Here is a 144,179-nt window from a genome sequence, read left to right on the forward strand (position 1 = left end):
CTCAAGAGAACGCTGCCTATGATGAAAGAAGATACATTGCAGAATTATGTTTATTCGGTTGCATTATAAGACTTCAAAAGAAAACTCTTCAATCTCTTTTTAAAAGAAAACAATGATGGTGCATTTTTTATGTCCATGGGAAGGGAGTTCCAGAATCTTGGACCTACATAAATGAAAGTCTGTTGAGCAAGCACGGTTCTTAATAAAGGTAAATGAAATTCATTTGACTGTCTGGTTGGATATCCATGATATGTCCGGTTGCGCATGAACATGGAGTTAAAAATAGACGGAAGACCGTTATTATTATAAGTATACATAAATTGCCCGAGTTGAAACAAAAACAAATCTTTAATTTTCAGAATCTTATTATGAAAAAACAAAGGATCTGTATGAGAATATGGAACGGTGTTACAAATAATGCGAAGAGCCTTCTTTTGTAGCAGTAAAACCCTATCCAATAATATTTGATGAGTGTTTCCCCATACTAAAATTCCATAATTTGAATAGGGTAATATCAAGGATGAATACAATGTAAACAGCGAATGTTGAGGAATAGAAAATTTTAATCTATTAATAACACCTATGTTACGTGAAATTTTCTTACAGACATTTTCGATATGAAATTTCCAGGAGAGTTTATTATCGACTGTGATTCCGAGAAACTTGATATGGGAAACACTTTCTAAAACAGCATCACCAAAACAAATATCCATATTCAAATTATCTAAAGTATTACTGAAAAGCATATATTTAGTTTTTTGGATATTTAAAGACAGCTTATTTGCTCGTATCCACTCACATACTTTTTTTAACTCAGAATTAACTGTCTGCACAAGGGTGTTTGGGTCTTCATGCGAATAAAATACATTTGAATCGTCGGCAAAAAGTATGAAAGATAAAACATCGGAAGAAACACAAAAATCATTAATGTAAACAATAAACAACAGCGGGCCCAACAAACTACCTTGTGGGACGCCACACTTAAATTCTCTCATATCAGAGTTATGATTATTCAAAAAAACATATTGTTTGCGATCAGTTAAATAACTCCTGAACCACTCCAAGGCCTTCCCACGTATACCATAATGAGACAACTTGTATAGTAAAATATCATGATTTATAGTGTCGAAGGCCTTGGAGAAGTCCAGGAAGATACCAATCATATGAGAGTGATTATCTAAAGTATGTGCTACTTTATCAACAAAATTTAACAAGGCGTGACAGGTGCTATGCTTTTCTCGGAACCCAAACTGCGAATTCGTAAAAACACCATACATATTCAAAAAATTCAACGTTCTTTTATATATAATTTTCTCTAAAATCTTGGACAAACAAGATAATAAAGAAATAGGCCTATAATTACTTATATCTAACTTATCTCCATTCTTATATATAGGAATAACTTTAGCTACTTTCATTTGTTCTGGAAACACACCCGTTGACATTGACAAATTAAAGTATGAAATTGTGTTGGAAGAAAAATAAATCAAACAAACACCCCCCCCCCCCCCCTCGCTCGCATCGCTCCCTCGCATCTAACCGCTCCCCCTAAGATCAAATCCTGGCTACGCCGGTGATAGGCCCCACTATTTAGTAGGCTTTCACAGTGATGTCGCACAAGCGGAGCAAGAGCTGAATACCACGATGTAGTCATTCAATTATCTATGAATATTTGTTTTCTTACTTTTTTATAGGAAAAAAAATCCCAAATTTCACCAAAAGTGTACACCAGATCGCTGAATTTCAGGTCTGAAAATGCCAAAGTTTCCTTGTGTGGCAGGGGGTATCCCCCTCCCACACCCTCCCCTTGCTAGGCCGCTCCGCTCCCTCGCACAGATATTCAAACTCAAAGTCCCTCCCCTACACCCCATCATTAAAACGGAACGATACCCCTGGGATGATTGCTTAAAGAAAATTGAAGAATACTATTCATAGCTACAGGAAAATATATACTAAATACAAAAAAATGGGCATTTTTGGGGGGGGCATATTTCAGGGCATATATATATTTGGGCATATTTGGGCATTATTCAGGGTTACGCTACGTTTTTGAAAGGGGGGAGGGGGTCTAAATCGCCTGTCAGTCAAGAAGAAAGAACATCAAAAGACAAGAGAAACAACAACAAAAAAGTCTTCATACTTTTAAGGTCTGTTTTTCCGCCGAAAGTCGGCTGACAAGCAAAAAAAAAAAAAAAAAAAAAAACCAAACAAATAAAAATAAGAACAAAAAGTCTTCATATACACATTGCTGCCACTTCCCTCCCACTTTGCATGGAAAAGAGTGGGACATTAATTGATCCCTGTAAAGTGTGTGTGTGGGAGGGGGGCGCAAGCTTCTCACCCCCCCCCCCCCCCCCCCCGTTATATGGGCTTGTAATCGTGGTGATGGTGGCTATCGCCGATCATCCCCCCCCCACTCCTCAGTAGGGATTTACGCCGTTGGTTTGTTTGTTTGTTTGTTCATTTCCATCTAAGAAGATGGATGGATAGCACATATGCAGCTACGTTAAGCTAGTCTTCCATGGGGTCCAGTTGGATGAGAGGTGGGACCACTTCACCGGATTAAACACCCTGCTCTTTGCGATGGATGAATGAAGCGGGATCTTTTACGTGCATGAGTTGTGACTCTCTCATACACGGGACCTCCATTTTATGTTCTATCAGAGGGACAGAGTGTTTTTGCCTCTTGTTTGAGGGGACGGTATGCTTACACACAACATTGCTCCGTCCAGACTCGGGTTCGAACCCGGGCCGCGTGATCATGAGGCAGACGCGCTACCGACTGAGCCAACTCACCGCTACTGTATCTATTGTATGTTTTCCGTGCATACAAAGAATCAAGTACTTGAAGTTCCGAGATAACAAAGAATCGTATGCTTCTTTTATTCCCATTAAAAGAGAGAAAGAGAGAAAGAGAAGGCGACAGAGAATAGGTAGAAAGAGAAGCGTACATAATTTCATGTTGAGGGAGTTGTGTGAGAAACTTGTTCAAAGACGAGTCATATATCAAACATTTGAATGGAGAACAGAAAAAAAAAAGCGCGCAAACAATAATGGCAGTCCTCCAGGAGTAGCAACAAAGTCTACACTAGTATCCCGGCTTTTCAAGGCTTTTTATCCTGGGGCATTGAAACACAATTGGCAAGTGAGAAAAAAAAAAAGAAAAAAAAAACCATACCGTCTATTCTTCACTGGATAATAGTTCTCGACATAATACTGCCGTACACTCCTGGTAAGAGTGAAGTGAACCGAAGCATGGCGAAAGGTATGCAGGGCCAAGTGCATTTCAACAACAGACGACCTGACATGGTTCAAAATGGCGTCCGTTTGTTCTGCAGGTAAATACAGCGACATTCTATATTAACCGTATCTGGATAACGACCTATATTTTAACATGTTTATATGTGTGTTCAATAGCCATAGTTCTCTAGCAAGCAGCGTTCGATCCGTGTTGAGAAAGTTTCTATATTATCATCGATGTAATGTATAGGTTTTTGAAAACGCGAACTTATTCTGAAGCATGTATCTATCTCTGCATAGGCTTATACAAATATGTATAATATATATATATATATATATATATATATATATATATATATATATAATATATATATATTATATTATATATATATATATATATATATGTAAATTACAATATCAATTTTGCAATAACTTTCAAGTCAAAGGTCATCTGCATGCATTCTTTACTCAGAGGAGTCAGTCGACAAACTTTCCAACATCATATCCTTCGAGGTACCACCCTCTGTCTTAGACACCTGTTACGAGTACCGTGGGGTGGTCATGCCGAATCACATGTCAGTGGAGTGCATGAGAGCTTTGGAAAATTTTGAGGTCCGTCCGGATGATACCTTTGTCATCAGCTACCCAAAGGCAGGTGAGACACTCTCTTTGGCATGACATTTCTTTAATCGACATGTAACCAGATGCCTATATTTACTTGTTGTGATATTGTTCTTGATCAGATTTCTTTCGGCAGTATGTTCGTATGTTCCTCTTCATTCTCTATTAAATGCACTATACAGTATGTTTACCAGTGAGTAAACATTACACATGACACACACACGCGTATCTATTTTCAAAGTTTACAATCGAAATATATTTTTTTTTAAAAGAAGTAGAGCCATCATATTTGACGAGCCATCAATTCTCCGTTTTCCCACTAGGTACCCACTGGTTACAACAGATACTACTGCTCGTTCGGTGTGGAGGCGACATGTCGAAGCTTGGAGAGAGGCACATGATGACCATGGTTCCCTTCCTAGACATGCTTGACGTCGTAAACCACTCTGACGTGAGTACATGAAAACAAACGAACAAACAAACGACAAACAACTCTCATGATAACTTCCTTACCAACATGAACAGGTGTTGATATTGACTTTGCCAAGTCATGAAATTAACTACAAAACTGAATAAAGCAGGTGTACAATATACTGGTAGATTACCTGTTTAAGAAATAAACAAACAATCTAACCTTGAAATAGCCTGGAGTGAATATATATATATATATATATATATATATATATATACATATATATACATACATGTATATTATAAGTATGCAGTGCACTCACGTTATAATAACCACGGTTTTAACGAAACTCCGGTTACAACGAAATTAGGGCCGCAATCTTTTCTACTCTCTGTATTTTTACTGATTATTTGTTCGGTTATAACGGGAGTTCACGCAATAAGTGTTAGTATATTCATGCCACTGTGAATATTCAGTTTGTGTTGATGTCATTCATTTTGTTCAAATTTTGAATACTTACCATTGTGATACTATATTTTCTTTTCAGCTGAACGAAGCTCCTATGATATCAGGCTTTGCCAAAAGAATGCCGTCCCCTCGAATACTAAAGAGTCATGGTCGGAGCGACTGGCTCCCAGCAGAAATCAGAACGGACGATCCCAAAGTGAAAGTCATCTACGTGGCGCGAAACCCGAAGGACACCGCCGTTTCTCTTTTCCATTTCTGTCTGTTGTTATGGCGTCTGCCAACATACGAATCTTGGGATATCTTCATCGAAGAATACATGGCTGGTAGAGGTTAGAATCAGTAGGCACACAAGTTTGTGCTACAAAACAATATCCTATTCTTTTGCACTTGTTTATGTATATAAAGAAACAATGGATCACTGGTTGTTGTTTTTTCGTTCAAATATCAGAAACGTATGCAGTCTGTCACTTAAAGGTTCAAACATTTGTTCTAACGTGCATTATCAATTGTGAACTGTTGCAGTACCTTTCGGGTCGTGGTTTGAGAACGTCCTTCCTTGGTGGGCGAGACGAAATCATCCAAACGTGCTCTTCGTAAAGTACGAAGACATGAAGAAGGTGCGATATCTTTGTTCTCTTTCTCTCTAAGGTGAAAAAAAAAATAGTAGTAATGATAATGATGAAGATTATAAAAATACTACTACTACTCATGATTATAATAATAAATGATAATGGTAATAATGATAATAAGGCGAGAAGCCTTGTTTATTTATTTGTTGTTGTCTTTTTCATTCCAGCAGCAAGTTAACAATAAAGCATGTTAGTGTGCAGTGGAAATAACAACACGAGACGGAATATCCCAAGGTTTGTTTCCACAACCGTATCATATACACACTATTGATGCAACTGATTAAATAATATGAATATTCTGGGCAGGATATTCACTGAAACTGGATATCAGTGAAACTAAAACATATTTCTCTAACATCAGAGATTTTTTTTTTTCATTCATAGTCAGATTCACATTCAAGCTCGTATAAACTTGTACATTCTCTTTTGATGTATGCTGCGGATTACTACACCAAACTATCAAAAACGTCTGTTTGCATCAGAGTATAACAAAATTACCATATTCTAATTCTGATTCTACGCATTCTAGGACCATCGTAGAGTGGTGGAACAGGTGGCCCAGTTTATGGGAGAGTCCCTCTCCGATGACGTCATTGATGGAATTGTTGAAGCCTCTACCTTCAGTGCGATGAAGGAAAGCCAACAATCGAATCCTGACACCGTACTCAGAAAAAGCAACGATGTCTTCAAAGGCAAGCAGAAGAGCAACGCTTCCTTCATGAGAAAGGGTAAGCATTTACCGTTAATGTTTGTGTTTAGGGTTTGTGTTCAGGGTTTCTGCTAACATTTCATGCTTCATAACCTATGATAACCTTTAATGTAACCACCAGTACGGAATCTTGTCCCTCCAACAGAGATCAACCCACACAGTCCATTTTTCTATATGACCGTATTCAACACAGATAGCTCACAGCGACAAACCATGTCTTGAATATGACGAGAGAAATATGGATAATGGTTTAGCTTTTAAGGAAAGGACCAAGCTATCGATAATGTGGTCATTTTGAAGGGTTTGAACCATAAAATGTTAGGAGAAACCCTAAACATGAACCTGCAGTCGTATAGACTGGATTGATGATTCGACCACATTCACTGACAGAACTCATCCACAAATGAGACATGCATTATTCCTTCACAATAACACGTAAAGTTGGAAAAAAGTGCAATTTGTCATTGTTGTGTTTTAAAGTTCATGTGCTCAGTCATGTAAAAAAAATAATAGCCCTTAAGAGTTTGATTACTTTTTTCAATACGCACTGTATGTATATTATATACATATATATATATATATATATATATATATATATATATATATTATATAATTATACATACACATATTCTGATGGATGGGTTTAGTAACGGTTTGACTGGTGATGTGTTCTGTTCGTCCGCCCAGGTTCTATTGGCGACTGGAAAAATTATTTCAGCGAAGATCAGAATAGACGATTTGACCAACTCTATGCGAAGAGGATGGCTGACTCGGATCTTATGTTCCAGTTTGAATAACTGGACTGGGCTGTGAATTTTTGTGAATCGCCTCGGAATATTTCGAACATTTTCTTGAAAAAAAATGAAGTACAGTGTAACTTCTAACGTATGCATTTTCTAGATAGGGAAAAGGTTCAATTTGCTCCACTAAGGATTTTGGAACGATTAGTACATTACGAAGACAATTGACACATTTCGTTTCTGTAAACATATCATAGTGAAATGCGAAAGGTTTCATCAGTTAACATGCACATCGTGGCCCCTGCTCAATCTAATGATGCGCTCTATCTATTTTGTCTCAAACAATCGAACTTAAAAGTTAAGATCGACTTTAAAATACGGTATGCCGTTGGTGTCTCTTTTCAGGTTTATCTAATGTTTAAAAAAATCCACTTCAAATTGTTATCAACATTACAGAAAAAATCTTTGACCCTTTCTTTATTTTGTTAATTAATGCCTCTATGAAAAAATCTCCAAAGTTCCATTCTTACATAATTATTGAAACTTCACACAGTCTACCATGATTTTAAGTTGATCAGGTTTATCTGTTTTAAGAATCCACTTCAAATTGTTATCAATATTACAGAAAAAAGTCTTTGACCCTTTCTTTGTTTTGTTAATTAATGCCTGTATGAAAAAGTCTCCAAAGTTCTATTCTTACATATTATTGAAGCTACACACAATCTACAATAATTTTATGTTGATCTTTAAAGTTAAAATCGACTTAAATTCTATGTGAAACACCCCGGATCAAACAAAATATTCACACTTCTTTCACTGGAAACCTCAGCTTGTGATAAAAATGTTAAGAATGAATGATTTAGATTCTCCCACCTGTAAAATTCATCTGTGGGTTTATCTTGATTTAAGACTCAGCGCCTTGTGATGATTTAGGATTTGAAAAACATGCAGCCATTAGGAAAATTCGTTACAATTTCAGAACGATTATATACTCACGAGAAACATCAGATATTTACTGTTGCGTCATTGTTGCTCGGATATAGAAAGATTTCCTGTTAAACCTTTTTTTTTTTTTTCTTCGTTACCTATCACGTGCTTATGAAGGGAGATACAAACATATTTCCGAGCTGCTAAATGCGCTAAAATAGACTTTAGGTAGCAAGTATGACAAATGTAGAGAATTCTAAAGCAGATGAATATACGGTGGATATAAGAACCTGCAGCGTAAGACATAAAAAAAACTACTAGTGGATATTTTCTGCTACATGTTGTATGCGTTCCGTTTATTTGTTTTACGGTCTGGATGATATTCTAGTTTTCAAAGACTGTTACACTAACACTATCTGGCTAATTGAATCGTTAAAAAGTACTGCATTAGAGATGTAAATAGAGAAAAACAGAAAATGATTACATGTTGGGTAAATGCATGGAATCTTCACATCGCACTCAGCAAGAGAGATTTGCAGATTCCATTTTTGATTCCTGAACAGTACCTCTGTGAATTAGGTCATAGAAAATTGTATGTACGAAAATGCTGCTTCCTTCGACCACTTTCCATTTTTGTATTAATGCTCTAAAAAAAGATACCTTCTCTGTTAACTTGCATCCAAAAATGTGCAATTTTTGACTGCCGTCTTGCATTACGATAGTATCATGCATCAATATCTCACAGCCGTCTGTTACGTAAAGCTTTTTTATAGTGCATAAAAAGGGTAACAATACCACCACATACTGATATGTAAAATGTTTTGTGTGTAGGGACCAGATATGTGCTAAGCTATTTCACTTTACCTGAATGAACAAATTTAATTTGTCGCAATGTGATCACACATGAACTCACTTGTTTGTCTAGATTATAGGGTATTCAAAATCAGAATTATGAAAAGTACTGGAGGAAATGAATTTAAATGTGAAGTAGATCAACTGCTTTTAATTTGTTGAAATCTGCAATACCACGATTATGCTTCATACGGTTTACATGAATAGTAAATTGACCTTTATAATGTATTATCATTAAATTTGGAACCCACTCCAAATACTATATTTTAGAACAATGGCTGAACATTCTTCCTTATCGCTTGACTTCAAAAAGAGCAAAAGAAAGTAAACTAGAACAAACTGTCTTGTTTCAAATATATACTGTACTTTATTGTTTTTTACTCAGATATAAGAAATGTCTTGTTTTTGAGTGAGTTTCTTTGGACAGAGTGGTTTTGATAAAAACAACACCATCAAATCTATTTCTTTGCACATGTTAAAATTCCCTCGTGATTGTGCGCGTATATGACGTGTGTGTGCTTATGTGTGCTCGTGTGTGTGTGTGTGTGTGTGTGTAGGTGTGTATGCGTGTGTTTGTGTATAAAGCGATAATCCTCGTATGTATGCTCACATTCTAATGTTAGATGTATCTCCTACAGTCATTTGTAGGTCTCGAAGTTTGTATTTTTTTTTAAACTTAAGCCCTTTTTACACTTGTGTTTCTTAACCCCGGACTTTCTCTGACCCAGGACTATCGTTAGTCCCGTACCAATTTTTTTTTTTTCAGCTTTTTACACTGGCCAATTAGTCCCGTACTATCTCTTGTCCGGGGCTAAGGAGAAAACTGACCTTTTTACACTCGTATTTCTTAGCCCCGGACTTTCCAAACCACATGAATTTCCATGATTACGCTGTGTACTGTACACGTACACGCACGCACCAGCAGCACTTGATTACCTCGTTTCTGATTGGTCAGTGAGGGTCGGATTTCGTCTCCGTCGCTTAGCCCAGGATTATTTTTCCGTTCTGTTTACACTCACTTGCTTGGCACCGCAATTGCGGTGCTAACCCTGCTATTTTGCAGGGCCAGATAGTACCGGACTATCGGTGGGGCTAGCCCACTTTGGCAAAAACGAGTGTAAACAGAAAGTGGGCTAAGGATAGTCCCGTACCAATGGTGGGGCTAAGGGGGGGGGGGGCTTAGCCTATTAAAAGCAAAAATTTACAAGTGTAAAAAGCCCTTTAGATATGCTGAAAAATGCTGAAATGAGCGGGCACACACAGACATACACGCAGTCATCTGCTCATACACGCCTAAACACTCACACACACACACACACACACACACACACACAGACCCACCTAACAGTAATACTTCATAAACGCAACTGTATAAGTATAATGCATATAATTTTATTGACTTGTCAAAAAAAAGTTTGATACACTCATCAATCGTCGTAATCGTGATCTCTCATTTTCCAAGGCTGTATGCGTTCTAAATAGTCATTTGGTCGTGGTGTTGTTGTTGTTGTTTTTTTTTTTTAATGTGGAAATCTACCTTTAAAGGGGAAGGCTAGTAACTGATCAGTGGGAATCAGTGGAAATGCTGGGAGATGATTGTTCCAATCCTTATGGGATTCATTCAAGAGTTCATTGTATATCTATTGTTGTGTGAAAATGATTTGCTTCAGAACGGTCTCATATTCAAGTAATGTGCAGATTAATGCTCCGTCACTGACCAGGGACGCTGACCTGGAAGCATTAAACCCCGGTCACTGGATACATTATTTCCAACCAGCACTAACAGTGCTCATTCTCCACTCTCTGGGGAGCATTCCAGCCAGTCGCAGCCATTTTACAGGCGCACACATGCTGATCAACCAACATAAGCTTTCTCATCCTACCGGGTACCCATTTATACTCCTGGGTGGAGAGCAGCAATGTGGATAAAGTGCCTTGCTGAAGGGCAAACGTGTCGGGCTTGGCATGGGCTCGAACCCACGAACCATACCACGCTCATGTCGTTCACAGACGAGCGCTCTTATCCACTCAGCCACGACACCTCCACGTAAACACTTCAACAGCCAATAGTACACTCTTGAAATAGGATTTGTTGACTTTGATTATTTTCAATTTGCTATACACAAATACAATACTCACCAGTTAGAGTCTTTACTGGCAGAAGTATTGTTGCTCTACTCTGACACACATTGGATGTTTTTACATGTGAAAGGGTCATGTGACCAAAAAAATAAAATAAAAATAAATGAATAAACATTGCTGGGAAATGGTTACTCCTCTTTCATTTCTCGTCGTGCGCATGGCAGATTGTCGTTAAGGCGCTTCCCTAGGCATGGCATATTGTAGTCCCCTTGGGCTCGTTGCATAAAAGTTACAATCATGGTAACTTTGCCATCCAATGGTAACTACCATGGCAACAATACTCAACAGTCAATCAAAATCAAGAATTCCATGGAAGTTACCATCGGATGGCAAAGTTACCATAATAGTAACTTTTATGCAACGGGACCCAGATAATGGACGATTTTAATCGCCCTCATTCCCCACACTAACACACGCATATACATGCATGCCCCCCACACAATGCGCCCAAAAGCTGATTGCGACACTTCTCCAATTGGTATTCCCGCGGAGGGGTGATTTTGTGTAATTCAGACGCCATCGACGTCCGTGGTGGGTACACTGCATGTCAGTGTATACGTACCGCTACGAATACAGTCCAGGAAGTGGACTAGGCAGATTCGGCGCACTTCCCTGCGTATGGCAGAATGTAACCAGTCAGTCGTCACGGCGTGCGAATCTCGCACAGAGCGCGGAGGACGTATGCACGCTCGGAGCGGTCATGAATACATAATTAGCTGTGCAGTGTTCTTTTTAAACTATCGTTTTGCAGCCCCAGCATAACATTTACAGCTCATTTTTACATTAAATGAAAGAAGAAAGCTCAAGGTCTAATTTAATGACAATGATTTGATAATTCTGGAAAGGAAATTAGGGTAAAGATACGAGTAATTTCACGCGTTGAAAATATAAAATTTAAACCCGAAAGAAGTGGGTCAAATACTTTCTTAGCCACCTTGCATCTCTTTCAAACTAAGTAAGTAGGATACTTGATTATCTTATTTTCAAAATATGGAAAAATCAAGTCACTCTATCTTTTATACCTCATGGGATCCAGCAAATTAGAACAAGATGTCACATCGCTCTTTGTTCCAAATCGTCCGTTAGCGAATTCGTACAATGCTGGATCGTGATTGGTCGGTCGCATGACATCATCACATCGTCTGCTACTGTGGGTTTTTGACTTCCTGTGTCGGGTCTCGAAGACTGAAACTCGGCTTAAACGTGTATATGATAGGTTTATTCTGTCATATTCTGTCAAAATTTCGTAGATAATTATTTAAGGATTCGTTATCGTCACTTTGTGTTCGTATGGATTTGTCATTTGTTTGACTACTTGCAGATACGAGCACGTCAGCAATTTCACACGTTGGTAAAAAACAAAAACAAAACAAAAACAAACCACTTGGGTTTAGTCCCGTATACTAATATTTGTGTTACGATGTTTCTCATGCCTTTTCTTTTCTGAAATGTTCCATTGTGATTTTCTTTTCATGTTTACTTTTACATCAAGTTGTCTTGCAAGTTACGGTTTAAAAAATAAAATAACCTTGTGTCTGTTTTTTCCGTGGACATTCGCACTCCTTCAAATTATATTTCTGGTTTTGATGATATGTCCGCTAGATTATGATTTATCCATTTATTTTTTATTTTAATTGTTATTTTCTTTTTAACTGGAACTTGGAAGCTGCAGCTGGGGACTACTGGTGATTTGCATGAATGTTAATCTTAGATAATCTGATGAACTATTAATCATGCCACATGTTATTATTGTTATTATCATATCTTATTATTATCATTATTATTATTATTATTATTAGTAGTAGTAGTAGTAGTATTCTAGAGCCCGAAGGTCTGGATTCATGAAGCAAGCAGTTTCATTTCTTTTCAGGGTGATTATTTCAAATGTCAATTTCCCCTTCTGGGGGGGGGGGGGGGCTCCCGATTCCACAGAAGACTCTTTTTATGAGCCAGCATAGAATCAGGGGAACAATCTCCCTGATAATTGCATTTCAATGTTGGCAGCTCTATATCATGAATGCAAACAAAATACTTTCAAGGACACGCCAAGCTTCGCGCCATATGTAGGAAAAATCTTGGGGGGGTGCAAGTCTCTTTTTAATCAGTTTTTGAACGATTTTAACTTACAGATACATCTTTTCGAAGTATCGGTACATGCTTCCTCTGCCGAATTAAAAAAAAAAATAGACTATGAAAAGTTTTATACCAGCCAGGATCCAGCAAAATGGAGGTTTATGTTTCGAATACATCAAAACTACGAGCAAAATATAAGGTAAATCTAACGAGAGATTAAACATTGTATGGACAAATTTTATATCAAAATGAAGAGTACGAAACGGGTAATTGGACTCACCCCACCATGTCGAAATCGTATACACTAGCGCTAACTGCATGGCAACTGTATTGGAGCTTGTACAGAGTCTCGCAAAATCCCGTGAAACCTCAAATTCGCGAAACGGTCATGCGCATCGAGTAAACACCGGCACACGGAACCTCATTATGCCTAATTTGCATACGGCGTGAAGACTGACTGTAACCTAATGCCCCCTCCCACACAATTCACGCACTCCTAACGACAATCTGCGCAGGGACGCGCGTCAACGACAATCTGCCATGCGCACGACGATCTGCGGGTACGGGTTTTCCCATTCCTTTTCAAACAATTTCACAAATTTTTACTTCAATTTCGTTGCAGGATGTCGGGAATTGGCCAATCTTACTTTCAAATTCGTCTTTCGTCGTTCATTTTCAAATAAAGTCCATTCAATTTAGTCATTTGGCGTACATTTTCGTCGTTTACAGTTCAAATTCGTCAGTCTCACTTGCAGCACTCAAAACAGCAGGATCGAATTCGTCTTTTGTCAATCATTTTCGTTAAATTTTCATTCATATACGTCTCATATCTCTATCCGGTGTGATTTTCCAGTCATTCATGTATTTTTTTTTTCTGTAACCATTCACATTTTACATTCAGGAATTAACATACACACAAGACTAGTGTCCCCCCCCCCCCTCCACACACACACAAAAAAACCACACCCTCCTCGGCCAGAAAAGTAAATAAACTGCTGTCACCCCATCCCCTACCCTAAATATTGACCTTTTTCGAATAATATACATTCAAAGAGTGTAAGAAAAAAGTACAGCACCAATGGTCGACCGATGTAATCTGTATATGGGTGCCGCCCAAAAAGACCATTTATAGGAGAAATTTCATAACTCGACCATGCGGTTTTGCCACTCCACCGCTCCGACTATGTTGTAGTATTTCTTCAGGTACATGCATTGCATCTTGGCAACACGGGTGGTGTGGTTTCCCACGACTCTCTGTTTCCATGGAAGTTTAAAACGGAAACGTCAAGGGACGCAATCGCCCGCAGCATCCTTAACTGTCCGTAAATGTCCGTAAGCGGACGTAAGTGTTGTGATACGTTAACTTGCGGCAAATTTCGGATACTTATGGTGGACGCCAATGAACGCAAATGGACGGGAGGTAAACATTTTTTGCGGATGGTCCGCGTCCAATCTACGGATAGTTACGTTCAGTTACGGATAGTTACGTTAAGTTACGGTTACTTGCGTAAGACTGCATCCGTGTAGTCCCTCTGCGAAATCTTGAACATTTCAAAATTTCACAGGCTTGGCGCCGTCATTTTCCGTTTCTTTACAGATTAGTTACGGAAGGTTACGTGTACATACGACCCTGCGGATGCCTGCGTCCACGCTGCGTCCCCCTGCGTCCACTCATCCGTATCTATCCGCGGCGGACGTAACCCATCGTAAGGCACTGTGTGACTGGGGCATCATTGACACCGCACAGATCAACTGTTACGACTCATCAGGGCCCCATTTCCTCAAAGGTTGATACGATAACAACTCTTGCTGGAATGACAATTGTCATGGTAACGACAAGAATCCAGTTTCCTGATTGGCTGTTGCTATGAGAAGTTGCCATTCCAGCAAGAGTTGCCATCCTAACATCTTTTATGAAACGGGGCCCAGTACTACATCATGACGCGACTCGCAACGATACCGCCAAACGATACGCCGACCTCAAACGACTACATTTAAACTTTTCATAGTAATGTTAATAGGCTTTTTAGATTAATTTGCCTAATTGATAGACCTATACCTGTAATTGTAAAGCAACTTTTAATAAAAGAGAATAAAAGATAATGTTGGAATAGTACTTATTCTCTATGACCACTGCTGAAAAGAAAAGATAATGATGGTAATGATTACGTATTAGGGCCTATACTGTAGTAAAAAAAAAAAATAATACAATAATAAGTAACGTCACGGCAAAAAAAAAAAAATATTTTACACGCCATCAAAATTACAGAGGATACACCTATGATGTGCTCTAAACTTTTCTGAAGCACTTTTTGTTGATATTTTGCTTTTCATGTTATGTGTAGCCTGTACCAGTCTGATCCAGTGATCTTTATTGAAGATCTAGACATACACCAACATGATAATGTATCGAAAGCAAACCTGTGTCAATATGTACAGAGTATATTGCCAAGGCGTCGCTCACAATCATGACAATACCAAATTTGATATAAGCTTTGGAATTTTGATAATAACCAGAACAATGATATTTGGGCATTTTGGAATATGCATAATTTCAAAATTGAAAAGGGAAGAAGGTATGTGATACTAGAGTTGAAAAAAATAAAAAATCAAATCAAATCAAATCAAAAGAAGCGTGATTTGTTAGACACAGATTCGAAAAGTTTTGGATTAAGAATATAAATGTAACATGGTCCAGGACATGTAAACGCTGTTAGACTGTTAGATTGCTTACGCTTTATAACATGTTGTAACTATATTGTAAATACGTTTATGTTCACGCTACCCCTTGTATCATTATGACATGTTGTATCAATATTGTAAATACGTTTATGTTCACGCTACCCCCTGCGTTCACATCAGTCATTCCTGCACCTATTCAAGTACACGTAGGTCCTATAAGATGTTGTTATTGTTGGTAACCTTGTTTTCACCATCATTCATTTCATGACCAGATCACGACCACCAATTCACATTTCCTTTCACATCCTGATATATACCAGTCACTCTTCATGTCCGTCCCTACTTGATTGTGGTTTTTGTGTCCACCTTTTCTCTCGCCCTTCCCTCTGATTTTTCACTGTTGTGGTCCAATATCTTTAAAAAAACAAAACAAAACAAAACAAAAAACAAGAGAGAGCATGTTATGTCTACCACCACGCCTCATAAACATAATCTTATCTACCGACCATCTCACGTCTCATTGTCCTGTGTTCTTTAGCCGTGCTATCTGTCAGTTTATCACAAAGCAATGAAAAATGTAGTTTGTCTTTTCTGTATACATTAAATTGTTGGCTGTACAGATCGAAGTCTGAAACCTCAATGAAAAAAAAAAACAACAAGCATTCGAACTCGTATAATATTGCTGACACAGAGATTACAGAATTACCAGATCAGATTTATGTCGTATCTAACAAAGTAAACAGAAAAGTTCTAGGGGCTCATAAGACACGGATAAAAAGTCGTGCCATGAGTGAACACTAGAGCTTCAACAAAATGGAGTCTTCGTGTGATACGGGTGAGTATACAGGAACTTTATCTGTTTTACTGAGAAACATTGACAATCTCTACTATAATCAAAATCAAAAACAAAAGAGCTGGAAGGTGGTCTTTTTTTACCACTTTGATTATGAACTTTTGTATGAGGGTTGATACTCAACTTCTAATCTTACCATCTTGATGTCGCATGATGACCAAATAAATAAAATCTCAAGCATATCGCTGAGGGGGATGTTAAGAGCCCTCATGGACCACCCTGTGCATGTATTCAAGTTTAAATTGTGCATGTATATAATCATAAGTTTAATCCAAAACAATTTTGACATAGTTAGCTCATACTCAAGAACAGTCTTGCATTTCTGCCGAGTTTGGGAGCTTGCTTATGGGCATTGTTGTAAACCGAGATATCGGTTTATAACAATGAAAATGGCTGGATTTCGACCTCCTCGCTATTTCGAAATTTCCCAGTATGCAGATGTGTTGTGTAAATGCCTAGTGTAAGGCTTGTATGGATGACGAAATGCTTTGGCTTCATTGCAGCAGCCATGCTGGGTTTGTACAGCACTATTTTCCTTCTTTCATTTCCCCTTGTTCAGAGGAATGTATCGGGAACGAAACAACAGGGTTTTCGTTCGAGGTTCCCGAATGCGTAGCGGCTACATGCTACGAGTATCGGGGCACGGTGATGCCAAATTTTATGCCAATTGACTGTAGACAGGCCTTGGAAAAGTTCGAAGTGCGTCCCGATGACATTTTTGTCATCACTCACCCAAAATCAGGTAAGTGTGAAGACAAGCTGTACTTCCGGATCTTTTCTTTTTTTGCCAGTGCTTTAAATCTCTCTCTCTCTCTCTCTTTCTCTCTCTCACACACACGCACAAATTTTCAAACGAAATAAAGACGACCAAACTGATAATCTTTCTTGAGGCGTTAAGATTAGGGATTCCTTTCGTTATGCTGATTGTAAAAGCCCTGAAGAAGACTCGAAAAAGATTGCATGCTTGGCACTACAGGAGTTGAAAGCGCACTATAACGAAACATCCGCTCCTCCTTCCATCGGGATTATATATGTATTATATCGGGATTCAAGTGGTCAGGACAACTTCACGAGATTATAATATTCAGTGCGTATAAGAAAAAAAACGCAACAAGATTTGATTTCAAATTTGTGAAGACTGTGTTAACTTTACACCAAAGTGAGTAGCAACACCTTAAAGCCACATATCTCCTCTTTCCAATGATATCTTATTTATTCTTACACGGTCATGGATGGCTGAGTAATCATTCTTTTTGGACTATGGGTCAAATTGGACTTGGGACCAAGTTTCAGTTTAAAAGACCAGCATAAATCCCTTTCAATTTTTTTTTTTTTGAAAGCTGAATGTCTGGGCTGGACTCTGTGGAAACGGTTTGCTCCTAGGGCCCTTCTTCCTTGAAAACAACATGAACGGAAATGGATACTTACAAATTTTAAATGAACATGTGGTTCCTGAATTGATGGAAAATTTTCCTGTGCAACAAAGGGGTGTGTTCAGACGCCTATGATGGGCACAGGATGGCGCACCAGCCAATTGACTAGTTGCAGTAAGCAAAGGTAAGAAATAGATTGGCTGAGGTATTTGGAAATCGGGTGATTGCCTTGTATCATGACGTGGAGTGGCCACCACGATCTCCGGATCTGACTTGTTGTGACTTTTTTTTTTCTTTGGGGTTATCTCAAGAGCAAAGTGTTCATTACCCCTCCACCTGACATTGCAACTCTGAGACAAAGAATTACTGATGAGTTTGAAGCTCTACGCCACCAAGCCCCAATGATTTGCAGGGTTTTGCGTGAGATGGAGAAAAGAGCTTATCTCTGTGTGGAAAGGAATGGTGGCCATGTTGAGGGGCATGGGATGTAATGTTAAAAAGAGATATCCGAAAGAAGACAATGGTAAGTTGCGATCATTGATTTCATTATTCCATTTGTTAAGTTAATTTCTAATAAGGTGCATTGATTCTTGCAGTGTCTAAACTTGGTCCCAAGTCCAATTTGACCCATTGTCCGAAAATAATGATTACTCAGCCATCCATGACCGCGTATGAATAAATAAGATATCATTGGAAAGAGGAGATATGTGGTTTTAAGAGGTTGCTACTCACTTTGGCGTAGAGTTAACACAATCTTCACAAATTTGAAATCAAATTTTGTTGCGTTTCTTCTATACGCACTGTATATATTAATAATAATGATAATAAGTACAGCATTTGTAATGCGCCATCGATTTAGTAACCTATTCTCAGGCGCAGAGGGACATTATTATAAAAAGAATAACATACATTATAATCATAGTTGGACATAAGAAGGTTGAAGAAGAAGAAAGAGATAGAAATATATACCCGATGAACAATTCAGTGAAAATTCATCCAAAATAAGATGCGAACATATATGACTTTTTTAATGTTTCAATGCAATGATTACTGCTGATCGGATCCTCAGTGGAAGAGCGTTCCAGAGAGCTGGGGCTGCAGAAACAAAGGCTTTTTTTCTCCAAGAGTCTATTACATGAACGGAGATTTCTGCCAGGGACGTATTCTGAAACAAGGTTTTGCAAATGTTTTGGAACTGAAGAATGTACTGCTTTCCATGTATGAAGAAGAATCTTAAACTCTATCCTCTTGGATACTGGTAACCAGTGAAGATTTTTAAGAACTGGGGTAATGCTGGAGAAGCGAGATGTTCCACTGAGGACCCGAGCAGCAGAGTTCTGAGCACGCTGTAGTTTGGCCAGTTGGTAAGATGAAGCCTTGAACAATAATGCATTTCCATAATCAATACGAGACAAAACATACGAATGAATAACAGAGGCTGCAACTTTGTGTGATAATGATTTCCTGATATTGTGAATATTGCGTAGTTGCAAATATACAGATCGACGTGTGTTTGTAATGTGTGTCGCCATTGACATTTCAGGGTCAAAATAAACTCCCAGATTCCTATAATTTGATACAGATTGTACATTGACACGTCCAATTCGTAATGATTGACTACGGGTTATATATATATATATATATATATATATATATATATATATCATGACTCGACACTAACTTTTTTTTTTGGTGGCCCAATGGGGCCACCAAAATCCTAAATTTCAAATTTTTGGTGGCCCAAGAGAAAAATTTGGTGTCCCGAAAAAACAACAATAAAAAACATTAAAAGTCCTTTTTTTTAATGAGTCAAATATTTAAGATTTATGATAGTAAGAATTAGAAGTTGGACCTATCCACTCATAAATAAACTTCAACAAACTTGCAACACTCACTCTCAGGCATTCATTCATTCCTTTTCATCCATCCTTTGAACAAATTTAACTGCTAATTTCCGGCGCAAAAAGTTATGAAATCATTGACACACTTTTCAAAAAAATTTTGGTGGCCCGAGGCGGGCCACCAAATTTGCCCTTTTTTGAAATTTGGTGGCCCGATTTTCATTTTTGGTGGCCCCGGGCCACCGGGCCACCGTTAGTGTCGAGCCCTGTATATATATATATATATATATATATATATATATATATATATGTGTGTGTGTGTGTGTGTGTGACCGTGCATCACTAAACGAACAAAAAGTCGCACCCTTCATTTTACGTCAGGACTCAAAAAAGGTGAAACAGGTCAACCAAGTGAATATTGGGTTTTTCATATTTTCTGAAAGAGTTACCCTTCTATGTTATTCTTAACTTTGGGATCATAGAATAAATGGGAAAGGGCATTTTCAGTTTTTCTACAACTTTTTTTTTTAGAGTATAGTAATATCAGGTATGTCTTTAGAGGCCCCTTTTCATTTCTCGATAACCATTTGCACACTCTTCACTTTCATGTCTAGTAACTGTTGAAAAGACTAATGCTACTGTTTTGAAAGTTGGCACTGATCATGGACAGTATGGTAATAAAACATGCTCAATTTCATCCTAATTTGATAATTCCTTCATTGTTACTCCAGTGGTTTACACCCTGTTTTTTGTGCCATTTATCGCACAACTAGCACAGTTTGGTGAAGATTAAGCGCTTGAATAAACCCTGTACTTCAAAGCCTCTTTTCTCGGTTCACACTTTTCCAGAGTGTGTACTTTCTTTCGAATATTTAGATAGGTTAGGCGAGTCCATTTCAGTTGAGCTTTACATCATTTTAAAGCGTAGAGTGTGCTCTTTCAGAATCTGCCCATAACTAAAAATCCTTGTCTGGCGACTTTTTGTTGGTTTTGTGATGCAGGGTCACTATACGGATATATTGTACTGTATGTTTACAAAAATATGATTTAGCGACACAAGAGAAGAATACAGCTGCTTATTTTTACTCGTATTAATTTCATTGCAAACATGGGTCTAACATTGAATGATATTCAAATAAACAATATCATGAAACAAAATATGTATACGATATCAGGGCTCAACACTATTTCGACACTAAATCATTTAATCGGAAATGTCGGTGTCCGAAAAAGAAGTGCATTGGTGAATAAAAGGAAACATAGCAATCTCTTTGGCATTATAAATGTCCATCGGGCCATCAAACGTTATGGTCTTTGAATGTTCAGTGGTCAGACATTGATTTTGAGTTACCACAGGCCGCAGAACCCGTCCATAATGTTGATGCCTGCATGTAAATATGCATGGGATCCATCAAAATAAGCGATAGTAGATTTTAAGGGTATAAGTGTTTTGCCTTTTTTTTTTCTTAATAAATTTCAATCTAAGATTACAAACTAACAACATGCATTCTGCCGTCTTTCTCTCAGTGGACTGAAAGACCTTCTGTGCCGCTTAGTTGTTGTTTTGAATCAATCTTTGCACAAAATCTCTTTATCCAAGAGGGGCCCACACTTTACAAAGTCTGTCATTTTTGTGGGTCCCCCCAGTTTTTTTTTCCACATAATGCATATTGACAATTATTTCACTTTCGTTACTTCAGCGACCAATGTAATGTATCCCTACTGTTATTTTTAAGTATTGTTTTCTTTGTATACACATGCATCATTTTTGTTACTGAAGAAAGTGAGATTTATGTTTGCATATTATTTCACTGTGAAAAAAAGAATTTGAACTGAACTGAACAAAATATGTTTAATAACGTAGGATTATGTTCTTTGTATCATGCATATTTCGTAATGTATCAGCTTACGTGTACTTCATAATTATGAAATGAAACTGTCTGAAATCGTTTCTGTATGTGTGTTTTTTGTGTGTGTGTGTGTGTGTGTGTGTGTGTGTGAGCGGGGGTATAAGAGTGATTAAAGATTTAAAACATACAGAATATTAATGAAAACCAACAATTTATCAGTATATAATGATCAGACTAAGAAAAGACACTGTTTTAATGTCCGAGTGGATTAATGAGAGAGAGAGAGAGAGAGAGAGAGAGAGGGGGGGGGGAAGAAAATGATAGAACACGTTATATTCCTGTTCCAGGCACAACGTGGATACAACAAATCATGCTGCTCGTCAAATTCAACGGGGACATAGCTGAGCAAGGAGGGAGAAATGTGATGGAACTGGTTCCTTTTCTGGATATGGTCGACATCTTTAGCTCGCCTGACAATGTAAGAAATTCATATGGGTTTGTATTTCATTACGCAATCAAATATAGATGTTAAATGAAATCGTCCGACTCTGAACTTTATATACGTGTATTCATGCAAACATATTTACATATTGTTTAATTCAAATCTGCAGTTTTGAAAACAAATATAACCGAACATTTATGTCGTCATCCTGCTATCCATCAAGATTTCAAGATTTTTTTTTCTCTGCTTTTTATCCTTGAGGTAAAGTGCCCAATAAAATACTACGGAAATAAAAACGATCAGTCCGATAATCATGTAGCAATGAATAGGACGTTATCAGTGACGGCGAGAAGAGTGACAGATGTTTCTGTAGCTGCACAAACATTCTGTCAGCTGCTTCGTGACGCTTCGTTGCAGCTAGCTTATGATTTGTGTCTGGTCACAAGAAGATTGTTTATAGTTCGAGGCATGTGAGAAGTAAGCCGTACATATTTTGCTGTTTACATGCATTGTTCTGATCTTGTTTGTGGTATCTGTAGATTGGGTATACATAGGGCCCTACATTATTTACGTCGATGTAGAACAATTCGTTAATCAGTTGCAATCTAAAGGGCCTGTTATCAAATTCCATTATTTCTTTGCAGAGCAGTGGGGGATTTTTTTCCAAAGTGTATTTCCTTCTTTCTTCTACCATAATTTTATATTTGAAAGTTTGAGGAGGCTACACGTATAATTCTCACTGCCCGTGACATGCCGTCCCCGCGAATGCTAAAGTCCCATGCCCCTACTAGGCTTCTGCCAGTGGACCTCAGAGGTGATGAACCCAAGGCAAAGGTCATCTATGTCGCTCGGAATCCCAAAGACGTTGCCGTATCTTACTACCATTTCTGCCGATTTCTAAAGGGTCTTCCTTTCTACGAGACGTGGGACCTCTTCTTCGAAGAGTTTTTGGCTGGAAGAGGTATAAAGGACAATATCAAAGCGAGTCCCTATATAGTTATGAATGAATGAATGATTGACTCAATGAATTCAATTTGCTACTGTATATTTAGAGAATAATTCGCCTATGAATGAGACGATTCATGAAAACATTCCGTACTGGTCATGAATTGCGTGTATCAGCTCGAACTTATCCATTTTAGCTCAGCCTGTTTAAATGTCTTACATGCTGTATTTGACAATTCACGCATGCATTTTTGTCATGCTTATGGTTTGCTTGTTGAAATGTGGAATATGGAACAATAAAAACAAGCAAACAAACATACAAACAAGCGTAGATGGAATAGTTGCCATTTTCTCATTTCTCAAGGAACCGGACTCTGACAATACATATTGATTTTTTTTTGTGTGTGTGTGTGTGTAAGGGGGGGGGGGGGGGGGGGGGGACTGATACGCTGAGACACCACGAACAATGTTGGAAGTGGAAAGCTCAGGAGAATAATTAATGTCGTTGTTGATTTTCAACAGCACCTCAAGGAAACTGGTTTGAGAACGTCCTACCTTGGTGGAGAAGAAGAAATCATCCCAACGTGCTCTTCTTGAAGTACGAGGACATGAAAAAGGTGCAAAGTTTGTTTCTTTCCCTTAGATGAATGTTAGCATTAAATTTTCACTACGTATTGACTCTTGCTGGAGAGCTTGACTTTGCTAATTTGGTGCTACAAGCAAAAACAAACAAACAAACAAACAAACCGACGCTGGATAAGTGGATATAACCACGGACCGCCCGATGCATAATACTTTTTTTATGATTATTGCCGTATTGTACATTCAATACTCATTGCTCAGTCTTTTGGAGGGAACTTTAATGGCAATTGACCTATGGCAGTGTGTTCAATAAGCGGCCATGTATAATCAGGGAGGTGTCAGAGGAGTGGAATCAAAATTTGTGCAAATTATTTATGCAGATATAGCTTTCCGCTGGCTTCGATGTTTCATGTTTAAAGCCGCTTTTCCATAGATTTATATATGTATATATATATATATATATATATATATATATATATATATATATATAATATGTATATGGAGACCAAATACAGAAGAAGATCGTAATTTCAGAGGCAACGTTGAATCCCGAGTGGAACTTTTTTGATTATACGTTACGAAACAAATCCTTTCAGTTTTTCTTCATGATTTACCTTCTTGTTATCAATACCCCTTGACTGAAAAAAAAAGAAAGAAATACATGTACTGTTACTGCATAAAAAGTTAGTAATCAGCCATCTTGCGCACAGTGCATCATCTTATTTGTCATGCAGGTTCAGTACCTGAATGTGCATTTTTAAAAATTAAGTATCTGGCTGATTGTGTGCTTTTGCGTTTGTAATGGCTCCTCCCAAGTATAAGTCCAAAGTCGAGCACCCTGAAACCCAACAATTTTACTCCGAGGTGCCGATATCAACGGTTGGGCATGTAATGTCTTATATCTCTTTGATATTAGGCCCCTATACCCATTTTTTGTTCGCAATTCAATTTATTTTCATGATCTGAGAACAAACATTTTGAAGGTTGTGTTCTTTTAAAAAGCAAACTGAACGTTAAAATACCGTATGTCCCCCATAAAAAACAACATACAACGGGACCCTCCGCAATGATAACTTTAAAAATAGTGAATCAATCCAAATACGATTTTAAAAAGCAAACTGAAGGTTAAAATACCGTATGTCCCCCACCCCCCCCCCAAAAAAAAAAAATACAACGGGACCCTCTGCAATGATAACTTTAAAAATAGTGAATCAATCCAAATACGAATTCAGGGTGTGAAACTGTAACTTCTTAACCACATCTTACAGAAAATCCTATCCGATTTGCTTCAGTGGTCAATAAGAAATGAGGAGTTTGTAGAGCATGTCAGTAATCTCCTTCCTTCAAGTTCTGTCCATTGTACGAGTTCACACATTGATATGCAGTTCCAAGAGCATCCAAGTGCGTACAACGTGGAAGAATCAGACCCATGACATGCGTTAAAACTATCCACATTTCTCTCTGACCACGTTTAACCAAATTGAATGGGGTTTTCTGCAAAATATAGCTACAATGTAGATGTTGTATTTTAAAATCCTGAAGTAGCATTTACACGGTTTAATCATATTGGAAGTTATCAATGCAAAAATTCGATTGTATTTTTTTTTTTTTGGGGGGGGGGGGTCATAATTATTGTACATGTTAGGTTGCAAGTAAGAGTTGTACTGGTTCGACATGGTAGCGACAACTTGTTGACAAGCTAAATACTCAATTTGTTTAACACCTCAGCTTTCAATCCATTGACAATGAAATCTAGTCAGGGTCCATGAGTATCTGTTGTCTTCAGTCACTCTCAAAGAACCTCAGAGGTTCATGAAAAATGAAACATTAACGAAAACGTCTCACTCATCCAGGGTAGCATGTGTACCACCCCTAGCGGGCCCTGCCATAAATATTACCAAAACACTGTACTTAACACTGGGGTCAAGAGAGACAAAACGTTTGACACTCTTGATAGCCTATTGTACGGAAGCCCATTCGTGCCACGCAAGGATATAACTTTCCGTGGAGCTAAGTGGCGGCCGCCACATAATTTTCTGGCGGCCGCCACTTAATTATCTGACGGCCGCCACATGATTATCTGGCGGCCGCCACTTAATTATCTGGCGGCCGCCGCTTAATTATCTGGCGGCCGCCACATAATTATCTGGCGGCCGCCACTTAATTATCTGGCGGCCGCCACTTAATTATCTGGCGGCCGCCACTTAATTTTCTGGCGGCCGCCACTTAATTATCTGGTGGCCGCCACTTAATTATCTGGCGGCCGCCACATAATTATCTGGCGGCCGACACTTAATTATCTGGCGGCCGCCACTTAATCATCGTTTAGCGATATCGATAATTATGAGAAATATCGACCACAAGTAGCGTTACTACGGAAGCCCATTCGTGCCACGCAAGGATAACAACGGGACAGCACCTCGTCATATAAAAGACGTCTGAGTGGTGATGAAGGCGATCGACCAGCTGTAGACTGAATTGAGATCTGTAACGCTACTTGTGGTCGATATATTTTTTATTATCGATATCGCTAAACGATAATTAAGTGGCGGCCGCCAGATAATTAAGTGGCGGCCGCCAGTTAGCTCCACTGAAAGTTTTATCCTTGCGTGGCACGAATGGGCTTCCGTACTATTGCCTGTGCTCGCTGGGCGAGATGCGAATTCCAAAGGTCGAGCCCAGAACCACTGGGGACCCTCACCCTTTTTTTTATTATCATGAGTGCGCATGGTAATAATTCATTATACATGGTATCAGCGAAAAGAAGCAGTTGATTGTTACCAAATTTTATTTTTCAATTGAATGTAGGGCCTATTACAAGAGCACATATTTTATTACTTCATTACTAATAGTGAGTTCAAATACTTTTTACGGTTGTATGGATGGTCCTATAGCTTACTTGTACGGTTGTATGGATGGTCTTATAGCTTACTTGTACGGTTGTGTGGATGGTCTCATAGTTTACAACTTGTACCTACCTATTCTATTCTCCAGAACCTCAAGGGAGCAGTCAAACAAGTGGCTCGCTTTATGGAAAAATCCCTCGCTGATGACGTCATCGACCGTATCGTTGAAACTTCTAGATTTGACAGGATGAAGAAAAATGTTCAGTCGAATCCGGACTCCCTTTTCGGGATAACTGACACTGCCAAGAAAGAGGGAGCTTCATTCATGAGGAAGGGTAACAATTTATTGCTGTATATGGGAGCTTTGAGTCCTCCATCGGTTTACGATAAAAATAATTTGCAGACGTTTCCGGACTGAATTTCGTCTTTATTTCCTTTCTTAATTTGCAATTTGGAAGCATGAAATCAAGAACTAGTACTGTTTTTAAACAGTTGTATGAAAGTATATAGACCTATCAAAACCCCACAGAAGCTCGATACCAGGGGTGGTACCTTTGATAACTTCACATTACATTCAATAAACTGTTGTGAATGAGCATACTGAATTATACACTGTAGAACATCGGTGTTAGATTTAACACCACGGGTGTTAAATCTAACACCGATCAAACTTCAATAAAGGACCACACCCACAGGTGTTGAAAATGCACTGTGATGGTGTTGAAAAGTGTTCACCTGACACTTCGTGGTGTTAATTTGACACTGTACCTGGTGTTATTTTGACACTGTACTGGTGTTAATTCAAAAATGACACCACATGGTGTTGATTTGATATTTGTTGGTGTTAATATCAATGGTTTAACACCCGTCCAGCTTCAATAAGAGACCACACCAGCTGGTGTTACTGTGGTGTAAATCTATTTTCACATTTTTTCAAAAATCTAGTATTTTAATGTAAAATTCTTGATCGTCTTGTTTGAATTAAAAATCAACAAGAAGTGTAGTTACTAAGAAACTCTTCAAAAAACAATTTCAAATTTGGAAATGACACCTGGTGGTGTTAATTTCACACCATAAATGAGCACCGAAAATTTAACACCAGCTCGGTGTTCACTATTTAACACCGGACTTTTTGCAGTGTAGGTTAAATCAATCTTTTCTCAGTTTTTATCAAAGACCTTTAAAATATACCTGTGATCTTCCCGATAAAGAGGGTAACTGAATACATTGTGAATAGACCCCATTCGAAAACCCCTTTTTTCCTAAATTGGCGTTAGTTTTCCATGACCTTATTTGCTTGGTTATGGATACTGAGTTTACAATTACGCTCTTTACATTGCCACATATTTGACGACTTTCTGTTGTTGTTGTTGTTGTTGTTGTGTGTGTGTGTGTGTGTGTGTGTGTTTTGACGCTTGGTCAAGTGTGAAATAATGACACAAACTAATAGTACACGATACTTGTAACCTTCAAAGCACGGCCGGAGGGGGTGCAGTTTATATATCTGATGCCACTTCGAGGTTTCATCAGCTAACAAGCAAATTTTTACCCGCACTTCTTTCTACCACTTCCAGGTTTTCAATCACATTTTTTCCCCTGGTGCTTTGGGGGGGGGGGGGGGGGGGGGGGGGGAGGGGGAGGGAGGGGAGGGGAAGTGGGCTCCCCCAAGTGATTAGACTCTATCTATTCCTGTGTATTTAATATGCAAAAAAGTGGGTTGGGGGCGAGTACCCCCCCCCCCCCCCCCACCGTTGCGCCTGCTCTGCAAAGCTTACTTTACGCACTTATCCTATTTAACAGTTTATCTACATGTCGTGCTAGCAGCCTCTAATACATCAAGCGTTAAACAAGTTAAATTGGTTAATTGCTTTAGGGAAATGTATTTTACCATATTTACTCATTTCCGATGTCTTGAATGCTAACTTGAAAATGAAGTGCTTTCGTAGCAATCCTCGACCGGCACTTAAGAGAACGTGTGATAAACACAGCAAAATAACAAATTCCTCATCAAGACACTAATGGCACAACATAAACTGACACAAAAATGTGATATGTGTCCTGATTCACAATGCCAGCATCCTGCTCATCACATGCTTACGACAATAGAGAATTTGGTTGAAAAATTTGCAGAATAACTAATTTTACCTGTAGCTACAGTGTCGAAAAAATGATTGCAAATTACGAACTTTGGGTTTCTTTGTTTTGGTTTTGTTCGATTGTTTATGTGTTTGTTTTTGCTCTTGTAGGACATGATGCATTATTTCATCTTTGTATAAATGTCTAGTCCACGTACAATTGCCTGCATATACACAGTAAGGCTAACATACTTGTTTAACCGTCTTTGTTGATAACCGTTTTGCAATTTTTTTCCTATACATTTTCAGGAGCCGTCGGAGACTGGAAGCACTACTTTACTGTTGACCAAGATCGTCGGTTTAATGAGCTCTACGCAACGAAATTGGCGGGAACGGGATTGGTGTTTGAGTTTGAATAGTTTTTGCTCATGGAGTTGAGATCAAGCACGTGCGCAGGATGTTCCAACTGCATGGCTATCCCGATATTTTCACTTATTAAAACTGATTATGGTTATATTCGTTTCATGGATTGCGGATGACGCTAATCTACATAGCCTAGCTTAGATGTGTTTGGAACAGTCTTGCCGCTCACTTAAAGGAAACAAAACAAACAAACAAGAATACACATGCTATAAGTCTCTCTTTTTTCCGTCTATCTGTCTCTATCTTGTTTTTTTCTTTCTCTCTCTATATATATGTATATGTATATATATATATATATATATATGCACCAAAGACACTGTTTTGCATAAGATTTTAATGTCTTCGCCTATACATCCGCGTTTCTGCAAAGATGTTACGATACCTCCTAGAATATAATCATAGATGTAGGTATAACATAAGGGACAGTAGTCGAATAAAAAAAAAGGAAAAAAAAAACAACAACATTTTGTCTTTTGTGCCAGGGGTCTGACAGTTTCGAAAAACAAATACAAAAAAGGAAAAAAATCAGTGAGTTGTTGCAAACGGTTCTACACTACTATGAATGACAACTTTTGTTTTCAACATACAATAAATGTATATAACGTGGCTCCCTCTTGTGGCAAAACATCCAAGGAGAGAGTGATGAGCCTACTAGAGATCGCCACATATGCAACAGTATTCTCCTGGCAAACACTCCTGATGAACATAAGACATCACGACGCTGTACTTGGCATGCACCAAATGGGACAGACCATCAGACTGATTACATCTTGATGCAGAACCGCTTCCGATCCAGGATTTGCAGTGCCAAGACACGGATCGTACCAGATTTGGAGGTGTGGAAGTGACCATGACCTGGTGATGCTGGAATTCAAAGTCAGGCTGAAAAAAAAAAAAAAAAACAGAAGCCCAAGAACACCAGAATTAAGTTCAGCTTGGACAGACTAAAAGACCCCTCCATCCTTGAGTCCTTCCAAGTGGCAATAGTGGGGAAAATAAACAGCACTGCTTCTACTAGACGAAAATGTGGAAGTAATGACAAAAAAATTCAACGAAATGATGACAAAGACCGCAAATAACCTTCTGGAAAACGGAAAACTCAACCCTGGATTACAGATAAAACCCTGGAAATATATTGTGATACAAGAAGAAAACTAAAGAAAATCTGAACTGTTTATACTGAAATAAAACTGAAACTATTACTCATGCAGCATATTTTACGTTTGATTCTCTGAATAGTGATGAATTTTATGATACAGTCAGACACTCTTCAGAGTCCGATAAGGCAAACAAATGTTTACTCTCTACAAAGAATATTAATTGAATAGATATTATGATTCGGCACGAGAATTTTATCATAATCCTGATTCAAATGATCTTGTGCGTATGGAAAGGAATACATTGAAAGATGTTACTTACAGCCCCCTAAATCAAATTCAAACGATTTCTTTTATATGCATACAAAATTTAATGTAAAATCCTATCCTCATGAATAGAGATGTATATTTGACGCATGCATGCAATTTGGATTTTTTTTTTAATTATCCATGAAGAGCTGAATATCATGACTGATGTAGTTGAATTCCTTTTTGATGACTTGATGAATTCATATGAAAACTATACTTATATATATATATACATATATATATATATATATATATATATATATATATATATCGATAGGCGTAATTTTCAGACCCCCTCAATAAGATCAAAATTATTTCTTGATATGCATTCTAAAGCTCAGATCCTCACAAATATGAATTTTGATGGGTGATTTGATATTGATCTCATGAAATTTAATTCCCCCAAAATCGCCCAGGAATTTGTAAAAACATTACTCTCTGCTCTTTACCGCTAATTTCAAGACATACTCGTGAAATCAGCTACAACTTAACTTTTTTTTTGCCACATTATTGTTCCACTCCGTAGGTCTAGAATAGTCTCATTAGACATTTCTGACTACTATCCTACGTTTGCACAATTAACAATTAATTTGATGACTCGACAAAATGATTATCTGAAACGACGTGGAATTACGATTGAGAACCTCATCAATCATCGAAACAGTTTTACAAGAAATAGATTGGGCTTATGTTTGTTAAACTGATTATGTCAATTGGACTTATTATTACTTTGTCGACATATTCACCTCTGAGATTAATAATCATAACTATTCAACTGTGTAACATTCATTACATTTAAATGCAAATTGAGAAAACATTGGATTTCAACATACACCATTGGATAATCAAATTGATTATGAAACAACATTCGTGCTTTCTCCTGTCCTGACGATATAGTGACGTTTTCTATTATACAGACCTCTCTACACATTTTCCTCTGTTCTGTCCTCTCTCTTGTTGTTCCCCGTTGTCTTGTAATGTTATTGTGCTCGCTTCCTTAAATGATGTCATGTCTGTTATGTATGCATGTGTTTTTTTGTACGTGTGTGTGTGTTTTTCTGTAGGTTGTAGTACTGTTAGCATCGCCTATTGTATATATCAATTGTGTGTGTGCGCGTGTGTGTGTGTGTGTGTGTGCGCGCGTGTGCTTTAACACTCTTCTAGGAGTCTGAAAATGAATTTTAAACTTTAACTCTAGTGTTGCAAACTCAAACTTTAACTCTAGTGTTGCATGGCAACAAACTTTGTGTCAATATCCCAAGTTCTAGTGGAAATCAGTGTTCATTTGAAAACTGAAAAGAGAAATTAATGGAATAAGGGGTATAGAAAGAATAATTGTTAGATTGTACTTTGTGGTATCAAGACAATCCATTATTATCATCAATTGAAATTTGATGTTAATTTTCTCCAATCCAAATAGAGCACGGCGAATAACCTTAATCCATATTCGTATCAAACCATAAGATACACTGTATTATTCAGTGGAACTCTATATTGATTTGTAATAGACCTGCACAACACTATCTTCAATCAGTCTATAATATTCAGCTGAACATATGAGTCTTGAAGAAAATATATTGATCATTAAATTGATATCATTTAAGCATCTAAAGACAAGGGAGTAGCTATTGCAAGAGAATGGTGAGATGTAGGGACAGTAGGACTTTAAATTCACTTCCTTTGAATGGCATATAAAAAGCATCCATGTTGGATTCATTCAAAGGACATTTTCATTCATGTAGGCTCTGAAATATGACAAATCCTCCCTCAATAAAGAACGAAATATATTATAGAATCGGGCTCATAATATATTTAACTTCAATAATAGGCCCTATGTGAGTTTTAGGAGTAAGTTTTGAGCTGTTTTTTTTTTACTTTGTAGTTTTACTTTTTTGTTTGTAAAAAAAAAAAGTTTGTGTCATTTATACAAACGTCTTTACAACTCAAACTGAGGTCTCCCACGGTGCCGTGAGGGATGTTCGATAAGTGATGCTATCAAGCCGTACATTTCGTGTATATTTCCATGATTGATTTTGTTTTTGATGGAAATAAATACTAACCAAGCAACCGTTTTGTCGTATGGTATAATCAATGTAAAACTTGAAAACAGAAAATTGAATTTGAACCTTGACTCTTTTGTTTGTCGGCCTTACAGCTAAAAGTGATAGTAATCTACCACGCACGTATTAGAAAAGGTTTGTGTGAGCAAAGTATGAAAATTTACACAGAGAAACTAATTGGTGATTATCTAAAAAACAATGAAAAGTAAATTGTGAAATACTTTCTATGAAAGAGTGCCTTATTTCCAACAAATTCTCACAGACAATCGTAAATTGAGAATGAATATCTGAAAACAAAATAGCTCTTATATTTATACGTGAATTGTGATGTGATGAAGTATCAAAATATGCACAGAGTCACTGAAATAATCAAATTTTGATTTTTGTTGGGTATGTGTTCACGATTGAATGAACAGGAAACAGAGTGAAAAATCGATTTGCGCCAGTGCCCAATGTTTGGTTTGTGATGTTTGAACGAAACTCTATAGAATAGTTATTATGATGATTATAATGTCCATTTTTAGTATCTTTGTTGTTGTTGTTTTGTTGAAAAGAACCAAAGCTATGCATATAAAAACACAACATCAGTACATTTATACTATGCAAACACAGCAATACAATGTACAGCAAGATAATGATAAATAGATAGATAAATAAATATTGTGCTCATTTTATGCGGTCTGTATCTGAGAGCCTTGACAAATCTGGGCATCATGCACATTTAGTTACACAAGTACAATATTCATTATGGTATTTGATTGAGTTAACCATTGTATAGTATTGTTTGTTTGTTCATTTTCATCTGAGAAGAAGATGGCTGGATAGCCCATATTCAGCTACGTTATGCTGGTCTTCCATGGGGTCCAGTTGGATGTGAGGTGGGACCACTTCACCGGGTTAAACACCCTGCTCTTTGCGATGAATGAATGAAGCGGGATCTTTTACGTGCATGAGTTGTTACTCTCTCATACACGGGACCTCCATTTTATGTCCTATCCGAGTTGAAGAAGATGATTGAATCTGATGTATGCAGATTTGATATGCTCATTGATTTTACGTTTTTATCCGGTTTGGTGTAAATTACAAAAATGATAGAAGATACCTCAACTCCTTTGTCAACTTCTTGTGGTGCAAGGCACTACTAACTCCCCCCCCCCCCCTTTTTTTTTTTTATTCTCGCAAACTTCAAGTGAAGTTAGCTTCCGGCTTCAATTGTTGCACTTTTTTTCTATATTTTTTCGAAAATATTCAATTCTGTCAAACATTGACACTTACAGTGTTCTTCCTCCAACAAAGGTCATAAGTAGGACCCTATACAGTACATGTGTATGCAGTAGACAACTCAATGATATGTGTGTCATTGTTTGTGTGTGAGTGAGTGTGTGTACAAGCGTGTGTGTTTTTTGGGTGTATATATGCATGTGTGTATTTGTATTTGTATTTGTATATGTGTGGGTATGCATTTGTGTGTTTGTATTTGTGTGTCTGTGGGTCCACGTGTGTGTGTGTGTGTGTGTGTGTGTGTGTGTGTGTGTGGATGTTTGTTTGCATGTAGGCCTACTTGGGCCAACAGATTTGAACATTGTATGTATTGCGAGGCTGTCCTCATTGATTATCGATTGTATTAAATTTGTATTTGTGTGTATGTACTGTTTCCAAAGCCATTATTTCATATTTTCATATGTATTTGACTTTTGTTCATATTCTCATTAATACACTGATCCTCTCAGTACTTTTTACTGCTCATCATTCTTTTTATATACCAATAGATAAATAAATAAATAAATAAATAAAGAAAGAAATATCTTCATGTCTTACCGAAATTACAGCAGAGCTATCATATATGTGTATTTACAAAACATACAAGTTTCCACAATAATAAGACAGTCCAATATATGGTAACCTTGGTGTCAAAAATACACTGATTGAGCAGGGATCGTCAGAGAAAACCATATCGTCCATAATTATTTATCGCAGTCTGTAACTATCCGTAACTATCCAAAAATATCCGCAACTCTCCGTAAATATTTGCAACTCTCGGAGTCTCCGCAAGTGTTCAGAAGTATTCGAAAGTTTACGCAAGTCGAAAGAACAAACTGCGTGTCAATTCGTAAGATTATCCGCAAGTGGACGCAAGTATCCGCATCTGGTCGTATCTGTCCGTATCGCCCGAATTTATTTCCGTATGATTTGTAAAATTTTCTGGTGACGGCAAGGGATCGGCGGGATTCCGCAGAAAAAAAAAAAAAAATATATATATATATATGCATACACACTTGGTGATTCTATCCTTCTATGAAGCACTAAGAATATTGCCTGATGATTGCGCCTCATGGAGGTTGCATGAAACTCCGAGTTGCAGTAGATACGGATGAACCTGTAGTCAACCGCGTGAACTTGTTCCAATACTGATATTATATATATATATATATATATATATTTTTTTTTTGACGTAACGTGACGGCACGAATAATACACTGTACCGTAGAGGGCATTATCTCTTTTTCGATGGGCTTGGTCATATTGGCACTCTGTGTTTAGCGTTGATTTTTAGTTTTTGCCGAAACCTAACACCGTTCCTGTAGTACGAGAGTGGGTGTTTCTCTTCCACTTTTGCCTCCTGGACCTAGGTGAGCACTTGTGGATTATGCCCGTTTGTTATCGATGTTCATGAGCACTTTTAAATAGTATCTAAGACTTGCACCATCACTTGTCCATACAAGATAAGCTGCAGCACCACATGCAACATCATTTTGTTACCTTCGTGCTGTTATGATATGTATACACGTTACATGTCTTTGCTGAATGTTTCCTTGACGTTCATTGAATGTAAGACGTTAGCGGTGGTCTTGTAACCAATTTAAGGGGGGGGGCAAGGAAAGACATATAAATTGGAAAAACGTGAAAACTGTGTTTGCTTGCGTGATTTTTAGTTTCAAAATGCCTATTCCACCCAAAGTATACACCATATCGCTGGAGTTCATTCCGAACTAACACACGAGATCCCACGCGGTTGATAATTTACTTCAAAGGTTCAATAGTCGTTTAATAGTTTGAAATGAGATGATGTTCATTATTGCGAAAGTTCGTTTTTCCAAAACACACAAATTCTTTGCAGCTAGAGGTTCGGAAATCCAAAAATGAAAAAGAGTTCGTGTGTTATTCGGAAAATGAAATAAGCTTCGTTATTCTAAAGGCCCGATTAAATACGGTTCGCTAATTCAAAAATGCAAAGACGACGTGTACTAAGAAATCTTCAAACTTACAAACCTTAAATACTTCCTTCTCGGATTAACAAACCTTAAAATAACGTAACATGGGATAACAAACTGTAATCTCTCCCGGGGTAGAACTCCCCCCACTCCCACCAAGAAAAAACGCCTTCCCTTCCCCTGCGCTTTCCCCCAAATCATGTTTAATATGATGATATATTTACAACCAGATGAAAAACATATTTCTGCGTACTGCAATGAACTTGACTAACGTCCATTGCACTCCATCACATCTATTAATTACCGGGAAGTGATAACCTGAAAAAGATAGATGACATCTTCAGCAACACGAATCTAAGAAGGATTATGCACAGTTTCAGAGATATAATAGGTTTGAACGAAACAGAATCTTTTCTTCATGGCTGATTCATACGTGAAACCAACTCTTACTAAAAAGTAATTGATTTTAAATTTTGATAATGTTGAAAATATACAAAATTTATGATGTCAGGCCTGGCACCTCTATAGTCAGTAATTATCCGAATTAGTCGGTTATTTGAAACATGCTGAGTGGCAATCCTAGTAAAAATGCATGGCATCGAAAAATAATCCCAATCTTTCCCTTTCTCTCCTATCTGTTACTCTAGTTAAGCGTGATACCTACTTGCGAATGACCCGGTGAAATACCGTTTCATTCTTATGACATGACACTTCATTTGACGACATATAGGCCTAATAGTTACCAATCTTTGTCAAGAGATTGGAAATTAGTTTTTTACTGCATAGCTCCAATAATGGGGGGGGGGGGGTTGGGGTGGCAGGTTATGTTTTACAAAAGACGTAGTTTGCTCGTTTTTTATGTCATTTTGTTTTTGCTTTGTTTCTATATTTAGGAGCAGTCAAACAGCATTGGCAATAATCCATATCATTGTCATAAGCCAGTTCGCAGTTTCACTTTGCGCACAGGAACAGAAAAAAGGTCATTCGTACAGGCATGTTGGTTTTCAAATTCACTGGGATATTCATGTAATCCTTATAAATGCTGCTAGCCAGCAAATCCACCTGACAACGAAAAAGGTATTCGGCAATATCAATAGAAAGAGATTCTTAATATATTCAATGCAAAATGAAAAAATGGATGTTTTCTCAAGTGTTGATTGACGGACCATTCTGGTCATCTTGTCTATTCAAGTTCATTCTTCTCCAAACTGGCTTACTGTCTAAGCAGTCCTTGTTTCCTAAAACTACCACTTGTAACGGCCGTTTAAGATTGCAGTTAGTATACACCTCACGAGGCATGAGGATAATATGATACCAGCAAATAAATGAATAGACAGATAGATAGATAGATAAATAGATAAATATTGAAGAGCTTCTGCATCTAATTTTCAAAATGTGGAAGGTAAAATCGATATAAAAAAAGAAAGGTAATAATTAAACCATGTAGTCACCCAAGTGTTTCAAGATGTAAGCATTATTCAGGAAGCTTTACTTCTGCGGTGGAACATTTCAGACACATTCACTGATGGTGTTACAAAAGTTATTTATACTTCTTTGTAAATTACCTTTGGCATTATATTCAAAGGCACTGAAAAAGTGTTGGGAAAGATTTTCTCAATCACGAAAAATAAAGCTATTTTGAAGTATCAAAGTCATATTCATGTGTCGATAGGCGTCACTGCTCTGTACTTATTCCATAAATCTGTTGGAATGTCCCTATTCGTGCCGAAACGAAAGTTGTTGAGGATTTTTTTCTGTGAAAAGAAAACAGCCAACACGTATTTATATAGTTTATATAGCAGGGGCGGATCCAGGAATTCTGTAAAGGGGGTGGGGGCGTAACTATTATTTTTGGCGCCACTTCCGGGTTTCATTTCATTTTTTTTTCTTTTTGTTTCTTTTGTTTTAAACGATAAATAAAGGGGGGGGGCGTGCGCCTCTTGCGCCCCCCTCTGGATCCGCCACTGTATAGTTCAAACGCAAGACTTCATTTTCCACGTACTTTCACGATTGACAAAGTATAGGTTCTTTCCGTGGGTGGAGCTGTGGCATAGTGGATAAGACTCCCGACTCCCAATCGGGGGACCCGAGTTCGATTCCCGCCCAGTGCTAAGTGCGTCCTTGGACAAGATGTTTTTACACACTATGTCCCTCTCGACCCAGGTGTATAAATGAATACCTGGCAACGCTGGGGTAACAATAATGGCAGGGCCCTCTGGTAGAGCAGTGGCAACACTGAAGAGGCTGCCCTGGATAAATAAGACCTTATTATCATTTTAACTTGAGCGAAACTCACACATGAATCGCTAATCAGAAACTGACATTCATGTGAAAACCTGAAGATTATTACGTGTGTTTATTTTTTCGTGCATTTCTCCCTTCAACAATCATATCATGGTGCGACATACACTTAATTGTTGACTGTACAGACCGAAGTCTGAATCCTTAATGGAAAGCAAAAACAAGCATTTCTCGTTTATGCTGACACAGAGATTACAGAATTGACGGATCAGGTTTGTATCATTAAATCTAACAAAGTAAATAAAAAGTTCTCGGGGCTTATAAGACACGAAGAAAAGTCGTGCAATGAGTATACACTTAACTGAGCTGCAACAAAATGGAGTCTTCGTGCGATGCGGGTGAGTATACAGGAACAGTATCTGTTTTATTAAGAAATATTGGCAATTTCTACTCTAATCAAAATGTGTAAGTGAAGAGCAGACAAGTGATTTTTTTTTAAATTTTTCATTATGAACTTTTGTATGCGGGTTGATACTCAACTTCTAATTTTACCATTTTGATGTTGCATGACGACTAAATAAAGAAAATCTCAAGCATTTCGCTGAGGGATGTTAAGAGCCCTCATGGACCACCCTGTGCATGTACTCAAGTTGAAATTGTGCATCTATACAATTTTAAGTTTAATCCAAAACAGTTTTGGCATAGTTAAGTCATACTCTTGAACAGTCTTGCACATCTGAAATATCGGTGAATAACAATGAAAATGGATGGATTTCGACATCCTTGCTATTTCGAGCTTTCCCTGTATGTGTTTGTGTAAATGCATAGTGTATGGCTGGTATGAATGTCAAAATGTTTTGACTTCATTGCAGTACCCATACTAGGTTAGTAAAGTACTATTTTCCTTCTTTTCTTTTCCCTTGTTCAGAGAAATATATTGGGAATGAAACAACAGGGTTTTCGTTCAAGGTTCCCGAATGCGTAGCGGCTACATGCTACGAGTATCGGGGCACGGTGATGCCAAATTTTATGCCAATTGACTGTAGACAGGCTTTGGAAAAGTTCAAAGTTCGTCACGATGACATTTTTGTCATCACTTACCCGAAATCAGGTAAGTCTGAAGACAAGCTGTTATAACTTCCGGATTTGTTTTTCTGCTAGTGCTTGAAAACTGTCTCTCTTTCTTTCTCTCTCTTTCACACACACACACACACACACACACACACACACACACACACAAATTCCCAAACGGAATAAAGACGAGCGAACTGATGATCTTCCTCAAGACGTTCAGAGTAGGGATTACTTTCGTTATACTAATTGTAAAAGCCCTGAAGAAGACTTGTAAAAAAGATTGCAAGCTTGACACTACAGGCGTTGAAAGTGCTCTATAAACGGTACATCCACAGGCCCTTTCTTCCATCGGGATTATGATTATGATGCAGCATCCATCCCGTAAGTGGTCAAGACAACTTCGCGAGATTATATACAATTATATATGTATATATATATATATATATATATATATATTGTAACGAAATTCGATTTAACCGTTCGATTATAATTTGTCATAATCGATTGTGCCTGTAGTATAGAAATGGGCACACTATCGAAACGTTGGACAAACGTTTCAAGGTGGTAATGCATCATTATGAGTTTAAACATGTATTATCTAATATGTGGTTACTTGTTTGTCATAGGCAAGTTTGGATTATTTTAATACCAACTCCGGTTTAGACCGATGATACATGCCGAATTAAAGTAACCATGTACAAGAGATACTGCTAAAATGTTTAATCGTTGTACGAATTTTATAACCACGCCAACATTATAAATAATTTGAACGATTACTGCGAGTATTTTCCGCGTCGCTTACGGCCGTGCGGGATTGCCTCCTCATTCCGCGATAGGAGGAGAGGCATATAAACTGGCCGTTGTGTGACATAGTCCGCAACAAGCAGCCCGTGTATGATACATTTCCAATGTGATGTTAATGTTCACTTCTATGTATAATAAACTGTACATGTGTTCCTGAATTGCTGTCTTCACTGTGTCTTCTTGAGTGTTCTACCACAATACGACAGCTTGGAGAGTGGTGGTACATGTTCCTGAGAAGACCAACTAGCAAGTCATTGGATTTCGGGTATACAGGTAATGTGACTTGTCGCATAGTCCGTACCCAATCCAAGTTCCAGTCGTCGCCATTGGATTTCGGGTGTAGTGGTAATGTGACTTGTCGCATAGTCCCTGCCCAATCCAAGTTCCAGTCGTCGCCGTTGGATTTCGGGAATAGTGGTAATGTGACTTGTCGCATATGCCCTGTGCCCAATCCAAGTTCCAGTCGTCGCCTGAAGGTGTTGGTAACGGTGCGATATAGCACTTTACCCCGTGCCATCAACGATACCTGTGCCACCATATGGTTGTGAAAGGCGTTCCACGTTAGCGTGACTGAGTTGGTAATAAAACTTGATAGCAGAACTTGGTAGCAAGAGTTGGTAGCAGCACTTGGTAGCAAGAGTTGGTAGCAGAACTTGGTAGCAAAAGTTGGTAACAAACTAGACGTACCAATTTAACACCATCTACAACTGACGTTTGGGAGTGGCATACTTTAAGTGATGCTGAACTTGGTATGTGTGCCGCTTGTGTTGGTGAGCTGCTTCTGACACAACATATTACATGGTAGACACAGACTGGTAGTTTTAATGATTTAAAGGGATTGTTGTAAACTGCAACAAAACGAACCCCGCCTACTCGGCCATCCTGACACGGCTCGCGGAGACATTTGTACAAACAGTCAAATACACTCACGACGAGAAGGCGAGTTCGTCACACATGGTGTCAGGAGTGGGATCCCTATTTGTAACTTTTGTATGAATTAATGTAGTTAACTGTGTTTTCACTATGGCACGCGAAACGCCATTGATGAAGTTGTCACTTTTGCTGGAGAGCAAGATTAGCGAAATCGACGACTTAATTGCTCAGGTGTCAGAGTCGGTGCGCAAACAAACTGGAGTAGCACCAACTTCGGTTTCTAACTCACGCTGCTCACCGATGACACTTGGAGGGCGCCCTAACCAGTCGTCACTGTCACGCTCACCAGTGGTGTCACCTCAGCTGTTTGGAGATGCGAATGGAGAGGTGGAGTTGTCAGCTCCGCCATCGGCAAAGCTACTACCTCAGCAGCATCAAACTCCAATGCAGCAGTCGCATTCATCTCGTACAAGTGACCAGCCTATTACATTTGGTGGACAACCAGATGTAATGCCACACCAGTTTGGCCCGAACCAGCGACGTCGAACAGAGCTCTGGGACCAGAGACGTCATTACGATGTTCAGACCAACAGAAGCAACCAGCCGGCTGTCATACCAGACAGATATGATGGCAAAGGACCTGTGCTGGATTATCTTTGCCATTTCGAAGCTTGCGCTGGAGTTAACCGCTGGACGGAAGTGGAAGCTTTTCAATACCTGGCTGCCAGCTTGAAAGGAGCTGCTGTCAAAGTACTAGCACAGCAGACGGGACGTCAGTTGACGTACCAAGAACTTGTGAACCGCCTGAAGCACCGCTTTGGACCTGTTTCGCATTCAGAAGTATTCCTGGCAGAACTGTGTACCAGACGACGCAGACCGAAGGAAAGTTTGCAGGAACTAGGACAGAACATTCGCGAGCTGACATCCATGGCATATCCTGAGTTCGAGGAAGCGGGCCAAGATAAATTGGCTCGAGGTCACTTTCTCGATGCAATAGTTGACCGGGATATCAGAATCGGCCTCTTCCGGGCTCAGCCTCGTACGCTCGACGAGGCAATCCAAGCTGCTCTCAACACAGAAGCCTTCCTACGGATGGAGAGCGACCGTCAGCAGTATAACCGTGTGTTGTTCTCACAGGAGGAAAAACAAGACTTGGCTGTGACGGATGAAGACACTGCTGACAAATCCATGGGGGTGTGTGAAAATAACACCACTCTCATGATCGAAGCAGTGAGCGATCTAATAAAGAAGAGGGAGAAGGAGCAACCAGCGCCAGTGCCGAGAAACGACTTGGCATCAAAGACTGAGACACTCCCTAAAAGCGAACAGAAGGAGGACAATCAGCCTTCTGACAACAAGGAGGACACATCCAAGGAGGGTACGAATCCTCCAGACGACGGGTGCACAGCAGCCAGAGAGGCACCCGAACCAGAGACATCTCAACCGCCACTACCTAGTTCCGGAACTCCACTTCTGTCATCCACGTTCCAGAAAGGACTGTACGTGAATTTGAACGTGAATGGGCAGGAGGTGATGTTTCTGGTAGACGGTGGTGCATCGCAGTCATATGTCTCCGAAGGAATGTACCTGCGAATGAGACCTGAGCGAAAGCCACCACTTGAACCAGTGACAAACATCGTTCGTCAAGCAGATGGATCTCGGCTGAAAACAAAGGGACATGCAACCATGGAACTTCAGCTTGGCTCCTGCTTGTGCCATGTTGACTTGGTAGTAGCTGACATAAGAGCTGAGGGCATCCTTGGTCTGGATCTCCTGATTGGTCTGGAAACCACGCTAGATTTCGAGAACATGCAGCTGCATACTCCATGGGTATCTCTCCCATGTATAAACAATGAGAAACAGATATGTGCAGCAACGACAGCACCGACGTTGGTAAAAGGGACAGCGCCAGCCAACCTTACCAGCCTTGCTGAGGACGACACAGAGACCACGCCTCTCGACGAAGGTATAACTCAGAATTGTGTGCCGCCACATCTGGTTGACTTCTGTCAATGCAGTTTGACAGAAACTCCCCCAGAAAGCAATTCATCGGCATACCAGCTTCTGAGAGACGACTCAGAGGTGTTCTCTACAGGCCGAGCAGGGACACGTGTCCGCGTCAGCGCGACAGCACCAGTGGTTGCGGGAAAGCTACCTAGTGGACATCGCCGGTGTGACGACTCTTCCTCACCTGCACGCTATTCTCGGTCACCGGGAAGGCCACCTGATTATCTACCCCGATCGAGGAGCCGCTCACCTTTGAGGCACGCCCGTTCTTCTCGTCGTACATCGAATTCATTCTGGCACACCATGCCAGGGTGAAATGTGACATTTCTCGTGTCGACCTGTCTGCGGCAAGGGAGCAGCCAGGTCAGGAAATCAAACGAAGAGACTGTTGAACTTGAGTTTGTGACGAACAATTAGTCTATATGACAGTTGGACAGCTTTGAACTATAAAAGACTGTAGTTGTCCATAACGTTGTTAGGGACTGTACGTAGAGTTTTGTAAAGGAGCAAAACGTTCAATAACTTTTATAGTAGTACATTTTTGTTGTCATTTTTGCTTCTTCATGTGTTCGGCTCCAGGGACGAAGCCTGCATGGGGAGGGAAGCCATGTAACGAAATTCGATTTAACCGTTCGATTATAATTTGTCATAATCGATTGTGCCTGTAGTATAGAAATGGGCACACTATCGAAACGTTGGACAAACGTTTCAAGGTGGTAATGCATCATTATGAGTTTAAACATGTATTATCTAATATGTGGTTACTTGTTTGTCATAGGCAAGTTTGGATTATTTTAATACCAACTCCGGTTTAGACCGATGATACATGCCGAATTAAAGTAACCATGTACAAGAGATACTGCTAAAATGTTTAATCGTTGTACGAATTTTATAACCACGCCAACATTATAAATAATTTGAACGATTACTGCGAGTATTTTCCGCGTCGCTTACGGCCGTGCGGGATTGCCTCCTCATTCCGCGATAGGAGGAGAGGCATATAAACTGGCCGTTGTGTGACATAGTCCGCAACAAGCAGCCCGTGTATGATACATTTCCAATGTGATGTTAATGTTCACTTCTATGTATAATAAACTGTACATGTGTTCCTGAATTGCTGTCTTCACTGTGTCTTCTTGAGTGTTCTACCACAATACGACAGCTTGGAGAGTGGTGGTACATGTTCCTGAGAAGACCAACTAGCAAGTCATTGGATTTCGGGTATACTGGTAATGTGACTTGTCGCATAGTCCGTACCCAATCCAAGTTCCAGTCGTCGCCATTGGATTTCGGGTGTAGTGGTAATGTGACTTGTCGCATAGTCCCTGCCCAATCCAAGTTCCAGTCGTCGCCGTTGGATTTCGGGAATAGTGGTAATGTGACTTGTCGCATATGCCCTGTGCCCAATCCAAGTTCCAGTCGTCGCCTGAAGGTGTTGGTAACGGTGCGATATAGCACTTTACCCCGTGCCATCAACGATACCTGTGCCACCATATGGTTGTGAAAGGCGTTCCACGTTAGCGTGACTGAGTTGGTAATAAAACTTGATAGCAGAACTTGGTAGCAAGAGTTGGTAGCAGCACTTGGTAGCAAGAGTTGGTAGCAGAACTTGGTAGCAAAAGTTGGTAACAAACTAGACGTACCAATTTAACACCATCTACAACTGACGTTTGGGAGTGGCATACTTTAAGTGATGCTGAACTTGGTATGTGTGCCGCTTGTGTTGGTGAGCTGCTTCTGACACAACATATTACATGGTAGACACAGACTGGTAGTTTTAATGATTTAAAGGGATTGTTGTAAACTGCAACAAAACGAACCCCGCCTACTCGGCCATCCTGACACGGCTCGCGGAGACATTTGTACAAACAGTCAAATACACTCACGACGAGAAGGCGAGTTCGTCACAATATATATATATGTATATAATTTATGTTCTTGTCGACCCTGAAGAAGACGTGTGTATGCGTCCAAAATTTGGTTTGAATAAATAGCATTGTTGGACTGAAATGCATTACCACCCTACTTCGTCATCTTTTCTGAACTGGTACCAATGCGCAGACTACAAGCTCAAGGCCGAAAAAGAAGTGCGTTGGTGCATAAAAAGAAACATAGCATTCTATTTGGTGGTATCTTAATTGCCCATGTATAAACATAAACGATACTTCTTCGAAGAGTGTTTTGCTGGACGAGGTAACAGGACAATATCAAAGCGATGCCTAATTATGAATGAATGATTGACTCATATATATATATATATATATATATATATATATATGTGTGTGTGTGTGTGTGTGTGTGTGTGTGAGGGTGGGTATAAGAGTGATTAAAGATTTGAAATACACAGAATAGTAACAAAACCCAGAAATCTATCGGTATATGAAGCGCTAAATCCATCATTTTCAATGAATTTAGTGCCTTTCGGTTGCAAGCTCTTCATATAATGATCAGAATCAGAAAAGAAACTTTTTTTAATGTCCGAGTGGATTAATGTTTTAGAGAGAGAGAGAGAATATAATGGAACACGTTATTTTCCTGTTCCAGGCACAACATGGATGCAACAAATCATGCTGCTCGTCAAATTCGACGGGGATATAGATAATCAAGGAGGAAGAAATGTGATGGAACTGGTTCCTTTTCTGGATATGCTCGACATTTTTACCTCTCCTGACAATGTAAGAAATTCATATGGGTTTATATTTTATCACGCGATCAAATGTAGATGTTAAATTAACACTGAGCGTTCAGAGATTCATGCAAAGATATTTACATATAATTCAAATCTTCACTTTTGAAAACAAACATATATGAGCCTTTATGACGTTATCGTGCTGGTTCGGTGTAATAATGCCAGAGGTAAATATTTCAGAGGTAAAAATGTCAGAGGTAAAAATGTCAGAGGTAAAGATGTCAGAAGTAAATATGTCAGAAGTAAAAATGTCAGAGGTAAAAATATTAGAGTAAAAATGACAGTTGTAAAAATGTCAGAAGTAAAAATGTTAGAGGTAAAACTGTCAGAGGTAAAGTTGTCAGTTTTTTGTCATTTCTACCTCTGACATTTTAACCCCCTGACATTTTTACCTCTGACATTTTTACCTCTGACGTATTTACTTCTGACATTTATACCTCTGCCATTTTTACCTCTGTGATTGTGCTATCCATCAAGATTTCTTTTTTCTGCTTTTTACCCTCGTGGTAAAGTGCCCAATGAAATACTACGGAAATAAAAACGGTCAGTCTGATAATTATGTATCAATGAATAGGACGTCATCAATGATGACGGCATTCTGTCAGCTGCTTCGTGACGCTTCCTTGCAGCTTATGATTTGTGTCTGGTCACAAGAAGATTGTTTATAGTTCGAGGCATGTGAGAAGTAAGCCGTGCATATTTTGCTGTTTACATACATCGGCGTTCTAATCTTCTTTGTGGTATCTGTAGATTGGGTATACATAGGGCTCTACATTATTTACGTCGATGTAGAGCAATTTGTCAATCAATTGCAATCCAAAGGGCCTGTCATCAAATTTTATAATTTCTTTGCAGGGCAGTGGAGCATTTCTTTCAAAGTGTATTTTCTTCTTTCTTCTACCATGTTTTTTGTATGTGTAAAAGTTTGAGGAGGCAACACCTATCATTCTCACTGCCTGTGACATGCCGTCCCCGCGAATGCTTAAGTCCCATGCTCCCACTAGGCTTCTGCCAGTGGACCTCAGAGGTGATGAACCCAAGGCAAAGGTCATCTATGTGGCTCGGAATCCCAAAGACGTTGCCGTATCTTACTACCATTTCTGCCGATTTGCCAGGGGTCTTCCTTTCTACGAGACGTGGGACCTCTTCTTCGAAGAATTCTTGGCTGGACGAGGTATAAAGGACAATATCAATGCTAGTCCTAATTATGAATGAATAAATGATTTACTCAATAATTATTGCTTCAATTTGCTACTGTATATATTTAGAGATTTTAGAGAATAATTCGCATATGAACGAGACGATTCATGAAAACATCCCGTACTCTTCATGAATTTTGTGTACCATCACGAAGTTAACCATATTAATTCAGCCTGTTTAATTGTCTAAAATGCTGTATTTGAAAACTTACGCATGCATGTTTTGTTATGTTTATGGTTTACTTGTTGAAACGTGGAATACAAAACAACAAAAACATGGAAACAAACACACAAACAAGCCTAGATGGAGTACAGATCAACAACAAAAAAAGTCCTCAAGGAATAGTTACAATGTTCTCATTTCTCAAGGAACCGAACTCCGACAATACATATTAATTTCGTGGGAAGTGGACAGCCCAGGAAAATAGTTAATGTCGTTGATGATTTTCAACAGCACCTCAAGGAAACTGGTTTGAGAATGTCCTACCTTGGTGGAGAAGAAGAAATCATCCAAATGTGCTCTTCTTGAAGTACGAGGACATGCAAAAGGTGCAAGGTTTGTTTCTTTCCCTCAGATGAATGTTAGTATTAAATTTTCACTATGTATTGACGGCTGCCGGAGAGACTGACTCTGCTAATTTGGCGCCAAAATCAAATACATACAAACAAGCAAACAAACAAACAAAGAAACAAACCGACGCTGGATAAGTGGATAAGACCACGGACCGCCCCGATACAAAATATTTGAAAATGATTGCGTATTGTACATTTCAATCCTCATTGCCCAGTCTTTTGGAGGGACCAATTGACCTATGGTAGCTTGTTCGATAAGCGGCCACGTATAATCACGGAGGTGTTAGAGAAGTAGTGGAATCAAAATTTGTGCAAATTTATGTATAGTTTCTGTAGCATGACAATTGGATGTTATTAGCTTTCCGCTGGCTTCGATGTTTCATACTTCAAGCCGCTCTTCCATAGATCAAAGACCAAAAAACAAACGAACAAACAAACAAACAAACAAACCCCAAAACAAAAGAAAATCGTAATTTTACAAACTTTTAAGCAGTATTTCAGAGAAAACGTTGAATCCCGAGTGGAACTTTTTGGTGATCCAAATCCTTTCAGCTTTTCTTCATAATGTTCTTGACTGAAAAAATAAACTGTTATCGCATAAAAAGTTAGCAATTAACCATCCTGCGCACATTCGTGCATAATCTTATCTGCCAGGTTCAGTACCTGAATGTGTGTTTTTGTTAATTGTTGTTAAGTATCTGCTAATTGTGTGTTATTGTGTGTGTAATGGCTCCTCCAACTATAACAAGTCCAAAGTCGAGCACCCTGAAACCCAACAATTTTACTCCGAGGTGTCAATATCAACGGTTAGGCATTTGATAGCCCTAGATTTCTTTGATATTACGCCTCTATACCGATTTTTTTTTAATTTGATTTGTTTTCAGAATCCGAGATCAAACATTTTGAAGGTTGTATTCTTTTAAAAAGCAAACTGAAAGTTAAAATACAGTATGACCCCCACCCCCCCCCCCCCAAAAAAAAAAAAAAAATACAACGGGGCCCTCCGCAACGACAACTTAAAGAAATAGTGAGTCAAGCCAAATATAATTTAAGGGTATGAAACTATAAATGTAATATTATCTACATCTGACAGAAAATCCTATCCGCTTTGCTTCAGTGGTCAATAAGAAATGAGGAGTTTTGTAGAAGATGTCAGGAATCTCTTTCCTCCAAGTACTGACCATTGTGTTCACACGTTGATATGCAGTTCCAAGAGCATCCAAGTGCCTAGCTTGGAAGAATCAGACCCATATATGACATGCATTGCAACGATCCACATTTTTTTTTCTGTGACCACTTTAATGACCAAATTGAATGGAGTTTTCTACATAATGTGTAGATGTTGTATTTTAAGGTCTTGAAGAAGCATTTAGACTGTTTAATCATTTTGGAAGTTATCAAAAATCCTATTGTGATTCTCTTTTTTTTTTTTGGGGGGGGGGGTCATATTATACATGTTAGGTTGCAAGTAAGAGTTGTATTGGTTTGGCATGGTAGTGACAACTTGTTGACAGGCTACAGGGGTCGTATACATGTAGTTTTGGTTGAGACCTACCTTCAGGTTTCTAAGATTTTTGAGTGAGATAGCGAGAAGCCTCCTTTAAAATATAAAATATTATGCAATTCCAAGAGAAATTCAATTTTCATTTGATACAAATTGGTTGTTTTTATATGTCTCAGCCATTCCGAAACCGAATTTCATCAAATAAACTTGAATTTGTCTTAGAATGGTATGCTCTGTACTATTTAATAAGTGCTTTCTTGGTATCTCGCAAAACGTTTAAAGCCCAATCTTCGCCTCCGCCAGTACTGTATACCATCCTTTTAAATACTCAGTTTGTTTACACCTCAGCTTCCTATCCATTGATAACAACGAAATCTAATCAGGGTCCACGAGTATCTGTTGTCTTTACTGTCACTCTCAAAGAACCTCAGAGGTTCGTACAAATGAAATATTAACGAAAACGTCTCACTCATCCAGGGTAGCATGTGTTCTACCCCTAGCGGGCCCTGCATAACTAGTACCAAAACACTGTACATTACACTGGGGTCGAGAGAGACAAAACGTTTGACACCCTTGATAGCCTATTGTCTGTGCTCGCTGGGCGAGATGCGAATTCCAAAGGTCGAGCCCAGAACCACTGGGCATAGTAATTAGGTATGGTATCAGCGAAAAAAAGCAGATGATTGTTATTATTTTTTTCTTTTACAATTTAATGTAAGGCCTATTACAAGAGCATAACTCTATTACTTCATTACTAATAGTGAGTTCAAATCCTTACGGTTGTATGGATGATCTCATTGTTTACAGCTTGTACCTACCTATTCTATTCTACAGGACCTCAAGGGAGCAGTGAAACAAGTAGCTCGCTTTATGGAAAAATCCCTCGCTGATGACGTCATCGACCGTATTGTTGAAGCTTCTAGATTTGACAGGATGAAGATTGATACTCAGTCGAATCCGGACTCTCTTTTCCCGAAAACTGACACTGCGAAGAAAGAGGGCGCTTCATTCATGAGGAAAGGTAATTGTTTATTGCTATGTATGAGAGCTATGAGTCCTTCATGTAGGTTTACGATGAAAATAATTTGCAGCCGATTCCGGAGTGAATTTCGTCTTTATTTGCTTTCTTAATTTGCAATTTGGAAGCATGAAATCCAGAACAAGTATTGTTTTAAAACAGTTCTTTTCCTGAAATGACCTTCTCTGTGTATCTCTCTGTGAGTTGAAAGCGTTTTGTTTGGTAGTTTGTTTGTTCCTGCTGCTGTAGGACGTACATTATTTCATTTTGTCTAAATAGCTAGTACATCCATACTTGCCGGCATATACACATTCAAGCTAGTATATATTTTCTTAATCACCGTTTTTTATATTTTTTGCTATGCATTTTCAGGGGCTGTCGGAAACTGGAAACACTACTTTACTGTTGACCAAAATCGTCGGTTTGATAAGCTCTACGCTAGGAAATTGGCGGGAACGGGATTGGTGTTTGAGTTTGAATAGTTTTTGCTCATGGAGTTGAGATCAAGCACGTGTGCAGAATGTCCCAGCTGCATGGCTATCCTGACATTTTCACTTATTAAAAAGTGATTATGGTATTCGTTTCATGGATTGCGGATGATGCTAATCCACATAACCTAGATCAGATGTGTTTTAAACAATCTTGCTCACCTGTATATACGCATATAATAGAGTACACGTGCTAATTCTGGCCTTTTCCGTCTATCTCTCTCCCTCTCTCACTCTCTATTATAGGCACCAAATACACTGTTTGTTTGTTTGTTTGTTTGATTTTTCCATAAGCATTTAAATGTCCTTGCAGACATTAAGCTGTGTCTACGGATATGTTACGATGTCTCCAGAAGTATAATCATGGATAGGTAAAGCATAAGGGAGAGGAGTCGAATGCGAATGAAAACAGTAACAACAATCAAAATTTTGTCTTTTGTCCCAGAGGCCTGGCAGTTTCGAAAAAAAAAAAAATCAGTGCACGTGTTATTGCATACTGTTCTTCACTAGTATGAATATCACATATTGATTTCAATATATACCTGGTGTGGCTTCTCCTGTAACTAAACATCCAAGAAGAGAGGGCTGCGTCTACTGAAGTTTGCAACATATACAACAATATTCTGCTGGCTAAGACTCTTGATTATCATAAGACATCACGACGCCATATTTGGCATGCGCCATATGGGACAATCCATCAGACTGATTACATCTTGATACAGAACCGCTTCCGATCCAGGAATCGCAGTGCCAAGACAAGGATGGTACCAGGTTTGGACGTGGGGAAGTGATCATGATCTGGTGATGCTGAAATTCAAAATCAGGCTGAGATAAAAAAGAAAAGAAGCCCAATAACACCATACTGAAGTTCGATTTGGACAGACTAAAAGACCCTTCCATTCGATAATAGTGGGGAAAGTAAACAGCACTGCTACCATAAGTAGGCAAAAAATGTCGAGGTAATGACAATGAAATTCAACGCAATGATGACAGAGACACTAGAGACAGAGACAAATAACATTCTTGAAAAACTCAACCCTGGATTACAGATGAGAACCTGGAAATATACGATACAAGAAGACCGAAGAAAACGGACCTTTTACTGAAGAGAAACTGAAACCATTACTCATGCAGCATATTTTTCGTTTGAAACTCTGAATAGTGATGAATTTTATGATACAGTCAGACACTCTTCAGAGTCCGATAAGACAAACAAAATGTTTATTCTCTACATTTATTTATATTGATGATATTGAGAATTGAGAATATCTATATTGATAGGCGTTATCAATAATCATTTGAAAACTGAAAAGAGAAATACATGGAATAGGGTATATAGAAATAATAATTGTTAGATTATACTATGTGGTCTCATGACAAGTCAGATTATCAACTGCAATTTGACGTTCGTATTCTCCAATCCAAATAGAGCAAGGTGAATTTAAACCTAAATCTATATTGGTATATATCAAACCATAAGATACTCTGCATTATTCAGTGGAACTCTGTTGATTTTTAATAGACTTACACAACACAACACTATCTTCAATCAGTCTATTATATCCAGCTGAACATGTAAGTATTGAAGAAAATATATTCATCACTAAATTAATATCATTTAAACATCAAAAGACCCAGAGTAGCTATTGCTAGAGAATAGTGAGATACAGAGACAGTAGGACTTTAAATCACTTCGTTTGAATGGTAAAAAGCATCCATGTTGGACTCGTTCACAGTACACTTTTATACATATAATATGCTCTGAGATGTGACAAATCACCCTCAAACAAAAGAGAGAAATATGTAGTACAATCATGATCGTTATATAACTTCAATAAAAGGCCTTATATGAATTTTAGGAGTATTTAATGTGAAGGTGTGTGTGTGTTTGTTTGTTTGCTTGTTTGCTTGCTTGTTTTACTGTGTAGTTATACTGCAATCATTTTTTTTATTTAAAGTTTGTGTCATTTATACAAACGTTTGATTTTTTTTAAGCGTACTTTGCTTTATTACTACTTGATATCGTACGAACTTTTGCAATGAAGAAACCTATCAAAAACATGTTTGGGAGCTTTCTTTGAATAGATATCAGTTGAAAACGTTATTTGTACTAAATCCTATCGAGAGCTTTCTTTTTTCTTCTTCACGGGGACCGGAGGTCGGCTCAAGCTCCACACAGAAGTCATTGAAGAAAGACTAAAACCTTAATTACCACTCATTATATTTCTCTTTCGAATCAACATAGAATTTATATCCGGAACTCACAAATATCATGTGTTTTCGGCATCTATGTCGAAAAATGTAATCTTCCTATAACGCCTCCAGCCTCCGTGATGTGTAGTTTGTAGAGGGAATTGCCCTCATCAACCATCAACCATACTTTAAATAGTCTTGCATAGAATTCATTTCAATTTCATACCTGTCATACCAGAATTATGACAATATCTTAGGTACGAGAATTTGACCGGGTTTTTTTTTTTTTTTATAGGAGTGAGAGTAGTACCACTCAGCAACTATTAGGAACTATTAGCCACTATTAGCAACGTGACCCCACGAAAAATACACTGTATCGTATCTCATTTTCGATGTGCTTGGCACTCTGTGTTCGGCGTTCATTTTTAGTTTTTGCCGAAACCTAACACCTTTCCTGTAATACGAGAGTGGGTGTCTCTCTTCCACTATTGCCTCCTGGACCTAGGTAAGCGCTTGTGGATTATACCCGTTTGTTATCGGTGTGTAAAAGCATGTTTAAATAGTACAGTGTATCTAAGACTTGCTTCTATCAGAGAAAAAAAAATGATCAAAGATGAAATTCAAATGTAAGAATTTGCAGCATTCTGTGTAGTTGCAGTAAATGACGAATATAAGTAAATAATTACAACCAATGAATGGTTCCTTTCGTTAATATATTAAAGGGTTGTTTGAAAATCTGAACCCTTATCAGATTTTCCTTGCTGAAAGACCAAAAAAAAAAAGAAAAAAGCAGATGCTGTTTTATTTGAAGCTACACAATGGCGTATGCCTATTTCATAGCAGAACCTGGAATCTTCACAAATATGAATAATATGTCGTCAGGATTGCAGCCAAAAATTTGACCGGCTAGCAAAATGTACTACGGCTGATCTGCTCTTTAACATGCTGAAAATGCCCATTAATTACTAAGTATATCAATAAACTAGTAAACATAGAAAAGCATCTAAAAGGAGGATAATAATTATATGAAAAGTTACCCCGAAATATATTGAGAATTTTTTTTTTCGAGTAGGCAGATAATTCATTAAATGAAAATATAAGTATATAATCATCAAATGCTTAACAGAAGGTCAAGGAGGAAAAATATTGATTGCGTCATTCCCACGCTAATCTTAAAACTTGGCTAGGTTCGGTCGATTGCGCAATTTAGTGTTTGGATCTCGTTATTTATTGAAGGTACCTCCATTGTCCACCAAATTATTGCGGTGCAAAAAGGTCGCAATAACTATATGATAGAAAGGAATCTTGACTTCTGTTTTTATATTAGTTTCTTTTGGGGGCGGGGGTAGGGGAGGGGGCATGCCTTTGAATTTATCTAAGCAGCTACATCTGTAAAGGCCAACAGGTCGTAGATAGAAAGATGAATGAATGGGCAAAAGAAGCACTGTACTCGAATAAGATTGGACATAAGTATCGCGTACATTTGCACAGCACGGCAAGTCGCCTTCCAGTGACGGTGTGTTGATATAATATCTCTACTGTGTTTGCTTATGTCAGATACGACCCGGGCGACACGCGTGGTATCATTTTCTTACGATCGAGTGTTGAGAAAATTCGTCTGTGGGGCCACAGTGTTTCTTCAGTCGAACCAGGGAGGTGGAACCATTGACGTCTCGCTGCGGCACACGTACACACTCAGTTCAGTTAAATAAAAATGGCTTCAAGCACATCTTCTCCAGGTAGGTTTCACGAATTGCCATTTGACGTGGTTGAACCGATTGTCGTCGCTGATCACTGGTGGTGATTGCCTTTGGCTGTCTTTAATATAATATAATATAATATAATATAATATAATATAATATAATATAATATAATATAATATAATATAATATAGGCCGAATAATGCACGTACTTCTAAAATTGAAAAACATGCCATATCCATAATCTCGTTACTCCTGAAAGTATCTCACATATTTAGCCTCTGAGCTGCTGTGAAAAGGGATGCCTATATAAAACAATGGATCAGGATGGAAGGTGCGCAGTGGATGATTAGTGTGTTTGTGCCTGATCACTTCGTTTTCATTTAATCATCACAATAGTAAATATGATAGTGATAAATCTAAAAAATGTTTACAGGGAAATCATAAAAAAGAATGCCTGAAAGATTTCCTCTTTAATTCTCATAGAGATATGATAGACATAGAACTTGCTGTTCTTCAAAATGGACAAATATATGGATAAACAGGCATTTTTGTTATCATTTCGCCATGTTACACGTTTCCATTTCAAGCTTGGTCGTGCTTGTGTGTCAAGTGTGTATCGGGGCACTTGCGGGAGTCGTTTTTATAGTTATCAACAATTTCAAAGACCGGAACATATTGAACGAGGTCTGAAAAGTGAAGCACGTACGATCGACATAAAACAAGAAATGTAAATGCTTTCAGATATCCAGTGCTCTTTCTCTCCTATCATTATGCTAAAGACTTGTGATACTCTGTAAACGTGTAATCGCTCTTGTCGGATTAGAAACATCCTTTCATATATTGACCATACACAGAGAAACTCGCAGATGGGGAGCAGACGTCCTTCTCGACCGCAGTCCCGGAGTGCGTCCGGAAGAGCTGTTACGAGTACCGGGGAGTGATCATGCCAAACTTCATGCCGCTACGATGCATGACGTCTCTAGAAAACATGACAGTGCGACCAGACGATACGTTTGTCATAACATACCCCAAATCAGGTATATTTTACAAGTATAAACTTGTCGGTGTCTGCCACAGATCTCATTATCGTAGTGTTGTAATCGTCATGCATATAGGGGACAGTATAGGGCCTACATGTAAAAAGTTATCATAAGATTATTCAGGTCAAATGCTTGGAAATACTATTAATGTTGTACGCTTTATAAAAGTGACACAAGAAACATCATACTGTGCACTTCCGTTATAACGAAGGCCTCGGGACTGGCGGTTTCTTTCTTCGTATAGAAATGTTATCATACCGGAAGAGTATAAGCCCTACAGTACATAAAATATAAATAGATGATAATCTTTTGACCTGAATTTTTACTCCGTTGTAGCGGGCATTTCGTCATAAATGTTTTCGTGACGGCGTGCACTCTAGTTTAAATCGGTACGTCAAATTTCATAGATGCGAAGCTCACACATGCATGACACTACATCTAAGGCAAGGAGCTTGGAAGTTCAGGGTCTACGCCTGTGTCTGAGTTATCCTTTCTTGTGTAGACATTTTGAATAATATACGGGGTTTCATTACTACAAATTGTGTGTTGATGATCAGATCCCTGCATGTCGAAGTGCCAAAGCTACTGTTGACATTATCTTAGGTCTCTGTTCGTCTTTCATGGACTTTATTTTTCTAACGCATAATATTTTCCTCACGAATATAAAGCGAAAAAACAACAACAACTGAGACTATAAAAAAACCCTATATGACTACTTAGTATATTTGGATCCCCTGATTCTGTCACGGCCCTCAGTGAGGGAGACTGGGGTTGGCAAATAACCAAAGAACATTTTATTCTTTTCAAAGTGTGTTCCACAGATGGTGTGTAAATCGACATATGAATGAAAATGGCCAGAAAAAAAAAGATGATGACTAAGTGCATTTGCGATTGTTATGAAAATTTTGCCATACACTTGTACTTTTTGTTTTATACTTGAAAACGCATATTTTTGGTGATTTTACTCATACACTGCAGTGTCATCATTACGGGCCATTTGTGTTCTCCCCCCCCCCCCCTTATCTCTCTCTCTCTCTCTCTCTCTCTCTCTCTCATAATCAAAAAGGTACTACATGGATGCAACAAATAATGCTCCTTGTCACTTTCGAAGGTGACATCTCTAAAATTCAAGAAGAGCACGTTACTTTGCTGATCCCTTTTCTCGACTTGGTGGACATATTTCATCACCCGCATGACGTAAGCACACTATGATAGATACGTATTCGTTATTAAGTACATTTATTTTTTTTTTTGTTATTCACGTTTCTAAGAAGAAAAAAAAAACAATTTTAAAAATGTTACAATCTGGCTGCGCTACTGAAATGGCGTAAAATCAATGTGCCTGCTTGGCCGTCACAAAAAATGGCATAAGGAGAAAATATATATATATATATATATATATATATATAAATGATGACTTTAAATTCAATTTCACTTTCTTATTCAAAACATGGCCCTACCGTGACCATAAATTTGTCTTACTTGTAATTTCTAACAGTTTTTCTTTTTGTAGTACGCTTTAATTCGATGCGGTACACAAACTACACAACCGTATTATTTATTATGGACAATTTGCAGAATTGTGCGAAATCCTCCTCTCATTTACGGTTGGGTATCCAGGTGGTACAAACTATATATCTGAGTACATTTGGCCATATTTTTTGTCTCGTTTGTTTTTGTGTTTAGTGGGTAAACGCTCCGTCGGTTGTCGATATGGTCAGTGAAATGCCTTCGCCACGGATGATGAAAACTCACTCTCCCAACACGTTCTTACCCTTGGAGATCAAATCGGATGATCCTAAAGTCAAAGTCATCTACGTGGCTCGGAACCCAAAGGACGCTGCCGTGTCTTACTACCACTTCTGTCGGTTCATCGAATTTCTTCCAACCTATGAATCTTGGGATGTCTTTTTTGAGGAGTTTCTGGCTGGGAGAGGTTAGGCGAAACAATATAATTTCTCCTACTTTGAGTTGATTATTGTATTGCGTACTCAATTCCATTGATATAGCTTCACCCACGAGATTTGACACAAATTGGGTGACATTATCTCGCAAATATTCACCACAGTAATGAGGTTTAATATCAAATTATTGTCAAGAAGAAACATACCAATAAAATATCGTTTGTTTAAATCGAATATTCGATCTTTTAAATCTACGACACTGAAAACTTGAATTTGGCTGTGTTTCGACTTTGACAGCACCACAAGGATCCTGGTTTGAAAACGTCCTCCCTTGGTGGAAGAGAAGAAATCATCCAAACGTGCTCTTCTTGACATACGAAGGCATGAAGAAGGTACGAATTTAATTAAGTCCTTTAAGACTATTGTGACTAGCTAGTGCTATTTGTATACATTCTTCGGTAATACTATCATCCTGGTCAGCTGCAATTTAGGTTTACAAAGTCAATATTTTTGGTAACTTTTATGCAACAGCAAAAGACGAATACTATTCAAATCAATATAACACGTAAATATTGCATTGTTGTTGCAACTGTACTAATTCTTATGTCTCCACCAAGTGACTTCAGATCGACTTATCTTAAAGTATCTTCGAAAGACATGAGCATGTAGGACCCCGATGCTCATTCTCGTAAATGTTGCATGTCCATGAGAAAATGCAAGCAAAGCCAAATCTTCACTGACTGTTCCTTGGTACGGCTTTGCTAGTTCCAGAACATAGACGTTTTAGATTAGATCCTATGTGACCCTGCATCACAAAACCAACAAAATATAATTGCCAGACAGGCATTTTTAGTTAAGAGCATATTCTGAAAGATCAGATTTAAAGCTTTGAAGTGATGTATAACCCAATTCAAATGGACTTTCTTAACCTTTCTATTTATATTGAAAAGGAAGCACACACTCTGGGAAAGCGTGTACTTTATAGAAAGAGGCTCCAAGTATATAGATTCTTATAAAAGCGCTTAATCCCAAGCCGTGCTAGGTATGCAACGAATGGGGGAAAAACAGGATCTACATCACCATAGCAACAACAATGAAGAATTATCAAATTAAACTGAAACTAATTACGCTTTATTATCACATTCTGTCCATGATTGACACCAACTTTCAAGCAGTAGCTTTATCTCAAGATAGACTAGATCTACCAGTTTCACTCATTTTAAGTCCTCACTTAATTTCAGGGCGTGCAACTTTTTGTTGGTTTTGTGATTCATGGTCACGTACTGATGTTTCAGTGCTAAAGGGTACATGTATTTATGGTTCAGCATCTTCTCTTTCCTTCAAGGATCATCGTGGAGCAGTGGAAAAGGTTGCCCGCTTTATGGGGAAGTCCCTTACCGATGACGTCATCGACCGCATTGTTGAGGCCTCCACGTTTAGTTCGATGAAGAAAAGCAGCAAAGCAAACCCCGACTCCGTTGTTGTGATAAGCGACGAGGAAAAAAAGAAAGGGTCTTCATTTATGAGGAAAGGTAAAAGTTCTGCAATTGTGATTCGTCATAATTGGCGCGTAGGCCTACTTGAATTCCTGATTTTTATAAGAAGTATAAGGCGTTGGCCAATCGCTTCGAATCCACCGCGTGTCGCTATGTCACTCACATCGCCTATGCACTTGTGTATGGAAATCCCGATTTGCCCGCTTTGCCAAATAATTCCGATGAAATGAGTTTATGGCCGATAAAATCAGTTTTTCATTGATAAATTTAGTCTATTACCGAAAAAAAAAACTTTGTCAGTCTTAAACTCTTTTTTTTTTGTTGAAAGAAATTCTGTTTATTGAGGGAAAAAACTAAGTTCATTACAACAGTTTTGCTTGATAAACTGAGTTTTCACTTGATGTAGAGTTAATAAATGAACTTAGTTTATCTCTCGATAAACGAAGTTTATAATTTTTTTTTGTTTTTTGTTTTTTGTTTTTTTTGTCCTTTGGCCCTAAATCAAATGTGACAGCGGAACAAGTGTGATAATGGCAATGATACTTAGAGCAATGAAAAAAAAAATCGAGTGTGCAAGAGCGGCAGTTGATGAGGATGATATTAGTAAAAAAAAATCAATTCAATTTATTTATTTTCATTTTTTTTCCAAAGGTTGAAAGGAAACGACCTAGCGAAAATAACAATCATGGATTAAGACACTGGAAATAACAGCAACATGAGCAATAAAAAAGTTATGTTTTCCAAGACTAAGGCAATACTCTTCATCAAAAATACATAAGAAAAACATCAAAGTCTTGCATGACTAGATTCAAACAAAAAAGCGGTTTCACCTCTTTACTCTCTTTCATCCTTATAATATAAACTAGCTAACAAATAACATAATAATAATAATCTGGAATATAACTGATAACTAGCGTGAATCTTTGAGATATGACCACAGACAAAATGACATTATTATTATCTAAACTTTGTGCACACACCGATAACCTTCAGACATACATGATGAGAAATTCCCATACAAAGTATTTAATTGTTACTTCGTCTTCTTACTGAAAGATGTTAGTAAGTGCGCAGGAGCAAGATAATGTGCTCTTGTTTTTCTATATTATGAGCAGATCCATCCATATTATTGGAGTATGCAATATGAAGAAAAATTATATCCTGGTAATGGTTTTGTTTGTTTCATCCGTCATTATCAGGTGCCATTGGAGACTGGAAAAATTACTTCACGGAAGACCAGAACCGCCGCTTTGATGAGCTCTACGCTAAGGAGATGGCTGGTTCGGGGCTCGAGCTTCAGTTTGAATAGATTCATCCCGAGGGTGGCTCTCCCGGAAATAAGCTCACTCAATGATGCCAAATGCATTTACCATGGTTACCAATCCATATGTATTTTTACATGTTTTTCTTATTTTTGAATAACATTGGTGCGCCTAAGCACAGACAATCTCTTTTTTTTTTCTTCAGTGGAAATTTGGATGTGTATGAAACTTGGATGAAATATATTTGGTTGAGAAAGTGCGAGTATAATAGCGTGCCAGCTAAGCGTCTTAACTGAAACAAGTTCTTGAAAAGTCCCGGCGGTATTCTTTTGAATAACGTGCTCGTGTTCTTCTTTGTTTTTCTTCAATTTGGTGTTGACCCTGGATTATCAAAAATTATAATTCAATTGAAATAGAATCAATTTGATAAAGGCCCACAATCATTGCACCGCGGGGGTACGCCAGTCTGTATTCTTCAATGCAATCATTTATCAAGGGTTTGAACTTTACCCGACGTGTTCAAATGCAAATAAGTTTAGTTTTAGCGGCCGTATACGTCTCTCTGAACTCGGGTGTATTCTGATATTTACAGAGTAGTCGTACTCGGTACTTATAACTGCAGGGATCTGTGTGCGCGGAGAGTGTCATTACTATATACCGTAGATTAAAGAGGCTGCTCTGGTTTATAATTCAAGGCATTATCATCATCATCAACACCATCACCATTATAATGATCATTACCATCACCATCAACGGTGTTACTGTCTTCACTTTTGTCATTATCAGCATCAGTTAAACTATTGGAGTATTGTTGTCATTATTATGATCATTGCAGTACTGTTTGCCGAGGCCGTAGGCTGACAAAAACGGTTACTCACATGAAAGAGCAAGACACCTCTTAGTTTGCATTGCGTCTAATGTCATTATATCAACGTCCATGATTATATTCAGTGTAAATGCCGAATCTCACGTACACAGCATATGTATAGGGTGTGGTTGGCATCTGCAACATTTCTTGCGAGCGAGCGAGAAAGAGAAAGTGAAATGAGTGAGAGAGAGTGGAATGAGTAGACTAACTCATGTCTCTAGATAGAATTGCCTCCTCTTAATACTACGGCTGAGGAGCACGTACGTCCCTTCTGCCCTTAGACAGGACCTCCGACTCCTTGACATTACATTCCAACTCGCCTGAAATTTATTGAGAACATTACAAAGACGTAGTGTACTAGTAGTCTAAAGTTTCGAGGACCAATGATTTTCCTCTTGTCACTTTCAATCAAATAGAGCATTGTTTTCCTATTAAGTTGCACCACAGATTGCGTTACTCAGACCCAAACTGCCAAATGTGTGTAGGACATTCAAAATTCAAAATTTGTTGAACTCCAGTATATCATTGTTTGTTCTAGCAAGGTACGTGACACAATTGATACTATCTAGATAGCAAGACTGTTTACTGCGAATTACTATGACTAGAGTCCGAGTGAGATTAAAACATTTATTATATGGATATCATACAAGATTCTATCTTACCAAAAAAAGTCTTGTTCGTGTTGCGATGTATAGGCATTGTGTATGAAGGAGAAATATGCATTGATCTCCGTTTCAGGTGGTACTTTCCAGTCCATTGTTTTTACTTTGTGTGAGAAATTAAAAGAATTTATCTAAACTGAATAGACATTTTCTCGGGTGTTTAATTGTACTATGATGTTCTAGTTCTTAGCAGTTGATAATTCCAGTCCTCTATTTTTTTTTTTATTTACTATTATTCGTGCAAAAGCTTTTAGTGAAAAGTTAACGTCATCCCATTCACTTACGGTTTATTTAATGAAATACAATTGCAATTTCTGTTACAATGTCTCAGAAGCACAATGTAATCGAAAGATACTCACACGCGGGTGCGCAAAATACTTAACATTACCAGACATGCGTGTACAAGATGATTAGCTCAAACACACAAGCACAATTATCTCTATTGATATAAGGAATTGGGTCATGTTTGTACACTGAATGCGCAATTACAAGGGCAAGATGTTAACACCGGTATGTAAAGATGTTACTCATACCAAGGTAAGGAAGTGTGGCTTAATCTCAGTTGCATGCTGCTAAATTCCTTTATCGAAATCCATAGACGTCACCAGCGGGGGGGGGGGGGGGGGGGGGGGGGGGGTGCGTTGCAGACCCTTCAGACCCTTAAAAAAACAAAACGAAACAAAACGAACCCCCTTCCCCCCCCCCCCCCCCAAAAAAAAAAAAAAAAAAGTCTGCGAGCGACCTCCACGCCGGACGCTAAATTATTATTCTTTTTGTGTATTATCATTTTTTTTTATTCATTTCTTTTTCTCACCAAGGACAAAAATTTCGTAGGGAAAAAAACATCGCACCCCGGGCTCTGGCAGCACTGATTTTATACATGATGTCTATTTTACAGTGTTTACTATTTATCTACCGTACAGTACTTATCGTACGGTACGGAGCACGTACACGTTTGCGTATACGTGTACGTGTGCTGCAAGGATGTAGGGTCTATACAGATATGTACAGCACTCTGACCAATCCAAATTGAGAATGTGAGCCCAAGTTCGAGCCTTAGCCTCATAAAGACTTTTGGAGGGGCAAGCATATTATAATTTTGCCTCCTCCCCCCCCCCTTGATTAACAAGATGAGAAGATTTTTTTTTTCTTTTTTAAATAGAAATCTGTCTAAATATTTCACCCAAAGTGTGCACCAGGTTGCTGAATTTCAATTCTGAAAATGCACAGTCTCTCTCCTGTGGGAGGGGGATACCCCTTCACATACCCTCTCCCGTTTGGTCTATTTTCGATGGACTTAATACACCTTTAGATTGATAGATTTACAAATGTTTTATAGAAAGTGTGCACCATCAGACCTGTCACTTCAATTTAAAAAAATGCGAAAGTTCCGTCGTGTGGGAGGGGACAATTATCTCCTTTCAATTGACCCTCTCTCCATTTGGTTTCCTTTCATATCATAAGTACACTAAAAGTCTCGGGGATTGAGAGCTTCCTAAATTCCAAATGTATCTCTGAGCTATTTTCATTTGAAGTCTAAAAATGCAAAAGCTTTCACGTATGCAGGAGCATCAATCACGGAGGACAAGGGGGCAAACGCCACCCTATAATTCTCGAAATGAGGAAACTTTTCTTCCTTTTTTAAAAGAAAACTGTCCCAATATTTCATTCATTGTGTAACGGATTTTCAATTCTGGAAATGCAAACTCTCCGTCGCATGGGTGGGGGATACCCCTCACACACCCTCCACCGTTAGGTCTCCATCCATACACTTAGCAAACTTAGAATATTTCCTCAAAAACTATTCATCAAAAACTTAGCAAACTTAGAATAATTTTCCTCAAAAAGCATGTTTGATATCTGTCAGTTCAAAAGTTCCCTCATCCTCTCTGATTTATATTTCCCCCGCTCGGTTCCTACCCACAGGTTAAGACTCGACACATTTGGGGGCTGACAATATTTCGGAGTATTTCATAGAAGTGTGCATCAGGGAGCAAAACGCGTTTTTGCCCCCCCCCCCCACCCCGTGCCCCCTTTAACAAATAACTGATCAATTATTTAAAGACCAAAATTAACAATAAAGGTACTTTTCTCGTCTAAAAGATGCCAATTTCATAACTGAAAATGCGAAATTTTTCGCCCCTAACGGTCCGAATAATACACTAACAATTTCCATTATTATATCTATGCACTAATATTTACTTATGAGGTAATTTAGTGTATAGATGGTAGCCTCGCGTCCTCGAGTGTGCCCCCTGAAACATACATTTAGTAAACCTTATATTTTTCCTTTCTTCTATGCTTATTATGCTAATATAAGAACAAATTGTATTGCTCGAACAATGCGATCACGTTTAAGCTTTTAATGAATACATTTCAGACGAATGGCAAAGTGAAAGTGGGTCGCTCCCCCTGCCCGTACTTATAGTGAAATGAATAGTTTCATTAGTTATGATCACAGTCCTTCGCAGTGTTCCTTTTTTTTACTATGATTAATTCCCTAAAAATTTGCTTTTAAAATGCCCTATAAAAGCGATTTTTATACTCTGTTTTTACAAAAAGTTCCTATACCGTAGGAGGGGGTATCCCCCTCGGGCCTCTCCCACACCCTCCCCCGCTCAGTCGCTTCGCTCCCTCGCCGAGGATCTCTCACCGTCACATAATGTACCCCTGTATGTTATAATCATAATCCTTTACAGTGATTTTCCACGATGTTTAATTCCCATAAATGTGCTTTTAGATGCTCTTTAAACGCGACTAATATACTCTGTTTTACAAAAAGTCGCTACCGTGGGAGGGGGTATCCCCCTCCCACACCCTCCCCCCTCGGTCTCTTTGCTCCCTCGCCGAGGATCTCACACCGTCACCACACTACCCCCGTATGTTATAATCATAGTCCTTTGCAGTGATTTTTACACTATGTTTAATTCCTAGAAATTTGATTTAAGATGTTCTACAAAAGCGACTTTTATACTCTGTTTTACAAAAAGTCGCTGCCCTGGGAGGAGGTATCCCCCCTCCCACACCCTCCCCCGCTCGGTCGCTTCGCTCCCTCGCCGAGGATCTCACACCGTCACCACACTACCCCCCGTATGTTATAATCATAGTCCTTTGTAGTGATTTTTCCACTATGTTTAATTCCTAGTAATTTGACTTAAAAATTTCAATTCCATACGTAAAGTATAAAATATGTAAACTTCCCATGACATTAGTATCCAATACTGAATACAAAAATAACGTATTTCAGTATAATGTTTATAATGATACTATATAATATCAAGTGTGCACCAGATCGCACAATTTCACATCCCAAAATATGTGTACATTGTAAAGGTAATGTAGAAAAAAAAAACTTTGAAAACAACGTATGCTTATGATACGTGTCACTAGCAATGTATGTATACGTGTTTAATATGTACAGTGTATATGAAAATGTACATGATGATACAGAAAACAATAATCAAATAAAAAAAGAAAATCTCGCAGGTTACATTGAGTGTCAAAACGCACCCCCTTGAAAAAAAAAGCTGGTGACGCCCCTGAAATCAGACAGACAGATATCGAATTGCATTTATAACATTACCTTCATTACTGACTACTATCGGACATTGATAACAACTATTACATTGTTATTCTATTTTTCAAAATGGCATGTTCTTCGAACGGTTTGCAAGCCAAGTGTATCTTTACAAAAGAAGATAAGTGTGATTAAGTTTCTTTATTCGCTTTCATTGTATGTCCTTAACGCTAACAACCTAATAACCCTGGATTCTTTGGCTATGCTGTGGGGGATTGGGTTGCTTGTGAGCAAATAGAAATGTGATCGAGGTCATATTATTCTGTTATGTTAGCCGTTGGTCATAAAAATTAATCTCCTCTAACTCTGTTGACTCGTAATTGGGTCAATAATATGACAGGTCACAGTTATGTCTATGCACAGAGCTGTCAGTGTCAAGTAATGACTTAGCAGAGTTCTGCGGAATTCTCAAGCAGAAAACGACCTTTGTCCTCCTGTGGTCTTGCAGGACTACGATCATGACGATAGCCCGACACATCGGGTTATCAAAAGCGTGAAGTGCGGAGAACAGTAAATTCAACAGCTGAAATGGCTTCAGCAGCAACCACGGGAGAATTGGCCGAAAGGCGTTTGCGTGGTAAGTCACTTTGTACTGGCTACTATCACAGCAAATAAGTAGTGTATAATTATGAATACTAATTCAGGCTAAGATTTGTAATAGCTGAATTCTTTGACGGCATAAATAAGAAAAATCATACTTCATGTGTGTAGGGGCTTACAGTCAGTCCGCAGCGGGTGCGATAATGAGGCACGAACGACAATTTTATTCAGAATCACGTTTGCGCAGTTTGTGCCCTTGAGGTCCACGCAGAACGCCAGTAGGAGACCCTTAGCGGCAGTACTTCCCAGGCAATTCCCACGCAGGTACTTCGCAGTCCCGTATGCAGCCAAGATAATGAAATTCTGTGAGATTTCAGCCATTCCATTAGAGGAATTCCTTCACTAAGTTGTCAGCCCCCACGCGACTGGTACAAAGGTCACAAAGTATACTCGCAAGTATAACGCGTCCATACCCCGCAAGTAAGACACATGCGCTGACTCGCACAAATCCTTTTCCGCCCTCAGGAATGTCCGGTATGCTAGAAAATCCCTACACGTAACAAGCCCGAGTAGCTTGCCCGGAAAGGTGTGACAGGGCCTAAACACGGTTGCGGGTAAAAAAAATATGCGTGCGCACCTCCGGGCGACTACTTTTGAGATACATGCTAGGTACTGTCATGTGCGGATATCTACGGGGACCTCCGGGTAGTCAAAATTGTTCTTTGCTAGTCGCACGCAAGGCTGGTGTGACACGGCCTTAAGGTTGTGAATTTTCCTGTTGAAAACAAGGCAAATTATGTTTTCTTACCGGAAGTGGGGTAGTGAATGAACACGCGTGGAGTGTGTTGTTGATACCCAGACAATGGTCGTGGACAATGACCAGGATTGGAATGCTTCATGAGGAATTCCACTATTGCAGCTAGTCTTTGTTCACTCTGAAATGTGGTGTGTGCAAGCACATGGAAACATGTGCTTACTTCTTTCATGTGCATGCATTTCACCCTTTGTCAAGAATTCAGACTAGCAGTGCTCAGGGCAATCCACATGAATAATTGATAAAGCATTCATGTGCCTTGCAGCAGAGTTCGGGACAGGTGGTAGCCAGGTCCGTTGTTCAGGGTCATTGTAAGTGCACACTCACATAACGTTGATTACACATCATTGGTTCCTGTGTAAAGTTCAAGTTTTGTATAGAGAGTGAAAATTCGATCATGATCTGGAACCTAACATTTAAAAAAATCATGGATTTCATGAAACTAATATGGGCTGTCATTTTCAAATTACCTTCAACTCAATTGTACACTATTCAGCTATTACTCATATCAATGACACTTTTATCTGATACATAGTTTTTAAACTCACAGCATTGAGTCAGCAGCCAATGGATACTACGCAATGCGACATGCCGCGTCTTGCGACAGATTTCGACCAATCACAGACCCGGAATTCCGGTGCGAACGCGAGGATAATCTTTTTAAACTCGACGCTAAGACATGTTTTCTGAATTTTGCTAGTTCCTGACCCGTATTGAAATGAAGATGAGAAAACGTGCCCTTATTGTGATACTATATACTTTAGCGGACATAGCCTTTACCATATTTTAGATGGGCATGAAAGATTTCAGGGTTTTTTTGGCGTCAAACGTGAAGGAATATTTTTGAATACAATACCGAACTTCGAGAGAGATTTTGATATTCAAATTCTTCTTTTCCGTTCTATTTTGACCATGAGCATATTTGCTAATGTTTTCTCTTTCAGTCGATATTAAAAGTGTCGAAAACTGACAAGAAATACTTGTTCTACACGGATTTATTCATGACCATGTATCTGCTCATTACGTATGCAAGCACCGCTCAGCCGTGCATACGACTTGAATAAATTCGTGCGTTTTCGCTCGCGCTGCGGACTGACTGCTTACATTAATCATATAATATGCTACTGTACGCGTTACTGCACATATTATGTAATACGGTATATACAGTTCGTTATTTCGCCGGTTCGTTTTTCCAAGTCTCAAAGTTCCAAACGTCCGTTATACCTGTATACCGCATATGAAACAATATGGTTTGTTTTCCCGAACAGTCATTCATTGTTTCGACGGTTCGTCAATCCGAGATGAAAATTTGTCAGTTTTGTGATTTGCTAGTACGTCGCTTTCTTTTCATTTTCGGATTAAGAACCTTGTTTTACTTTTGGAGTAACAAACATTATGATTAACGAACTTTATTCCATTTTCAGATAAACAGACCTTCCGAAAAAAAGTTCTTTTTTTTTGAGAACTCATTTCAATTTCGTACAGACGGAGATTCGAAATAGCGAACTTTGAATAACGCCTCAAACATTCGGATTTACAAATTATTTCATTTTTGGATTAGCAACATCTAGGTTCATAATTTATGTGTTTCGGAACAACGAACCTTCGAAATAGTAAGCCTTATTTCATATTTTTAGTTCTGTTCAGTTCAGCTCAGTTCAGTTTATTTCTACATTCCATTTTCAATTCACTACCACCCAGAAACCACTGGGCCAGTGACGCAAATAAATAAAATTTTCAGTTTATGCATTTGTTTTTTGGTTCTTGTTGTTGCTGCTTTTTTTTTGGGGGGGGGAAGGGTAAGTTTATAATTCTGATGCCACTTCCGGGTTTCATCGGCTAAAAAGCCCATCCCCCCCCCCCCCCCCCCCCCCCCCAACCAGGCCTTCAGAGCGCTTTTTCTGGCTCCACTTCCGGGGTTAAAAGAGTGGGGCCCCCAGTCCCCCGTTGTACACCGGCCCTGAAAAAGCAAGGATACACTTTGAATTCCTTTTATTATCATTCTCAGATAAAGCGCCCTTTTCGTTCGAGGTACCCTCGTGTGTCGCAGAGTCGTGTTACGAATATCGAGGCGTGGTCATGCCAGATGGAATGCCGCCACAGTGTATGAAGGCTTTGGAAAACTTTCCGCTTCGTCCAGACGACATCTTTATCATCACATACCCAAAATCAGGTGGAATATATTTATATATATTGTATACGTTTGTGACAATACAGGGATTTGAATCAATACCCTTTCTAAAAGGAGCGTGAGGAATAGAATAAACTTATTTTCAGTGAATGGCAGCAATGTCTGACATTTCACCTTTCTAAAAAGACATACAGACATATTGATCCTGCGTTTTTGTTTTTACGTTAACAAATAAGCTGTTATAGTATAAATACAAGTAAGATTAGTTGACATGATTTCCCTTTCCGTTATCCGAAACTAATCAAGAAGAATAAAAAATAGTGTACCATAATAATAGACCAGTCGGCGTCCTAAAGTCATATTAGTCGTCATTGAGGTCATGCTATCTGTAGTCGAACTAGTGGATATAAATGTGAGCTTAATGGAAATTCACAGGAAATAAAAATGGATGGCGTTATAAACTTATTTGAGGAATTTGCAATGACATTTGTGTCTTTTACAAACTAATGTCTACTCAGTGTTAAGGCGTTGCCTATAAACATGAGTGGATTTCCCTCATTGTAAGGAATCTCTCCAATTTCTTTTCAATGTCATTCTAAGGTACTACATGGATGCAGCAGATAATGCTGCTCATCAAATTTGATGGGGACGCGTCCAAACTTGAGGGGCAGCATGTGATGCTGTTGATCCCATTTCTGGACGTAGTGGACTTTTTTAGCACCAAAGACGTGAGTACACAATAGACCAGTGCGAAGTTAGCTCATGGGCACCCTGGTACGAATGACCTTCATTTTTATTCTCAGTCGGTAAGGGGCACTTCACTCGTTTTTAGAGCGACATAACCATAAGCTTTACGTACCAATTTATGTGATTCATCAATCCTGTTCAAACAAAGAATAAACTTGCATAGACCAGATGACCAGAATGTTCCGTCGTATTAAGCAAACATTTCGTTATTTTGCATTGAAGGTATCACGTATTAACAATCTCTGTCTATAGATATTGCCAAATACCACTCTTGCTGTCAGATTGATGTGCTGGCAATCAGCATTTCTAAGGATTACATGAATAATGTTATGCATACCAGATGCTAACCAAAGTACAAAGCAACATCTCTCTGGTACAAATGACCCTTTTTTTTTTTTTTTTTTTTTGCTCATGCACAAAGTGGAACTGCGAACTGTCTTATTGATGCTGACGACTCCACAATAAACGCATTAAAATGTGCTTTTTTTTTCTCGTTAGGGCATTGTAATTGAACTGCTTTATTCCAATATTTATGTAAGACCTATAAGCATACATGAAATACTTTTGAATAACGTTACTATAAAAGACAAAAAAAAACCCGCAAAGAAACAAACAAATACAAAGACACTTTAAAACAAACGGTGTAAGACTTTTTAACGTAGATATATTAAGGCTGTATGTTGATTTACTCTGTGTTATGTTTTGTTGGGGGGAAAAAGAAGAATGAAAATAACTGAATTGAATTGAATTGAATTGAATTGAATTGAATTGAATTGAATTGAATTGAAATGAAATGAAATGAAATGAATAGAGTATGAGCCACCTTCTCGCGAAATCCATTCATTGTAATTGTGTAAGATTTACTCCAATTCTTATCAAATGCACTTAAACAATTCTAATGTTAATTTTGATTATAATTTAAACTACTCTTACAAAATGCAACGTGTTCCTTATAGTTATTGTACTTGAAAGAAGTTTTAAATGTGTGCCTCCTGTTAAAATTCTTTTTTTTTTTCATTCAAGAATGTATTGGAGAAAAAGGCAAAAAACTCGTATAACTGAAATATTGGTGCGTTATTATCAGGATTAGAGATTTACAAGCTTGGGTTTGCATGTCTAAATGCATCTCTCAAACCGAAATGTTCATATCTTTACCAAGTTTAACACAGCGCCACCGATGGCTGACTATGCGAAAGACATGCCATCCCCACGAGTGTTAAAGACCCACTGCCTTTCGGACTGGCTGCCCCTGGGTATCAGAACAGATGATCCCGAGGCAAAGGTCATCTACATAGGACGCAATCCCAAGGATACCGCGGTGTCGTATTACCATTTCTGCCTTCATGTCTTGGATCTGCCTTCATACGAGTCGTGGGATATCTTCTTTGAGGAGTTTATCGCTGGAAGAGGTACGTGAGGCATCTGGTCTGTTAATGCAAATAATAAATGTGACCCTGCACCACAAAACTAACAAAAAGTCGCCAGACATGGATTTTCAGTTAAGAACAAATTCTGAAAGAGCAGACTTCATGCTTTAAAATGATGTATAACTCAATACAATTGGACGTTCCTAATCTAAATATCAAAAAGAAAACGCAACTCTGGAAAAGTGGCTGAGAAAAGAGGCTCAAAAGTATAGGGTCTCTTCAAGCATTCAATCTTACCAAGCCGTACTAGTTGTGCAATGAAAGGGACAAAAACAAGATGTGACACTCCTCAGCATAAACTATGAAGAAATTATTAGACTAGGTTGTAATTGACCATGCTCTATAAGCACATTCTAGCTATGGTTAATACAAACGTTCAAAGCAGTAGCATTATGCATTCAAAAATTATAAGAGTTGAAAGTGAAGAGTGTGAACCAGTTTAAACAAAAATGGAGACTCTACGATACACCTAGGTGAGAGTGAAGATTTTGTACCAGGTTTTTAAGAAAGTTTTCGTCGCCTTCGGGTGCATAGATTGCGCAGTCAAAGACGTACAGTGTTATCTTTTGTATCTTCTGGATAGGATATAGTTTTATGTATTACAACATGCATCATTACGTGAAAACAGCAATATCAGTTGATTTTGACGTTCCTTAAAATTTTCAGCGCCACAAGGATCATGGTTTGAGAACGTCCTGCCTTGGTGGAGAAGGCGGAACCATCCCAACGTACTCTTCCTTAAGTATGAGGACATGAAGAAGGTCTGGTTTTTATACTTTTTATGATTCATGATTGCATTTCGACCCCCTTAATCAATATTTGACTCCGTGGACCAATTCTTCCGAAATTTTGAGAGAAGAAAAAATAAGCCTCCTCTCTGTAGCCAAATTGCCTTGATGAAGACAGTGGTGTCAAACAAACGGATCAAGTTTCTCTGAAACAGGACAAGATTTGGGGATTTCAATGTGTTTTTACTAAACAGGAATATCAATTGTAACATCATCAGCACATAGGCGCTGGCAGTGAGTTCCAAAAAGGTTTAATTGGCCCATACTTAAGCCCTGCTGACAAGATCAGCTGTCATTGTTCCTCCATATTCAAGCAATTACTTCTGCACTTCCAAACTTTACGCCAACATGGTCATCCTGGCGCCCAAAGGCATTTGGTGTGACTGAAAATTTATGGGTACAAAGAATATTTAGATATTTGTTGACGTCATGGACAATTTATAATAAGGGAGAGTATACTTTCTGTAGGGAGAGAGAATATTTGTAGAGATTGTCATTTGTAAATTGAAATATTCCGTGTCATTCTTTATTGCACTTCTTGTCTTGGAATGACATAATTTTCTACTCAACAGTGTTTTAGCGTCATGTATGACCCTCCCCCCCCCCAAAAAAAAATAATAATTATCAAAAGTCGTTTTTTTTATTAATCTGCTATCTTATTGTTTCTGGAAGCTATTCTCAGTCAATAAAACACATGTGTTTGACGAATCCCATTCGTATTTGCTGTTCTCACTTGTAGGATCCGACTGATACAGTAAAGCAGGTAGCCCGATTCATGGGAAAGTCCCTCTCTGATGACGTCATCAATCGCATTGTTGAGGGCTCCACTTTCAGCGCGATGAAGAAAAGCAAGAGTTCGAACCCTGACTCCATTCTGATATTGAGCGAAGATGCGAAAAAACAAGGCACTTCATTTATGAGAAAAGGTCGGGCAGTGAGTGGATTTATGCTGATGACTACAACAAATACCGTAAATGACTTGAAATGAATGACACATAGAGGACGTTGGAAACTTAATGACACATATTCAGCATTATCCAGACATTGCAATGACACCTTGTCTATTAATTCTTGTATTTTATGAAATTGAGTGGATAAGCGGTAATTTCGTTTGGAAACTCCCGAAACCAAAAATAACCTGAAGTTAATAAACAAATATATTCGGGACTTCTGCATATCAACCCATTCGACTGTTTGGTAGTTTGTAATACAGGGTAACATTTTCTATTTATAGACAAAACTCACCTTCATGCCTACTTTAGTACCTGATTTCGAATCATATCCCATCGTTCAACATGAAGTGTTTTTTATGTCATTCGAACATTCCTCGTATCTGCTTTTTATTTACATCTTTCCACCGTTCGTTAGGCGCAATTGGAGACTGGAAAAATTACTTTTCTGAAGATCAGAACCGTCGTTTTGATGAACTCTACACGAAGGAAATGGCCGGCTCTGGACTAGAGTTTCAGTTTGAATAGTACTCCGCGGAAGCATCAGTATAATCTTAGCAAACAAACTATCTACATAATCATATACTGTAGTCACAAATTATGAAGTTCTTTTTATGGAAGTATATAAGTATCATTAACATGAATGAGGATTAATACTTAAACTCAGAATATAATTTCTGGTTGCTGGAACATACCTGGAAATAATGTTTTCAAAGTTTTAATTAGGGAAAACATTTATATACTGTGACCATTAATTCTCAAAAGTCATTGATAGACAAACATTAATCTATGTCACACGTCGTGCTCTGTCCTGTCTCACTGGTGTGTAGTGATATGTCTTTGCATCACAAAAACCAGCGAATGATCGCCATATACTGAAATACTTCTTTTGTAAGTCAATACAATGTATCTATACTTTTGAAAGAGATTTTGAACAGAGTTTTAGCTTTAAAATGATGCATAGAAGTCATTTGATGTTCCTTTGATACGTATGATGAGTACTTTTCCAAACGGCGTATAATCCATATTTCGTCATGTTATTCCTTTTATACAAAATGAAACAAAAAAGTATACGTTTTAAGTAGTCCCATGCAGTTACACTTGTACTGAAATTCTTGTGAGAGGAAGAAAATCGGGACTCATTTTTTTTTTGTGAAAAAAATATGATGATTCTATCTCGAATGATTTTTTTTAAATGTTTTCTTTTTTATTGGAATATAAAACTACTTTTGGGATAACGTGTTTTCCCCAGAAAGGCACAAGAGTCAGAGAAAAATAATAGCCACTAAAATAACATACATACATTACCGTGAAGATTTTTTCCCCAAAAAGATTATAAATTCTCAAAGTTTTCCAAACTACATTTTCCATTTTCCATTATAAGGTACTCCTACGGAATGTAAAGTTATTGCATGAAAACAATAAGAAGCATGCGATTGTTTTTCCCCTCATACATGTACCATGAAAGTTTATTTCGCACCTTTTTGGAAGGAACTCTTCCTATCATGAAATAAATATCGGAAAATCCGACATTCATATATTGCTCTTTAAAAAAGTGAGGTAGCCAGTTCGTATAATTAGACTGTACAATAGCTTTCTTTTCACAATTATGTGTACATCATATAAATAGATATATGATTTTTTGTTTGTTTGTTTTTGTGGAAAACACTGAGATAAACTTAAGGGGGGAAAAGATGATACAATTGTGTATCACACACCCTACAGACTGGAAACATGTATGTTTCTTATGTTTCATTTTTGCTTCCGTGTTTAGTTTCGATTTCATCAGACATACCTCTAGTATAGTTGTTATACATGATTCAATGTGGGATAACAGAAGTAAATCTTCGTGCCTTGTTAAAATCTCTATTTACGTCCACTTATCTTGTACACGATGTAAGATTCGTGAAAATGACTTCATGTTTGACAATGGCTAGACACAATTATTTAACCATGCTTTGTTATGCGCATTTACAAATTGTTAGTACCATAATCTTCTTACATTTGTGTAGTAGAGAGATATAGAAAAAAAAACGATCATTTGTGTAATGTGGTCTAACGTGATATGGAAATTACACTAAAACAAAAATACAACGAAGTACATAACATACGATTAAGGAATGCATTTTTCGAGATTATTTCATTTTAATACCTTGATTTGCTTTGTTTGTCACAACTTGAAATAAAGTAAAAAAGTCAAGTATGCGCAGAATATATGTAACAGCATGGTGATGTCACTGCACTCCATACCTGTGCAGTAGTGCACAAATGTAGACAATAAAGTTATATTTATCGTGCATTATAACAAAACGTATAAACGTCACGTGGTATCAACATGACCAATCACAAATTATAAATAACACTATTTACCATGTGTGTGTGTGTGTGTGTGTGTGTTTGCCTTGGTTTAAAGATGACTTTTTATCGATACTATTTAATCAATTCGTAATTATTGATAAGTTCTCATTCCATCAATATACCTGTTGACAGATTTTTTTTTTTTTTTCATTCAGCACTAATTGTTGCCATATCAATCATAATTTGTAACATTTTCGATGAATGTATTTTAGCATCGGTGGCGATGTTTATAAAAATGCTTTAAAGACTCCACGGGAAGTTGTGTATCATGTCGCGGTGGCAAGTATTATAGTCCACAGGAAGTGGAGGGGGGGGGGCAAGCCTATAATTGGAAATCCACTCACTAATTTATTGGAACAAAAATTAAGAAGAGGAGACTGAGGTATAAAAAAGGGGGAATTGATGATGTAGGTGGAATAGGAATCTTCTTAGGCGCGTACAGAAAGTCGTACTGAGATAACTTAAGTAAAGGGGCCTACGGCTTGCAAGGATAATTCTATCAATAGACAACAAGATGACCTACGTACAGTTAAGCGGGCTGACAAACCGGTGATAGGGCTGTCAACTATAAAAGCCTCTTCCTCTGTATTGTATGCAAGGAAACGTTTGTTGGATTGATAAAGATCTATTTCTTCAGGAGTCATTGACACGACAATGTTGACATACCGACATGATTTTAGGGGAGAAATCGTTAAAAAGTACATAAGACGGGCTGTTAATAATAATTATAGCACCATCAATCCAAATCGTCCTCAGAACATGGGGAATGCGAAGGAAACAAAAAAGGGAGAGAGAAGGTCGTGTGTTGTGAATGTGGAATATTTCTTTTCTTTTCTTTTTGTCTGTCTCATTGATAACTTGATTAGTTCGTAGATCCCTTGATCACGTAGTCACAGACAAACAAACAGTTTTAATATGTCATAGCAAAAACACTGACGTTGTTATAATCGCATCATTGTTGGTTGGCAAGTTTGAAAGCGAGCATGATATGCCATGATGATGCTAATAATCGATAAAGACATCTACCGCAAGAAACAAAATTATTCAAAGGAGATTGTTCCACTGAGGTGCATAAAGAAGATTGCAAACCTCAGAACTAACTTGTTTCATCACTCCATGAACCATATTACACTCCACCACGTTTGTTTATTGGCTTTAAACCTCGTCCAAAGGTCAAGGAAACACATTATGCGTCGATGGTAAATGATATTTACACTATTTTTCGTCTTCAATACTCAAACTCGGCGGAGAGTAGAGAGCACACCAGTTCCATAGAGAATCATCAACATGGCTTCAAGCGGTTCGCAAGGTATGCCTAATACACAAAGTAAAATCTAAATCTTTAAGCACATATCTTTTGTTGTACTCTGATAATGTGTCGAGAAGATTCTTGAATTGCTTTAAATTGCTCGCAGTAGTAAATAAAAACCAACATGAATAAAGTCCTGAATCAGATTACTCGAATGTGTTGCTGTTTAGCTGTAGAGTATGCATGACATTGTGTGATCTATATACTCTCTGGGTAGACCTACCGTTTAAGCCCAGTTCAAAAGTACATAAAAAGAACTATGTAAACAGCAGGTAAGTGACAGATCGACACCGGCATTCATTGAATCCTCGGAATTCGTGTTTTCAACATGCAAACTACAAGCCTCTGTCATATAAAAAAAGTTTTACATTAAAAAAATGTATGTACATATACATATATAGGCCTTAATATGTATTGTGGTAAAATCTTATGATTTAATAGAAAATCTCAGAAATGTGCGATTTGAGGAAGGTACGCCAGCGGATTTGACTCTCGGCAATCAAAGCTTAATGCTATTCATTGTGAAACGCAGTCGTTTATGAAAACCAAAGACAAGAATAAGTATGTGGAACCAGCTATATACCTAAATGTCCACAGAGATCTGTGACAACGGGTACTCTGAATTAGAGGAAAAATTGGAATAAAAGCTAATAGAATCAATTCACCCTATAGAGATAATTGCAATCTTAACGATTATTAGTAGTCCTTTTTTTTGGGGGGGGGGGGAATATGCTTGAGTCTAAAACATATGCGTTACAACAAATGATTTTTAAGGGCTTATTAGTGTCATACTGTATACATTTTACATCTGAGATAATTTTAGGAAATAACGAAAACAAGTTTACTTCTCGGTCCATTGGATAGATTATCTGCAGAAAAGCGAACAGGGTAATGACTTCTAAACATGAGATCCTGAGCTCAGTACCATTTCAGTACTTCCATCCTTTGACAGAATATTCAAGTAATGCTGACCTTCTTTCGGTATAGAATGTAAAAGTTCTCTTTAAAAAAAAAAACAACACCTTTCCTTGGACTCAGTTTGGACACAAACATTTGCTATAATTAAGTTCGACATGGTCCACATTATGGACGTTAGCAAGTTGTGCTATACAAAAGGTAGTTTCCTACTGGAGAAATGAAGAAATGTGAAGCGTTCTACGTTTGTCGCCTCCCGTAACAGTGCAATAATGTGTCTTTTATTCAAATTACATTACTTATTAGTACGTCGTCATTCATACTTCTTTTTTTTACTGTCAGGGAAAACGCAGGGGAACAGCGGATCTGCCTTTTCTTGCGACGTTCCCAAAAGCGTGAGAGACTCATGTTACGAGTACCGAGGTGTCGTCATGCCAAATTTCATGTCTTTACGCTGTATGAAAGCCTTGGAAAATTTTGAGGTCAGACCAGACGATACGTTCATCATTACGTATCCAAAATCAGGTGAAGAAGGTGTATTTTTGCTACCATCCTAATAGTCAAACGGCTATCATTGATCAAACACATCTCATGTATATTGTATGTTCAAAAGATGAGAAACACCGCAGCAGATTGTGCAGATATTAAGGAAGATAGTTTAATGATTGGCAATTCTGTTGCAAAACAATATCTATATTCATACAACAATGAAGTTGCAGTTAATGACTACAATAGCACCATTGATAACATGTGTTCGTTAAGAATTAAATGTCTTCGTGTGTGATGTAGATTTGAATCTGATTATTAGCTGATCTTCTAATCGGACACTTCACTGATTTAGTTATATATTTTTTTCCAAGATAGTTCCATTGTCTGTAAATAGTTCATCTTTTGGAGAGAGAGAGAGAGAGAGGGTGGGGGGGGGGGAACATTGCGTATCCACCTGCGACCATCTGATTCAGAATTTTGACGCAGTGAATGAAATTTCTCTTCCATAATGCAATTCTACCAAATTTACAATTTGGTTTAGATGAATGGAGTAATCATTATGATTTTCGCAGAAAAAAACGATGTCAAGGATCATTAAAGTGTGTCACATGGTCTCATAAAGCAAGGTTTATTTGTTGTTAGGATACTGTAATGATATTGACTGACAACCATTTGTATTATTTTAATGGAATTACTAAGTTGCATGTAAAATGTAGTTGTACATGTGTCTTGTATCTTGTTTCATGCGTTTGAACTTACTCTTTCGAGAAAAGATAGTGCGGTATTGTGTAACATCCCTGCTGGAAAGAATACATTTCCCACAGCGTGTTCACAGTGTGTTCACATAGTCGACTATTTGGTCCTGATAAATGGTTGTACCCACACCTTTTGTTCCGACAATTGTGTTTTTCAATATCTGAGCCATTTCAAAGCCGATTTTCATCAAATAAACTTTCAATTCTTCTAGAATTGTATTCTTCTTAATATTTCACATGAATTGTTTGTAATTATTTCCCAAAACTTAAAACTTGAATATCCATTTCAACAAAATCTATACCATCCCTCTAAAGGTACCACATGGTTGCAACAAATAACGCTGCTGGTTAACTTTGACGGAGACGCATCGCAGATGGAAGGCAAACACATAACGCAACTCTCCCCCTTCCTGGACGGGGTCGATATGTTAACATCTTTGGACGTGAGTATCTTTCATAGTGTACTATATCAAACAAATAGCGAATCAACTATGCATTTCTTTTTAATACTATCATACACATGGGGCTACCACTGGTTTACATTCATAAATTTTATCAGTATAGATGTGGCTTTCCTATCAGTCTGTGGTTAACAGAAGAATAAAGTCCGTAATAAGTTGATGTCAACTGCCAGAGAAACCTTTTACTTGGTTGAATTTGTAATCGTTCGGGTCATCTAGTAGATATGCCACACAAGTTACCAACAATAGTTAACCTATTCACGGTGACTTGCAATTGTTACCTGCTTCAAAAACCAACAAAAGTCGCTAGATCAGGATTTGTAGTTAAAGAGCAGATTCTAAAAGAGCAGGCTTTAAGCTGTAAAATGATACATAACTCAATGCAAATGGACTCTTCTAATCCATCAGATATTGAAAAGAAAGCACACACTCTGGAAAGTGTGAGCTGAAAAAAGAGGCTCTGAAGTACAGGGTCTATTCAAGCGCTTAATCTTTACCAAGCCGTGCTAGCTGTGCAATGAATGAAACAAAAAACGAAACGTTAACCGCAGGAGCAACAACAATGAAGCGATTATCAAATTGAGTTGAAATTTAATATATTTTATTAACACATTCCGTAGATAGTTATTTTCAATTTTAAAACAGTAACACCATTCTTTCCAAAGTTATTGGAGTCGAAAGTGTACACTGCAAAAAGTCCGGTGTTAAATAATGAACACCGAGCTGGTGTTAAATTTTCGGTGCTCATTTATGGTGTTAAATTCACACCTCCGGGTGTCATTTCCAAATTTTAAACTGTTTTTTGAAGAGTTTCCTAGTAACTGCACTTCTTGTTGATTTTTGATTTAAACAAGACGATCAAGAATTTTACATTAAAATACTAGATTTTTGAAAAAATGTGAAAATGAATTTACATCAAAGTAACACCAGCTGGTGTGGTCTCTTATTGAAGCTGGACGGGTGTTAAACCATTGATATTAACACCAACAAATATGAAATCAACACCATGTGGTGTCATTTTTGAATTAACACCAGTACAGTGTCAAAATAACACCAGGTACAGTGTCAAATTAACACCACGAAGTGTCAGGTGAACACTTTTCAACACCATCACAGCGCATTTTTAACACCTGTCTGCGTGGTCCTTTATTGAAGTTTGATCGGTGTTAGATTTAACACCTGTGGTGTTAAATCTAACACCGATGTTTTTACAGTGTAGTGTATAGACAAGGTTCTTAAGAAATGAAGAAGAGGACTCTATGAGAAACACCTAATCATACGATTCCACCAAAAAGTGTTCGAGAAAAAACTGCTAAAAGCTCCTGTTCGTTTCATGATCCTAATCTTTAGTATAATCTAGAAGACTTGCTCTTTTGGAAAATATGAAAAACTCAACATTGGTTGGGTTAACCCATTTTACCTATTTCCAGTCCAAACACAGAATCGGTGCGTGCGACTTTTTGCTGGTTTTGTGATGCACGGTGACAAAGCAAACTGTATCAATCAGGCACATTGTGCCATACACTTGCACGAATGAATGAATCTTTATGCAATTTTCAGTCATCATTACATGTGGAAATGGTGTCTGTAAAGCTGACCAAGATTTGCCCAAGTGGTGATTCAAGGAAAGGCTTGCAAAGTGTAAAATGTTCAAGCAGGATTATTCAAATAATTTCTTGGAAGGGCTTAGATTAGATATATATAAGAAATTGAAAATAAAGCAATAAATTAAAAATATCAGCAGTCTTAAATCCCTATATGTGACCGTGCATCACAAAACGAACAAAAAGTCGCACACACTGATTTTGCGTGAGGACTGTCAAAAATAAGTGAAATGGGTCAATTTAGCTGATCTTGACTTTTTCATATTTTCTGAAAGAGCAAGTCTTCTTTTACATTATGCTAAAATTTGGTATCATAAAACGGGCTGGAAAGTTTGTTTTTTTAGCAGTTTATCTCGAACATTTTTGGTAGAATAGTGTCCTTAGGAGTGTCTTTAGAGTACCTTTTTCATTTCTGAAAAGCCTTGCACATACTCTTCACTTTCAACTCTAATAACTTTTGAAAGGATAGTGCTACTGCTTTGAAAGTTGGCATTAATTATGGACAGAATGTGTTAATGAGGCATGCCTAATTTCCGTTTAATCTGATAATCCCTTCATTGTTGTTACTCGGGTGGTTTACTTCCTGTTTTTTGTCCGATTCATCGCACAGCCAGCACGGTTTGGTAAAGATTAAGCGCTTGAATAGACACTGTACTTCAGAGCCTCTTTTTTCAGTTCACACTTTTCCTGAGTTTGTGCTTTCTTTCCAATATTTAGATAGGTTAGGAGAGTCCATTTGATTTGAGTTATACATCATTTTAAAGCTTAAAGTCTGCTCTTTTAGAATATGGTCTAAACTAAGAATTCATGTCAGGCAACTTTTTGTTTGTTTTGTGGTGCAGGGTCACATTATTTCACTCTGAGGCATTGAGGATTTGTGCGTATTCGAACACTGGAATATGCTTAACTTGCACGCTTCAGCTCACTTTGTTAAAAAAAAAAACCGTACCAATTCTTATCGACATAGGCCTTACCCAGTAGTATCAGTATACTATAGCACAGAGAGTGACGAAGCATAAACACTAATTCTTGCACCAGATCCAACTGCTCTGCACTTGACCTTTAAATCCACATTAATAATTTATTTGTCAAGGGGCTTTGTACTTGTGGTTTCCCGCCTGAAGTGTTTGCTTACATCCCTCACCTTAATTGCACTGCAGGCTCAAACAGACACTTTGCTGTTATCAAACTGAGTTTGGATGTTATCATTTTGAAAGTTCATTTGAAGAAACGGACAAAGTTCATATTGAAACGATACCGAATGGCAGTGCACCTGTTTGATGCTGTTTCAATAAAGTGAGGAACATACAAGAAGAGAACGAAAATGAATGATGCAATATATATTCAACCTCATTCGAAATACTTGAGACTTGATTATTTGCGGATTATTGAGTTGGGAAGAAGTTGACTTGGGTTGTGTAGTATTGTGTAGCTGTGTCTGTTGCGTGCTTGGCTATCTCACGATCACGTTTTGTACATCCAACTGCCTACCTATAACTCCTTCCCGCGTCGCAATCAAAGATATAGCGCTCAAGTACGTGGCCAAGGAAGTTTCACGAAAATGTGTGCATGATGATGCAATGTATAATATAACGCTCCCTCGTGGAGATGTTATGAGCTCCCTCGTGGAGACGTCATGGTACATTTAGTTTTCTTGTTCATTATATACATATATATATATATATATATATATATATATATATTCTTGTTATATATCAGAATTCAACTCCCACTGTCAGTCCATCGGTCTTTCCCTAAAGCCTGCAAAATATTTGTTAATTGGAAGCGTATTAGAGTAATATACCATATTGGTATATGCAATATGGAAGTAGATTACACTGAAAGGAGGGCCATTTCAGGTTTAGGACCACGGATATTTTCTCATTTGGAAAGTTAATGAAGTTTTTTGATTTTGTGTAAAACGAAATCAGAAAAAAGAATGTAGAACACCGACTGATTATTGGTCAGTCCGGAGTAGGAAGTTTTCATAAATGTCCGATATATATTTTTTTATTGGTTTATAGAATTGATATACATGTTATATTGATTGTTAGTGTTAAATAGTATTGTTGATATTGGCGCATTAACCTCACGGATCTTATTTGTATAGCATGTTCTTAAAATTGTGATTTGTAACTTTCGATATATACCTGCAATTATCTAAAGGGATAATTGACCTGGTTATGTATAAACATTTTCTTAAATAAAGAAATAATTCAATAAAAAAGAAGTATCTCTACGATTCATTATGTTTGTTTTACGTTAGTATTGTCGGGGCAAATTATTTGTTGTAAAGGGCCCCATTTTTTTCCTCTCTCTTCTTTCTTTAAAACACAACAACATATGCGTGCGAATATGCCATGTTTGTGTAATACTAGTTTATGTGTACATTATACAATACGATTGACGATTGTTATTCGTGTCTTTAACAACTTAGTCCACTTTCATTTGCACTGCAGTAGATTGTTCTTGAGTGAGAAGAGTTTATAGATCCATGTAGACCTAAATGAACTCTTTTTATCCTGATGATAAGAACTGACGTTATAGACCACCTTGTCCATAAAGAATTTTCTGGATTTCTGTAAACAAAAGAATGATTTCATATTATATGACAATAACACCTTTTATGTTTTCGAAAACGCAGCCGATGAAAGGTATGCCTTGCAATATTTATTAGGTGATACGCTATCAGCGTATCACCTATTGTGATTGTCAAAATCTCTCTTTATTAGGTGATACGCTTCTAGCGTATCACCTATTGTGTTTGTCAAAATCTTCCTTTCTTTCTTTTTATTCTTCTTTCTTTCTGGCACATTTTGTGTCGTGAATATCTCAACATTGACATGACGGCATAACATGACATTTTCAGTCAACATGTCTCATGACAATATCTAGCCACAATAAGGTTTTCATGACAGTAACATATCTATGACGTCATCTAGGCGCCATTTTGTGATTTTTGGACCATGTTACATGATCGATCATAACTTCATAACTGAAGGTCGTTTCTGTATCATTTTCGTTGGACATAAAGTTCAGGTCACGCTCTATCTTACTTTTTAATGCTAATTACTTAGGACTTCATTACGCGCGCATTAGCGCGCGTCAAAGTTTTTAAATGCTTAAAACGACTTCCCAATGGGAAATCTCGAAGTTTCAGACAATTTTAAGCGTTCCGCGCGTTCGCGTCCGTCCGCGCATTTCCGCGCGCAGTGCGCGTAAGCAACATGAAAATGCACATTTTTTGACAGATTTGGATTCCTGATACATTAAGTAACAATATCCATTGATTTCCGATCAATTTTGACCTATAACAAAGGAATGCGCTGGCGTCAAAGTTGAAATTTCGTGTGCGCGTCTATGTGCAAATATAGTGAAAAAACATGTCTTTGTTTATTTCGCCATAGCTCTTTAAAACGTCAGGTGACCCTATGTTTTTATTGCATATTACACAAGCATATGAATTGAAAATAACGTTTCAAGTATCAATATTTCCCTAATTACATTATGACGTCATCATATCATCATCTGAAATCTAAAAAGTGGAATTAATTTTTTTGAGGTACTGTTTCTGACATTCATTTGCTCGTATCTCTGTTGTTTAAGCTCAATATTATCCCAAATTCAGATATGTTGTACTTTGAACATTTGCCTTTCAGGTCCAAGTCATGGTTTTGAAATTTGATGACGTCATCATACCTTAAATTGTGATTAAAGGTAGAGATGCAAAATCGGACAAGTTTACGTGTTATGTCTATGGGAGGTGATTTTTTTTTAAACCATGCATTGACTTGACAACGTTTAAGCACCTTTATCTCAGCTGATTTTGCTTCATTTCCTCTGAAACTTAAGTATGTTGTAGCTGAGACAATAAGCTTCAGTAATCATGCATTTTTTTTTTGAAATCTCATCATCAGGTTGACAATTTTGCAGTTTAAAACTGAAAATGAGAATGGAATGTGGACAAAACGATTCCCGATTCAGCTTTCACATACATAAGTTTACGTTCCTCATATTTTCTCGCCGAGACGTATGGCCGAGTGGTTAAAGGCGACGTCTCAGAGACGTGAGGTTGCGGGTTCGAACCCCACAAGATCACGAAACAAAATACTTAGCTATTTTACTTTTTTTCTTCAATTTTGTATTACATATTCGTCCATGTAGAAATCACGTTCGTATATAAACGCACCTATACACACACACAGACACACAGACACACACCATATCCATCTTTTTTGTGTTGGAGACCACATTGCTTCGACTGCTGCAAAATTTTGCAGGCTGACTTTGTCAAACCGATCATAGTATGTAATGACGACGACGGAGGTGTTGTACTTTGAACAATTGTCTTTCAAGACCATGTCATTGTTTTGTACTTTGATGACGTCATCACAATGAAAATTGTGATTAAAGGCAAGGTATCAAAACCAGTCGATTGTAGGCTTTATGTCTACGGCGCGTATTTTTCCCAAGTTGCCAGAAATGGCATAGCGACATCAGTCGTTACAAGGCCGCATTTCCGTCTAGCAATGCAATACATGTTCACGCGGCCACGATTGTTGAGTGGGCATTGACTTTTCCCCCCTGTAATATCTATACATTTCTTTTTTGCCTTACCATTTCCGGGGATGTCCCGTGGCCGAGTGGTTAGAGAAACGGTTTTGCATGCAAGCTCAATATAACTTCAAGGTGCCTATATCACATTCTTTTCTTTGTCGATCACAGATGACCGACACCTGATGACCCCAAGCGTATCACCTAACTCGTCAGCGTGACGAGTTTCATATCTCGTTTCTTTTTATTCTTCTTTCTTTCTGGACAATTTTGTGTCATCAATATCTCAAGAATGACATTACGGAATAACATGACATTTTCAGGGAACATGTCTCATGACAATATCTAGCCACAATAAGGTTTTCATGACAGTAACATATCTATGACGTCGTCTAGGCGCCATTTTGTGATTTTTGGACCATGTTACATGATCGATCATAACTTCATAACTAAAGGTCATTTCTGTATCATTTTTTGTGGACATAAAGTTCAGGTCACGTTCTATCTTACTTCTTTTGATGCTAATTACCTAGGACATCATTAAGTGCGCGTAAGCGCGCGTCAAAATTTTAAAAGGCTCAAAACAACTTTCCAATGGGAAATCTCGAAGTTTCAGACAATTTTATGCGTTTCAAACAATTTTGCGCGTGCGCGTCCGTCCGCGCATTTTCGCGCGCACAGCGCGTCAGCAACATGAAAATACACTTTTTTTGACAGATTTGGATTCCTGATACTTTGAGCAACAATATCCATTGATTTCTAATCGATTCCTACAAATAACAAAGCAATGCACTTGCGTCAAAGTTCAAATTTCGCGTGCGCGTCTATGTGCAAATATAGTGAAAAAACATGTCTTTGTTTATTTCGCCATAGCTCTTTAAAACGTCAGGTGACCCTATGTTTTTATTGCATATTACAAAAGCATATAAATTGGACATGACGTTTCAAGTATCATTATTTCCATAATTACATTATGACGTCATCATATCGTCATCTGAAATAAAAAAAGTGGAATTAATTTTTTTGAGGTACTGTTTCTGACATTCATTTGCTCGTATCTCTGTTGTTTAAGCTCAATATTATCCCAAATTCAGATATGTTGTACTTTGAACATTTGCCTTTCAAGTCCATGTCATGGTTTTGAAATTTGATGACGTCATCATGCTTTAAATTGTGTTTAAAGGTAAAGACGCAAAATCGGACAAGTTTACGTGTTATGTCTATGGGAGGTGATTTTTTTAGAAACCATGCATTGACTTGACAACGTTTAAGCACCTTTATCTCAGCTGATTTTGCTTCATTTCCTCTGAAACTTATTTATGTTGTAGCTGTGACAATAAGCTGCAGTAATCATGCATTTTATTCTTTGAAATCTCCTCATGAGGTTGACAATTTTGCAATTTAAAACTGAAAATGAGAATGGAATGCGGACCAAACGATTCCTGATTCATCTTTCACGTACATAAGCTTACGTTCCTCTAATTTTCTCGTCGAGACGTATGGTCGAGTGGTTAGAGGCGTCGTCTTAGAAACGTGAGGTTGCACACGTACGGGTTCGATCCTCACAAGAGCACGAAAGAAAATAATATATTTTTTTTACTTTTTTTCTTCAATAGAGTACTACACCTTCGTCCATGTAGAAATCACGTTTGCATGTAAACACACCTATACGCACACACTCACACAGTATACCTTTGTTTTGCGTTGGAGACTGCATTACTTCGACTGCTGCAAAATTATAGTTTTGCAGGTTGGGCTTTTCAAACTGATATAGTATACTGTCACAACATGAAATTTGTTCATATTAATTCAGTAACACAATGTAGTCGTGGTTACTTTGTGCTGATTTATACATGTAACAAGCTATACATTGTAAAAAAGGTATTCAGTCTTCTGTATTGATGATTATTTGTCAATTAGTGGTTTTTGTGGAGTTTCAGATAGTGATAAAAAGTATGGATGATAAGTGCAGCGATAATTCCTATAGTTAGTTCAAAGCTGTGTTACAGATGTTTGATACATACATTTAGCATTGTGTGTGTGTATATACGTGTGTATACAGGTTGGCCATATGACACATGCTAGACAATTACTCTTAATTGATTAGCAAACGTGATCAGCTATGGAACTGAATATGGTACTAATGTATGATGTTAATGATTCTGATTAAACTGTGACGAGTTTAAAGGGATAGCGTAACTGTGTGTAAAAATAAGGCAATTATAAGGATATTTTAGGGCAATTTGATAACCATGCCTATAATAATTTCATACAGGTACTAATGCCTGCCTCATATTCAAATGATAGATCGTCATGTCAATAGCAAACTGACAACGTACGATGAATGTGTTATATATTGAACAACTGTCTTTCAAGTCCATAACGTTCCCCATATTTTCCCGTCGAGACGTGTCGCCGAGTGGTTAAAGGCGACGTCTCAGAGACGTGAGGTTGCGGGTTCGAACCCCACAAGATCACGAAACAAAATAATTAGCTACTTTACTGTTTTTTTTTCTTCAATTTTGTATTACATATTCGTCCATGTAGAAATCACGTTCGTATATAAACGCACCTATACACACACACAGACACACACACACGCCATATCCCTCTTTTTTGTGTGTTGGAGACCACATTGCTTCGACTGCAGCAACATTTTGCAGGTTGACTTTGTCAAACCGATCATAGTATGTAATGACGACGACTGAGGTGTTGTACTTTGAACAATTTTCTTTCAAGACCATGTCATTGTTTTGTAATTTGATGACGTCATTACACTGAAAATTGTGATTAAAGGCAAGGTATCAAAACCAGCCGATTATAGGTTTTATGTCTGCGGGACGTATTTTTCCCAAGTTGCCAGAAATGGCATAGCGACCTCAGTCGTTACAAGGCCGCTTTTCCGTCTAGCAATGCAATAGATGTTCACACGGCCACGTTAGTTGAGTGGGCATTGACTTTCCCCCCGTTATATCTATACATTGTTGTTGTTTTTTTGTCTTACCATTTCCGTGGATGACCCGTGGTCGAGTGGTTACAGATACGGTTTCGCATGCACGCTCAATATAACTTCAAGGTGCCTATATCACATTCTTTTCTTTGTCGATCACAGATGACTGTCATCTGATGACCACAAGCGTATCACCTAACTCGTCCTCAATGTGACGAGTTTTCATGTCTCGTTCTTCTTTCTTTCTGGACAATTTTGTGTCATCAATATCTCAAGAATGACATTACGGAATAACATGACATTTTCAGGGAACATGTCTCATGACAATATCTAGCCACAATAAGGTTTTCATGACAGTAACATATCTATGACGTCATCTAGGCGCCATTTTGTGATTTTCGGACCATGTTACATGATCGATCATAACTTCATAACTAAAGGTCATTTCTGTATCATTTTCGGTGGACATAAAGTTCAGGTCACGTTCTATCTTTCTTTCTCTGATCCTAATTACCTAGGACGTCATCTAGGACGCGTAAGAGCGCGTCAAACTTTTAAAAGGCTCAAAACAACTTTCCAATGGGAAATCTCGAAGTTTCAGACAAATTTAAGCGTTTCAAACGATTTTGCGCGTGCGCGTCCGTCCGCGCGTTTTCGCGTGCACAGCGCGTCAGTAACATGAAAATGCACTTTTTTTGACTGATTTGGATTCCTGATACTTTGAGTAACAATATCCATTGATTTCTGATCGTTTCTGACAAATAACAAAGCATTGCACTTGCGTCAAAGTTCAAATTTCGCCTGCGCGTCTATGTGCAAATATAGTGAAAAAACATGTCTTTGTTTATTTCGCCATAGCTCTTTAAAACGTCTGGTTACCCTATGTTTTTATTGCATATTACAAAAGCATATAAATTGGACATAACGTTTCAAGTATCATTATTTCCATAAAACATTATGACGTCATCACATCGTCATCTGAAATCAAAAAAGTGGAATTAATTTTTTTAAGGTACTGTTTCTGAGATTCATTTGCTCGTATCTCTGTTGTTTAAGCTAAATATTATCCCAAATTCAGATATGTTGTACTTTGAACATTTGCCTTTCAAGTCCATGTCATAGTTTTGAAATTTGATGACGTCATCATGCTTTAAATTGTGTTTAAAGGTAAAGATGCAAAATCGTACAAGTTTACGTGTTATGTCTATGGGAGGTGATTTTTTTAGAAACCATGCATTGACTTGACAACGTTTAAGCACCTTTATCTCAGCTGATTTTGCTTCATTTCCTTTGAAACTTAAGTATGTTGTAGATGTGACAATAAGCTGCAGTAATCATGCATTTTATTCTTTGAAATCTCCTCATGAGGTTGACAATTTTGCAATTTAAAACTGAAAATGAGAATGGAATGCGGACCAAACGATTCCTGATTCATCTTTCACGTACATAAGTTTACGTTCCTCTAATTTTCTCGTCGAGACGTATGGCCGAGTGGTTAGAGGCGTCGTCTTAGAAACGTGAGGTTGCACACGTACGGGTTCGATCCTCACAAGAGCACGAAAGAATATAATTTTTATTTTTACTTTTTTTCTTCAATGGAGTACCACACCTTCGTCCATGTAGAAATCACGTTTGCATGTAAACACACCTATACGCACACACTCACACAGTATACCTTTGTTTTGCGTTGGAGACTGCATTACTTCGACTGCTGCAAAACTTTGCAGGCTGGGCTTTCAAACTGATATAGTATATTGTAATAAAATGAAATTTGTTCATATCAATTCAGTAACACAATGTAGTCGTGGTTACTTTGTGCTGATTTATACATGTAACAAGCTATACATTGTAAAAAAGGTATTCAGTCTTCTGTATTGATGATTATTTGTCAATTAGTGGTTTTTGTGGAGTTTCAGATAGTGATAAAAAGTATGGATGATAAGTGCAGCGATACTTCCTACAGTTAGTTCAAAGTTGTGTTACAGATGTTTGATACATACATTTAGCATTGTGTGTGTATATATACGTGTGTATACAGGTTGGCCATATGACACATTCTAGACAATTAATCTTAATTGATTAGCAAACGTTATCAGCTATGGAATTGAATATGGTACTAATGTATGATGTTAATGATTCTAATTAAACTGTGACGAGTTTAAAGGGATAGCATAACTGTGTGTAAAAATAAGGCAACTATAAGGAAATTTTAGGGCAATTTGATAACCATGCCTATAATAATTTCATACAGGTACTAATGCCTGCCTCATATTCGTGTGATAGATTGTCATGTCAATAGCAAACTGACAACGTACGATGAATGTGTTATACATTGAACAACTGTCTTTCAAGTCCATAACGTTCCTCATATTTTCCCGTCGAGACGTGTGGCCGAGTAGTTAAAGGCGACGTCTCAGAGACGTGAGGTTGCGGGTTCGAACCCCACAAGATCACGAAACAAAATACTTAGCTACTTTACTGTTTTTTTTCTTCAATTTTGTATTACATATTCGTCCATGTAGAAATCACGTTCGTATATAAACGCACCTATACACACACACAGACACACACACACGCCATATCCCTCTTTTTTTGTGTGTTGGAGACCACATTGCTTCGACTGCAGCAAATTTTGCAGGTTGACTTTGTCAAACCGATCATAGTATGTAATGACGACGACTGAGGTGTTGTACTTTGAACAATTGTCTTTCAAGACGATGTCATTGTTTTGTAATTTGATGACGTCATTACACTGAAAATTGTGATTAAAGGCAAGGTATCAAAACCAGCCGATTATAGGTTTTATGTCTGCGGGACGTATTTTTCCCAAGTTGCCAGAAATGGCATAGCGACCTCAGTCGTTACAAGGCCGCTTTTCCGTCTAGCAATGCAATACATGTTCACGCGGCCACGATTGTTGAGTGGGCATTGACTTTTTCCCCCTGTAATATCTATACATTTCTTTTTTGCCTTACCATTTCCGGGGATGTCCCGTGGCCGAGTGGTTAGAGAAACGGTTTTGCATGCACGCTCAATATAACTTCAAGGTGCCTATATCACATTCTTTTCTTTGTCGATCACAGATGACCGACACCTGATGACCCCAAGCGTATCACCTAACTCGTCAGCGTGACGAGTTTCATATCTCGTTCTTTTTTTTTTTGCAATGGTCAAATCCTTCTTTGTTGTGACTTTTGAGGTATCCAGCAAATATCTAATAAAGAAGTATATTTGTATTCTTATTGTATTTGTATGCATCCTTATAAGCACAGCCTTATATTCATTAACCCCTCTCACACTACTATGTTTTCCCTTATCATTGCTTAGATTGATGCGGCTCCTTTAGTGGCAGATCAAGCCAAAGAGCTACCGTCTCCACGGATTCTGAAGAGCCACTGCCTGACCGACTGGCTCCCCGCAGAAATCAGAACGGACGACCCCAAAGTGAAAGTCATCTACGTGGTGCGGAATCCCAAAGACACCGCTGCGTCCTACTACAACTTCTGTCAGTTCATTGGGCCGCTGCCTTCCTACGAGTCGTGGGATGTCTTCTTCGAGGAATTTCTCGCAGGGCGAGGTTAGATTCTGCTGATTATTACGTACGACGACGTACGTACGACGACGTACGTTCCGAGATGTCATGGATAGTCCACAGGGGGTTTACTATCAAATACCTCGGAGACAGCGGGTTAACACGTTCGGGAATCGTCTGCGTTAGACCTTTGTAATGTGTACCGTGTTGCTTATATAGCAGCTCGTAGCAAGCGAGAAATCCAGTGCAGTGGCGGATCCAGAGGGGGGGGGGGGGAGGGCAACCGGCGCACGCCCCCCTTTATTTTTCGTTAAAAACAGAAGAAATAAAAAGAAAAAATGAAATTAAACCCAGAAGTGGCACCAGAAATATTAGTCACGCCTCCCCCCCCCCTTTACAGAATTCCTGGATCCGCCCCTGCAGTGTTTGAATGCGTTAATGTAGCAATACATGATTACATACAAAGTGTGTGCGTATGTGCAAGGGGAGGGGTGAAACATTAGACATGTTGCAATTATTATGTCTTAAAGATTATTTGTGGTTTTCTTTGGTGCGCGTTAGGTCATGCCCGCAACACGTCACATGAACCAATACCGCGCTATTCATGTGTCCCATAGGTACCTTCTTCCGTTGTTTCCATCCTAAACTGATACTCTTGTGTCGTACAATTGTCACATGGCTTATGGTAATACGATCGGATTCACAAATACACTTCAAAAGCGAACATTTTCCACCAATGAATTAATAAGGATTTAAACCTCTCCTCAAAGGGTGAGGTTTTTTTCTGTTGTTTCCATATTCTTTTAATGTTTTGAAACCTTCTTGTGAAGGGATATATTATGCTGTTATACTTTATTACTATGATAACAACGTCTATACGTTTCAGCACCCCAGGGATCTTGGTTTGAAAACGTCTTGCCATGGTGGAGGAGACGTAATCATCCCAATGTTCTCTTTCTCAAGTATGAAGACATGAAGAAGGTATGTCTAACCTTAATCAATTTTCACTCTCGTTTTAAAGGTACTGAGTGTGGTTACAAATCCTTTTCTACATTAGAATTACAACTTGTAAAAGAAGATAGCATCACCTTTTCAAACAGAGGCTGCGGCGATAGCACAGATAGGACCAGACTTTATAGACCGCTTTTGAATTCTGTAGACAATAACAATTTTTCCTTCTTCTTTTGCATTATGTGTAATTATCTTTTTTTTTTCACTGTCAGTTATCCCATTTCTGAAGACGATGAATGTGATAATGAATTTCGAAAATTGTCACATTTTACTCATTATAAGATGGTATAAAATATAGCATGCTATAAAAACTCTTAGCGTGAAAATGTTCGCGCATCTTTGTGTAGGCTGATATTTAATTCACTCTGACGTAACAATTAATGTTAATGGTCATTGCAGAGAAAAGCAACTGCATATAAAACAAAACAAACAAATAAAATGATGGCTAAATCCCTATAAGCCTGTGCGGGAACTTTGTGAGTGCATATCTGGCTGAAAAAAAAGGAAATTATAGTATCTTTAACTCCGCCCTTGACGACTTGCTCCTGTTGCAGGATCTGCGTGCAGCAGTAAAACAGATAGCTCAGTTCATGGGCAAATCCTTCTCTGATGACGTCATAGACCGCATCGTTGAGGCCTCCACCTTTAGTGCGATGAAGAAGAATAAAAGTGCCAATCCAGACTCGGTCATAGCGAGTGTGAAGAACCTTACGAAGAAAGAGGAAATGAAGAAATCGGAAATGAAGAAGTCGGAAGGCTCTTTCATGAGGAAAGGTATTGTACTTGAACAGGGAGGGAGGGATGGATTGTCAGTGGATTTACGGAGAGAAGTGGCAGCAACTTATTTTGAAGACTTTTTCTTTTCTTTTCTTTTCTTTTCTTTTCTTTTCTTTTCCTTTCTTTTCTTTTCTTTTCTTTTCAGCCGATTTTGGGAGAGAAGAGTGGCAAAAAAAATGTAAAGGCCTTTGGTATTGTTTTGTGTGTTTTGTTTTAGTATTTTTTTTTTTGCATTGTTTTGCACTGGGTCAACCCCCACCTGCTTAGCAAAAAGCAGGATCCTCCAATGGTGGTGGGGGGGGGGTAGAAGAGACAACACTGGTGACGGCACTGTGTCTATACTCCCTTCACGGAAGAGTATTTTGTAATACATAGAAACACTGTATATGTCAGCCAACTGCAGGATTTCATGTTTTTGCTCCACAATTTATTTTGTTTTAATTATATTTTGCCAACGTCACAGATGGTTAAGACACACACACACACACACACACACACACACAAGCTCACACAAACATATGAATATATCTGTGTACACACACCATGTTTGTTCCGCTAATTGTCTGATACTTTCAAACAAACCAGGATCGTGGTCTTGTCCTCCGTTTAAAAGTAAATAATATTGGCCTACTATGTGTATTTAATGACATGGCAACATTAGATCTTACGTAGCTCATATGCACTCCCCTATAAAGAGCTTAAAGAACTCCGAATTATTTTCAGATTTTTTCAATTTCATTTGCATTTGCATCCATAGATCGGTTATACTGGGTAGAGAGTTACAAGATTTGAAGTGACTGAGATATTAGGAACAGGAACAATTTCAAAGTTCATAACAAAAATGCCACCGAACAAAGATGATGAATTAGGGCATCACATAAGAATGCAAGATTGTGTGCTCAGAGAAGCAAAACAAGAGAAGAAAACATGCATACATTCCACACAGTATCTACACCATATATTCTTGTTCAGTGTAATAGACCGTTTCTGGAATGTATTAGAAAAATGGATGTTTCTTTCCTTCACTTTAGTAAAGAAGCCTTATCCACTTGCTCCCTCCCGTTAAGTTCCATAGGCCTGAATTAAATCAGTTGTTAGGCCGGGCAAGTGTTGTGGATGTTAAGGGCATTAAGTAGGTTAATGCTAAGTGCGGGAGGAAAATATACTACAGGAAAGGGATCAGCTGCCCCTTATTTTCTACCGTTATACAAATATTTCATATGTAGTGGAAGCATCTGACGTTTGTGAAATGGTTGAATTAGAAAGAAGTTAGATTACAGATGTTTCCTTCCTTGGAGATGCAAGAATATGCGTCACTAACCACACTGCACACACTGTATCTCTCTCTTTTTTTCTTTTGTTTACTTCATGATTCTATAATCATCATAAAGTAATGATTCGAATTTTCCTTAGCCTTTTTTTACTCTCTCTCTCTCTCTAGGAGCCATTGGCGACTGGAAGAACTATTTTAGTGCTGAGCAGAACCGCCGATTTGACGAACTTTATGCGAAGGAGATGGCAGGATCAGGACTTGAACTCCAGTTTGAATAATTATGATAGATATAATTAATAATCATGATGATAATAACAACCCTGATAATTATATAGGAATCAAAACATAGAAAACACAGTGGAATTAATATATTTGGGCCAAGAAGACAAAGTCGATGTGAATTCTTGTCCCCACGATGGTATGTATTCCTTTTCTTCTCAAAATGTCATATTAAAATGTATGCATGTTACTATTAAACGCTGTTACCAATCAGCTGCCAATGTTTGGTTTGATCCTGTGTTTAAGCATTCCGCTCCCTCTGGTAAAGAGGCAAAACACTCTTTCCCTAGGGCAAGACATTTGAATGGAGGTCCCATGTGAGAGTTAGCCACAACTCGCGCACGTAAAAGATTCCACTTCATTCGTTCATCGCTAAGAGCAGGATGCTATAACCCGGTGAAGTGATCCCCCTACCCATACCCACACAAGATAACGGGCGAATGATGCCAACCCCTCATGGTTTGCCCAAGCTGACTAGCATTAGTCAGCAAACACACATTGCGCCATAAGCTTTAAAATGAATTTGATGTGATGAAATTGTAGCCAGCAAGGAGGATTAATATCCACAATTTCTCATTTAAACAACTTCTGTTAAAGGTTCAAAATATTATTTAAGTAACGCGTGGACTTGTCTCTGTAAGAAAAACAAAACAACAGAAACAAGTTAACTTTGAATACAGAAAACGTTTAGACCGGAGACGTAAAGATTATCATGATTGCTCATGTAATGATTGAAATATTCCTCTTGGAAATGTCAATTTACCGACAATACCTGATGTGTCGCTATACGTTATGAATTTCATAGAGCTGTCATTGTCTTATTCGTTTTCTTCATTGTGAATCCATTGCAACATGACAAAACTGGTAATGTTTGCATCACATTCCTTTTGGGAATATTTTTTCATTTCATTTCATTTCAATTTATTTTCATATTTCTCACATATATCACAATAAAGTATATAAATACGAAAATTATACAAAACATAATTCAGATGAGACTTCATCAGAATGTACAGAAGTTTGATTTGGTATAAACATGAGGTCTGTATGCATGCGAATTACACTGTGGTCATAATGCGAAAAAAAATATGATGGGGCCTGCGTAAAAGCATTAGCTTGTACAGCCGCAGGTCCCGTGAGTAATCAGATTATATTGTTGAGCTTGGTCTTGTTGAGCTTGGTCTTGTATAAAGAAGTGATATGTTCATAATGCATTACTTTCTTCTTTTTTTTTAAAGAAAAATCTTTTAATAGAAAGATTCGAAAAGATTAATTTAACAGACTTCCTGGTCTTTAGAATAACATTCAGTACATAACATATATTACTAGTGTACATCTTTTTTTAACAATGGATGATGTCTTTCCTGTCATTATTATAAAGTTGAGTGTGTCTTTTATGGTTATTACTCAAGAGTATATTTCTGCCGTGTATATTTTGCCATGTGGTGTCCATGCAAGGCACATCACGCGACGTTATCCAAATTAATATAACGCATGAAGAGATCCTTGTCATTTGATTGGTTGTTCGACATTGATCATTCGACCCATGTCACTATGACGTCATCATCCGTGCAATTGTAGTTCCATTTACCGTGCAATTTTGGATCCATACGATTAACTCCATTGCACGCTCGCTGACAGCCCGGCCGGAACACTAAGCATGTAAAACGCTTGAGTTTGCAATGTATGAGACTGCGCGCTAGCGTAAAGCGCTTAGTGAGCACTCTGGCGATCTCAATTCTCTCTTGTTTCGAAATTAATAAAACATCAAATGACAAGTATCTATTTTAGGCGTTATATAAAACAAATAATAAATGTTTTTCATTTGTGCGATGGACAGAACATTTTCATTCGGTGAAAGATGAAATGTTTGATCCATTCAACAAGGAGCAGCTGAGTGGAATAGATCATTACTAACTTTCACCTCATAAAATATTCTGTCCATTGCACTCATTAGCATTCATTATTTGTACACTATTGGAATCGTCAACTTCACGTTTTGTGTGAAATATGTCCTCCCATCCGTGAAGAGGAAAATTAGATGTATGACTGCAATGACTTCAAAGAGCTTTCAAATACGATTCAAGTGCGTTGAATAGAACATTTATTCTGCTTCATTCATTGTGTAATTCGTAATCAGTGAATAGAGACGCTAAACCATTGCCTCGACGTGAAAGTGAAACACACCACAATTAAACGAAATATCCGAATATCAAATTATAATGGTACATGTCATTTGCAAGTATTCCGCAACATATTACATGTATCTATATGAATGATTTATACATATATTTGTATCGTTGTATTCATATATAAGCAGCACGATCAGAAAACACTTCGTCTTATGACACTGCCATGAGGCACAACTGCCATCATTTGTAAATTCGACGGAAATTTATGGAAAGGAGGAATTCAACTTGACAGGTATTGGCATTTCCAGGACCGCAGACAGTTAATATGGCGACACTTTGTGCTGTTACTAACTAAAAAACGATGCCATCAAAAGAATTGAAAGAAGTCAGGTTAAATATTTCACGACGTGAGTCGTCAGAAGGAGTAGAAAGAAGAAATAATATTAGCGTTGACGATCTATACACTTGATAATAAGTGTACCGAAAAATGGAAAACTATATTGCTAATCAAGCGAATGAATCATTATGATTTACGGTTGAAAGAACTGTGCAATAAAGCAAGGTCATGCATTGCAACTAAGATTGACACGTCACAGGAAAGTGCCAACTTGTCATTGTATTTAGCCATTCGTTCCTTGTTAGAGAAAGACCCATGTAGACATATCACTTCTCAGTTTTTTGCTGCCTTGGCGTCTGCCTTCTCTTTCGACCTGAAAAATCCTTGGAGACCTGGCGGCCGCCCTTTCTCTCAAGCCGTGGCTGATCTTCCCGTGGTGCACGGCGACGTCGTTTGGCCTATGTATAATGAAAATTCAGAAAATAATTTATAAAACTGATTTCAAGGAATCAAAAATAAAACCTATCATCACACAGTGATATATCAAAGGCATTATGCACCATTGCAGATAAAATATAAAAAAAAAAAGCTTTAGTGCTTCAAAATAGTTCTAAAATGTGAGTTAAGGATAGAAACAGCCAAGGTATCGAATTTGAATCAGTATAGTCCATGTTTAATATTGTTACATTTACAAAATGTGAACAATAGTTATCATAGAGATGTTTCTAGATTAAACCGTCTACAGTTATGGTTTATTGAGAAAATTGCGATATCTCCTTTTCTTGAAGGCTTTATTGCGAAATTTTATTGTGCTGTGATGTTTTGTGATACAACTGACCTTCACATATGCATCAAATGTGGTATCTCGAACATTTTTTGAATCACTGCTCCCAGTGGTAGACATTCATTGGCAGTACTTTTTTTTTTAAAGTGACAACGTCCCTTAAGTTCGTGACGTATGGGATGCTTCGCATACATTTGTGTATTGGGTTAGTGGAGTTATTCGGGAAGATACCGGCACACTACACACCGATAGGTCTAGTTGTATTCGCAACCCGTCGCATTTGCTTTAATTCAATAGCAAAACGAACAGGTTCATTTGTCTCCTTTGAATACTTAATAAACAAAGCAAATTAATAATACAAAAAAACTTCAAGAAATGAACTAGCTCTTTCATAATTACTGCAGAGATCATTACATGTTTTTAGAATTGAAAAATCAAACTATAGCAGCAGAAGATGAGTCCCAGCAAGCTTTCAAGTCTACCTAATTACCAAATTTTCGAACAAATTAATGGTCACCCTGCATGTATAATGTTACATTTGTTATGAACTTTAGTGTGCTTATCAAGATTACTTCTGCACTTGTATGCAGCCAGGTTTACTCCATATTCATAACAATCTAGGAGTTAAGCAGTCAGTTCTGTACGATCCGCTCTGATAACTATACTACATGATTATTCTTGTTTCCATAATGACCTGGGTCTGACTGACTGCAGTTGTTAGCACATATGACAACTTTCATGGTTCTGTATAGGCTGTAATTATGTACAACGTACTGGTTTCATTGATCTCATACGCTTACCTTTGAATTTTCGGCAAGATCATTGAAGTTCTGAGTGGTACCTAATGCGGTGCAACGACGGTTCAGTGGAATTATTTTCATTTGTTGTTGATGAAAAAAATAATGAACGTAAATCAGAGCGTGAATCATAGCGTGAGAGAAATGAACGTTTATCATTATAACGCCATAATAAGGAAGGCATGAGAATTATTTGAATTAAATTGAATTGAATTGAATTCAATTCAATTCAATTGAGTCGGAAAACGGCAACACAATTTCGAAAATGGTGTATCATTATTCAATATGACAATTAATGGCATTGTTCTACCTACAAAACATTTTATTCATTGTGTAGGATTATGATATTGCCTGTCACTGTATAGTGTGCGAGATAAGGATACTCTAGATGGCAATGACTAAGATACAATTGAACACTGATAATAACTTTGGAATGATTACAAACAATTTCCGTTAATTCGATCATAGAAAACGTTTGAGGTGAATGTTGGGTGAAAGTTGCATACCGCGTGGTGGAAATGCATCATCTACCAACTGGCAGACATCATCAATGGACCCAACGTCGAAGATATACTGGACATTGGGACTGATAAGGTCTGCGTTCCCGTCATAGCCGAAGTACTTGATCAAGAGTTTGGCGAGGTTGTTGAAGAATGGCGAACACTTGCTCTCAGTGGTTGCAGTGTCAAGGGCGCCATCGACGAGAGCGCTCACAAGATCACGAAGCTGATAATCGTTAGATTTGGCCACAGCATCCGTGAGCTCTTGACAGAGAAAATGTGCATCGAATAGACCAGTCGTGTCAGCAATCAGATCGATCAAGTCAGAGAAGAAGTAGAAGTAGTCACGATAGAAGGAATAGTATCCTACATCGCTCTGAAACAGAGCATTGTAAATGTCGCTCCAGCTATTACAGATTTCGGCCCCACGAGGTGAAGCCAGCACCAGGAACTCCTCGGCGAATTTCTCGATTATAGTGGGTACTCTATCATCGCTGTTCAGGATTTGATTGAACGCATTGCACACGGAGGCCTGGTCGTAACTGGTGAGACCAAACATGTCACGTGCTACTTGATCGAGGAGGAGAAGTGGGTCGAGCGGCCTCAAGGCGTAGATTCCTGCAAGAGGGTCCGTGTAATACTGGTTATAGTCATAATACGCCTGCCTCTTCATACGTGCGGCATGTCCGTTTGTTACCAGGCTAAAAGCAGCATTGCAGATACCGATACCGTCTACAGGAGCATCGTTTTTCAAAGCCTCGATGACGGGATCACACAAGTTGCCCACGGCATCCGGGCCCAGCAACAGCGTCAGGCTTGGGCCTACATCGCGGCAGATCATGTTTAAGGAGACGAGGACGTTCTTCGCTCCCCAGACTTTCCCAGCGGTGGTAATGAGCCCCTGCGTTGTGAGACCGGGGAAGAGTTTGCCATTCTCTTCCAGGGGATATGTGAAACTCTGAAGTTCTGGTGCTAGGCGATTGAATTCACTCTGCCAGTCAACTTGAAAATCACCTGCAGCAAAGTGCACACAGTTAAGGGTTCAATAAGTGTGTATTCAAACATCAAAACAGAGCTTCGAATGTATCCAATGAGAAATGGTGTATTTATGGGTAGCGCAATTAATTTAGCGTGTCTTCGCGATGTGCAGTGGAGGCTGTCTGGAATGTTAGTGTCACAATTGGTTGGAGTTCAGTGAGCGCAAGCTGCACTATCGATTATCGGTTCAAATGTGTTTACACTGACCGAGCCTACATTATTTTCAATCATTCAGCACTGTTTACATTTGAGTAACTCGCAAGTGTGTACACTTATTCAGATGAAAATAGGTTACTTCTCTTCAGACTCGATAAGTTTAGCTTCGCAATCGTAAATCAAAATGAAGGTGCATAAAATGAAACTATGAAAAATAATGGAAACAATGTTGATTGATGATGCTGATATGTGGGTTATATTGCACATCAAAATTACTATCGAGTGCCAATCATAGTCAAATGTAATTCATATGCTCATTTTAAGTTGAGCAACCGCTTAAAGACTATTTTATTAATGCAAGAACGTTAACGGTTAATGAATTTAACAGAGCAATGCATTAAGTACGTTAACAGTTCAGTACCACTTTGCCCAAATTTTACTTAATTACTCTCGGTATAGGTGACAGTGTGATAAGAGAAATGGGAATAAGCTCAAAAAATGAATGACATTTTCACTCGAAGAAACTGTAATATAACGTGACTACCAAGCTCGAAAACCCACAAAAGGTTACTAATTAGGATTCTCAGTTATGTCATTTGGGTTAACTGACTCAAGTTTTGTAAGTTTGTTTTACCTGAATAATCGTTTCTCTACCTACATAGTTCATCTGCCATAATAACCGAAGAAATTGCATCGAGAAATTTCAGGGGAAATGGTAAAACGAATATGTTTGCTCATTTCTTTAGTGTCTAATATTGCTGAAAAGATTAATAATACACTGTGTTTCTCAAAAATACGTTGTCGGCTTCAAACAGGCACATATTGAAACTCGGTGAATACTTACATGATGAGCAGGACGCTGCACATGTTCCAAAGAACAAACCGAAAACAACTGCTGCCAACATCATGTTGAAAGCGCTCCTTTGCAACAAGATCTGCTGAAAATGCTGGTATTCCTTTCTGCTTTTCACTTTTATACGTAAAGACTTTTCTCCTCAAAATCTCACGCCATCTAATAATTATTAACCACGACATGGAAAATTGATAACTCGTACAAAGTAAAGAACCATTAAACAATGATAAGGCTTGACTCTTATCAATATTGCATCTAACTTGTTAATACGTGGCACCCGTTTTTCCATTTTGTAATCTTGGTGGAATAATTACATCATTTTTTGTTGAAATCAATGATTCAACACGTGCAGTGCGTGTAAACAAAGTCAAAAGACAATCATAGAACAACTGTTAATTTCAGAAAAAAATCAATCAAACAATATCATATTTCTGCCGTGTGCTACTGGAATACACGTCAGTCTAGACTATTTCAAAAGTTCATAATTAGAGTCATGAATGACGCCAGAAATGCTGCAAAATTCACATATCCACATCAACCCATAATTGTTTCAAGAGATTAAAGTTGTTGATTATACACCGAGTTGTGATTTTATTTCATCTCCAACAAATTACGGAAACAATGAAATGTTCGCGTATAATTCAGCACAACAATGAGATGAACATAATAACATGTTGATGGAACTGTGCCTCAGTAAAACTCATTGAAATCGGATGTTCTTAACGCACCGAAATAAATAATACAATGGATATCTGTGAATATGTCGGTGAATATGTTATGCATATTGATAATTATGCAGATGTTGTCACATATTTCATTCATACAGTGAAGTTGTGAGAGTCACGACAAGAATGAGAATGATAATGGATTTTCTTTTTTTTATGTACATTTTCTGTAGGATTGTGTAATTGGCAGATTTTTTTTTTGTATATAACCATAGGAATTTGTTACAAACATACTGGTTGAACAAATTAGCAGTCTCTTGGAGTGAAAAAAATGAGTGAATGACAAAAAAACCCCCACATTTCTCATACATTTCTCATACACGGATCATTCTCAATTTCGCTCTGAAATTAAATCAGACATACAAATATTTCGTTTCAGGAAGAAATGTATAGGCCTAAATTATTGTCGAACAGACTCTCCAGAGATTGAAGCCTTCACTACAATAATAATAATAATAATAATAATAATAATAATAATAATAATAATAATATATGGACTTATAAGGTGCGAAATCAATCTAATAATTAAATTTTCTAGGCGCAACAATGTGCAAAATAGGAATTACATACAGGTACATAAAAGAAAAAAAATTGAACCAGCTAGTATATGTAGGAAATATATGAAATGATGATAATCAATTATAGAAAGACAAATTAAACACAAATTATACTTTTTGAGATTATTCTTAAATACCTATATAATATTCGACACTCACTGAAACGAGACACGGTTGCACACACACGAACAAAAGGCTATCAAGCTTGAAGCAGAGCTCATTGATCATTATTCTGACACCAGTACCTATATGGAAGAAGTGCATAATTATGTTAGAAAACGAAATGCCCATCTTAAAATTTGACGATTAATGGCTATAAGTTTATTTTCATTTATGAATGTAATCACATGCAGTGTACCTGCGCGTCTAGCCAAAGATTGATTAGGATCTGTAGAAAGCGTATAGCATTACTTCAAATGGCAGCTGTACGGTGTAACACGGTTTAATTGATTTTCCCTCGTCTTTAATAACAAGAGTATAAGATTTCATCAGATCGTTTCCCTTGTAGAGGTGGGGGAGCCTTCAAAATGAAATACCTGATTACGTCGATGATTTGGAACTCATTAACGAACATAAGTATATGTACTCCCGAATATACAAAACGTGCAAATTTGCACTCGCACTATTAGCTGTCTGGTTTCCTTTTATCCTGACCGACGCCAGAAGGGGTTCAGACAAAAGGAAAAAAGCAGTCGATAATGTGAACGTAGTATTAGCCTGATACTGAAAATACAAGAAACTCGACGCAGGCATTATTAATGTAAAACCTGTATATTAGAGTAGAAACATTGATTAGCATTTTGATGACGTGACACAGTAGTGTTTAATGACGTGGCAAATCGTTCCTTCGTACTAAAAGCTCTCATTTCACAATCTATTTGATCCGTGTTGACTACAGGCCTAGACCTGTTCGGTTTGTTAATTTCTATTCCCGCCGCAACTGGGGACGGGTTTTCAGTATACACTGATACAGCAATGCACCTAACTCACAGCCCATTTTCTTCTCTTTTTAATGGAAGTCCCCCCCCCCCCCCCCCCCCCCCTCACAAACACACGTAATGGCCGACATGAGATAGTGTATAAAAACCGGATAGGCCTATAAACAAAGCTGGTTAATTTCACTACATTACACTACATTTCCACAGGTAAAGGCAATGATTTGTACCAATCAATCATTGCTTCACATTGCGAAAGAAATGGAAATCAAACCCAATGTCTGCCTACTAGATTTTATGTGAGATTGGTGATTAATTAATGGCAAAGAAAAATACAGCTGCAGTAATAAAAGCCAATTACTTTTAACGCGCACTTTGGTAAATTTCAAAATGTGAAACTTAACGAAGTGGGTTAGATGTCTCATTCACGAGTATATATTATGCAAATCAGTAAGATGCTTAAATTGCTATAAAATCTTATAGTATGCATTTAACTTCTTAGTTTGTAATTGTCACATTATGGGCTTAGTCGCATATGGCAGCACGTAAATTGTAGTGCAATAGCTTTGCAATGACAGCTGTGATATCATTTACGATAACTATTACAACGCTATTATATATTAAAAAATTAAATTGGCGCTCGATCATGATGATGGCCTTAAAGGGGCTGTACAGTACTGGTTGAGGTGGGGATTTGTGTCTTTTACATTCCTAAGTGAGATAATGAGAAACATCTCATGAAATATGAAAGAGCATGTAATTTTAAGAAGGATTCAACGTTTATTCGATGAAAATTGGTTTTCAAATGGCTGAGATATCCAAAAAAGTGATAATAATAAAAGACTACAGGCCACAACTTCATTAGGATCTCTTTGTTTCACCTTGTTTTTGGATATCTCGGCCACTTCAAAACCGATTTTTATCAAATAAACTTTTGATACCCTTTAGAATTGCATGCTCTTTGACATCTCATAGAGTGGTTTCTGAATATCTCGCAAAACGTTGAAAGCTAAATCCTCACCTCGACCAGAACTGTACACACCCTTTAACAGATGACGCAAAGGTTCAAATTTGGTAAATATTAAACATAATAGCTCTGCAACATTGTTTATAGATAATATGAAACGAAAGGATATGGGACAATGGCATATTTCATCAAATTTCTGCTGGTACTCACTGGTGTAAGATGGCACAGAGTATCTGGTTATTGTAGGCCATGTGCTTTAACTTACATGAAATCGCGTTCGTTAACTCACAACTTGTTCTCTTTCTCACATTTTTATAAACAGATCTTTCTTTTGAAATAGTGTAATAAGTCACATGTATCATAATATCATACTTTAATAGTACAAAGGATTGAAAAATAAATGTGTATGGTATCATGACGATGTGGTTCCAAAATGGATAACTGATGTGTATATTGTACCTGCTAGTCTAGGCAAATGTAGCACTCCGTTTGTGTGAAGAAAATCAAATGCGAGAATTTCACAGTAGAGATAAAGAGTTGCCAACAGGTTATTAACTGGTTATGTGCCACGTTCGCTCGCCTGACTCAATCGACGGAGTGTAAAGTTCGCAATATTTTGCTGAAACGTACAAACCCGCACAAAAAGATCGATAAATCGCCAAATGCCGCAGTACAATGAAAACTTCACTCTCGATTCCATTTCAGTCATATGTAGCTTGCATTGTGTGGTGATTGAATAACAACCTGTGATCCCTATTGGATTTGAGAATACATTCTCAGTTTCTGTCACTGTTTAACGCGCAAAAGTCATGCCTGGAAAATATACTAGCAAGTGATCATTTGAACGAAAAATGATTATAAATTTGTAATGAAATTTACAACATGGCAAATCTCAGCATTTTCTACACAACTTTACTAACAGCATGTCCAGCGTAACAAACATCTTTACAAAGTTACATGCATGTGAAAGACAGAATGTTTTCCCCAAAGCATGCCTTAGGTAGATGTAGTCTCATAATGTGGCACACAGGAGGTTTATATCGTGACGCATAAAGACTTCACGGCGCTTATGGAATGCTTATAAACTAAAGTCAAAGTCGAGACCGGATTCGGCAAGTTCCTTTTTGTAAAGTTCATCAAAACGGCAGCTCTGCTCGTCGCTGAAGTAGTTTTTCCAATCTGCAACAGCGCCTGGTAAGTGAGAACGGAAAGGTGATTATTGTAGTTTATAGTTTCGCCAGTAAACTAAATACAAAGAAAGAAATAAAACAAACCAGTAAAAAAGGAACATCAAAAATAGTCTGAGCCCCAAATTTTGACTATAAATTATTGAGATGATTTCAGTTAATCTAACAGAGATATTATGCATTGGGGCAAGCTCAAGGTTGAGAGGGGATGCGACGTAACAAGAACAAGAAAAGAGAACATAGAATTAAGGTTCGAGACATAAACAAAAATTACACGTTTGATAAATTTGAATCTTACGTACTAGACAGAGGGAAAGTTTCCCGAGGCAGTAATGAAAAGAAAAATATGAATCTCAACATTTTTTCCTGTTTGCCTTGACTCTATTCTATTCGGTGACTTAAATTTTGATTTTTACGTATTATTAACTTATTTCCTCAATACAATACAGTACAATACAATACAATACAATACAATACAATATAAAAATTACAATACAACAATCTTTAAAACATAAAGTTAGCTTATTTTCCTTAAATCAAGTTTTACAAACAAATTCAATCAATAAGTTCAATATGATGTAAAGCAAATCGTTCAATTTCCTCTTCTAAGACATGTTCCATGTTTCCTGCCTTCGATTTTATGGTTGGATTAGCATCATAAGGCAAGGCAAAATGCATAAAAGTTGTTGGCTTTTAAGTACAGTGTAGAAGTCTCAAGGAGGTAGGTCTAATGACAAGAGTCTCAATTTACCTTTCCGCATAAACGATCCACGTTCAATTGTTCTGCCAGCCTGCAAGTCCGGGTTTGAGCTCGGACTCTTCTTCATGGCGTCAAACGTGGATGCGGCGACGATTTGATCAATCACGTCAGATGGTAGGGACTTCCCCATGAATTGCATAATTTGCACCACGGCTGTGTGTAGATCCTTAAAAAGTCAGAGAATATGATAAGGGTATTAAAAGGTTCATAATACAACAGACAATCAAGTATGCAAAGTAAGAAACATACATCTCAGTCCACAAACCCTCAGGAGTCAATCATCCAATATCATTAAGCCGCACTTGAAGAAAGTCTTGGAAAATCAAAATCATCAAATCAAACTTGAAGGTATCCACACGTCGTACAGGCATGACAGGCATAATTCTACCCCAAATGTCTACGTGTTAATGGAATGAGATCCCTGATGTAGCAAATAATGGACGTTAACGCGGCGTAAAATCAGTGAAAATCCAAGCAGTGATTGCCTAAATTAAATCGCAATAAAATGAGAAAAAAGAAGAAGAGTCAACTCTTATATGAAATCATAAGGTAACAAGGAAGATGGGGTTTGGGGAGTTTTGACATTATTACATAACCTGTAAAATTTGTGTTAAAAATTTATAGTCTTTCTTTTTTGATAGAAATATGAGAACAGAATCATAATAATCAGAGACAAACATGACAGAGCAAGAGGGTAAGAGAGCAATGACCAAACTTACAGTCCTTAATTTAAGATGTTAGCCAATGCAATACCTTCTTCATGTCCTCGTACTTCAGGAAAAGCACGTTGGGATGGTTTCGTCTCTTCCACCAAGGGAGCACGTTTTCGAACCAAGACCCTTGCGGGGCTGCAGGAGTGAACGTTGTAATTAATGATTGTTAATAGTATATTTTCCATAAAGTAGAAAAATAGTTCACGTTGCAAATATATGTCAGTTAGAATTAAATCAGAAAAACAAAACTAAATGAAATTGAAATGTGGTCAATCATCATGGGTGTTTATGCTACTTACATAATAATTGATATCCCCGTCATCCAATTTGCATACTGTGTCAGTGTGTATTTTGAAAAGATATTACTTGTCCGTTAATATCATGTCGATATAGATTTATTTTGTTACATGTTTGTCACTTTTTTCGGATATGCTGGGTTGATTTAATCACCTTGATTACCTATTGCCGTTCATATACAACAGAACATATTTCTTCTTGTTGTGCTTGTGTGTGTGTGTGTGTGTGTGTGTGTGTGTGTGTGTGTGTGTGTGTGGTTGGGTGGAGGGTGTGTGGTAATAGAAAAATATTGCGTAGGAAGTGAGGAATGGTAGTTATTCACTCTTTGTCACCATGGAATGTGATAGAGTTATCCAAATACAGGTACCATCTAGACACTTAAATTTACACTAAGCCTTTTATTTTAGACTACATAAAAAAGTGCATGAGAAAAAAAAAATAGCTTCTGATGCTGCTCACCCCATATACTACCCCTCCACTAATCAATGTTTTCAGTCGAATATACATGCTTTGTCACACATTAGTCTTTAATCATGAATGAATGAAACGGTCCGAATCAAATACTTATGTAAATATTCGCATTCCTTGAGTTTTTTTTTTCATCTATTCAGTTGTGTCCATTATTCATCAGTTTTAACATGACAACAAAATTAATTGAATTTTAGGCCTATATTTTTTGTTAGTAGTTCATGGCGTTAAAATGTGATTCTGAATTTCCTGGAACTGTTTTTCATGCTCAATAAAAAGAATAATTATTTACATAGCACGGTTTGTCTTCGTTTTTCGTCTCTTTTTCTTTCTTTTTAAAGCTTCAGTGTATAAAGCAAAGCTGTGATGTCATATCATGGATCTGAACGGGCCTACCTCGCCCCTCGATGTATTCTTCGAAGAAAGTATCCCAGGAATCATAGGACGGCAACAGTGGTGAATAGTGACAGAAGTGAAAGTACGAGACAGCGACATCTTTCGGATTTCGCGCCACATAGATGACCTTGACCTTCGGATCATGTGACCGGATGTCAGGTGGCAGCCAGTTGAGCAGGCTGTGTGACTTCATAATTCTCGGGGAAGGCATGGAGGCAGCCATGTCTATGTACGTGGCAGCAGTGTCCACCTGATTTATGTGTATAGATGGTAAGTGATAATACAAACAGGAAAGAAAGTAATGTAAACGTTGGTATTTACGTTCTCAAAAGGTTCGAAATGCTAAAAAGTATAGCAAAGTTCAAGTTGTTGGTGAGTCAGGTCACAAATTGAGGATCTTAAACTTTGGAGGGAATAGGGAGTATCTAGCTGTCAATATTACTTTCGTTATTGATATGGACAGATGTCAGAATCTTGAATTGACCAGCATCGCAAGTTCAGCTGAGGCTTCACATAAAGATTGTAGACTGGAAGCTAGAATGTTTTCTAATACAAATAGTTTTGGTTGAGATGAGGTTTCAGGATTCAAACTTACTTTTTTGTGAGATATTGAGAAACCTCTTATGAAATATGAAAGAGCGTGTAATTCTGAGAGGGATTCAAGTTTATCTAATGAAATTGGTTTTGAAATGGCTGAGATATCGAAAATAAAGGGATCCTAATAAAAAGTGGGACCCAACTTTTATTAGGATCGCTTTGTTTCACTTTGTTTATGGATATCTCAGCCATTTTAAAACCAATTTTCATCAAATAAGCCCTGAATTCCTTTTAGAATTACATGCCATATAACATTTCATAAGTGATTTCTTGATATCTCATAAAAAGTTAAAAGCTCAATCCTCCCACCGTTTATTAGGATTACTTTGTTTCACTTTGTTTATGGATATCTCAGTCATTTCAAAACCAATTTTTATCAAATAAGTCCTGAATTCCTTTTAGAATTGTATGCCATATAACATTTCATAAGTGGTTTCTTGATATCTCTTAAAAAGTTAAAAGCTCAATCCTCCCACCGTTTATTAAGATCGCTTTGTATTGGATATCTCAGCCATTTCAAAACTAAGTTTCACTCAATAAACTTTGAATTCCTCTTAGAATTATATGCCCTTTCATATTTCATAAGAGGTTTCTCATTATCTGACACAAAGACTTGGACACCTGAATCCCCATCTCAACAAAGACTATATCATCCCTTTAGATAATGGGGGTTAGAGCAGAATAATCATCGACGTTCATGATCTTGATTGTTTATCTGTTAACCCTGTGGCCAGGCCGATAGGAGAGATACAAGAGCACGAATCGTGGCCTCATCAAATCTGCATTATTATAGACCCTAATGAGTGTAATGAACACCACAATTTGTGAGAGGGAAAAGTTTTTCAATAGCATCTTGAGCGTATACAGGCTTACATTGGTAAGGTTGAGGAAATCCACGCTGTCTAAAAACGGAACCAGCGTCATGATATGTTGGTCAGCCAGGAGGGACAAGTTACCATCGAAACGTATGAGGAGCGCCAGCTGTTGAATCCACGTGGTACCTGTTTAGAAATGATGTTGATGTGGCCACAATAATACAGATACATCCACGCACGTTTATAGTCCAAAGGATTAGCTAGAATTAGCTCGGACTGATTAACAGTCAGATCGAAATCATGTATGTTTGTTTTCAGTTATTAAAACAGGGTCACTCGAATCTTAAGGCGTCATAATTATAGTACAATGATATATGATTATTATGTATTTTCGTGCGGCTGATGATTCCATCTTCTTTTTTTTAAGTCATACTTATAAAACACTGGTGAATATACAATCACAATATAAGCAATTTCATGATATGGGTTGGGATACAATAATCCACGTTTCCTTTCCGAAGTTCAATATCTGATACTTTTAACCTTTTCATCGTGAGTGACGTTTGCTCTTTACTGTGATTGGTAAAGGAAATGTAAGAACTTAGTACTCCGCCTTTAAAAAGAAGGATCTAAAATTGATTGCGCTTTCAGTAATGATTGGAATCATTGAATAGCATCGTGCCTACCTGACTTTGGGTATGAAATCACAAATAGATCGTCCGGTCTCGTTTCGAAATGCTCTAGTTTCCTCATGCAACGTGTAGGCATAAAGTTGGGCATGATGACCCCTCTGTATTCGTAGCACGTCTTTCGGACACATTCGGGGACCTCGCTTGAAAATTCAGACGTGCCATCATTTTGGTGATCTGCGTTGGAATGAAAATCGAAATCCTCTTATGCAGAAACATGACAGACACGCGCACGCACACTACATTGGAAAAAAAAGTTGTTAGAATCATTTCATTTCACTTCATTTTATTCATTTTCATTTCCAACAAAGTCATTATCATGCAGTCACAACACAGCACAACCAGAACATGATTATAAATGAATGTGAATAATTCAAATACTTATACAACTGCAAGTAAATTTGCATTTACATGTAACTAAAGTAGCAAAATCTTAACTAAATTAAACCTGAATAAATCAATTATTTAGATCGGCAGGTTGTTGGAAATTGCTTTGTACGGGTAAAGAATTCACAATCTAAGTTCAACGCTGGAAAACACGATATGTACTTCAACAGTACTCGTCACTCGACCTGCATCTTAAAAGTTACCTGAATACGTTGACGTTGACATGCTCCAGTCAGTCAGTCCTCTAACTTGAAACAGAAATAACTGGACAATGATCCTCTCAGGATCAAGGAACAGCTTATCATGTGAAGAATGACGTTAGTCCACTATACCAGCAAGAACATTTTATGGACGTGACGCGTGTGTTAAACAAGACTCGAATGCTACACGTGATCACAACTACCTATACAAGGTTCCCAGTACAACAACGTATCACCTTGTGCATGCCTTCTGGTTTGACATTTGTGTGATCATTACGTAATCGCTTACCATACAGGTGGGTTGACGTGGAGGCCTACTTGCAAACAGACGCAGAAGAGGGCCTTTTTTTCATAAGCCATGCCGATCTTTTGGTAACCTAGCCGTATAGTAGTTTGTCGAATGCATAACTTTCAGCTTTCGTGATTCTTCGAAAGAATCGTGCAGAAAATCCCCTTCATGGTGTAGAGTACCAGCAAACAACAACGTGACGTGTAATACAATATCACGTAAAAGTCATGCGACTATTATGTTAAAAAAAAAATAGTTTTGGGTTTTTTTGCGCTAACAAAGCTTCTCCGAATGTTTAGGAAATTAAAAGAGTGTCCTCCGGATGATTTTCAGATTTTTACATTTGAACAACTGTAAATTAGTTATACTGAGTACAGAGTTTCAGAATTTGAGATAACTGGGATAAATAATGAGAATACTTTCAAAATTTAGAACGAATTGCAATGAAAAAGGATGATGACATGGCAGAGTCACCATAACAATGCATGAGTTGGGGCTCAAGGAAGCAGAACAAAAGAAGAAGACATGCATAGATTGTACACATGTGAACTCGCAAGCACGCAAGCAAGCAGTATTGTGATGAAATTACACTGCTACATTTCTGAAATATGTGAACCTGCTATGTCATCATCCTTGTTCAGTGTAATTTGTTCAAGGTTTTTCAAAGTATTGTTTCCCTGCTCAAGAACATTAATAAATTCCACAGATCTAAACATGGAGTTGTCGATTTATGTACTACATGATGTGAAATTATGCAAATCGTCTGGAATGTCCCTTTAAGTTCTTTCACTACAGTGTAGAGAAACAATTCAGGCGCCCCGCACGGCAATGTCAATTTCATATGTGTGTCCCATTACGTCGATTTGTCTGAAATGACCTCACGTGAAAATGAAACTCAAATTGGGTTATGTAAGTCTGACAAAGATGAAGATAGTGAATATTATACTCGTTTAACTTTTGGGCAAAATGGGTGATAAAACGCATGTCATGACGATCTCATGTGCTCACATATCTTGAAAGTGTTGCTATGACCATTTAATTTATTGTATGGTTTAAAAAAAATGTGCAAACAGTAATGTCTAATGAAAAGGGAACGTGAAAAATATGAAAATTGTTTTCAATCTTACTACTACAAAGGGATTAATAGACGTCTATCGTTCAGACAAGCATTAACTAGTCACTAATTCTAATACAAAGTGATATCACCATGATTCTGTTTTAAAGGATTCCACGCGCCTTAATCTTAATTGTGTAAAAGGATAAGCTGGCTTGATGATGCGAAATGATAGTGTCAGCATTGCAGGTGCTTAATGAAATAAAGTCCTCGATTTTATTTCACTTTTTACTCCTAAACCACCGTCAATATAAATCAAAAACATTATGACTTGTGGGTATCTGTTCATCCAGCTGCGAGGATCCTGTAACGTGCATAACATGTCATGGTTTGATGGATCTCCGGAATTGACATTATGTAATATGATAATTATGAAAGATAAAAGTAACACATGTTATACATACATAAATATGTTATCATCCTCTACAGTTAACTCTTTTGTCTAAATGCTGGTTCTAATTATCATTATTATTATTGTTCTTGTTGTTGATGTTACTATGATTACTCTAAAAACTATTATTATTGTTATTATCATTATTGTCATTATTATTATTATTATTATTATTATTATTATTATTATAATTATTATTATTATTATTACCATCATCATTTCAGGGACTCGATTGGACCTCGACGTCACCCTGCGATCCATCTGGCCCCCCCCCCCCCCTCCTTTTTTCTTTCTTTTTTTTTTTTTTTTTTTTGGTGCTTGTCTGCTCCTCCCCTATAGAGTACCTCGTCGAAATCTACATTATATTAAAAATCTTAATGTGCGCAATTGGAAATTTTAGATAGCGCCATCACACGATTGCTAGTCATTACGCTCGATTCCAAGAACGGAGGTTATCGGATGCTCGGTTGTCTCCAAATAATACCCCCATTCCACAGAGACTTTCTCTCATCGGTCCCTCATCGGAAGCAAAGTTAATCGCTTCTGGCCACCCATCGAAGTGTATCGGATTACAGTCTGATGAATCCGACTTGGCTGGTCAACTATTAGGTGAGTGTCAGACGTGTGGCGCGTGATATTCACCGGACCATCTTGCCCCATCGGATCACCGCCCGACATGTCTGACATTGTCCCGATAGTCGACCAACACATGTTGGATTCTTCGGACCGTGATTCGATACACATCGGTGGGTGGCCAGAAGTGATACTGTTGCCAATGAAATAGGGATTTTGAGGTCACTATCTTGTCAAAGAGAGTAATGTATACCTGTGAAAGAATTATAGGTCCTGAGTTTCTCATTTACGTTATCGGGAAATGTTCAACCGTACTTTACAAGGTACGAAAACAAAAGTATAGAAAAGTTCGCATGAAGTTGTGGTACGTTAGCAATGCATCTATGCTGTATGCGTCACAGTGAAGCACCAACTTTGACCAATGTGTTAGCTGAAGGAATGTGTACGATTTTTCAGTGTCCTTAAGAGCGTTAACTGTGTTATGCATTTAGGATGGTATCAGCTGGTTTGACATGGTTCAATGGAATTGTTATCATTAATCTATGTAATGCAATCTGTGTATGTTATTGCAAAGCCAGTGCGTGCTGTTATTGCTGAACTAGATTTCAAGGAACGTTATATCAACTTTTGTTATTCAAGTTATGCTCTCAGCCATTGACCTGTTATTGTGAATCTTTCTCCCTCTCTTTCTCTCTCTCTCTCTTTCTCTCTTGATGTCGCAGATGAAAAAAAAATATGATGATAGATGCCAAATACACATTATGTTTTCACAAATACACAAACAAAAATAGATGAACAGAGGAGAAACGAATAAACTTCGAGCATTAGAACTCGATGGTTAGAAAGTACACACATGCAAGTAGCAAAAATGGTTTCTTATTGCTGCTCACTGCCAAGACACTTTCTGTTTTAATAACATCTCATCGATTGTTAGTGTTATTTCTTGTCTTTTTAAATGTGATCGTTCATCACAAAACCAAAAAAAAAAAAAAAAAAAAAAACTCGCAAAGTATGGATTTTTGGTTAGAAGCAGATTCTAAAAGAGCACTCTCTAAACTTTAAAAAGATGTATAAATCGTACAAATGGAATCTTAATAACCTATCTAATGCTCAATATCAGAAAAAAGGCACACATTTTGGAAAAAAAAATATTTCTTGAGAAAAGAGGCTACATAGATCAGAGGATATTTTCAAGAAACAAGAAGGTGAATAAAGAACAAAACATATGATGATCACAAACTATAAAGATAAATTGCGTCGAACATAGTAAGTATATCTAATATAGCGTCACCTCCAAAATATGGGAAGACAAAAACACAAACAGCAACGATTCCATGACTACGTCATGTCTAGTGTTGTCAAGGAAACGGCCATCATCCAATATCATACAAAAGATTACTCATTGTACGCCATATAGATTATGCAATTATAATTCTTACATATTGTTTTATTGATAAGAAAAGATTGTATTATATGGGCGTCATACATTTATCAAAAAAAAAAAAATCTGTTCATTGGAAAGCGCTTGCAATTTATTTTCCCATTCTTAGAGATAACGCAAAGTACTGCAACTGTTCAAGTATTCTTGTTAGAACAGAAACAAACAACAATTAAAAGTTACGTCATGTACTCATCACCAGCCAACTAGATAACATTGATGGGGAAGGTATCATAGTCAAAGTCAGAACCCCTTAGGTATTATTCTCCACTGAGGCGTCAGCCATATTTCCAGACAGAGTTGTATGTGTTGGCTGTATTGACAGAGACCGTATACCAGTAACCACTGCAGGGTACACACGGCATACAATCGCTCCTGTCACGAGATTTTCGGAGTCAAATTTCATTTCACAGTGACCTTCCAAAATAAAACCTACGAAAACAGACAACTGTCTTTCAGACCCTCGGGCTACTAATCTAAAAGGCAATTAACTGAATGAGATATCCATGGACATTCAACTTGGGGGCAATAACCTTGTGTAACGCTCCTCTACGGATGCCGTCTTCCATCATGGTGCCAAGAGATCTTCTAGACCCCTGAGGATAATTTTCCAGATCTCCTGTGACAAATTTGCTTTCTTTTCATGCCCCGATCGCCGTGAAGTATATATGGAAGATTGAAGGTAGTGGGCAAATATACTGGGAATTCTTTCAACGCCGTCCAAAAGAGTGATTGTTTTCGACAAGTCACATATTTGGGGTAGGTTTCGGTTTGTTATAACGGATAACTGCCATGAGAAGTACGAACCGCGACCTTCAGGGACCCTCTCTTAAACTCTTCTCCTCCTAGCAAGAAAAAGAACACACCTTTACTGAAAATGATTTGGGGTTTGAACTGTTGTAAGTTCATAGAAAATATGTGGAAAAAGAATAAAGTGGGTAAACGAACCCTGTGATTGAAAAGAGGCAAACTAAATTCGGGTCGCACACAGAGAAATGATGAGGGACTCGACCGTGATTAGTAACGATGCCGTCTGCGCGATCCTTCAATTAGCCCTAATGACACCGTCGAAGAGTAGAGTTTGCGTTTCCATGGTAACCTCATAGGATGCGGGAAACCCAAACGTACCGACGCCTTTGATGGCAGGCGAGTAGACGACGCGGGGTAAGGTGGTTTGGGCTGCAATTGATTCACGACTCGGGAATTTCCTCAGCTGGCGCATGCATTTTCCCAATCAGCAGCCGTCTGAAATCTGGCGGACTTGCACGATGCGACACATTAAGTGTGGAAATCCAAGTACGTGCAAAGTTCAAATCGATGATAAGCCCATTATCTCAAATGGTGCGCATTATTGATGGTAACTCAGTATCATGAAACATCGCGATTGAGGAGTGGTTTTGTATTCAGGTCTTAAAAAAAAAAAAAAAAAACAAAAAAAAACAAAAAAAAAAAAAACCTGTGTAGCATTAATATGTACACCACTATATATAGATAGATACATACACACACACACACACACACACACACACACACACACACACACACACGCACACACACACACACACATATATATATATATATATATATATATATATATATATATATATATATATATATATTTGGTGTCTTGTTCTAAAACATGCGCTTAATTTCCTCGCCAGGATAAAGCGTTTTAATGCCATTTTAGGTTTTAATCTCATGTACGATATATATATATGTGTGCAGAGAGAGAGAGAAGTAATGGAGTGGTATATGTGTGAGCACAATAATACGTGTGATTGTGTACCAAGATTAATGGAACTGTTTATGCATGTTTGGGCAAATGACAGATCTATTAAAACATTTTCCAGTGCTTGATTATTTATCATAAATAGGCGATTCTAAAATTATGCCAGAGTCTTTACGAAAAGATCATCATCAACATAGCAACATAACCAACAATATCTCCCTCTCTCTCTCCATTTGTGTAGGTCTATGTCTTTATGTGTCCTTTACGATCATACGGCCGTTGTCGTCTTTTTTTTTTTCTTGAATTACACTCAAACTTAATGCATTTACTACAGTTATCTCTAGTGTATATATGCGATTTACATCAGGGCTTATATCAAAAGTAGCAGTAGAAGTTTGAGCGAATTTCTTGTGTTCCATTTAAATCGTACAGCAGTTGCAACTGCAACAATTCTTGTATGAGAGAAACATCAAAATGAGGCCAAAAGCCTTAATTGCCACACGGGTATGGATTCACTGGCGCATCACTACACTTTTAAGGTATTGTTACCCATTGGGAGCAGTGATTTAAGAAAAAAAAATGTCCGAGTTATCACACTTGATGCATATGTGTGGGTCTGTTGTGTCACAAAACCTCCTACCAAATAAAAAAAAATTGTAATGAAGCCTTAAATATAAGGAGATATCATATTTTTCTAAACAAACCATACCTGCAGACGGTCTATTTTAGAAACAATGTTATTATAATTATCGTTCACATTTTGTATATTTTACAATACTTAACATTGATTATACTATTAACACCTTTCAGTCGGTTGTTTCTATCCCAAACTCACATTTCAGAACTATTTTGAAGCACTGAAAATGGATTTTTGTTTCATCTGCAAATGGTAAATAATGTCTCTAAAGATAAAATACATCATCCTAGGATGACATGTCACCCAAAGCGGGTTTTTTTTTTCCGCGACAGAGGCAGGGTAAATGTCATTCTGATGCGAATTAACCTCAGCTCGGTAATAGCGCAGATTAACGTTTGATGCGGCATGAAAATGAAAGCGAATGGAGTCATGATTAATCCACTGGGAATACCGCGGATTTATTACCACTGGCTTAGCACTCGTTCACCGATGTCAGGATATTATATATATATATATATATATACAAATAAACAGTCTACAATGCGAGCACGTAGACTCGCGTCGATTCATTTATTCATTAAAAGTTAGTGTAGATCGCTCATAAGTATATAGAAATACATAATGTTATATATATATATATATATATATATATATATATATATATATATATAAATTTCCAATTTCAATTCAAATAAGCCTGAAATTTGTGGCAACCGTCACGCACGATTTGTAATTCCTTATGACATGTCATTATTACGTCGAGACTCACAAGACTGAAATCAAGACGTGTGGACTTAGAATGTCCACGAAGTTTTGATCTACATGTTGATCTTAAGCTCCTGTAATTGCAAATATTGCGCCAAGTATGGACTTATGCCTTACTTTATCTATCTTTCTTATTTTTATTTTAGTATATCTAGTATAAAAAAAAAGAAAAAGAAAAAAACCCCTGCACAAACCAAAATACAGGAGGGCTTTTTCACGAGTATTACCGGTGTATTCTTTTTTTTTACATGAACAAAAACGAAGGCCAGAAACTTCACGTCTACTACAAGTGAACATGTCTAAATTCCGTTTAAGATACGGGGGTATAATTCCTACTATATTAATATGTTACCATGAGAAATGACAATATTCGGTCAATGATTCTTTGTGGTCATAATATTGGGTGATAACTTTATGGACGATTTTTCTTTGTTTTCTTTGCTTACTTTTTTCTTTCGAGACCTGCCGTTAAAGTCGTAGAAGCTGAGTTGAAGGACCTGCACATGTTCCCACAACTTTTTCCCCAGACTTTTTATTTTTGTTTCACACAAGGGGTTGCAATCCAATTTCTGCTGCAGCAATCCACGTGGAAATCCCACAATCCCTCGGCATCTCAGGTTTAACGAGAAAGCTTACAGTCGGTATTGTGCGCTGTGTCGAGGTAACTACCGAACATCTTCGCTTGTCGTTGGAATGCGATGACAGTGGTCCTTGTTGTAAATATCTTCATTTCACGCAAGAGGGAGGGGCCGGCGGTACATAGAAGACTTTAGATTTAACATCACGAAAGGTGCAGTTATACCGATCACACACACAAAAGCAAATGCAGGGTCACAGTATACACGGGATGAGAGAATGCAGCAATATTTTAAAGTGAAACACATTAGGGAAAATTTCAGGAAAACTGGACAATTCATTCAAAGGGAATGAATGTTACAATTTTGTTGAAAATACTAAAATAGTTCGTAACCTTACAGCGGAGCGATATAAAAACAGAAATATAAAGGTTGTTCTGCAAAATGCTATTCTTTTTAGCATTAAAAAGGAACCATTGATTCACTTCTTTCTGAAAGTAGATGGAATAACATCACCCTTAGCATTGTTATAACATGTCAATAACAGGTCAAAGGAATGTGTACATTTCATAAAAACTGAAAATTTTCTGGAATTCTTTTCATTATTATGTTTTTTCTTCAGGTCATTTTAGTGCCGCTATTGCTGGATGAAAAGACTTAAACGTGACGTTAGTGCAGAACAATAGAGGGAGACAAACTGAAGAAACTCAAACCTGAGCCTTCACCCCTCTGAATAATATCTTTCTTTCAATAATAAAGAAGTTATAACAGAATTCTACAAAATTTATTTCAAATGGTTTATCCTTGTCACGTACCCATGTAAACATGTCGGTGAAAGGTGACAGCCGGGAGAACCTTGACTAGTTCAAAATGTAATAAATGTCAGAACCAAACACATCTCTCTCTTCTCTCTTTCTCATACAAACATATGCAAGCAAATTCATGTCAATGCAAAAAAAAAAATGTTTTTACTATCCAATAAGTTTACATATTACTGGTATTGTAATTTGTATCTTTGTTTAGTGAAGGGGAATCCTTGGAGATTCCACACTAACAGTTAAATTAGTAATAAATTTGAATTAATTTTAATTTGAACTGACTTCTATTTTTTTTTTCGTCAACGCTCAGTGGTTTGGGGACTAGTTATGGCGAGACTAGGTCTCAAACATGTTCAATTTGTATTTGGAGACGTTTTTCCATTCTCCTGCAGGTCACGGAAACGTCTTCGCGACGTCTCCGCGACGTTCCCTTAAGTCGAGACGAAGTCTCTTCGATGTTTATCCGAGACGTGCTGGAGACCAAAGAGACCAGGTCACGGCGACGTCTCCGCCAGTGATAAATGCTCTAATAACTTTGAGCATTTACCAAAGGATTACTCTGGGGGACTCGAACCAAGAACCTCGTGGTTGATATTGGTCATCCCACGAGACCCACACCAACGAGTCATACAGCCATCGAGTTCGACTTTGAAATAAAGGTCCACGGGTCATACAACCCATAAGTTCGACACTAGGCAAAAATAGACCACGAGTTTGACAGTACAACGTGGGGCTTAATGTCGGTCTAGTAGGCCTTGTCTCCTGTAGTGTCTAACTAATTGGTTGTATGACTTGTGGGCTTTATTACTCGCGGGGTCTATGACTCATGGGCTGTATGATTCGTGGGTGTCGAACTCGTGACGTGCACCCGTGATGATGATGATGATGATGATGATAATAATAATAATAATAATAATAATAATAATGATGATAATAATGATAATAATAATAATAATAATGATAAAAATAATAATAATAACAATAATGATGGTATTGATAATAATAATAATAATAATAATAATAATAATAATAATAATAATAATGATAATAATAATAATAATAATGATAATAATAACAATAAGGTCTGTCTTATTTATCCAGGGTAGCCTCATCAGTGTTGCCGCTGCTCTACCAGAGCGGGCCCTGCCATTCGTGATTGATAGTCCTTGACCAAATCCATTGAGTCGCAACAGCTCCGACCTCGAATGTTGCGCCTAATTACGATGATTTAGACATTAATCGAACAAACGTGACTGTAGATGCAAAGAAAAATAACAGTATGATTAGCGGCAGTAAAAGGGCAAACTCACCTTTGAAAGGGACATGGTCTCGACTTTTTCCTCACGAAGTGGATAATTGATGTTATATAAGAATGTAGGAGTGTAGTCGTTTCTAAGTAACACGTTAAGAGGAAATGACTTACCAATGACAAAGTTCTCGTCTCAAATGGCGAAATAATGTCATGGGGAATGCAATCTCCGGTAGATATCAGCCGTCTCCATCCCACGGTCGCTCCGTATCAGGCCAACTCCCAATTTACTCTCTCCTCTCTCTTTCTTCCCTCTCCTTCTTTTTCTCTCCATCTTTCTATCTTTCTCAATGTTTTTCCCTCTCTCTCTAGCCATTTATTCCTTTTTTTCACTTTTTGGGTTTTCTCTCTCTTTTCCTTTTCTCCACGCCGGGTTTTCTCTCCCTTTTCCTTTTCTCCATCCCATCCCTTTCCAGGTCATCTTTTTCTCCATGTCCACTTGACTCATATGAACTTTGATGCCATTGGTCACTGTGTGTAGGTGTGTATGTGTGTCTGTCTGTCTGTGTCTGTGTGTCTTTGTGTGCGTGCAAAGGAAGTGTTTCCAATCAAGCATATTCGCTGCCTGTCTAATCTCTACAGTAACGATTGTACCCGAAACCTGACAGAAAAATAACGAGATAAAACGAGGCCTGTGGTGGATAAAGAAAGCACTATTAGAAGCATTAGCTCCTTTTTGAGTGGAAAATAAAGGTGATATTTTTCACCTCAAGCAGATTGTCCTCTCTGATCTCTTGAGGTGTCCTGCCGTTTTGTCTCTTATCAGTACTGAGACGACTTTGCAGAATTGCAAAATTTTATTTCCAGTGTCAGTTGTGTTTGATGACAGTCAAGCTCTATTGCTATTAGTTGGCGCCTGGATTTTGTTATTATCTTTGAATACTTTTTTTTGCGTCGTCACTACACGATTACTTAACAATGTTCACTGTATTAACTACTTATGATGTATGGATTCCAAGAACGATTGTGATATGATTGTTTGTTGTCCACTGCCAACTTGTAGATTGTTTCATCTTAATACTTATGCAGGTGGTGGGTTCTCTTGTTTGCAACATGACAGCCACCTTAAACTTACACCATTGTACACTATAACAAACCCCCGGAAAAGTGAACGTCAGTGACTTTAACGTACATGTATGTCTGTACGATTACACAACTACCTTAGCAATGCAAGAGACATGAATCCACACCATCGCAGCTCAACAGGTGTGCTAATGTTAACTAGGTATTAAAAGAGAACGGAAGGGTACGCGAATCCATGTTATTTTCCCGCAAAACTTCGGTCCAAATGAATGATATACTAAGAATGTATGATATGTGCGTATGCATGCATAATACCCCACCGCAGTAACCAGACTATAAAGGATTCATGAACACTGTGGTTTGAACAGATGACAAGATGCTGTTGCTTTACACTAGAGTTGGGTAAGAAATCAGACGACCCACAAAAGCCAACAAACATCTCATACTGGTCTCGGATATCCAGCCCACATGGCTGGAAGTAGAGCATAGAAAGCACATCCATTTAAAGTACTGCGAATTACCAACTGCAGACAAATGATTGGATGCTTGTGCATCCGAATTTCGTACCATGGGCTTACATGTGAATATCAAGTTTGTTTGCAAGGTAAGAAGCCAATGATTGAATCGTCCTGACTCAACTATCGCACGTATAACAGGTAACTCGACCGTACAATAGGATGCAAAGCCGATGTTGTGATTCTTCACTTTAATACCAACCCGTTGTGGTTTGCTCCGGGTGAGTATAGTAGTCAACAGATCCGCCCGGCACAGGTAATGAGGATTGTTCTCTCAGCGTACATTTACTGCCACACAAAATTTTGAAATACATGCACTTAAAATATTTCAGGCTTATAAAGCCATCAAGAGTCAATATGCCACAGTGACAGGATAACCAAGGAGGTATCTCCTTGCGATAAGGCATCCTAATTCAACACCAAACTTGGCGGAACAGAATGCTATTCCTCAATTTTCATTCCGAGTGGTGTGGCTTTGATGTAGAGAGTCAACGCACTGCATGCCAAGTCGCTTACATTTAGGAGCAAAGAGCCTCACGATCTGATTTCCATATTGAATGTCGCACGTATAGCTCGGAGGAAACGCCTTCAGTCTTTGAAATTTCAGGAGATGAAAACTTTTTTCTTTCATGGAGCGGCTTTCAAGCCTTTGAAGTCACGGCATCGTGTCTCATGAAATTAATACCTCTGTACTCTAGAGGCCCTGGACGCAGTGATTTTCACGATTTTGTGATGGAAAGGTTACATTTCTAATCACTAGGTAATATACAGAGCATGATGGAAGGAATAGGGTCACATTAATTGTTTCACTGTAGCACGTGGATAGAATGAACGCTTATGTGAAGGCACATTAAGGCACAACAACGAAAGAGTCTGCAAGTTACAATATCACAAATTTATAAATGTTTGCTTTGCATAATCATGATTTTGAATCATCTGGTACATTCGACCAACAATAGCTTTCATATTACTGGAAAAATGTGTATGTGTGTGTGTGTGTCTTTTTTTGGGTGGGGGTTTGAATTAAAGGCATTATTTACCATTTGCAGATGAAACAAAACCCAGCTTTAGTACTTCAAAATAGTTAGGGGCAGAAAAACTATAGTGTAAAAATTTGAATCACTATTATCAATGTAAGTATTGTTAAATATACAAATGTGAACGATAGTTGTAATAAGAATGTTTTTAGACTAAACCGTCTACAGTTATGGTTTAGTCGGAAAAATGGCGACATCTCCTTATATTTTAGCCTTTATTACGAAATTGTCATATGGTAGGATGTTTTGTGATACAACTGACTTACACATATGCATCAAATGTGATATCTCGAACATTTTTTAAATCACTGCTCCCAGTGGTAAACAGTACATGTACCTTTAATACTGAAGTGGCCTAAGAGACCTCACTGTCCTTCAAACGTCTTAGGGAAGGATGTAATTATGAGGAAAACCTTCGACAAACGCTGAGCCTATGAGATGTAGATGGAACTGTGATGAAAACCCCCTTGGCCCTATCACTTTATGCCTACTCACAAAAACAGCAACAACAAAGATATAATTGAAGAAAGATGGGTTGAATGCAAAGAGCAAACGTTCACCGATCTTCTACAGTGCCTTGCCATCGCTTCAGGTATGAATTCACACAGAGTGATCGCATATATTTCGGCTTCAATCATTTCATTATCAGGACAGCCTTTAAGGTATATTTCTAACCATCCGCCATTACCTTGCATTATTCAGTATTACAATTTATTTGCGTTCCCTAAAAGGCTAAAGGCAACTATGCAGATATGAACTTCTTAAGGGTTACCCGTTCTGATATGTAAGCCTCTGCTCGGGTATCAGAAAGATGGATGGACATGAAGGTAGTTGAGCGTTAGCAATCATTAGAATATTTCAGACACCGGCAGCAAAATGAAGCAGAATTATAATACTCGGGTATAACAAATGAAGTAAAGCAAACTTCTCAGATTCGGCAGTTCACGTTGAAATTGTGTAAGAATTTTCGTACAGCATCGAGGGACTCAAAATTGAAAAGCAATATGCACCCCCCTTTACTAGTACAGTATTACGTGCCTATGTATATGGACAGGTGGTCGAAATATCAAAATTTCGATTTCCTATTGTATTCATATATTTCACTTTCTGGGTTTTAACTTCCGCGACGTCATCGGTGTGACGTGCACGTGGTATGGTATTATGTAGGCCTTCTTCGTGTGTGTGTGTGGGGGGGGGGGGGGGGGGTGTTGTTCATATTTTCCTATCCAGATTACTGCTGTTGTTGTTTTAATGTGCAATTTCATGATGACATGGAGATATGGGTAAAGCATCATTTTTACACTAAAAACAAAAACAAAAACAAAAACAAAAGCAAAAACAACAGCAATACGAAAACATATCCATACCTATATACCCAACACGTCAATCGAATAAATATCATGACCTTTGACATCTATACCAGGGGCGTCAATCTTGGAGGGGTGAGCATAGCGTGGGGCAAGGGGGGCAATTCCCCCCCCCCCCCCCCCCCCATGAAAATGTTTCGGGCAAACATATATTTTTTTTTAAATTTTTGCCTCGATATCCCCCCCCCCCCATGATTTCAGAGATGTGGAAAATTCTCCTGCTTAATTGATTGAAAATTGTCCAAGTGCTAGATATTTCACTCAAAGTGTGCACCACGAGATCGTTGAATTTCAATTCTGACAAAAACGCAAAATTTCCCCACTTGGGAAGGGGATGCATAAACTCTGACTACATTTTGGGGATTACTGACAATTTTCCAGACATTCCACCTATAGTGTGGGCCTGAAAACCTATAAATGCAACAGCTCCGTCGTGTGGGAGACTATCCCTCTTCCTCCATAAACTAAATACACTTAACTATGATGACGCACACGCAGAAAAAACAAAAGCTATGATACGGCAATTTAGACACTCATATTTTCCCTGAATATTTGGTTTTCTTTCTTTTTTGATAGAAACAAAAGAAAAATCAAATTTAATATTTCACCCAAATTTGGCATCATATCGCTGAATTTTAATATGAAAATGTAAAATGTCCCTCGTGTGGAAGAGGGGAGTATCCCCCTCCCACACCCTTCCCCCGCTCGGTCGCTCCACTCCCTTGCACAGATCTTCCAAGTTTCCCCCACCCCCTGAGGAAAACGAGTTGACGCCCTTGCCTTGCACTCATATTTATTACAAAATCACTTGGCGTCTCTAGTGGCCGTACTGTTCTGTAATTCCCTGGACAATAACATTAAATTCCAAAATTTGCACTAACTTTTAATATCTTCAAATTGAAATTGAAGAAAACTATTTTAAGCCATTACCAAGTCTCATCTGAGGCCCATCACTGTTGATACTGGTTGACATTCGTATATTTATGCATACATTTTCCAACTCAGGGATGAATTGCCTCTTCCTGGCTGGCCCTAGGTATTTCTTGCGCAGTGACGATAATGTATCTCATACTTCTGTTTTGTCACCTCCTGTAATGCTTTGTATTTCCTTTGTTCATAATACTTTTGAAGTGTTCGCCCCCTTTATCTATTTATTTATTTATTTGTATTTTTTTTTTTGGGGGGGGGGGGGGGGGTGGGTTTCCTGAATGCGGCACATTCAAAGCGCAGTTTGTGTTTTCACTTTCTTTTAACTTTATCAGTAGCTTACATGTGTGTGTGTGTCTCTCTCTCTATCTCTGAAGGGACTTCAATATTCAAGCTGTGCTTATTTAGCAATCCCCTCCATTTCCGAAAGCCCACTAAATCCTCCATTATTTGACCTATTATTTCATATAACATTAATAGATTCTATATGGCTTTGTCAAAAATTTGGTTTACATATACTGTATTATCATGTGACAATTCACGAGCTGATGTAAATATTTGACAAAAAAAAAAAAAAAAAAAAGAATGTGTTCATGCATTTACGTTGTGCTTACGATTGTGTGTGACTTTTATTATCAATGGAAAATATATGAAATGAAATAAAATGAAATAAAGCGAAATGAAATGAAATGAAATGAAATGAAATAAAATGAAATGAGATGAAAAAATATTCACAGTGTTTGAACCCATTTTTTTTTTCTCCCAGCATATTTTGATTTTAAAAATAAGTAGAGAAAAGATAACCCTTGGTATTAATCAGTACATCTAAAGTGAAGGAATATTTGATCTTTGGGCAGCAACAGTAAAAAAGCACTTGCCTTTAAGAAAAAGAAATAATTTGTGTGGAAAAGGGAGGGGTGCTTTAGGTTTTTCCTCTAGGAATAGTGCTCTTTTCTGAGGGTTTTCGTTCAATCCAACTTTTCTTTTTTTATTTCATCCCGCGAGATTTATATGCTAATACCTTTATCTTGCACGTGACAAGATGAAAACGCCTTTCCAAATTATGACAAGAAATTGGACTCGAAGAAAACACTTGTTTGGTTCTAGAAGCTTGTGCTTTGTGTCGAAAATGCAGTGTACAGAGAACTAGGTGAATTGTGCGGTTGCATTCGTGTAACCAAAGACATGCCTTCAATACACCCAAGACGTCTCTGTCCTATTGGGGCTGACACTATGAAAATGCCTCAAGCAATCTACGAGGCTGTTCGAAAATTGTGTCCACGCCAGTGTGTTTTGTTTTATCCTCTCCTTTGGCGTCTTCACGTAGTTGTTGATGACTCCAATGAACAATGGGATATTGGCGATTCTCTTCTCCCTGCCTCAAACAGCGAGCAAGCAATTACGATAAAAACCGTGTGAGTTGAAAAACCTCCATCAACGATTAAGTGAGCCGGGAAGGACAAAAAGCCAAAAGAAAAGAGAAAGAAACACACACTAGCAAAAAAAAAAAAAAAATGCTTTTGCCAGGGGCTATATTATAGTCAGACATTGAAAAACTCATCGCTGTTCATGTATGCCCTAGAATAAGCTCAACTAGCAGCCAGCAAACGCTCATGTGAAACTCAAATTTTGGACCCCCTCCCCCCCCCCCCCAATAAAAGGGGTGAGATATCAACAATTGCAAAAAATGAAGGTACATGAAAGCGCATAGGCAGATTGTCGTCCGCCCTGTCACGTGCGACTTGCAAGTGTGTCGAAAGAAGGAAGCACTAAGCGAGTACCTCTTTGGTCGTAAGCGCAAGTACCTCTTTGGTCGTAAGTACAACGACACATCTCGAATAATGGAAGTTGGAACGTGGGCAAGCGTGTCGAATATGATGGGCGCCTGTATAGGTGCCGGTCATATACGATTGAACGAACTACCATGAAATTGGTTTCAGCTATTCGCAAGGCGTCGCTCATTGCCAACCCCAGTGCCAACTTCGATTGTACAGAGTGTTCAAACCTGATCCACAGGACGTATTAATGAAAGAAAAATTGAGCCTGCCTTGTATTTTGGTTTCAGTCTATAGCTAAGATCGTCGCTAGCTCGCATAAAGCGCGGCAGGCTACAAGAACGCATGAACAAGTTTTGTAATGTTTGACGGTCCCTGCCACTCCTTCAATGATATATGAATTCATTATGACGATATATGAATTCTTTTTTGCTTTTATTTTAGGCCTCAACATATTACATCAAAAGATTAGTGTCATCTTACTTATTTGGTTTCCTGTTTTTCTGTTAAAGTAAAGCATAGGACACTATTGATTGAAGGTTTTTAGCGACTATTGCTTCTGGTGAACACAGTTGTAAGGGGCAACAGTTCCAGTGTTTGGAAAAGATCTTTACATCCTGAAATGAGCCCTGTCACTTGAAAAAAACAAACATTTGCAACAATAATCTTAATCTTAAACCTCCTTTTTTTTTCTTTTATTCATTAAACAAGGCATTGTGGTATCATGATTGTTACAACTCTGCTACATGGATACATGTATTTTTCTTTGTATTTTTTCCATCCTTTCCTTCTCTCTCTTTCTCTCCCTTTTCCTTTTATCCAAGTACGTTCTGATTATTAAAATGTATTTTTCTCCTTTTACATAATTATTGTTACTGATCTCCCCGTTAGCTTGTAATTTCAACGATGACCTAATTCATCACTATTTCATAGCCTCTATAATCCGAGTCATTATGCCTTTATTTTTCTTCACTTCACTTCATAATCAGCATCATTGAGTATGTCTATCACGTCTTTCCATTATCTGATTTCACTAGTTGATCCGAGAGAGTATTTTGAACCCTGTTCGCCCAGTGCCTTCATTTAACTGACCAAATTTGACAGGCTAACCGGAGTACTGTCTTTCTAATTATTAACCTGAGGTATGGAGGGAATGCGAGGGGGTATAAGGGAGATTCGAAAGAACGAACGCAAGTGCAGAGCTCAATGTTATTTTGACGAACCTGCCTAGCTCAAATATTACTGTTTACATTAAATTGTAATGTTGAAAAAAAAGGACACAAAACGATTTTTTTATCCCCAAAATCTCATCATTGTCAAGATTGTATTTTATAAATTAAAATTCTGTCAGGCATAACATAAACAGTTCTAAAGATCTATATTTGTTATTCTTCTGGGGGTGAGTTAGGTCAGTTAAGTGAAGAATGGATAAGTAAAAGACAAATGTATTTTACATTTGCCTTTTGTTGTGAGTAACATTAGTTTTGTCATTAAATTCCAATCTAAACACTAAACAAAAAGTAAATTCCCCCTAAAACAAACCTCTGTAATTTATGAATCAGGAACCTTTGAGGAAATCTGAGTACGGGATCATGAAGCTGTATTTCTCGGCTACCTTTCATGTGAAATTCAGTGGATATCACTTGGTCACGCTTGAGTGAGCCTGGCTTCATAATTAAATTCAGAATGGCACTTTTTGAAGTTCACAAGCCCAATTTTGAAACTTTGATTTGGTGATATCGGAACAAATTCAATTTTCCAGCATAAAAAGGCATGCAACGTATGATTTATGTGCTTCTTATCGTACCATGTGACTTGTGCACAAAATTTAACGGTTGAGCGAACACGGGGTGAAAATTACCAAAATGGCCGATTTCACATGTTTCTCGGGATAATTTCTGTCAATTGAGATTGAATTCATGTGTTGAACAGTTTTTACACACAATTCACGTAATTTCACGGTTGAATGAGCACATTCAAAGAAAAACAACAATCTAAATTGTGCAATAAGAATTGCGATAATTTTGCGCACTGAAATCAACTGTATGATGCTTTTTTTATATTGCGCTAATACCCACACGCATATCAGTGACCACCTGAAATTCAGTGTTTATTTATCGCTGTCATTTTTTTTTTCAATTATGATTATTTCTTAGGTAACCTATTCTCACACCAAAGAGGTGCCTCAAGACCATTATACGTGTTCTCCATGGAATCGCACAGATAAGTTTTCAGATGTAGTTTTAATATCTGCCCCTTGTCTTGCTTATGTTGTACTTCTTCTTTTTTTTTTGGGGGGGGGGATCATTTGAATCTTCTTGAGGCATATTGGTGATTCTATGCAATTTCGTAAGAATCTCATTTCCAGAGAGTAGAGACTCAATTGACTTGGAAAACAGGTCAACGAATTAGGGAGGCATGGGAAGATCATTCAGAAGAAATCCTTAGGGAAGAAACTGGAGATATTTGACGGAAGAAACTTGATGGAAAATGACAAAGACGAACAGGGCAGAAATTGATTTTCAAATGCAAACATCATTTTCCGCTCCTTGTACTGTGCCGGACCCTTGGGTATGGGAGGGGAATACTAAATAAGGAACTCAGAGAGAGAGAAAAAAAGAAGAACATTACGAGCAATATCAGGGAGAGAAGCGAATGAAGTACTGAACAAAATGCACCGGACAGTTCAAGGCTTCTGTTAATCTATTGTATACATTTTAAATTGCAAAAGTCAATTATCTAGAGACCAATATGTAGGTATCATTGTCGTTCTTTGTAATAATTGGTAATCTGAGCTCATCTTCACGGTGATCTGCTGAACAGATCTGCAATGTTTAATAGCAACTTATAAGAACAGACGGCATAGTCGACAGTAATTTGTTTCGTGAATCATTGATTATGTCAGTGCAACAGGCACTATCACGATGTATGACGACAACTCCTTGGGATAATGATTTGTGATTGCCGTATGGGACTGTTACACAGATTAAAAGCACAGTATCAAGCAAAACAAGAGCCACCATAAAGAAATAGTTTCATGCTTCGACTATTACTTGTTCACGGCGATTGAAGTTTCACTTGCTGACAAGTAGATAACAGTTCACTGCTGTCTGATGATGCAAAACAAAAACAAAAACGATTAAAACCAATCATTTCATTATGAATTCTTCTTGTCCATGTTGCAGTTGTGACCATGCATCACAAAACAAACAAAAAAAGTCGCCAGAGAGGGATTTTTAGTTAAGGGATGACTCTGAAAGAGCAGACTCTAAGCGTTAAAATGATGTATAGCTCAATTCAGATGGACTCTTCTAACCTATTTAATATTGGAAAGGAAGCACACACTCTGGAAAAGTGTGAGCTGAAAAAAGAGGCTGCGAAGTACAGGGTCTATTCAAGCGCTTAATCTTGACCAAGTCGTGCTCGCTGCGCGATGAGTGGGACAAAAAAAGAACCCAGGATGTAAACCACCATATCAACAACAATGAAGGGATTATCAAATTAAGCTGAAATTGAGCATGCTCTGTTAACACATGCCCATGATTAATGCCAACTTTCAAAGCAGTAGCGTTATCTTTTCATAAGTTAGTAAAGTTCAAAGTGAAGTGTGCAAAGGATTTGTAAGAAATGAAAGGGGACCTCTACATCTTTTAACACTACACAATAACACTACTCTACACGACACGTACAATCAAGTGGTTTGATGTGTGACTATGTATACAAGAGTTATTATGGCTGCATGAGATGAGTATACAGCATGGGTTATCTGTCTGTAGACGTGTGGATATGATGTGCATGCGTACGTGTGTGTGTGTGTGTGTGTTTGTGTGTGTGCGTATGCGTGCTTACGTGTACGTTGATAACTATGGTTATCATTTGAAAGTAATATGATTATTTTGTATAATAATTGGTATGAACTATTAATTGTTTTGATATGATGCTCTATATTTGTTATGTTAATGTAATCCGTATTTGTCATTGTTGAAATGCTCATACGATGTATGTTGTTTGATATAATTGATATGTTTTTCCGTGTGATGTACTATGATAAGCCTTCGGGCTGCTACTTCCCATGTTTGTTTCAATAAACCATTATCAAATCATATCAAGGGGTGTAGAAAAACTGCTTTAAACACACATTTCCATTCGCTTTATGAAACACACACTTAAAAATAACGTAGAAGAAGAATAGCTCTGTCAGAAAATATGAAAAACTAAAGATTGACTTGGTTGAACCATTTCAGTCCGAAATATGTAATTCAACTTCTGGTTTGCATGTGTATGTTACGGTTCTGTGGAGGCATTGCAACATTTAACCTCAACCTTGAGTTCGCTTCCTCCACGACAAAAGTAATCGTTGTTTATTAGGGTATCCTCAATCTCACAACAACATGAAAACAGTCAAAGAAGTGTTTCATCCAGATGCAGCTAGACTTCACGATAAAGGTTGTAAGAGCAAAGAAGCAAACAAGCGAATAAGATAAGTTTACTTGTCGGTAATGTTCTTAATGGAAGTTGTTGACTGATGCACACACACACACACACAAATGCCCATCTACGAATACAGGTAAAACTAGAAAAAGAAAAACCAAGCAAAATCGGTTTCACGCACCACTTATACAGGGACATAAATCTAACCGTTCCCGGCATATCTCGATGAAGTGTAGCGTGAACCTAGGACATCGTGACCCAAGGTCATTCATGGCGAATATCGAAAGCGATTCCGCCTCATTTCAAAAATTACTCATTAATTTCAATGTTTAATGAAGCGTTGGTAACGAAATCGATTGCATGGGGATGTACTACAGGCCATTCTTGTCCGTGGGTGTGTTGGGTTGCTACCATTCGCCGATGACAGTCGAAGTGGAATGGAAATATTCGTGTGTAAAACCTGTCGTTGAACAAGCTATTCCACACACACAATCTCTGATAATACCGGTTCCAAGATAATGATGCATATCACGTAAAATTCTATCTGAATGTAATTGTTAGAGTACATTAAGCATGTGCTGCATATTCAAGGACTGTTGTAATGAAGACCTGTGAAGAAAAAGAACATCATGTTCTAACAAATGACACGGGTTTGTGTGTCAAAGGATTTAGCATATTCTTTTTGCTCATGATCCGATAAGAGTTTGAAGACATTCAAGGGGTTATTTTCATTCATTTTTCAATGGTTGCAACTCGTGTGTAGGCGTTTCCATTTCAATACATAGGGGGAAAAGCTAGATAGGTTGATAATTCAATTCATTTCAATTCAAACTTATTTAATCTAGGGTCCCTTAACTGTCTTTGCATGTTCTAATGCAAAATTCAATATCAGCACAAGTAATACATGTACCTATATATTTTTAAGACTTCTGATTAAACGTGTATGTTCATAGAAACACATTCACTACAATGACTTAGGCCAATATCCGCCTTGGATTACCGCAGCTATAATGTGGTATAAATGTGTAAGTGACCCTGTAGCTCAAAAGACCTAAAAAATATAGCAGTGTTTGATTTTTCAGAGCTCCTGAAAATTAAAGTTTAGGCGACTCTAATGGAAACTTTGTTTTAAAATCTGAATTTTGAAAGCGAGAACGATTTTAATAGACAGATTTTCTTTTCGGTCAGAAGTGCTTTTCTCCAATTCGCAACAATGACGTTTGTTGAAGTGTGCGTAAAAATCTTTCAGATATCTAATACAAAAAGTCGGCATTATATAGCTTTGCTAGAGTTTTTCCAAAATGATGATCTTGCCATAATTATGATCATTGTACGCTTTGTCCTTAACTGTTCATTTAGTTATTCATAAGTTAATACGACTTTAGATAGAATATACATATGTGTTATACACTGTGATATTCAAATCAAGAATTTCAAATATTGTACTTCTCATTAGTTTGTATCTGTTTTTTTTAACTAATATGTAATGACAATTGTGATGAAAAATGTAATATGTTGCATATTGATATATATATTTTTAAATATGAACAACGCTTTTAATCATTTTTGCTACATATTAATGCAAAAAGTATCGGTAAAGAGTGTGACTCTGTTTAAGGTTCTTTATATTTTCGAAAAGATTCTCATTTGGTACTGTACACTGAGATGAATGTTTCTGTAATTTTTGTATTGTACAATTTGATTGTTTTATATGAATTTTTTTTAGAAATGTGAAAATGGTTTGAAACTGAAATTGAAATTGATATATGCCAGTCTATTAAATCGTGATGGTGCGTATGACAATAATGCAAAGGTTAGAGTGCATTAGCACTCGAGTTTTCAAAATGTCGTGCAACACGCACTCGGTTGCACCTCATGCATGTTTCACCATTGCAAATACCTTCGAGTACGCTGCATCTCCACTATTTAAACGTAATAAAGTTAAACCTGTGCATTATTTTTGTTCTGCCTTAGTCTAGAATTAACAGCTTTTTATGTACCTTTTTTTATTGGTGAACACCAGACAACTACACATGTAAAACTTGCTCAATAGCGAACATGTCCGAAGACGCTCCTTCCAAACAATCGGCAAACACTGCACTCCTACACATGCACAAGGCATGAACTACATGTTTTGTTTGTTTGTGGTTTTTTAACAGAGAAATAAGTGATTTATAACGTCCGACGCGCTTGTCGGACGTTAATAAATCCATATTACATGGACATTAATAAACCCATATTACATTAATTATTACGTTAACAAATCCATATTACATGGTATTTTCCTGATTGTATGAAAATTGCTAAGGTTTTTCCTTTATTTTAAAGAGGAGACAGTTTTGATATAAGTAATTATAGACCAATTTCTTTATTTTCATCCCTATCTAAGGTTTTAGAAAATTTGATATTCACAAGAACGATTAAATTTCTTAATTATTTTAATGTTTTTACAAATTCCCAATTTGGGTTTCGTCAGAAACACAGCATCTATCTAACGTTCCATTCGCATTATTGGGCCCTATTCTCTAAATCTTCTCTTCACATAAGACTTCCTTATCATAGTTATGAATCTAACATGCAATTTTACATAATGTCAAAGTACATGTAGAATATTTTCAAGGAGAAGTGAAAAGATGATCATGGTATTTCCAAGCAAACAACACAAATCGCATACAAGGAATCTTGATTGGTAGTTGACAAAATGCAGGTTTTATTTACAGAAGATCTTACAAGTCTATGGTTCAAAATAATCGTATATACTGCTCCTAATCACAGTAAAAGTACAAACTTTAAAAGTTGGTGAAATCAATTGCAAAATGTACTGTCTTACCTGAAAATTTCACTTTGGGAAATATCTTTTCAGGTCTGAGTTTGAAGTTTTTAATTCTAACAATGAGCCCGCACCAACAACAAAAGAACGTCAATACTTGACCAACATTCCTGATTGTATCGACGAAATTCTGCGACCAAATGCTCCATCTCACACGACAATTTATACAACTTCCTTTTGATAATATCGAATGAACTCATTATTCAAATTGGCGTCAGTTAACTTTTAATGCACATTACATTTATATGGCACTATACGTGCACATGGTCTGCTGTGATGTTTAACACATAGCGATATTATCTGCACGGTTATGTAAGTAAACGTGCTGTGTAATCAAGACAAATACACGGAAGATAATAAGTCTTAAACAGTAGGTGGAAAGGACTCGGCTCTCATGGCTGTAAAGAATTTATCAGATGACTACACTATGTAAATAAGCTGCTGGATATAAGATTCATGTTTCATCTCGATGTTATACCATTTTTTTTTATTCAGTGGTTAGTATCAACCTTTTCTCGATTGATCTTATATGCTTCGTAAGTAATCGTAACAATTGCAAGTTATTCTAAAAGAAAAAAATATGACAATTGTGCTGCTACATAATATGGCGCGCACAATGTACAAACTCAATCGCCCGTAATCAGTTGCACCATTAACGGTTAGGATGGCCGCATTTGTAGAGGTGAAGCTGCGATTGTTGGGTTCCACCTCAGCCGAGAAGTCTCGCTCAACCTCCCATCACAAGGTGCGATGCCCCCGGGGTGTTTTTGTTTGCCCACATCCCGACGATGCATTAGAAGAGGCTTCAGTTACATCATTCTACCCTTATCATTTTTGAAGAGTTAATGGATATCTTCTTTTTCTGCTGTTGCTGCCGAGTCAGGTCTCATGAAGCGCGAGGCAGGAGAGCGAGTTGTCTCCAAGCAGTGTGGTGTTACCGCGCAAACATGATATCGTTCACAAACTGCCTTGGTAACAGTCGTCAGCATTGCTGTACAAATTATGTAGACGTCGCAGTTCAGCGTAGTTTGGGAGTGCGAAAGGCTTCCGCTTGCTGTGGCAAAGCTTTGGGGGGAAAAGCATGGTATCTGGGTATCTAGGTAAACCCTGACAATGATCGATTACAGAAGGAAGAAAAAAAGTTTTGGCTCTCAAATGACTGATGCACTGTATCTCATTAATGAATGCTAATGATTATACAAGTAAGTTGTTTGAAAAATAAATCATGTCAGCAGCCCTAGAGCGCACTGTGTTCTGAGAATTTGCAAAGGTGTTTCTGTGTGTTCACGTCGTGTCTTTTGGCACCATTTTCATTAACATCCATAGCCGTTGCGCTTTTTTTATCATATATAAATTATCTTCCAATAATAGCTGCGTTTAAAAGGGACTCTATCCTATTTTTGACGGATATGTTATTAGATGTTAATGTATAACAAGCTCGCGCTCAATGGATTCTGAAATTATTTGCTCCAAATTTGTCATGCACGTATCGTAACATTCAAATTACTGTATTGACGCACAAGTTCCTATGAAAACCTTACGGAGCTAATTTGTAGATCGGAGTGTATGATGTATTAACAATGCCCAGGAGAAAGAAGAAATGATTGTGTATTAGCCAAATGTTTGAGCTGAAATTAAAGAAGTCGCGTTCTATTTTAACGGCAATCCGTCTGAGGATAAGATCTCGGAGAGATTACAGTGCCAAAGTGCTAGAAATTACCCAAAGGTCAAAGTAGCATCGTCTAAATCTCCTCGCAGATTCATATCCAACTTACATCACATATTATGCAACTTGAAAAAAAAAAATCCGGAACACGTACGGTGCCTGTTCTCCCTATTTTGATCTTCTACTTTTGTACCACCAACTAACTGTAAAACTCAAAGGATCACGAGTAATGTAAACCTCTATGTTTTGTACAGGTTTGTTTGTGTATGGGGGGGGGGGGGGTAATCTGATTCTCCTTGTTTTTTTAATGGTACAAATTACCAGGTTTCAGCATTGTGTTTTCGTGTCTTATCGTGCAGGGAAGATGATTTCCCCAGATAGTATTTTGCCAAGAAATAGCATTCCTTTTACCGCGAAGTGATAATGATGATGATGAGGAGGAGGTGAAATTAGTTTACTCACGTTTTATTTACCAGCAAAAATTGACAATGATAATTTAATGATAATGAGAGTGATAGATGACTGATGATGTCTCTTCTACATAGCGTCATCTGCTAAACTTCATCTCATGATATTAAAACTACACCTAAAATCTAAAACGAAGAGGCTGGAGGAAGCTTGATGAATGAGTGCTTGACACCTGAAGAGTGAAACACATACCATAAAACGGGCAGAAAACATATACAGCCCGTCGCTGTGGCTGACACATAAATGATATTCTTCTTGGCTAAAAAACTGACATGTTCAATATTAGGCTACTGGTACAGCTGTTACTTATTCATCTGATTCATGTATCACGACATTCCATCATATGTAGAAATATGAAGAAAAAAAATCTTACCAAAATTCCTTCCCATCACACAGGACGACGTTAAAGGATTTGGTATTTCCTCTTTTCTTTTCTTTTTAAAGGAAATTGTCTTCTTGGATTCTGTGATAGCTACGATGATTTCGCCATAGTGGCAGGAGCTTAATGACACCAAATTGATGAAGACAGAGACTAAACTGGGCAGATACACTTCGGCGACAGCACGCCCTTAGAGTTCAGTTTCTCCTCGGCTTGTCATCCGACCTGCAAGCATGGTGGATGCGTCCTGCTTATCATTTTTTTTCTCAGTACGTCGTCCGCGTGAAGACCTCGCAATGACAATCCGTCCTACAAATGGATGAGAAGAAATGAGCAAAGAGAGAGAATGAGAGAGGGAAGAGAAGGATATGACATGTTAAATTGTAAGAGAAACAAAGAAGATCAAAAAACTTGCACGCCTCTCGTGGCCATGCGAATCGAATCGATTCTTGATCATGACAAACGGTCCCGCAGAGGCGAAATGACGTGCAAGGTGATTTAGAACGTGAGAGATTCCCGAAGTTTTGCATTGTACGTGATAGTCACTTTGTGATACACAGATCTTCCTTCCGAACTCTCTACTTCTCTCCCTCTCCCTTACTTCCTCCATTTATTTCTCTCTCATTTTGTTACAATCAGGGTCATTATCTTTTTCTCTCTCAACCTATAAGCTTGCACCATTTTGTCCACATCATTACCTTTTTTATGTACATTCTTAAAACAGAAGGGCTGCTGAAATGGGCATTTTTTTCTATCATTATTTCGTATTTGTGTATCACTATTCGTCAACCGCTCACTACGACGAGTTTAGATTCCCAACGACTATACTAATATGGTATAGCGAAAAGAAACTAAACAGCATATGGATTCACTGCGTCCTTTCACACAGTGCTGTTCTCTTTAAGACAATTTATCCTTTAAGAAGAGACGAATAAAACGTAGATTTGACATCTTGTTAGATTGTCAGTCAGATCACGTTTTGACATTCTGCAGTGCCTGAACCTATACATGAATATAGATGAAGACTGCACTCGCTCATCACATACTTTCAACGAGGGACAAAACGAATACGAATTGATTCCTAAACAGCAGTGCAGTCATGGCTAAATCCATATTGTTTTTTGTGCACCAGTTTTGACTATGAATACTCAGGACTTTTTACAGATATACATTTATTTTCCAGACACCTCGCTGTGTCTGCTTCCTATGTCGCCATAACATTTTTTTTTTTTTTTTTGGGGGGGGGGGGGGGAGGGGGGGGGAGTTGTAAATTCAAAGTATAGGTCAGAAACAAAGAATCAGAGTGCAAAGTTCATTTGCATGGTTAAAGATATACACTGATGCCAACCTATGTACCGCAGTAGCCAGGAATGGGATCATGTACCTTTTAAAACCACTCCGCTGATATCATTTTACGTTTCTGGTCTTGTTTTCTCTATACATTCTCATCCAATTTTCTACAGATGAGGCATGTTTGGTATGCAGTACTTCACAAATCAACAACTTGCTTTCGGACATACAAGCAGTATGGTGAACGGGTGATATCGATAACAATCACAACGAACTCCTACATAACATTTACAGGAAATCTACTGTGCTTTTAGATTTCATGTGCACACACTCACACAATCAGCCGAATATCAAAGTGCTAAAACGACAGTTTGCACGTTTATTTCAGTACTTCTACGTATCATGCAGTGTTTGGCAAGCCTGGTATCTAACCCCTCCAAATTTAAACTCATTTGTGACCCTGCATCGCAAAACCAACAGTCGTCAGACTTGGAATTTTGTTTTATTAAGGCATATTCTAAAAGAGCAAACTCTAAGCTTCAAATGATTTATAACAGTATAATTCAATACTAGTGGACTTTCTAACCTGTCTAAATCATGGAAATAAATGGGAATGAATGGACCAGGTCTACCCACTTTAACTAATTTTTAGACTTACGCAAAATCAGGGTACGCGACTTTTTATTGGTTTTGTGATGTACGGTCACAATTACAGGCACAGAACTAACACAGAAAAAAAAAAGATGGATGATAAACAAAAATGTAAATCAGTCATGCAGACAATTCATTCCACGAATATCAGGAGGTATGGACATTGAGTGTGTGGAGAATTTATGAAAACACTCTATTGGGTGGCCGAAAGCTTAAAGGAGGCACTCCGAGAGAGATGGGGAAAGAACACGTCACATTAAGGGTCAGAAAGAGGTTAGGTACATGTTTATAGTCGTCGGTTAGCATTGCTAGATGTTTAACATACACACACACTTACACACACCAGGGATAAAAGCAAAAACACGTCAAAATAACCCCAGTCCTTTGATATTGTTCACTTCGAATTACAGGTTCTATCTCATCGCCGACTTGCTCAGTGGCCTGGCGTTTTAGACATTTGCATTTGACTTTTCAAATGACCTCCCATGTCCTGCGGTGGTATTTTCTTCCATCAGAAGTAAATTGGCAGTTGTCTTGTCCGCTAGCTCTCGACAATTATCCGCGTATTTGACCCCCCCCCCCTCCTGATCTCCCACTCCTCCACATGTTTGTTTCTTGTTCTTCTTCACTCGTCTACTGTAGATCTGTTCAACTACTGTTCTTGCCTTACGATTTCTCAGTAGCCCCCTTAAGAGACTGCCCAACACTTATAGCATCTTATACAGCTAAATTTGATATCAAATCATCAAATTATACGCGTCTTCTTTAACAGAAACGTTAAACAGTAAAATATATAGGCAAGTTATCTATGTAGGCAAGTTAACTATATAGCGCACAAGATAGGCAAATCGTCATGTGATATTAAGTCCGAAATTTGTTCATGTAAACAAATTGAATAAATTCGGTTTTGAGAAAATAGGCTTTGTAGTTCACTTCTGGTCACTCATGCAGGAGAACTCCAAGTAAAACGCGTCAGAAACAATCGACTGCACACTTTCAAAACTGTGTTGTTGTTGTTGTTGTTGTTGTTGTTGTTGTTGTTGTTTTGTTTGTTTGTTTGTTTTTGCCTTAGAATTCGCTCAGGATGTTGTTCAGATTTACAATTCTAAGAATTTTGAAATGATATCATAGATCAAATTGTTAGCAAAATTACGTTCTAAACTGGCTTACGTCATATGATCTAAGTGCAATGACGTGGTGAAGGATCACAAAGAGAGTAACATCTTGAGTTCGATATTTGATATTGATAATAATGATAATGACAATAAAAATAATAATAATAATAAAAATAATAATAACAATAATAACAATAATGATAATAATAATAATAATAATAATAATAAGAATAATAATAATGATAATAATAATAATGATAATGAATTTACCCAGGGTAGCCTCTTTAGTGTTGCCACTGCTCTGCCAGAGGGCCCTGCTATTATTATTACTCTGGCGTTGATACCAAATATCCATTCATACACCTGGGTCGAGAGGGACATAGTGGGTAAAAACATCTTGTGCAAGGACGTAAGCACTGGGCGGGATTCAAACTCGGGTCCTCCGATCGAGAGTCCGGAGTCTTATCCACTGTGCCACAGCGATATTCAATATCATCTCAGTCTCGGCTTTGCCAACACAAATATTGAACATTCCTTTTGGGTCCAGCGCTAACATTTTGCCTTAAAAAGATCTAGATATCAATATAAAGGTTTGCCACGGAATAGAATAAAGAATTGTGTCTATATGTCAGTGTACGGCAATAGTTTGTTGAACTTTTAGAATTTTGCTTTTCAGCAGACTCCTCGGCGTTGTCAGTAACTTATATATAATATATATATATATATATATATATATATATATATATATATATATATATATATATATAGATAGATAGATATATAGATAAGTAACAAAACTGCAACAAAGTTCATGCTGTATTCACCAACGGTTTATTTCTTCACACCAATTTTCGAGCGTCTCGCCGCCCTTTCTCAAGTGTTGATACAACACTTGAGAAAGGGCGGCAAGACGCTCGAAAAAAACATCTTGTACACACACACACACACACACACACACACACACACACACACACACATATATATATATATATATATATATATGTATTGAAATGGGACTGTATATCTAAATGAATTTCAATCGGAGTATGTACAGTGTTAGATGAGAGAGATGTGGTATAAAATATGAAGAAAATATGTACATGGGAATCTACTGAAAACTCAATCGAAACTTGCGGAGGAAGTTTGTTTGTTAACCATTGGTCGGTATTTCAGCTGAAATGAACGTCTTTGCTTAAAAAAAAAAGCAAAATCTGCCAATCAAAACATCATGGTATGTGACGCTTTTGATACATTCTTAAAGAGAATATCAACATAGACCCTAGACCAGTGCTTGGGAAGGTATTGGCGTCAACAAATGGACTCTAAGCGTTGAGTTGAGGTAGATAGATTTCCCTTTCATGAGCAACTTCACCCTGCTCCATTCTCCAAGTTGCCAACATCCATCCTTTAGTTCAAGAGATTGAACTCTTATCAAATATAGATTGATTCGTCTGAAAGTTTAACATGCCTCTTCTCTCTGGGTAATGGACAAAGGCAAAACCGACAGAGGAACAGAACACTCAAATAGCTTGGATGCCAATTTGTTCACAGAGATCATGAGGGTTGTCTAAATAGGAAATACTTAGCGATCCTTTTTTCGCTAATGCGCTGTCCTACCGAAAGCTTAAAAAAAGAAGAGTTGGTCAAATCGTTCGTAGAATAAAACGGTCCCATCCGCACACGGTTTTACGCGAACTAACCACGTTACATTTAATTCATTGTAAGATCTAGTAGGCCTACATACGTCACTCCGGGCATGTATGGACGGCCATTAAGCACCGGTTAAGCCAATATAGAATCTATTTAAGCCGTTCCTGTTCACAGTATCTGATCGTATTTCCTTACACAATATCTATATGAAATGAGCTGCATTCATTTCGTATATATATGACATATAAATATATGTTGAAATGTTAAACTATAATTTCTATTTTTGTTGGAAATGAAATAATGAATGTATGAATATCAAGACTATGAAATCAGCAGATGTTGCGAACTTGTTATTGTTCATCGCGTTAAAACGACCACAAAAATCCCAAATAAGTGTTTTATGAGAGATAAACTCAAAAGAATGCAACATGGCAATTTGCAATGACATAGGTTGACAAAGTTGAATGGTTACACATTATGGGCTGATTTCGAAGGAATTTTCAGGATAATCTTTTGTGTTGGTGTGCATCATGATCCCAATCCAGACTTAACATCAACCAACAACAACATCAACAAAAATCTATGCGTTGCTTCTATTAAACTGTCTTGACCCTAAAGCTTGGAGGAGGTTAATGGTACTCTTCAAGTGCTTCTAGTTATATTCTGATACATTGTATCCCTTGGGTGGGGGTGTGAGAACTTGATCGGATTGATAGATTCTGTAATGGTACATGCAAAGAAAAAAAAACAACCCATAGAATTAAGTATTTGTCCACTTAATTGAGGGTCGCGCTAGGTGTGTGGCGTCATGCTACCTCCGAGAAAAAACACTTAATTTCTAAAAAAAAAACGTCATGTAAGATCGTCAAGAGACAGAGTTTTGCAAGAAATCGTTAGCCAGCTTTACTTTGAATTACACTACTTTTTTATGACAACTTTCATTTTAAATGTGTGTGTGTTGGTGTTTTCTTCCTCCGTTAATCCGTACTGTTGAAAGAGGTTAAACGCTCTTAACGGGGATGAAAAATAGCAGCTACACCATCCCAGGCACCTGAATTAATTTTGCAACCAAACCAAGTCATTATTAAAAGTGATAACAAAATGCAAAAACCACACATCTAAATGCTCGAGGTAGATGAGTACTTTGAACGAGGTCAATTTTCTTTTTTTTTTTCTTTTTTTTATGGATCTTCCACCCTTTCCCTGTATAGAGCGACTGTTATTGAATGCTTCACTACAAGTGAACAATATGACAACCGTTTCTCGTTGGAGACTGGGCGGATTCGCTCCGTTGAAGAGCAAGTTCAAACACATCGGATGAATCGGAAACTCCCCACGTGGGGAGTAATACGTGGAAAAGTAGATTGGAAAAGGTAATCAGCCGGGTCACACATTAACTTTCTGGCTCCCGGGGGAATGAGGGATGTCCGGCTCGCTTTTCTCGCATCGTTTTGGGGCACCATAAACCCAACCAACCGCGTAATATGGGCTGGGGAAACCAGGCGCGTAGGATAAATTGCCCACTTTGACTCGGGCAGCCTTTCGATTAGAAGATCCTTTTTTCCCTTTTGCAATCAACTAAGTCAAATTATCAGAGCATCCACTGCATATACATACATCTCTGAGTGTATAGAATGGTCTGTTTCTAGATATTGTAATTATACTTTAAAAAAAATCAATCACATGAAGGAACAGTCTTGCCATGACAATGAAATCCGACGTTACTACATAATCGTCACATACAGTAGATTACATCTATTTCCTAAAATATTTTCTTGGTTTGATTAAAAACACATCATTTTATGATAATTGCATAAGGCCGTGATTAGCTCGTCGTCTCATGTGTATTCGACGTCACCACTTTCATCCCTATACCATCGTGTTGAAGAGGCCTTGAGATCCGTAGAATACGAGCCTACATGTAATTCCCCCTGAGCAGCCGGTGAAACGCACCAAAATATCAGGTAGAAAAGAGATAGCGGGCCATCTTACCACCTACTTTGATTAAGCCATTTCCATTCTGGCTCAATGATTAACCAGTCCTTGGGGAGCACAAAACTTATATTTCAATCCTAATTAGCCAGTCAGCACACGCTTTGGGGGCTATTAGATCCCTGATCGAACTTGGTAATACAAAATATCAATGAATAACCAAAGGGTAGGTAATTGCAGATACATTTTATGGATTTCATTTTACGTATTGATGAGGTTCATCAACATACACCATCAAACCCCCCCCCCCCCCAAAAAAAAAAAAAAAAAAAAAAAATCCGGAACGACCACCTTGCTCTTCTTTAAGATACAACATGCGTCAGAAACTCGCCATTAATTATCAAACAGGATTTGCAGGGATAAAAGTATTTGACATTTTGCCTCACTCCTGCAAAGTGCTCCCTACTGATATCTCCTACGATACGTGAGAAAAATGCATAACATTCATTCATTGATATTGCGGTGAGGAATTCGTTTAGACATTTGGGATTTGGTGTAGATGTACAAAGTATGCTCTTACCTTGACACGAATGTTGCTACCTATCTGAAAACAAAAATGGAGCCACGCGATACGACTTTACTAGTGTAATCACCCAGAGTTCACTGCACTTCGAGGGACATCAAATTATTCGTCCCTTCATTTAATGAAGGGACATAAGGAGAAAACCAAATCTCATTGTACAGACGTAATATAAACAAAATTTGTTGACATCCCGCCGTAAATATTCATAAACTCTTTAATGCAGCTTGCATTGTTAATAGACAGAAAAAAAATCACACAGCAGGTTGGCGTGGTTTATCCAAACACTGGTGTCCGTGTAAAAACAAACAAGTATTTTTCCCCCAATGATACCGCAGGGCTGTGTAACTAACAAATTTAGGTGTATCAGAAC

At 37.8% G+C, this 144,179-nt stretch overlaps 7 protein-coding genes across 7 annotated transcripts; 5 read left to right on the forward strand and 2 right to left on the reverse strand.

The window, feature by feature from the left end:
* Positions 1–3,255: 3,255 nt before the first annotated feature.
* Positions 3,256–6,876, forward strand: LOC139723895 (sulfotransferase 1A3-like). The gene is made up of 7 exons (XM_071635099.1): positions 3,256–3,265; positions 3,713–3,895; positions 4,185–4,312; positions 4,821–5,070; positions 5,264–5,358; positions 5,900–6,098; positions 6,767–6,876. The coding sequence occupies exons 1-7, from the start codon at positions 3,256–3,258 to the stop codon at positions 6,874–6,876; spliced, it is 975 nt and encodes a 324-aa protein (XP_071491200.1).
* Positions 6,877–16,308: 9,432 nt separating this feature from the next.
* Positions 16,309–28,721, forward strand: LOC139723896 (sulfotransferase 1A1-like). Its single transcript, XM_071635100.1, has 7 exons — positions 16,309–16,330; positions 16,908–17,090; positions 21,760–21,890; positions 22,575–22,815; positions 23,322–23,416; positions 26,376–26,562; positions 28,612–28,721. Exons 1-7 carry the CDS (start codon positions 16,309–16,311, stop codon positions 28,719–28,721), a joined length of 969 nt encoding a protein of 322 aa, XP_071491201.1.
* A 9,299-nt stretch (positions 28,722–38,020) lies between these two features.
* On the forward strand, positions 38,021–49,867 carry LOC139723897 (sulfotransferase 1A1-like). Its single transcript, XM_071635101.1, has 7 exons — positions 38,021–38,042; positions 38,573–38,755; positions 44,947–45,077; positions 46,016–46,265; positions 46,745–46,839; positions 49,202–49,388; positions 49,758–49,867. Exons 1-7 carry the CDS (start codon positions 38,021–38,023, stop codon positions 49,865–49,867), a joined length of 978 nt encoding a protein of 325 aa, XP_071491202.1.
* Positions 49,868–53,666: 3,799 nt separating this feature from the next.
* Positions 53,667–61,132, forward strand: LOC139723911 (sulfotransferase 1A1-like). The gene is made up of 7 exons (XM_071635115.1): positions 53,667–53,805; positions 54,624–54,806; positions 55,876–56,006; positions 56,496–56,745; positions 57,011–57,105; positions 58,059–58,245; positions 59,409–61,132. Exons 1-7 carry the CDS (start codon positions 53,781–53,783, stop codon positions 59,516–59,518), a joined length of 981 nt encoding a protein of 326 aa, XP_071491216.1. The 5' UTR covers positions 53,667–53,780; the 3' UTR covers positions 59,519–61,132.
* A 3,919-nt stretch (positions 61,133–65,051) lies between these two features.
* On the forward strand, positions 65,052–95,429 carry LOC139723898 (uncharacterized). Its single transcript, XM_071635102.1, has 14 exons — positions 65,052–65,155; positions 67,941–68,105; positions 68,664–68,791; positions 69,970–70,219; positions 70,904–70,998; positions 71,765–71,951; positions 72,394–72,502; positions 73,750–73,800; positions 76,784–77,082; positions 78,117–78,244; positions 90,698–90,947; positions 91,789–91,883; positions 92,468–92,687; positions 94,132–95,429. The coding sequence occupies exons 1-14, from the start codon at positions 65,107–65,109 to the stop codon at positions 94,239–94,241; spliced, it is 2,136 nt and encodes a 711-aa protein (XP_071491203.1). The 5' UTR covers positions 65,052–65,106; the 3' UTR covers positions 94,242–95,429.
* Positions 95,430–96,415: 986 nt separating this feature from the next.
* On the reverse strand, positions 96,416–100,919 carry LOC139723924 (uncharacterized). The gene is made up of 4 exons (XM_071635127.1): positions 100,831–100,919; positions 98,799–99,806; positions 98,296–98,336; positions 96,416–97,169 (listed from the first exon to the last, which is right to left on the reverse strand). The coding sequence occupies exons 1-4, from the start codon at positions 100,892–100,894 to the stop codon at positions 97,038–97,040; spliced, it is 1,245 nt and encodes a 414-aa protein (XP_071491228.1). The 5' UTR covers positions 100,895–100,919; the 3' UTR covers positions 96,416–97,037.
* A 4,182-nt stretch (positions 100,920–105,101) lies between these two features.
* On the reverse strand, positions 105,102–113,013 carry LOC139723899 (sulfotransferase 1C2-like). The gene is made up of 7 exons (XM_071635103.1): positions 112,917–113,013; positions 109,943–110,122; positions 109,315–109,442; positions 107,845–108,094; positions 106,724–106,818; positions 105,962–106,136; positions 105,102–105,214 (listed from the first exon to the last, which is right to left on the reverse strand). Exons 1-7 carry the CDS (start codon positions 113,011–113,013, stop codon positions 105,102–105,104), a joined length of 1,038 nt encoding a protein of 345 aa, XP_071491204.1.
* Positions 113,014–144,179: the final 31,166 nt, after the last annotated feature.

The sequence above is a fragment of the Diadema antillarum genome, unplaced genomic scaffold, assembly GCF_040938485.1.
Source record: "Diadema antillarum isolate AM-2024a unplaced genomic scaffold, OU_Dant_1.0 scf00000202, whole genome shotgun sequence".
In the NCBI taxonomy this organism is placed as follows: domain Eukaryota; kingdom Metazoa; phylum Echinodermata; class Echinoidea; order Diadematoida; family Diadematidae; genus Diadema; species Diadema antillarum.

Bases quoted from the DNA above. Each gene is read 5' to 3' on its own strand.
- LOC139723895 (XM_071635099.1), top strand. The intron at 5,071-5,263 runs GTTAGAATCAGT...GAACTGTTGCAG, and splicing joins AGAATACATGGCTGGTAGAG to TACCTTTCGGGTCGTGGTTT. The intron at 5,359-5,899 runs GTGCGATATCTT...TACGCATTCTAG, and splicing joins AGTACGAAGACATGAAGAAG to GACCATCGTAGAGTGGTGGA.
- LOC139723896 (XM_071635100.1), top strand. From the start codon at position 16,309: ATGGAGTCTTCGTGTGATACGG. The intron at 17,091-21,759 runs GTAAGTGTGAAG...TTCCTGTTCCAG, and splicing joins CATCACTCACCCAAAATCAG to GCACAACGTGGATACAACAA. The intron at 23,417-26,375 runs GTGCAAAGTTTG...TCTATTCTCCAG, and splicing joins AGTACGAGGACATGAAAAAG to AACCTCAAGGGAGCAGTCAA.
- LOC139723897 (XM_071635101.1), top strand. From the start codon at position 38,021: ATGGAGTCTTCGTGCGATGCGG. The intron at 38,043-38,572 runs GTGAGTATACAG...TCCCTTGTTCAG, and splicing joins GGAGTCTTCGTGCGATGCGG to AGAAATATATTGGGAATGAA. The intron at 49,389-49,757 runs GTAATTGTTTAT...ATGCATTTTCAG, and splicing joins CGCTTCATTCATGAGGAAAG to GGGCTGTCGGAAACTGGAAA.
- LOC139723911 (XM_071635115.1), top strand. From the start codon at position 53,781: ATGGCTTCAAGCACATCTTCTCCAG. The intron at 56,007-56,495 runs GTAAGCACACTA...TTTTGTGTTTAG, and splicing joins TATTTCATCACCCGCATGAC to TGGGTAAACGCTCCGTCGGT. The intron at 58,246-59,408 runs GTAAAAGTTCTG...CGTCATTATCAG, and splicing joins GTCTTCATTTATGAGGAAAG to GTGCCATTGGAGACTGGAAA.
- LOC139723898 (XM_071635102.1), top strand. From the start codon at position 65,107: ATGGCTTCAGCAGCAACCACGGGAGAATTGGCCGAAAGGCGTTTGCGT. The intron at 68,792-69,969 runs GTGAGTACACAA...ATCTTTACCAAG, and splicing joins ACTTTTTTAGCACCAAAGAC to TTTAACACAGCGCCACCGAT. The intron at 72,503-73,749 runs GTACTCCGCGGA...TTCCGTGTTTAG, and splicing joins CTAGAGTTTCAGTTTGAATA to TTTCGATTTCATCAGACATA.
- LOC139723924 (XM_071635127.1), bottom strand. From the start codon at position 100,894: ATGATGTTGGCAGCAGTTGTTTTCGGTTTGTTCTTTGGAACATGTGCA. The intron at 99,807-100,830 runs GTAAGTATTCAC...ACTTTGCTGCAG, and splicing joins TGCAGCGTCCTGCTCATCAT to GTGATTTTCAAGTTGACTGG. The intron at 97,170-98,295 runs GTAAGCGTATGA...CATTATACATAG, and splicing joins ATCTTGCCGAAAATTCAAAG to GCCAAACGACGTCGCCGTGC.
- LOC139723899 (XM_071635103.1), bottom strand. From the start codon at position 113,013: ATGTCAGACATGTCGGGCGGTGATCCGATGGGGCAAGATGGTCCGGTG. The intron at 108,095-109,314 runs GTAAGCCTGTAT...CACATAAATCAG, and splicing joins ATTTCCTCAACCTTACCAAT to GTGGACACTGCTGCCACGTA. The intron at 106,137-106,723 runs GTATTGCATTGG...TGACTTTTTAAG, and splicing joins AGTACGAGGACATGAAGAAG to GATCTACACACAGCCGTGGT.